At 36.1% G+C, this 121,597-nt stretch overlaps 1 protein-coding gene across 1 annotated transcript; it reads left to right on the top strand.

Annotated features, from left to right (window-relative positions):
* Window positions 1-60,666: 60,666 nt before the first annotated feature.
* SAMSN1 (SAM domain, SH3 domain and nuclear localization signals 1) lies at window positions 60,667-102,707 on the top strand. Its single transcript, XM_058186623.1, has 8 exons — window positions 60,667-60,839; window positions 81,862-81,933; window positions 83,036-83,188; window positions 84,752-84,884; window positions 91,296-91,447; window positions 94,245-94,451; window positions 96,870-97,020; window positions 102,254-102,707. The coding sequence occupies exons 1-8, from the start codon at window positions 60,783-60,785 to the stop codon at window positions 102,451-102,453; spliced, it is 1,125 nt and encodes a 374-aa protein (XP_058042606.1). The 5' UTR covers window positions 60,667-60,782; the 3' UTR covers window positions 102,454-102,707.
* The last annotated feature ends 18,890 nt before the right edge of the window (window positions 102,708-121,597 follow it).

Below are 121,597 nucleotides of genomic sequence, written 5' to 3'. Positions count from 1 at the left end.
ACACACACACACAGAGAGAGAGAGAGAGAGAGAGAATTGGCATTAATAAAGACGTTTCAAACCAAAAACAATACATCTTCTTGATCTGAGGAAATGGTATGACTCCTTCTAACATAATGGAACTAAATTGGATTGGACAAAAAACACCTACTAAATATGATATAAAATATATACTGTGGATTATATAATCTTTAATTATCCTTAAATTTATAAAATTTAGAAGTTATTTGGTACTCTATTATCACTTAATCATCATTGGCAACCTTCAGTCTCAAAAGACTGTGGTATCTTGCTCTGGAGAGAGGTCCTAAAACAGCATCTGGTGTGACTAAAAAGGCCAATTCGAGAGTGGCAATCCCTTCCACACTGAGGGCAGATACATTCTGTCCCCTGCCCAGCCCCCAGTTTTCCATGGTTCCAGGACTGCTTCTTTGCCTCAGTCTGCTGAACAAGTGTCTCTTTGAATTGGAGAAGACAATGTTGTGTCTTTAGCCTCCAAGCTGAATGATCAGAGGTCAAGGTTTTCCAGTCATTAATGTCCATTCCCAAGGCCTTTAGATCCCTCTTGCAGATATCCTTATATCGCAGCTGTGGTCTAAGGCACTTTCCCTGCACTAATTCTCCATACAGGAGATCTTTCAGAATCCAACCATCAGCCATTCTCATGACATGCCCAAGCCAGCGTAGACATCGCTGTTTCAATAGTGTATACATGCTAGAAATTCCAGCATGTTCCAAGACTGCACTATTTGGAACTTTGTCATGCCAGGTAATGATAAAGATACATTGTAGACATTGTAGACAGGGCATATGAAAGGTGTTCAACTTTCTCTCCTGCCATGCATAAAGGGTCCAAAACTCACTGCAGTACAAGAGTGTGCTCAGGATACAGACTCTATAGACCTGGATCTTTGTATGTTCCATCAGCTTCTTATTAAGACATACTCTCTTTGTAAATCTGGAGAACGTGGTGGCCACTTTACTGTTGGGAATCATTATGGCAATGGTCAGATAATTCTGCTTTGCATTAGCCACATAATCTCTTAGATAAACAACATAAACTTGTAGATGTAGATTCTTCTAAGAATTGGATCATGTACAAGCAAAAGTAGCAAGCAGACAAAGTCTCCATTGTATGTGTATTTCTGCATACCCTGTTCCAACCACATAACCATAACTGTGATGTTTCCATGTTTCGCTACATTTGAGCATTCTGTAGAAATGTATCCACACCTGCTGTTGCAAACTGCTCAGAAACACTAACTACAGAGCCTGTCCGGGTAACACTGGACATGATAAGAAAACTGCTTTGCACAAATAAAATGTTCATCTTGCTCAGCTGTGCTTGTAACCATATTGCCACAATATGCATATCTAACCAATGTGTCAATTTATGTATGGTTAATCAGGATCACATGCTTGCCTTCTGAATCTCTGTAACCCACCCCTAACAAACCTCAATAAAAGACTTGTCTTGGGCTAGCTCGAGGCTCGCTCACCCCGAGGAGAATTGGACTCCGCGTCTTCATTTCTCACTCCGTCCGGTACGGAAGGCCGGACCCTTTCGTAGCGAGCCCGCTGGCCGCGAGAAAAACCACAACTGGTGACCCCGACGTGATCCCCTCAAGGATACGTCTCGGACCGTCCATACTTATTCACCCGAAGGAGGCCGCGCACCCGACTGGTCTGAAACACGACTACGTCTTTCGTAAGTATGGGCGGAAAGTTTTCTCAGCAGCAGGCAGCGCACTTGCAGGAGTTGAGAGAACTAACCGATTCCTCAACTAAGATAGCCTCAAACGGAGGAAAAACACTTCCCTGTTTGAAGAACAAGGACTTAATTGGTCTTTTGTCCTACATTTGGAAACAGTGTCCATCATATCCCGAAAAGGGAAGTTTAAGAATTTCCACATGGACCAAATTGGGGACTTATTTCCACACATCCCCTAGAGCTCCTATCCAAATTTTTAAAAACCATGGCAAACCTTTGTTCTCAATTTCAGGGAAGGACCTAGTCAAATTGTTGAAATTCATTTGGCAAAAATATCCCACTTATCCCCCTTCAGGGGATATTACATCTAAAAAATGGAGGCGCATATTGAAATATTTAAATGACCCCCCTAAAGCCACTTACGATTTGATTGTAACTTGTCAGGTAATTGTTAATAGCCTGGAAATTTATGAAAAGGCTATCAGAGATTCGAGCGATGCCATGGCGCTCAACGCTGCATCTCCACCTCCATACGAGGACGCCTCTCCGCAGCAAAAATCTCCTGAGGTAAAATGTTCCAACATTTCCACCATCTGCCCCCCCTCCGCCTCTGCCAACCGCGGACGGGGAGACCTCGCCTCATTCTGCTCTTACAGCTGGACTGAAGAGAGCGATGGCAACGGGAGACCTTTCCTTAGAGGATTTGCAAATGTTTCCCGTTGGCCTTATAGATGACCCACAAAATCCTAATCAAAAAATTCGAGGTCATCAACCCCTTGATTTCAAAATGGTTAAAGATCTCAAAAGGGTGGTGGCAGAGTATGGGTCTCCCAGAGCCCCCCCCCCAAAATTCTGTCCAAGTGGGGCATGGTCCTTGAATGCCTCATTTTACACAACGTCACTTAGACAGTTTGTCAGGACCTCCGCCTTATCAAAAAATGACTCAAAAGGATCCACAATCACATTCATGATTTAACCTGCTGAGTTTTCTCAGACAACTTCCCCAGGTCTGTAAATGTTGTTTGATGATGTGTGTGCATGTGTATGTATATATGTGATCATTTTCAGACCTGCATAAGAATTGTAGCGATAATTGTGATGCTTGATTTGCATGGAATGTGTGTGTACTCATTGAGAAAGTGTGAGATTTCTGTGTTGTCTTTTGGATTTGCAAGAAATGTGTGCATGTGTGAGAAATTGTCTCTGCAAGCATGTGTGTATGTGTGTGTGTGTGTGTATCTGTCTGCATGAATTCCGTATGCAAGCAGTGAGTTGCTCTTGAAAAAGAAAAATTTTCCTTTTGCAAGCAAGTGAGTTACTTTTGGACAAATTTTTTCCTTCATATGCATGAGAGTGTCTTTGCAAGCAGTGAGTTACTTTTAAATTTCTTTTTCTCTCTGTCCTCGCTGGCTTATCTTAACTACCCCCCCCTTCACTCCTTGTTGTGCCAGGGAAGGGGATGGGCGACGGGGGAGAACCATTCACCCCCACTCCATTTTTTTTTCTTTCTTGTCTGAGAAGGGAGGGACAATTAGGCTCTCTGGAAGCATTGCTTTTGTAAAAAGCTATGTAAAAAACCATGAAAACATTTTTGATTTTAATTTTCAACCCTGAAAACACTTTTGATTTTAATTTTTAATCATGCATACAATTTTGATTTTGATTTTAATTTTAATTTTTTCTTTTTTCTGGAACTTTTTGAGGTTTAAACTGCCTGATTAAACCTATACCTTTGTAAATGTTTTCAAAGCACTGAGTTGACTCAAAATGTTTCATTTAGCTTTGTATTTTTGAACCTGTTAACATACATAATAAAGAGTTGGAAGGGACCCTTGGAGGTCTTCTAGTCCAATCCCCTGCCCAGGCAGGAAACCCTACAGCATTTCAGACAAATGGCTATCTTCTTATGTATGAATGCTTTTTTTTTTAGCTTAAATCTGTTTTTTGGAAAATGCACTCAGGTTTTCCACATAAACTGACTCACCCAAAAGCTTAAACCCTTATTTGCTGTTTGTATTGTTTATTTTTCTTTTTTAGCAGCACAATATGTTCCCTGTTTTAGGAACTATTTCAGAAATAAGTTAGAAAGTTACAGGATGTGATAAGTGAGAAAGTTACAGGATGTGAAGAGAGAGTTAAGAGGATGTTCAGATCCTGGTGCTGAGAACTTTAATTTGTTAAGTCAAGTTTTGAATTTTAAGCTTGAGGCATAATGGAGCTGAAATAAAAGTATGAGCAAGTGTGATTTTGCAAGTTAGGAGTAAAGAGTTAGAAAAGTATGAGCAAAGTAAGACAGATGGTGATTTTGCTAAGATATAATGTGATTTGTTTTTGGAAGTTTTTGATAGTATGGATTTTGTTAGTGAACAACTTCCACACATGAATAAAAAGGGTGGGAGTTGGGCTTTTGTTGATTGTTTGTCTTTTTCTCTGTCTTCCACATAGTACTTTTGTTAAAAAAACAAAACTGAGATTTGTGTGTAAACCCCCTCCCCAAGTTGTGTCAATATCATGTAGACAAAATTCTCCAACCTTTTCATTCTTTGTTTCCTTCTTTTCTTGTGTATCATTATATGGATGACATTCTTGTTGCTGCGCCTGGGCCCCCAGGCACAGTCAAACAGCAACTGCCAAAACTCTTACACATCCTTCAGAAGGGTGGCCTTACCGTTGCCCCAGAAAAAATTCAATCCCACCCTCCTTTCTCTTATTTAGGACATATAGTCCTTAGGTCAGCAGCAACCCCGAATGTGCCAACCCTCCACCTTTCAAACAACCCCACTTTAGTTCAGTTACAGCAATACTTAGGGACCCTGAATTGGGTTCGCTCTTACACAGCTCTAACCACTGCCCAATTATCTCCACTTTTCACAGCCCTCACACAAGGCTCTCACCCATCAGACCGCATACAACTGACCGATCAACAAACGCATGCCATGCATCAAGTCAATCAAACCCTAAAACACATATGGGTAGACAGACTTGCCCCCAATATCCCATTTGGCATGCTCATTGTCAACACTGTAATGCTCCCTACTGGGGCACTAGTTCAAAAGGAGAAACTTCTAATCCTAGAATGGTTTCATCTCCCTCACACTTCTCGCACTTCTTTGACCCCAAAGCCTACACAGCTAGCGCAGCTTATTACAAAGATTAGATCTAGAAGTAAACTCCTCGCTGGAATAGAACCATCTATTTTATATGTTCCTTTTTCTTTGTCTATTTGGGAATCTTTGTTGTCTGTTTCTGATGAATTGCAATTTGCGCTTGCTGAATGGCCAGGAGAAGTTTCCTGCCATCCGCCACCAGACCCACAACTGTTACTTCTAAGAACCATTCCTTTCTCCTGGAATTCCCCCTTCTCTCACCTATCACTACCCAATGCCCTCACTGTCTTTGCTGATGGCAGCAAGTCTTATGGCACCTGTGCTTGGCAGCAAGGTGGTCAGTGGCACACCAAAATTACTCCTCAAAAATCTGCCCAGAGAGCAGAACTCTTTGCTTCTATATTGGCTTTTCAAAACTTTTCTGATGAACCTTTTAACCTCATCTTAGACAGTCTGTATGTTACTCAAATTGTTAGCTCTCTCTATGAGTCATATCTGGCTCCCTCCCTCGATGCAGAACTGCTATCTTTGTTTCTCAAACTACAGACACTCATTTCTGCTCGACATCTTCCTTTTCATGTTTCACACATTCGAAGCCACCAGCCTCTGCCTGGAATACTTCAAAAAGGCAATAATGTGGCCGATGCTGCAGCTGCCGCTGCCTCTGCTAGTACCTCACTATCTGTTCTGTCTCTCTCTCCCCAATCTCCCTGGGAGAGTCACACTTATTTTCATCAAAATAAAAAGGCGCTCATGAAACAATTTGGCTTAACGGCTGCTGAGGCATCTGCTAGCATACAACAATGCCCTACTTGCAGCCGCCAAGGTCACTCTCTTCTGATGGGGGTCAACCCCAGAGGAACGGTGGCCTGTCAACTTTGGCAAATGGGTGTTACTCAATATCCATCCTTTGCTCCATGGAAATTCTTACATGTATCAGTGGATACCTTCTCAGGCTTCATCATGGCCACCCCTCAAAGGGGAGAAGCCACTAAACATGTAATCAATCATTGTATTCAGACCTTTGCATCGCTGGGATGCCCCAAAGAACTAAAAACAGATAATGGTCCTGCCTACACCAGTGCTGCATTTGCAGACTTTTGCGGGCGGTGGAACATTACTCATAAATTCGGAATTCCATACAACAGCCAAGGTCAAGCTCTGGTAGAACGCGCCAACCAGACATTAAAAACAGCTCTTGACCGGTACACCAAACAACAGGGGGAAATTGTCCCTGGTCTCCCAGCAGTGCAAGATACCTTGAATTGTTGTTTATATGTGTTGAATTTTTTAAATTTAACTGGACAACCGCTCGCGACCGCTGCAGAGCGACATTTTTCCTCTTCCCCATCTGCAGGTCTACCCAAACCACAGGTATACTACCGTGACTTACCTGACCTGACATGGAGAGGGCCTGCTGATCTCATCACCTGGGATCGAGGTTATGCAGCCGTCCAGCTGCCAGACCGAGTGCTTTGGGTTCCAGCCAGACACACCAGACCGTATTTAGTTAAAGACGGTTCCCTTCAGCCATGCCTCAACTAGGAAGAATGCTGTGGTTACCTGTTGCCCTTCAGCTACTGAACATTGCCTTCTACACCTCTAACTGTGCACAACTCAATCCTCACCAGCCCCAAAACTTAACGTGGGAAGTATTGGACACACACCTAGACATCCTGAACTCCACTTCCTCCATAGCGGTGCTGGGATCCTGGTTTCCTGACCTGTACTTTGACTATGGTATAATGATGGACACCACCACTAGCCACAAATGAATCAAGAGAATGCCCCTCTATGTCTGCCCTGGCCATAAGAAGGATACAGCACACCGGAAGAAGTGTGGGGGGGAAAGCGTATACTTTTGTGCAGACTGGGACTGTATCTCCACAGGAGAAATAACATGGGACCCTCCTCTTAAAGGTGATTTCATGCTGCTTCTATGCAGACCACTCAGGCATAGTGCAGGACTTCATGACCAAACTCAGGGAGGGCCTGAATAAATGAAAAAAGGAGAGGGAGGATCAACAAGGATGGTTTAGAAGCTGGTACAACTTCCCCCCTTGGCTCACCATTCTGTTAAGCGCTCTTATAGGACCATTAATTTTGCTTGTATTAATGTGCACATTTGGACCATGTTTGTTTAACCGCTTCTCTAGATTTATCACAAGTAAAATAGATTCATTACAGACCCTGCTGTTGCTATCCCAGAATACCCCCTGGGACCAGGAAAGTGGTGGCACCTATCAATCTGTGCCACAGGATGATATGTCAGCAAAAAATCCCTTCATCCTGAACAGTGAGGATGAGGACGATTCAGTTCTCTAACTCATTTTGCCAGCCATATAAACATCTCCTCAGACAACAATAGGGTAAGGTCAAACGGTGCAGGCTGAATCGTTGGACTTGGCCCTGTGCCCAGTGGTTGGTGAGTGGAAGTGACTCTCAGGCTCGGATGAGTCTGGGTTACACACCGGCTTACCCCACCACAGCCTTTCCTTTGAAATATAAAAAGAAAGGAGGAGATGTTGGGAATCATTATGGCAATGGTCAGATAATTCTGCTTTGCATTAGCCACATAATCTCTTAGATAAAAAACATAAACTTGTAGATGTAGATTCTTCTAAGAATTGGATCATGTACAAGCAAAAGTAGCAAGCAGACAAAGTCTCCATTGTATGTGTATTTCTGCATACCCTGTTCCAACCACATAACCATAACTGTGATGTTTCCATGTTTTGCTACATTTGAGCATTCTGTAGAAATGTATCCACACCTGCTGTTGCAAACTGCTCAGAAACGCTAACTACAGAGCCTGTCCGGGTAACACCGGACATGATAAGAAAACTGCTTTGCACACATAAAATATTCATCTTGCTCAGCTGTGCTTGTAACCATATTGCCACAATATGCATATCCAACCCAATGTGTCAATTTATGTATGGTTAATCAGGATCACATGCTTGCCTTCTGAATCTCTGTAACCCACCCCTAACAAACCTCAATAAAAGACTTGTCTCGGGCTAGCTCGAGGCTCGCTCACCCCGAGGAGAATTGGACTCCGCGTCTTCATTTCTCACTCCGTCCGGTACGGAAGGCCGGACCCTTTCGTGGCAAGCCCGCTGGCCGCAAGAAAAGCCACACTTTACCAATACGTTTATTCAGCTCAGTCTCTAGAGAGAATATCGGATACAGTTGAACTGAGGTATACAAAGTCATGGACGACCTCCAGTTCTTGTACAGGGAGATAAATCCACGTCCTGACCCATGACTTGTATCTTTTTCAGGCTGATTGTTTGCCCAAAGTCCTGGCAGGCCTTGCTAAAACAGTCCATAAGTTGTTGAAGGTCTTCAGCAGTGTGACCAGTAATAGCATCATCATCAGTGAAGAGGAAATCTTGTAAGCATTTCAGATGGACTTTAGACTTTGCTCTCAATCTAAAGAGATTAAAAAGTTTTCTATCTGATCTAGTCTGGAGATAGATACCCTCTGTTGCAGTTCTAAAAGCATGTTTCAGCATGACAACAAAAAAGATCCCAAATAAAGTTGGCGCAAGGACACAGCCCTGCTTCACACCACTTCAAATGTCAAAGGAATCTGATGTTAAGCCTCTGGTGGCTCAGCAGACTAAGTCTGCCTGTTATTAACACAGCTGCTTGCAATTACTGCAAGTTCAAGTCCCACCAGGCCCAAGGTTGACTCAGCCTTCCATCTTTATAAGGTAGGTAAAATGAGGACCCAGATTGTTGGGGACAATAAAAGTTGACTTTGTATATAATATACAAATGGATGAAGACTATTGCTTAACACTGTGTAAGCCACCCTGAGTCTTCGGAGAAGAGCGGGATATAAATTCAAATAAAAAAAAAAACTACAGTGCCTTTCATTTCCTCGTGAAAGGATCTAATGATGTTAAGGAGCTGAGGTGGACATCCAACCTTCGAGAGAATTTTATAAAGACCATCCCTACTAACCAAGTCAAAAGCTTTCATAAGATCTATGAAGGCTATGAAAAGTAGCTGTCTTTGATCTATGCATTTCTCCTGCAGCTTTCTAAGGGAAAATACCATGTCAGTAGTGGACCTGTTGGCTCAAAACCCACACTGTGATTCTGGATAGACTTTCTCTGCAAGCAACTGGACCCTCTTCAGTATGACACGGGTAAGCAGCTTCCCTACAACACTAAGAAGAGAGATGCTGTGGTAGTTGTTACAGTCACCCCTGTCGCCTTTGTTCTTATACAGTGTGACGATATTTGCATCCTTCATGCCCTATGGTACTCCACCTTCCCTCCAACAAAGAGAGAAGATTTCATACAATTCAGTGGAGATGTTCTCTTTGCAACACTGCAGAACTTCGGCAGGGATGTTGTTTTTCCTGAATGCCTTGCCAGAGGCAAGGGAATCCAGGGCCACATTTAGTTCTTCCAAAGTTGGTTCACTATCAAGCTCCTCCAGGACAGGCAGGCACTCAATGTTATTTAATGCTTCTTCAGTTACCATGTTTACTCTGGAGTATAACTCACAGTAATATTGCACCAGTGTTCCATCTGCTGTGTTCGGTCCTGGATAACCTCACCTGTAGTGGACTTCAGAAGGGCAGATTTCTTCTGTCCATAGGCCCCTTGATGTTGGTGTTCTGTTTCCCCCTCCCACCACTCCCAACAAAAAGTCAGTCAAAGGCCTTCTCCCAGTTTATTTACACTTGGCTGGATTCCTTCTGGCACAGAGATGTTCTGGACACGTCTCCCCACATGCCTGCCAAAATCCCTGGAGATAACCAGAAAATTATAGATAAAGCACGATTCACTCACAAACAGATTCTTCTATCCATGAAACAGTTTTCCCGTGCAAATTCATTGCTTTGTCCAAGACAAAAAGCCAGGAAGCTCCGCCTCCTGCTTTATAGCCCCTGTGGGTGTCACTCCATGACTCATCATTCTCTCACCCTGTCCCAACGCCTCTTCTGCTGCGCGCGCCGGTCACATTTGCACAGTCTCGCATCAAGCCAAGATTGTTCTTGGGGCGTTGCCAAATCAGAAGAAGGCCCGGGGGAATCAGGCCTTGCCAGCCCTCCTCCTCCTCCTGGGTGGGTGCCAGGGAGGGAGAGGGCCCAGGGGAAGCAGGCCTTGCCAGCTCCTCCTCCTCACTCCTGCAGGAGTCCGAGTCCGGGAACCTGGGTCACAACAGTTGCCTATGTCAGCTGCTATCTGGATCCACGAGCAAAGCTGCAGCCAATAATCGTTAGCCCATCTCCAAGCGATCTGTTGGACTTTGCTACTAGCAGCTCACAGAACCTGTAGGTTGCATTCACTGGAACAGGCTTTATATGCAATTAGAGCTCTCCTTTTTTTCCTCGATGGCTGGCATCAGCTTCTCCGAATGGGCTTCAAACCAATCTGCTATCTTCCTCTGGTCTTTCTCTGGTCTCCATATACCTATAAAGTGATGTTATAAATAGCATTCTTAATATACCTTGTATATATTAATGCCTCTTAGAAAAATATTTTTTTCTAGTTAAAGTTTTAAGATATTTGAAAATGCTACAAAACCTTGAAATATGGGTTGACTTACTGTGCTATTTGGAGAGAAACAAGAAGAAAATAAGACCACTGTCTAAAAGCCTTTTACTTCCTATTCTGCCTGTGAGTATGAATGTACATGTTCATTTTGGACAGCCACACTTCAATGCAACACTGCATTTGCCTATAAATTGGCAAATGGGTGAACAAACAACCTATTGCTGAGAGTGGGTGAGGTGATCATTCCCTTTTACAGGAAATTAAATTTCTGTGTAAACTACAAATCCTTAATTAGAAATGAATGTTTTATGAGAGATTAATTTTTCCATTATCACAATTTCCAGATATTGTGAGGGTATTCTCAAGATGTCCTGCTCTAAGAACTTTAATAAATAACACAAAAAGCAGGAACTTCTCTATGTCATTTACATGCATTGCATTCCTTCCTAAATGGAATCTATCTGTCAGTCTGTCTATCCATTTATTTTCTACAGCTGCCCACGTCAACTAGCAAATTGGAGAAGCATACATCATAGAAACACACAGTTAAAACAATATAGAATAATTATGTACAATTCTCTGAGTAACCTATTTCCATAGATGTCAATATAGCCAATATAGTCATTACACACTCAGGGTTCCAATCCTGGGCACACAACCAGGTCTTCATGGCCTTACAAAAGGTCAGCAGGGTCAGGGTTTTATTATATGATCAAGATTGAATCTATTATTATCGCAAATGAAGCAATTTCCATAGGCAACAAATTTTGGAGGTTGAAATGGTAGCTTTCTATAGAATGACAATTGTATGTACATTTCTGTTTTTCTCAAGTACTGCAACCTATTTCATTCAGAACTTTGGTGGAGGATACTATCCCAATAGTAGCCTTGCCTTTCATGAGCCTATTCCAGACTATAAAGTAGCATGTAATTCTAGTCTAGTAGTTGCATTATTCTAATCTGGAACAGATTAGACCTCCAAACCCTTTGACCTTTCATTGTCATTACCAGCTCAAAGGTTTATAGAAATTGATGTTCATAAATTCAAAAGACACTATGATCAGTTTTAATTCTTGGATGATCACTGTAGGCAGAAAATATCAGGTTTTCCCAGTTATATTAACACTAGCAAAACTGTCGAGTTTTCAAAACATCTTACTAAATATAAAATTTGTATTTGTTAATAATTTGCATTAGCATTTATTTTATTATTGAAAACTTTAAAAAAAATAGACTTATGATTTTACCTTGTTTACATTCTATCCTAGAATTAATGGTACACGGCAGGGCTGCCTACTTTCTCTTTTGCTACTCAATTTGATTCTTGAATCTTTGACCACTATGAAAAAGTGATGGTAAGGCAGTCTAAGTAATTTTATCATCAGAAGCACTGAGCTAATAGACTCCCTAAAATTTATGACACAAAATGCCTGTTCCACTTGAATCTCAACAAATAACGCATTCTATTCTAGGCAATATTTACACACACTTTGCATTTCTGTGCCTTTTTTCTGAAAAGTATGTGATAGTTTAATTTCAAAAGGCACAAACTTCTCCATAAGAGTATGCAACTGGATAAGCCATTAAATACCTTATTTTATGAAGTTTAGCCAGTGATATTAACTTGTATTGTTATTGTATTGTATTCCAATTATCATCAGTCAAATTACCTAGGAATGCTGGGAATTATTCCAGCTCTTTTGAAGAGTTTTAATAAAGGGATATTTGATAATGGAATTATAAATGAAGTCATTCACTGTTTTTGAAACATAAAATCCATTATAAATCAATGAAAATCCAAGCTTCAGCATATTTTTCCCTTTCTTTAATGTCCAGATTTGTTGATAAACACTGTTAAATTTAATTTAGGGAACTGCTTGGGCTGAGCGAGGCAAGCCTGTATCTCATTTGATAATGGTCTGGAAATCCAGTGGATTACTGCAAGGATTTTATCCTGCTCTAATCTCTAGAAAGAAATGTTTAACAGCTGGGAAGAACAAGAAGCAGCAGCATTTTCTGTCAAGGATTCTTTGAAATAGTATAACATTTTTAAATGCTGGATACCTTTGTAATTATTCCAAAATGAATTTTTTCTGCTTTTCACTGGTAAGTCTTTCTTTTTCTTCCTGGTTTACTGAGTTTAAAAGCATAAGATTGAGTCATATGAGAGAGATTAAAGGTGTTAGAAAGACAATGTGTAATATGTGTAATAAAATAAGTTTTCAAAGCAGCAAAGAAAAAGGCTTGTTTAAAAAGAAATCAATGGTATGGTTTGCAGATATTTTGTGAGGTAATTTTGAAAGTAACTTTCATTTGATGATTATAGTGGAAATATATCTATTTTGCTCATAAATATAAACCAATTTATTCTGAAGCATGAATTAAAGTTGAAATTTCATTTCTTACTAAATATGTTGGAAATTTTTTCAAATACCGAGTTTTATCATGCTTGCTAGAGAACATTTCTAAAATTCACAATCTCAATATCATAAACTTTTAAAATGTTAATTCAGTATTTATATTGAGAGTACTTCTATAAAATGATATGTGTATGAAAAACAGTTCCATCTATGTGTGGTCTTTTTTATGCTTAAAGATCCGATCAGATCAGATTAGATCAGATCTATATTTTTGTAGCAATACCTATTTTTAAAAACGTTTTCTTATTTCTTTATGACAAACCATATTTATGTCTTGTATTCTGTATTTATTTATTAGAGATAACTATAGAAAGTGGTGTTATTTTGATTTCCTTCACTATATGAAAATATTCTATTTCCATGTATTTATTTATAATAAAGTATTAAGACAACAAATTCTTTTGCACAATAAAATAATATCTAAACTTAGTAACTTATAATTATGAATGCATGAAACAAACCAATAAAAATACAAGGTTAAATTAGAAAATACATCTAATCTACAGATACCAGCACTAGCTCTTAATGGTCCAAATTCTCAAAATACTGTTCAGTTTCTAAAAACAAATGTGGGGATATTTCCCATAAAAGAATATTACAAAAAATGCTAGAAGTATTGTAGAAGTAGAGAATATAATTTTAGTACAGAAAAATCAAATATAATTGCAGTATTTAGGGATAGTCCCCTGCAAGCATTTGGATATTTTATATCAACTAGAATATATATAAGCAAGACTCTTCTGAGTCTCTCTAATGCATTCTCCCTCTGATATAACTTCATAATATTTCAAAAACTATTTGTCATATTTCATGAAATAGGGACATTTGGTTTGTTTAGAATTTAGCTTAATATTGTCTCAGATAAAATAACTACCAATTTTTAAATGCTGTATATTTAATAAGGCACTGTTGTCCCAACTTGGATTATATTTTATCCTCCGTCATTATGTATTGTAGAGCATGCCCAGCTGCAATTTAATATTTGCAAATTAATTCAACTTGCTCTGGTAATCCAAAACTGACATTTCATCATCAGAAATATTTGCTGCATATTTCTAGGATCATGTGCTGATTCACTGGCAATTATACAGTACAGCAGGTTTAATTTGGAATGCATTTGTCATTTTTGCAAGCTGTCTTATAAAACATCATCTTTCAGTAGTGACTCATAATTCTGTTGCTAAAATGGGGTCATATGAAAATTGTATAAAACAATGAGCATCTGATCTTAAGCTGTTAGCCTTGCTTACTGACTCTGGTTATGTAGGAGTTTTAAGAAACAGGTCACTGAAAATCAAACAGCTATCTAGTTTCTGTAATGTATCAAATCAGTCTTACTCAGAATAGTTTTCACTTTTGCAAGTCATAATTTCCTTCAGGGTAGCATAAGTATCACATTATTCCAAAAACTGTTGCATATACCAAGAAGAAAGCAACATGAACTAAGCAAATGAGTTTCTTACAAAGCTAGAAAATGAAATATTTTCCTTCTTGGATAAATGATAGTATTCACTGACTTTTCCCCATCCCACCAGTTTTCCTTATAACCATTATACTTATGTTCTTGTTCACGATTATGTACCATTATCCTCCATATTGACTTGAGGATTTCTAGTGAGATCATAGAAACAGGCATGCATTATATCTTTTTTCATATGTTCTTGGCATGAGTCTTTTCAGTCTTTTTTATTCCTTTTAATCTTTGACAATCATGACTATGCAATAACTCACCCCTAATATTGGTCCCATTCCTTGTATTTTTTCTCTGATTTTTTTATTTTCCAAACAGTATGTTGCATATTGGCTTCTCCTTTTTAACTGGTATCAGTTAAAAAGCTGTTTTGCTGCTTTTTAAAATGTCCTATTCCACAACTCAGTTCCATTTTAATCTGACTGGATCAAAGAAGAATGTCAGATACATTTTACCTGTATCATTTCCTAGTATTATGCTGAGTCTGGGGATGTGACAGCAATCCACAAATACATAAGTAAAATATTTTAATATTATTTAACAGACTTACTATTAAACATGAAGGATTTTGATAGGTCTTCACAAAGGCAGTTAAGACTTGGTTCTTTCTCCATGACTTTGGGTGAGGTTAATTGGAGTCTCAACTGGAAAGTTAAAGTATATTTTAGTATCGTTGCCATTGTATTGATTTTAGCTGGTTTTGAAACATTTTATCATTTTCCGTATGTTGTATCCGTTGATTGTTTTTCTTATTTGCCACACTGTTTGTGTTGGACAACCATGTTAATTTTATCAATCAATCAACAGCACTTCAAGATCTTTAAATCATTTGGTACCATAGATCTTGTCTTGGAAATTTTACAAATAATTTGTAATATTATCATTATTTTGTGCCCTATTCTTGTGAATTAGAAATTAGATGACATCAATCAACAAATAAATTAGAAACAAAATTGGATACAGGTATGACACACATGATTTATTTACTTTTCAGGAGGGCTCTATGGACAGTTTGTATGAACCAGTTAAAGAAAATCAAGAACTACAAGAAGATACTTGCATAAGTAACAGAGCTAATATACCAGTAAGTGCTTGGGTCAAGGTAGATTGACAGAAAGGTTTCATTCTTTCATAAGATAAAATGCAAAGTTGATCATGTTGCAATTAAAAAAAAGGAGAATAAGAATATTGTTTTCGTTAGACTAATTTTGTGCAAGGTTTTCCTTACCCACCAGGGCACAGATGAACTGGTGATATGATACCATTACAATTAACATTTCTTCATCTATTCATTTTATTTTAGCTGTTCTTATAGTGTTTAATCATTTAATATTTGTTAATAATTATTTTAGATAATTATTTTTTAGGTTTTTTTCATAAGCCATCCAGAATTGCTTATGAGATGAATGACTATTTAAATTTTAATAAATAAATAAATAAATTAATTAAACATCTCATTTCTCAGAAGTTCTATGATAACAAAGAATACCGTTTATTAATAATCATAACTATCCTGTTCTAAGTGATGTCCCATGATGTAACCCTGCCCGTGAAATCCTCTATCCTTCCACTATAAACACACAGTCCCGCTTTTCACGTCCATATATTGTAATCCCTCCCTTAATATTCTTTCCAAGGCCACTGGTTACACTTTCAAGATCATCAAAATGGTCAGGAACCACCCCACCCTACTTGCTCTTTCCAAGGCCTTTGGTCACACCCTTTATATTGGTATATATCACCTCATGTTCTTATCACCTATGCTCGCTCCACCCCGGTTGTCCTTTTTATCTCTACCTTTCACCTGACACCCATATATGTCCATTACCGTTCCCCTCACCGGGGTAGACCATCTAACAAACAAACAAATACACATACCTACATGTCTATTGAAGAGGAAGAGAAAAATCAGACATAGGACGATAAAGATTTGTTAAGATACAGTGGGACTGGGAGACAAACTCCAGGCATTAAGGTTTGGCTATATCCAGCATTATAATTGTTTCTGTTTGCAATTGCAGAGGAGATATACAGTTCAGAGTTGAAGTTTAGGATTCTTCATGTTTACTGAGCTAGTTGTTTTCTTCCAGTCATTTTCTTTATAATCAAAGAAGAATACACAGAAGTAATCCACAACATATAATGGCTACAACAGTCACTGTGTAGGAAAGAGAAGTAGACAACTGGCAGAATGCATTCATTAACATCAACTGGCACTAGGAAATATGATGAAATTCATTATTACTCATGAGATAGACAAACTGAAGCACAATTTCAGCTGGGAATCTCTTGATATTGTAGACCAAGCCAAATACAAAAATATTTTTAAAAAATGCCTGAAAGCTTGCCATCATCAGACACATATAAATGAACTCCATCTGCATATCATTTTAAAAAAAGATACAACCTAAAATAAAAAAGGAAGTAAATAATACCCAGGTAAGAGCATCTCCCAACCCATACCAGCCAACACCCAGGAAGCAGGGAATAACAGCAGATAAACAACTAAGGAAGAAATAACACTATAATTAAGGAACCATCAAAGAAGAAACTACACCCCAACCAGTACTGGCTGGGGAAGCTTCTCTATATAAATAACCAGCAAATGCCATGTTCCTATTCAATAATGATGATGATGATCATCATCATCATGATTATCACCACCATCATCATCATAATGGAATGTCTGAAAGAAAATGACCAAGCTCAATAAATACCAAAAATCCAACATACTTCTTGCTTTCTGTATTATATAGTTTGTTTTCTTTAACTGTTGGAACTGCTAATCCTAGCCCTAACTCAGGAGAGAATTGAGATTCTGGGAAAAAACTGAGTACTCACTTACACAGGAGTAGTTAATGTCTCTAGCCATCTATCTGGATATATATAACAATTTTTGAAGAAAATTATATACATATTCTGTTTACTTTTACTACAGGTTTGGTCAGATGTAAAGTGCAATACACTTATCCATTATCACTGTGCCCAGAAGTCTCTTCTGTGTACGCTAATTAATTGCATGTTGTTCAGTTGTTTCTCATTTATTTATTTGCAGCAATGTAAATACGATTCATCAAATAGCTTACAAATACTAAAAAAAAAAAAGCACAAACAATAAAAAACAGTAGCTCAAAAATTATAGCAGCAGTAACCACAACATCCTTCCATTCATCTTCACATGGGGCAATAACGGTAATCTCCTTTTGCGGGATGGGGAATCCAACATGCTACCAGTCTTTAAATGCTTTCTCAAAATACCAGATCTTAGCAGCTTTCCTAAATGCCATTGGGATTGCAGCTGTTTTGACCTCATGTATAAAACTATTCCAAGGGAGGAGAAGTAACAGAAAATACATCCTAATAGTTCCTGATGATGATAATACTTTGATCAAGTGTCCTTTTGAGTTATTCTGAATTATAGTGGATGGCATTACCTGATAATAGAAGGTAGTCCCACAGATAAAGTGTTCTAATGCATAGCCCTTCTCACCTATCTAATTGCAACTGTCCAATCAAGATATAACTCCAAGGATGAATGGCTGTGAGCAAAGTCATTCCTGATTCTTCTTGTCCCTATGCGGAAAAAAACTGATCAGATATTCCAACAGCAACTGCTTCTCTAAGTTTCTGTAACCTCATGGTTGTGTGTGTTATCAGAGACAATAACAAGTAGACTGCCCAGAATAGATTTAGCTTTGCCACAGATTTCTGAATGATTTTATATTTGCTTTGATATATTTGACAAATACGACAATTTCATATTTGCTTTGACAAACAGGACAACCTAGATAAAAGTACTAAAAGAAAAATAAAATGGTGTAATTGTGCAAGACAAGATTGTTGTGTTAATCATTTTTAATAAATGAAGATGAACAGTGTTTCATTCAATTTATTCTCAGAGTCCTAAATTAGTCCAAAACAGAATCCCTATAGATCAACTTTCTTGCTTTTTAAAAATCTTTACATATAACAAAAAAAAGATCAAAATGAATTAATTGGTAGAGATCTCTACTGTAACTCTGAAGGTCATGATGGTAAATAAGGATACATACATACATACATACATACATACATACATACATACATACATACATACATACATACACTTTATATGGCTAGCAGCAAAAGTTCAGACTGTGGAGACAGAACAAAACATCAGGACCTCCCTTTCACCTTGATGAGAGAAATGCTACTTTTATTTCTGCTCAGCTGTCAGCTAGCGAACAGCCATCAGGCCAACTGACATATTTTGATTGGCTAAAAGTGAAATAAAAATATTTTAAGTAAGCAAATCTGGTATACTTTTGTTTTCAGTGCCTACTATTATTATTATCTCCTTTATCTAACACAAATACCTTGTTCTTACATTCCAGTATCTTCTATTTTGTTAAAGTAAGTACAGTTTAGAAAATTAAATATATATTCCAAACAGGTCCTCTTCAGACTCTTTAGCACCTCAACTTAATTTCAATACCTTACACTGGGACCTGTTTATCATTCCGTTATCCTTTACAACCAAGATTGGGATTTCTGCTGCAGCCTTGCCGTCATCATTTTCTAGATTAATTCTAATATACTTACATGAGGTTAAGTTGGATCAAAAAATTATTACTAAATAAATGTAGTAGGATCTTGATGCCAATTTTTAAATTCAATTAGTCAACGATATCTAGCCACATCAAAAGCAAACTATATTTAGGAATATGCATAAACATTAGATAAATTTGTACAATCAACAGGCAAGTGATGTCTTAATTCTCTAAAATTGAGGAGGGAAACTATATTTGATATGGCTGCTGTATCCACTTTCTATGAGGGAGTCTGACTGAAGGTCTACCTTGGCTAACAGAGTAGAGATAGTGTCAGACAGTTTTAGAGCTAGGAAATCAGACTCTCCAGCAAAGTTTCACATTTTGGTCCATTAGTATATCTATGCAGTTTAATGAAGAACATTGTTTCTTATCTTCTGCATAAATATTTTCAAGGATAATAAATCTGAGGAATTATTGCTGCCTTGCATTATTATTATCTCCTTTATCTAACATAAATACCTTGTTCTTACATTCCAGTATCTTCTATTTTGTTAAAGTAAGTACAGTTTAGAAAATTAAATATATATTCCAAACAGGTCCTCTTCAGACTCTTTAGCACCTCAACTTAATTTCAATACCTTACACTGGGACCTGTTTATCATTCCGTTATCCTTTACAACCAAGATTGGGATTTCTGCTGCAGCCTTGCCGTCATCATTTTCTAGATTAATTCTAATATACTTACATGAGGTTAAGTTGGATCAAAAAATTATTACTAAATAAATGTAGTAGGATCTTGATGCCAATTTTTAAATTCAATTAGTCAACGATATCTAGCCACATCAAAAGCAAACTATATTTAGGAATATGCATAAACATTAGATAAATTTGTACAATCAACAGGCAAGTGATGTCTTAATTCTCTAAAATTGAGGAGGGAAACTATATTTGATATGGCTGCTGTATCCACTTTCTATGAGGGAGTCTGACTGAAGGTCTACCTTGGCTAACAGGGTAGAGATAGTGTCAGACAGTTTTAGAGCTAGATAGACAGTTTTAGAGCTAGATAGTGTCAGACAGTTTTAGAGACTCTCCAGCAAAGTTTCACATTTTGGTCCATTAGTATATCTATGCAGTTTAATGAAGAACATTGTTTCTTATCTTCTGCATAAATATTTTCAAGGATAATAAATCTGAGGAATTATTGCTGCCTTGCAATATTGCTATCTACCATTCATAGGTAGCTCTAAGCTTACTGAAATTACTTATATTCTCATCTCATTTTGCATTTGATCAGTCACCATCTGAATATTATCACTTAGAAGAAAAGCTAATAGCATTTTTTTTTTAAAAAATTAGCAGGCTTTTTAAAAAGAAATATAAGGATTTGACCCTAATTGAATTCAATTTTGTATTTAAGGCTACATCTGTGACACATATCTTATATTGTAGGGGATTGTAATGAGAAGTGTAGATATTAACCTGATGCTAGGAATCGGGTTATAATATTATAATGTATAATTATACTATAGATCTATAAGTAGAACGTCAGCAGCGGAGAATCAAGCATCCTTGGATATTAAAGCAAATAGGAAAAATAAACTGCTCACCAGAAAAAGATAACTGGCTTAAGATAATGGAAACAGATAATGGCACATAGTGTAGAATCTGCTAAGAAATAAAAACTATGGAGCTTCCCAAAGGAGGGAGAAATTCTTCTGAGAAAGTAGAAGCAAATGTAGGGTTTGGGAAAAGTATAGCTGTGAATGTAAATTATTTGATTAGGCCATAATATGCAGAAGGGGAAAAAGGGGAAAAGTTCACCTGGAAATAATAGATTACCATGGCATGCGGGGGAGGAGTTTAAACAAGTCAAAATAACAGATGTGACCATATATTCAGAATCTTGTTCCTTTTTAAATACATTGCATATTTAAATTAAAAAGTTGAGGGTTTGAGTATGTCTCTGCCACCTAATCGACACTCCCACCCTTGGATGGCCTTGAAAGAAGAGCCAGAGCTTTAAAGTAAAAGTAGGAGCCCTGAATAAGAGGCAGCATAAGAAGATAAATAGAGATAAGACACAAGACTTAAAGCAAGGGAGAGATTTCATAAAAAGTGAAGGGCAAAGAGCTTTATAGATTGACTAATGTAGAGATGAAGAGATGAATATTGTATTTCACCTGTAAAAGAGTGCCCAGTATGTGTTAGCAGAGGAAGGATTAAGAAATACAGAAAAAGGAACATATGAAATTTGCAATGGCTAGCAAGTACAGATTTTGAAAAGGTTCAAATAGCCAGAATGAAGAGTGTGACAGAATGCTCCATGAGAAGTTTGCAAGACAACTGCGGTTCTAAAGGAGGATTGTGTCTTAAAACTGTTTTCAACTGTTGAACATGTGAGAAAGAAAGATTGCTATCTCTAAGTCAGATTCTTAGGAGTGAGGAATTTCTTTCCATTCATTCGGTATTTACTGTGGCTTGAAGATATCTGTGTAATGCTGTCCGTTGATATGTGTAGATATTGGATCTGCAAGTAATAATTATTACCGTTCATAACCTAGAGTAGGGGTGTCAAACTTGATTTCATTGAGGGCCCCATCAGGGTTGTCTTTGACCTCAGGGGGCATGGCCAGCTTGACATCATTCGTGTTGGGGGCACCTGTGGTGGCTAAGTATTAAAGCAGGACTTATCTCAAATCTTCCCTCCCTCTCATTATAATCTCCCTCCCTCCCTCCCTCCCTCCTTCCTTCCTTCCTACCTTCCTTCCTTCCTTCCTTCCTCCCTCCCTCCTCCCTCCCTCCCTCTTACTTCCCCTCTTTAATTATTTTTCCTTCCTTGCTTTCTTCCCATCTTTCCTTCTTTTTCTTTGTCTTTCTTCTTTCCCTTTCTTCTTTCCTGTCCCTTCTTGGATGCTCAAAATCAAAAGGGGAAACATTTCTCCTTTTGTTTTGTTTTTAGTTTGTTTTGTTAGCCTTCTGCCAGCAAAAATGTAGCGGAGGGGGCTGCATGTGTCCCCCCCAGCCCCGTTTTCAGCTGTGACAGCGTTCTGCAGCCCTTTGCTAGTGAAAACAGAGCTCCATTTTTGCTGGCAGAAGGCTAGTGAAACAAACTAAAAACAAAACAAAAGGTGAGTGGCCCGCGGGACTTAAGTTTGACACCCCTGACCTAGAGTATTCTTTTCACTGGATGCCTCAGGAGACAGGAACATTACTTACAGGTACCCTTACTGAGAGAAGATTTAATGAAAGTCTTGAAATGCTGAAAGAAATTCTGCTTGGGAAATGTCTGGGAGAATCAGGATGAACTGCAACAACAACAACAACAATGAATACATCAGGAGGGGCCGCAAAATATTAAAATCAAAGCTGAATGCTGGAAACATAATTAAAGCTATTAATACATGGGCAGTCCCACTGATACACTATTCAGCTGGAATCATCAACTGGACTTTGGCTGAACTAAAAAACTTGGACCGGAAAACGTGCGAACTTTTAAATACGTATGACGCTGTGGTCCAGTTGTGTTGAGATAGTCAGGGTAATGAAAGAATTGGAAAAAAAACATATTACATTGTAAGCCGCCCTGAGTCTTCGGAGAAGGGCGGGGTATAAATGTAAACAAAAAAAAAAATATATAGTACCAATTTTTTTTTAAAGTGAAACCCGTGCTGACATTTATATTTTAAAATCAGTATTATATGCTTTGATTTTTCAGTAAATATAAAAATCCACCTGTTAAACACCAGGAGGTATTTTCATCACCCTGTCCAATCACAAACTCATTTGACAAGTGCCAACAGGATGGTAATAAATAGGTGACACTGAGAACTAAATATGAATATGCTTGGGGGGGGAATCAAGTTGGTGGATATAAACAAAAATTCAGAAAATAACCCCCAAGGAAGAACACACTTTCATAATACCAAGTATGTATTAAATGTGCTCAGTACTGACAGTAAGTTGAAATAGGAACAAAAATTGGGCGGAAAGGGACAGAAGATCTGGTTATTCATCTGTCAGGGATATAGTATTGACTCATTCTTTATATGCTTTTGTGATTTTGTGCCCAAACATTTGCTTAAATGTATTCTTTATGAATAATTTTTGGAAAAGAGCTGTGCCTGGTTTGAAAATGTTTTGAAAAAAATATTTCAGAACTCATGTGAGTGAGTACAAAACCTCTACTATTTGTTAAAGCTGTCTCTTCCTTGTTCCTCTCTCTTCCAATTTGCACAAAGCTGAAAAATATATGAGGTTGCTTTAATGGACTAAGACATTAAATCAGTCATATCATTAATATAATTCTTAAAACATCTGCATCTTTTGATTCCAGGCTCTTACAGAAGCCTGAAAAAGCAAGCAATTGTTTTAATGAAAGGTTCTATATGTTCACACGTGTGTTCTAAAGCACTTCCAAATATTGTTGAATTGTGTGTAACTCTAATGACTAATGGTTCTGAAACTTCAATTTCTTCTTTGTTTCATGGGATGAATCCAGCTCTCCTAATACCAGATTTCTTTGTAAATAACGGTCATTCTGCTGATGATTGGATTCAAGCTGTTGTTTCAATATCAATGTCAAGAAGTAGTTTAAATTGTTCTATAAATATAGTATTGTAATTTTTTCATTTACATTTATATTTTTCTGGTTTTGAACAATGCATTTTTTTGCTGTAGGAATTCAAATATACATACAGTTCAAAATTAATCCTACATGTTTATCTAAATATGGTACAAAACTTGGAAGAGCAGCTTCAATTACAACAACAAGGCATTACATATTGAAGAATGGACTCTCAAAGTATCAAATCTGGCAGAAATGGCAAAAATCTCTGCTTACTTGAAAGACTATACACAAGAAAAATATATTTTAGAATGGAAAATGTGGATTGATTATATTCAAAATAAGTATCAGATAAAAAAATATCAAATAGCATATGAGTAAATTTAGGAAATAATTTGTATTAGATATATTTTTGAAGGAGAGGGGAATTGAGAGTGTGAATAAGCGTGGAGAGACCAGAGATTATAATTTAGGAATTATTTTAGATTATGATTGTTAGTTTTGATACCCTGCATTTTGTTCTGGGAAGTCAGGGTGGGGGGTGGGGGTAAAGGGGAAGGGAATTGGGGGGTTGAGGTTAGTGATGGAGTGATGGTTAATGTACAGGGATTATTGAAGATGTATAAATATAATTAATGTAGGGTCGGGTCTGACCAGTTGCCATTTTAGAACGGTGGGGAGGGAAAAAAGAGAGAGTAGGAGGTAGGAAAGAGGAGAAGAGGAAGGAAGAGGGGTAGAAGAGGGAGAAGAGTGTAGGGTGGAGGGAGGAGAGGAGGTAGATAAGAGAAGGAGAGGAAGGTTTGGAAAGTAAAAGAAGGTAGAAGAGGGAAGAAGGTTAAAAAGGGGGGTGGTGACTGGGCAGGCCCGACTAATTGTATATAACTGTACATTGGATGAATTATTTGACAAGATTGTAAAAATAAAACTTTTTTATAAAAAAAAACAAAAAACAAGGCATTACATATTGATTTATGCAATTTATGCATTATTTCCAGATTTTGTGCCTGTAAAACAATCAAAATACTTTAGGAGTTTTCGCTTATAAGCAGAGAGCAACTCTACTATGTGAAGAATTCAGAAAAAGTGTTGAAGGCTTAAATTTAAATAAAAAATAGGTAATAAATATATTATCATAATATTTTGCATCATGGCCACTGTCAACCAACTGTGTTTTCAATTTATTATGGGATAAGCTTTCCTTACTCTTTTTCTGTAAGGATTAATACTGCTATCCCCTCTCAAAATGAGTTGATAAAGATATAGAAATAGATACTTATTTTTCAAAAGCAGATTTGTAATGGGGTGAGATGCTTGCGGTTCGGACCGGATCAGCCCTTTAAAAGGCTCTGACGATCCCAGCTGAGCTGCCTGATCTTCAGAGGCTTTTTTTTTTTAAAGCATTTTTTCTACAACCTCTTTGGCTGACGAGGTTGTAAAAAAAGTTTTTAAAAGGCTCTGACGATCCCAGCTGAGCTGCGCTATTGTCAGAGTCTCTTTTTTTTAAAAGTTAAAAAAAAAAGGATTGCGCTCCACAGTGGATCACCCCCCCCCCAGCTCGCATGCTTTTCTACTTACTGCAAGGCTCCTTTTGGTGTGCACTGCGCGCACACAGCGCACATGAGCAGCCAGCAAATTAGTAATAAACCAGTTCAGATTTCACCACTGATTTGTAATAATACCTTTCGGTATTTATTGGGCTTCAAATATATTTTCTTATAGTAGCTTAAAAAAATGCTACAAGAATAAACAACTCACCCATTTCCATGGTCTTACTGAAGAATAATAAATATATTTTAAAGAAGTATTGTGCTCCAATACTTTTCCTACTCCAGGGTTGTTGTTGTTTTTTTGTTTTTTGTTTTGCTTTGCTATATGTCCACCAGAGGTGTTAAGAGTTCCTTCTTTAAATTTACATTTCTAACATACACTTGAAATACCTTTTATATATTGGAATAGAATTCACATCTTAATACAGAAGATTCTTAAAGTGAATATAAAGATAAAACAGAGACTTTTCTTTTAGGTTTAATGGATAAAAAAACTTAGGTGAAAAACGGAACTTTATTGTTACATATGCTGACAGCAGCAGGAATGCTTTATGCACAAAAATGGAAAGATACTTTAATTCCTGCAATGGATGACTGGCTGAAAAAAACTGATGGAATGAGCAGAGATGGTTTAATTGACTACCCAATCAAAGAAAAGAGGGACGCGGTGGCTCAGATGCTAGGATGTTGAGTTTGTCGATCGAAAGGTCAGCAGCTCAGCAGTTTGAATCCTCGTCCAATCTCACCTCAGCCGGGGTCTTCTTATCTGCTTCCGAACACGGAGGAATGTTCTAGTATGCCTCCCGGCCCCAGCCCTGGCTCCATGCCCAGGCAAACAGAGCAACTAGACCCCTCCCCCTCCTCCACAGCATGTGAGCCTGAGGGAGGTCTATTACCAACAGCTGCCGACTGGAGTGACCCTTGCGTCAGAAGACTTGATAGGCGGAGGCAACAGAAGGAAGGGAGGGGCAGGCCTGGATAAGTGCTGAGTCATGGAGCCACACCCCATGGCCTATATAAAGGATCTGCTCTCTGGCATTCTCTGAGTCAGGCAAAGTCTAAACATATCTTGCTGAAGTCACTTTCTGGTCTCCTGCCTGCCCTGAGGACTTTGCTAGGACTTTGGCAGAGCTGCAGAGGCACACCTGATTCGGATTTCCCTGACCCGGCCGTCAGCGGAGGAGTGGGACACGACAGAATCCCTAGTGCTGCTGTGTAATGGGTAATGAGCTCTTTTACTTAATTTTGTGAACAACAAACTTAAAGTCTCGAGATCCATCCCACCACTAAAAGATTCTAATGACAAAGAATACTTCTTCAATACGTTCTTTGGCAGTCTTTGTTAACAGTAATGACTTATAATCAACATTCCCCAATCGTACCAACAATGAGTGCAACGACCTAACATACATAGATTTCACAGAAGATAATGTTGAAAAAGCTCTCTGCAAACTGAAACCATCCCTATCTATTGGACCAGATGGACTATGTGCATACTTCTTAAAAAAGATTTCCACTAATATAGCAGAACCCCTAAGCATAATTTTTGAAAAAGCTTTCACGACCAGTTCCCTTCCCAAACTTTGGTCAATTGCCACAGTCATCCCTATCTTCAAAAAAGGAGACCCCGGCCTAGTTGAAAATTACAGACCTATCTCTCTTTGCTGTGTCACCTACAAAGTAATGGAATCTATCATCAACCAATCCATTACCCTCCATCTAGAAACAAACAACCTACTCTCTAATAAACAATTTGGTTTCAGAAAAAAATTATCATGTAATTTACAACTTCTCCACTGCAAAAACATATGGACTACAAATCTTGATCAGGGCAAAGCAATAGATGCAATCTACATAGACTTCTGTAAAGCTTTCAACTCAATAGTACATGATAAACGTCTCCTAAAACTAAAATCCTACGGCATCTCAGGACCCCTCCAAAATTGGATATCTGCTTTTCTATTAAACAGAAAACAAGTGGTCAAAATTGGCAATGCTCTATCAAATCCTGTTCCTGTTAAAAATGGCATTCCCCAAGGCAGCGTTCTTGGACCAACACTCTTCATATTATACATTAATGATCTCTGTGACCATATTACAAGTAATTCTGTTCTTTGCTGACGATGTCAAAATATTTAATTAATTCAAAATTGGGTAACCATTTTGTTGCATCAGCTTTGGAAAAAGAAGCATGGAATTGTTGTATATATCAGGAAGGATATACCAGCTAAGTTAATTGAGGCAGATATTCAAGGAAGATTTATTGCTATTGAACTGGTGATAGATGCGAAAAAGACTTTGTTGATAGGTATTTATGCACCTAATCAGCAACAAGAAAAGTTTTACAAAATGTTACATGAGAGGTTGACCTCTGGGATTATAGTTCGTTTATTTTATTAGGAGACTGGAATGGAGTAATTGATACAAGAAGGATAAGAGAACCTCCTCCAAGAAGATACCTATACATGCAAAATTACCAAAATCCTTTTTTGAAATGATGGAAGACTTTGAGTTTAGAGATATATGGAGGTTACGGAATCCAGATGAGAGAGATTTTACTTTTTTTTCTGATAGGCATCAATCTTTTCACGATTGATTTTATTTTAATTTCTAATGACTTGCTTTCTAGGGTGAAGAAAGCGAAGATATTTCGAGGTGTTTAACTGACCATAGCCCAGTATGGATGGAATTATTACAAGGGAAAAAGGTGGTAGAACATGGAGGTTGAATGAAAATCTGTTTAGATATGAGGATAATGTAACTTATTGTAAGAAACAGTTAAAAGAATTTTTGATTTTAATATGTACAAAGGGACACCTATAGGAACTGTGTGGGAGGCGAGCAAAGCGTTTATTAGAGGATATTGATTTACTTGGACAATAGGCAAAGGAATAATAAACAAAGGCAGCGAGGTATTTGGAAGAAGAAATTCAAAGGAAGCAACAGTTCTTAAAAAGATTTCCACTAATATAGCAGAACCCTAAGCATAATTTTTGAAAAGCTTTCATGACCAGTTCCTTCCCAAACTTTGGTCAATTGCCACAGTCATCCCTATCTATTGGACCAGATGGACTATGTGCATACTTCTTAAAAAGATTTCCACTAATATAGCAGAACCCTAAGCATAATTTTTGAAAAGCTTTCATGACCAGTTCCTTCCCAAACTTTGGTCAATTGCCACAGTCATCCCTATCTATTGGACCAGATGGACTATGTGCATACTTCTTAAAAAGATTTCCACTAATATAGCAGAACCCTAAGCATAATTTTTGAAAAGCTTTCATGACCAGTTCCTTCCCAAACTTTGGTCAATTGCCACAGTCATCCCTATCTATTGGACCAGATGGACTATGTGCATACTTCTTAAAAAGATTTCCACTAATATAGCAGAACCCTAAGCATAATTTTTGAAAAGCTTTCATGACCAGTTCCTTCCCAAACTTTGGTCAATTGCCACAGTCATCCCTATCTATTGGACCAGATGGACTATGTGCATACTTCTTAAAAAGATTTCCACTAATATAGCAGAACCCTAAGCATAATTTTTGAAAAGCTTTCATGACCAGTTCCTTCCCAAACTTTGGTCAATTGCCACAGTCATCCCTATCTATTGGACCAGATGGACTATGTGCATACTTCTTAAAAAGATTTCCACTAATATAGCAGAACCCTAAGCATAATTTTTGAAAAGCTTTCATGACCAGTTCCTTCCCAAACTTTGGTCAATTGCCACAGTCATCCCTATCTATTGGACCAGATGGACTATGTGCATACTTCTTAAAAAGATTTCCACTAATATAGCAGAACCCTAAGCATAATTTTTGAAAAGCTTTCATGACCAGTTCCTTCCCAAACTTTGGTCAATTGCCACAGTCATCCCTATCTATTGGACCAGATGGACTATGTGCATACTTCTTAAAAAGATTTCCACTAATATAGCAGAACCCTAAGCATAATTTTTGAAAAGCTTTCATGACCAGTTCCTTCCCAAACTTTGGTCAATTGCCACAGTCATCCCTATCTATTGGACCAGATGGACTATGTGCATACTTCTTAAAAAGATTTCCACTAATATAGCAGAACCCTAAGCATAATTTTTGAAAAAGCTTTCATGACCAGTTCCCTTCCCAAACTTTGGTCAATTGCCACAGTCATCCCTATCTTCAAAAAAGGAGACCCCGGCCTAGTTGAAAATTACAGACCTATCTCTCTTTGCTGTGTCACCTACAAAGTAATGGAATCTATCATCAACCAATCCATTACCCTCCATCTAGAAACAAACAACCTACTCTCTAATAAACAATTTGGTTTCAGAAAAAAATTATCATGTAATTTACAACTTCTCCACTGCAAAACATATGGACTACAAATCTTGATCTTGCTTTTTAAAAGCATTTTTTCTACAACCTCTTTGGCTGAAGAGGAAGAAATACCTTCAGCCCCCAGCTCTGGCTCCATGCCCAGGCAAACGGAGCAACTAGACCCCTCCCCCTCCTCCACAGCATGTGAGCCTGAGGGAGGTCTATTACCAACAGCTGCCGACTGGAGTGACCCTCGCGTCAGAAGACTTGATAGGCGGAGGCAACAGAAGGAAGGGAGGGGCAGGCCTGGATAAGTGCTGAGTCATGGAGCCACACCCCATGGCCTATATAAAGGATCTGCTCTCTGGCATTCTCTGAGTCAGGCAAAGTCTAAACATATCTTGCTGAAGTCACTTTCTGGTCTCCTGCCTGCCCTGAGGACTTTGCTAGGACTTTGGCAGAGCTGCAGAGGCACACCTGATTTGGATTTCCCTGACCCGGCCGTCAGCGGAGGAGTGGGACACGACAGAATCCATAGTGCTGCTGTGTAATGGGTAATGAGCTCCTTTACTTAATTTTGTGAACAACAAACTTAAAGTCTCGAGATCCATCCCACCACTAAAAGATTCTAATGACAAAGAATACTTCTTCAATACGTTCTTTGGCAGTCTTTGTTAACAGTAATGACTTATAATCAACATTCCCCAATCGTACCAACAATGAGTGCAACGACCTAACATACATAGATTTCACAGAAGATAATGTTGAAAAAGCTCTCCGCAAACTGAAACCATCCCTATCTATTGGACCAGATGGACTATGTGCATACTTCTTAAAAAAGATTTCCACTAATATAGCAGAACCCCTAAGCATAATTTTTGAAAAAGCTTTCATGACCAGTTCCCTTCCCAAACTTTGGTCAATTGCCACAGTCATCCCTATCTTCAAAAAAGGAGACCCCGGCCTAGTTGAAAATTACAGACCTATCTCTCTTTGCTGTGTCACCTACAAAGTAATGGAATCTATCATCAACCAATCCATTACCCTCCATCTAGAAACAAACAACCTACTCTCTAATAAACAATTTGGTTTCAGAAAAAAATTATCATGTAATTTACAACTTCTCCACTGCAAAAACATATGGACTACAAATCTTGATCTTGCTTTTTTTACACAAGAACTTAAAAAACATCAGATTCAATTCAGATGGGAGGTGCCAGTTGGACTGACACTATTCTATCAAGGAAGGAGATATAGAATTGACACTGTTTTAAAGGCAAAGGATTTTCTTTCTACAGTTTTGAAAGTCGAAATAGAAGTGATAGAAAAAATTCAAGAGACTCAAGAAGGCGTGGTGATCCAAGAGCCTTTATTGCTGCCAGTATTAGAGGAACCACAAGAGCAAAGGGTGACAGGAGAAGCCCTTAAGCGTAAAGAAGAGCAACAGTCTCAAAGTAAAAGTCAGGATCCCAGTATGGAAGCTGTGGGAGGAGCTAGACGGAAGATACCGGAGGAGGAGCTTTCGTTGTCTGCTTCAAAGCTTCAGGAGGCCAGTAATGGCAAATAGAATCTTGTCATGGAATGTTAATGGCTTGAATTCAGCACAGAAAAGAAGGAAAATATTTCACTACTTGAAACAATTTAAAAATGATGTGATTTGTTTGCAAGAGACACATATAAAATTATCAGACCAAAAATATTTAATTAATTCAAAATTGGGTAACCATTTTGTTGCATCAGCTTTGGAAAAGAAGCATGGAATTGTTGTATATATCAGGAAGGATATACCAGCTAAGTTAATTGAGGCAGATATTCAAGGAAGATTTATTGCTATTGAACTGGTGATAGATGCAAAAGACTTTGTTGATAGGTATTTATGCACCTAATCAGCAACAAGAAAAGTTTTACAAAATGTTACATGAGAGGTTGACCCTCTGGGATTATAGTTCGTTTATTTTATTAGGAGACTGGAATGGAGTAATTGATACAAGAAGGATAAGAGAACCTCCTCCAAGAAGATACCTATACATGCAAAATTACCAAAATCCTTTTTGAAATGATGGAAGACTTTGAGTTTAGAGATATATGGAGGTTACGGAATCCAGATGAGAGAGATTTTACTTTTTTCTGATAGGCATCAATCTTTTCACGTATTGATTTTATTTTAATTTCTAATGACTTGCTTTCTAGGGTGAAGAAAACGAAGATATTTCGAGGTGTTTAACTGACCATAGCCCAGTATGGATGGAATTATTACAAGGGAAAAAAGGTGGTAGAACATGGAGGTTGAATGAAAATCTGTTTAGATATGAGGATAATGTAACTTATTGTAAGAAACAGTTAAAAGAATTTTTTGATTTTAATATGTACAAAGGGACACCTATAGGAACTGTGTGGGAGGCGAGCAAAGCGTTTATTAGAGGGATATTGATTTACTTGGACAATAGGCAAAGGAATAATAAACAAAGGCAGCGTAGGTATTTGGAAGAAGAAATTCAAAGGAAGCAACAGTTATTAATTCAAAACCCACAAGATCATAAACTTAAAGAGGCTATAAAAATATTACAGAGTCAATTTAATATGTTAATGGCAGACCAGGTGGCAACGAATATACAATATGCTAAACATAATACCTTTTGTAATGCAAATAAACCTGGGAGATGGTTGGCATATAATTTAAGGAAGAAACAGAAAGCACGTGTCATACAAAAAATAGAATATAAAGGTAAAGAGATATACCAACAGGATAAAATTAAAAGGCATTCTCAGAATTTTATACTGCACTATATGCAAAAGACAAAATATTGAATAGGGACATTTATGATTATTTGAAAGATTATAAGGTTAATATTCTAACATTAGAACAGAGGAGGAGCTGAATCGGCCGATAGCTACTGGAGAAATAGTGGAGGCAATTAAACAATTAAAAATGGGGAAAACCCCTGGTACAAATGGTCTTACAGCAACTCACTATAAAAAAACACAGGATGAAATATTAGGCCCACTTAATGAATTATTTAATCAGATACAATTAGGAGTGGAATACCCCCGTCATGGAAAACATCTTTTATTTCACTGATACCGAAAGAGGAGCAAGACTGCTCTAAACCTGGTAACTACAGGCCGATTTCACTTTTAAATAATGATTATAAGATTTTTGTAAAAATAATAGCAAATAGATTAATGTTAGTTTTACAACAAAGAATTCATACTGATCAATCTGGTTTTATAAAAGGGAGGCAGATGAGGAATAATGTTAGACAGATTATTAATATATTGGAATATTTGGAAAAGAAGAATACTTCAGCGGCACTTATTTTTTTGGATGCAGAGAAAGCCTTTGATCGATTGCATTGGGATTTTTTATTTAAATTAATAGAGAAAATGCAATTTGGAGACTGTTTTATTAGAATAATTAAAGCGATTTATGGAGAGCAAACAGCACAGATTATAGTAAATGGTAGCTTGACAGAAGTTATTAAGATTGCGAAAGGAACGAGACAGGGATGTCCCTTATCACCATTATTGTTTGTTTTGACTCTGGAACCATTATTAGATAAAATACGAGAATTAATGAAAATAGAGGGAATTAAGATTAGACAATATGAGTATAAAGTTAGAGCTTTTGCAGATGATTTAGTGGTTACGTTAATGAATCCTATAAATTCAAGTAGATTTTTGTTGGAAGTAATTGATAAATATGGAAAGGTATCAGGATTTAAAATAAATCAGAATAAAACAAAAGTGATAATTAAAAATATGTCTATACAACAGAAACAAAAACTAGAGGAAATGACAGGATTTGAGGTAGTAAAAAAGGTTAAATATTTAGGGGTCTATATTAGCTCATCGAACAAGAAACTTTATAAGAATAATTATGACTTGCTATGGCAAAAGTTCAGAATGATATGAGTGGCTGGAAGAAATTGCAGTTATCCCTATTGGGAAGGATTGCTATTAAAATGAATGTGTTACCTAGATTTTTGTTTCTGTTCCAGATGATACCAATAATTAAAAAGGATAAAAATTTGGAAGATTGGCAGATTGGGATTAATAAATTTATATGGCAGGGTAAAAAGGCGAGGTTAAAATGAAAATAATACAGGACTCACGGGAAAGAGGTGGTTTAAGAATGCCTAACTTTAAACTATATTATGAAGCAGTAACCCTTTCAGTAATAAGTGACTGGTTTAACTTAACAGAGGAAAGAATTTTGAATATAGAACGTTATGACTTGTTATATGGATGGCATGCGTACTTATTTTATGAAAAAAGTGGATAGGGCTTTTAAGAATCATGTGTTGAGAAGTGCTCTTTATGGTCTGGAAAAATATTCTTATAAATTAGATTACAAGATTCCTATATGGCCGAGCCCTAGACATGCAATAGAGAATATAAATATAGAACAGAAACAGGAAATGATTACTTATAAAGAACTTTTGTATGCTGAAGGAGGTAGATTGCAATTAAAATCATTACAGGTATTAAAATGAAGAAGGAGGAATTATACTTGGTTTCAATATGGGCAAATAAGTGCTAGATGGAAAGAAGATCAAAAATTGGTATAATGCAAAGGAGGAAAATTTAATAAAGCAAATTAGAAATCAGACCCAGGAGCATATAAAGAGATTGTATAATGTGTTGCTTGAAATAGATTCGGAAAAGGATTTGGTAAAGGATTGTATGATAAAATGGGCACAGAATATTCAGGAACCAATAATGTTGGAAACATGGGAGAAAATTTGGGTTAGAAATGTTAAGTTTACACAAGCACAGAATTTAAGGAAAATTTTATAAGATGTTTTATAGATGGCACTTAGATCCCAAAAAATTATCATGTATGTATCCTAATATCCAAGCGAAATGTTGGAGGTGTGATTGTGATGATGCTACATATTTTCATATTTGGTGGACTTGCAAGAAAATTAAGGTCTTTTGGATAAGAATTTGGTGGATTATTCAAAATGTACTGAAGAAGAAGATAAAGTTCCTGCCACAATTTTTCCTTTTGGGAATTATAACGGATTGTACAGGGATTGAGACTAAATTGATTCTGAATTTAATAACAGCAGCAAGACTGTTGATTGGACAATACTGGAAGAAAGAAGAGATACCTACAATAGAAGAATGGATATTGAAAGTTATTAATTTGGCTGAGATGGCTAAAATCTCAGCGTTTTTAAAAGACAATACGCAGGAAAGATATTTAATTGAATGGAAAAAATGGATTGATTATCTACAAAACAGATATCAGATTAAGAAATATCAGATTGCCTTTGAATAATTAGAAAGTTATTTTATGTAATGGGGAGGGGGTTGGGAGATGAAAAGCTTTGGATGTGCTTATTTGGACTGGAAGGGAAAATTTTATTCTATGTTTGGTTTATGTATTTATTTATTTATTTATTTTATTTTATTTGATTTTTATACCGCCCTTCTCCCGAAGGACTCAGGGCGGTGTACAGGCATAATAAAACCGACAATACAAAATACAAATTTAAAATACGATTTAAAAAACTTATTTTAAATTAGCCCAATAATTAAAATTTACCATACTAAGAAAACCCCGTTTAAAATTAATGAATTTAAACATTAAAATCCCAATTTAAGCCAGCCCTGCGCGGATAAAAAGATGAGTCTTGAGTTCGCGACGAAATGTCCGAAGGTCGGGTATTTGGCGTAAACCCGGGGGAAGTTCGTTCCAGAGTGTGGGAGCCCCCACAGAGAAGGCCCTTCCCCTGGGGGCCGCCAGCCGACATTGTTTGGCGGACGGCACCCTGAGAAGTCCCTCTCTCTGGGGCGACGGGTCGGTGGGAGGCGTGTGGTAACAGCAGGCGGTCCCGTAAGTACCCAGGTCCTAAGCCATGGAGCGATTTAAAGGTCATAACCAACACCTTAAAGTGCACCCGAAGGCCACAGGTAGCCAGTGCAGTCTGCGAGGAGCGGTGTTACATGGGAGCTACGCGTAGCTCCTCTATAACCCGCGCAGCTGCATTCTGGACTAACTGAAGCCTCCGAGCGCACTTCAAGGGAGCCCCATGTAGAGAGCATTACAGTAATCCAAGCGAGAGGTAACGAGCGCATGAGTGACTGTGCATAAGGCATCCCGATCAAGGAAGGCGCAACTGCCGAACCAGGCGGACCTGGTGGAAGGCCCCCCTGGAGACGGCCGTCATATGGTCTTCAAACGACAGCCGATCATCCAGGAGGACACCCAAGTTGCGCACCCTATCCTTTGGGGCCAATAACTCGCCTCCAACAGCCAGCCGCGGCTGCAGCTGACTGAATCCGGGTGCCGCATCCACAGCCACTCCGTCTTGGAGGATTAAGCTTGAGCCTGTTTCTCCCCATCCAGACCCGTACAGCTTCCAAACACCGGGACAGCACTTGGACAACTTCATTGGGGTGGTCGGGGGTGGAAAAGTACAGCTGAGTGTCGTCAGCGTACTGCTGGTATCTCACCCCGAAACCACTGATGATCTCACCCAGCGGCTTCATGTAGATGTTGAACAGCAGGCGAGAGAATCGACCCTGTGGGACCCACAAGTGAGGCCCCTCGCGGTCGACCTCTGCCCCCTGTCAACACCGTCTGCGACCGGTCAGAGAGATAGGAGGAGAACCACCGATATACGGTGCCTCCCACTCCCAATCCCCCCAACCGGCGCAGCAGGATACCATGATCGATGGTATCGAACGCCGCTGAGAGGTCTAATAGGACCAGGGCAGAGGAATATCCCCTGTCCCTGGCCCTCCAGAGATCATCCACCAATGCGACCAAAGCTGTCTCCGTGCTGTATCCGGGTCGGAAGCCGGACTGGAACGGGTCTAGATAGACATCTTCATCCAGGTGTTGGGGCAGCTGTCGCGCCACGGCACTCTCTACAACCTTCGCAACAAAGCGATAACAATGTATAACAATACCTTGTGATTGACCCGGGAAGCCGGGGGGGGGGGAGGGAGGGGGGAAGGGGGTTTTTTTTGGGAGGGAGGGGAAAAAGGGGGAAAAATGTTTTTGTTTTTTAAAACTCTTTCAATAAAAAAAAAAAACTTGATCAGGGCAAAGCAATAGATGCAATCTACATAGACTTCTGTAAAGCTTTCAACTCAATAGTACATGATAAACGTCTCCTAAAACTAAAATCCTACGGCATCTCAGGACCCCTCCAAAATTGGATATCTGCTTTTCTATTAAACAGAAAACAAGTGGTCAAAATTGGCAATGCTCTATCAAATCCTGTTCCTGTTAAAAATGGCATTCCCCAAGGCAGCGTTCTTGGACCAACACTCTTCATATTATACATTAATGATCTCTGTAACCATGCTACAAGTAATTCTGTTCTCTTTGCTGACAATGTCAAAATATTTAATACCACCAACAATACAGCTATCCTTCAAAAAGACCTTGACTTTTTATCTGAATGGTCTAAAACTTGGCAACTCAAAATCTCAACCAGCAAATGCTCAGACTTACATATTGGAAAAAAGAACCTAAACACTAAGTACAAGCTTGATGGACATTACCTTACTGATGACCCCCCCACCCTGTTAAAGATCTTGGAGTTTTCATATCAAATGATCTAAGTGCCAAAGCCCACTGCAACTACATCACAAAAAAAGTTTTAAGAGTTGTAAACCTAATCTTGCGTAGCTTCTTCTCCAAAAACACTACACTACTAACTAGAGCACATAAAACATTTGCTAGACCAATTCTTGAATATAGCTTGACTGTTTGGAACCCATACCACATTTCGGACATCAATACAATTGAACGTGTCCAGAAATATTTTACAAGAAGAGTACTCCACTCCTCTAAATACAACAAAATACCTTATGCCACCAGACTTGAAATCTTGGGTTTAGAAAATTTAGAACTACACCACCTTCGACATGACCTGAGTTTAACTCATAGAATCATCTATTACAATGTCCTTCCTGTTGAAGACTACTTCAGCTTCAATTGCAACAATACATAAGCACACAATAGATTTAAGCTTAATGTTAACCGCTCCAATCTTGATTGCAGAAAATATGACTTCAGTAACAGAGGTGCTAATGCTTGGAATACACTACCTGACTCTGTGGTCTCTTCCCAAAATCCCAAAAGCTTCAACCAAAAACTATCTACCATTGACCTCACCCCATTCCTAAGAGGTCTGTAAGGGGCATGCATAAGAGCACAATCGTGCCTACCGTTCCTGTCCTATTATTTCCTCTCGTTATATGCAATTAATATAGTTATTACATACTCATACTCCAATATATGCTTATATATTGTATAATTATTTCATGCTTATGCTTATATATACTGTGTGACAAAATAAATACATAAATAAATAAATAAATAAATAAATAAATAAATAAATAAATAAATAAATAAATAAATAAATAAATAAATAAATATTTGTCCCAGCTTCTGCCAACCTAGCAGTTTCAAAAGCACGTAAAAATGCAAGTAGAAAAAATAGGGACCACCTTTGGTGGGAAAGTAACAGCGTTCTGTGCGCCTTTGGCATTGAGTCATGCCAGCCACATGACCATGGAGACATCTTTGGACAGCGCTGGCTCTTTGGCTTTTTAACAGAGATGAGCATCGCCCCCTAGAGTCAGCAATGACTAGCACGTATGTGCGAGGGGAACCTTTACCTTTACCTTTTAATCAAAGAAAAATAATACAGCTTTGTTTCTACTTGAAAACCACTTCTAGACTTTGTGCCTGAGGTGATAAAAAAATGAAACTTTGACTTTGTGTTTTGCTGATTAGTTAGATTTATTGTTATAGAAATGACTAATATATATTATTATGTAAAAATAAAAAGTCGAGGCTGTATTTTATTAGCTTTTTATACTGGCCTAAAAAGATTTGGAAGTCAATGCTTTTCTTCCTTTCTCCCCTTTTGCCCTAGATTTTCCCCTGTTCTCTATTTCTTCCCTACTTTCACATTATTTTAATTTTTCTTTGTAGTTTATATTTTGATAAACTAATAAAAATATTGGGAACAAACATGTATTCTGTTAAAGAAGCACTTTATAAACAAATTTTATTTATTATTTCTTCAAACAACTTGAAAGTAACCTTTTTGCTTCTTCTCTTTTTCTCAAAGGAATGTGCTAATGCTGAAAACACAGCAATAAAAGAAAGAAAGTAAGTCGAGAACATTTGCACTGGATTGTTCCATTTGGTATCTTAGATTTGTTCATTTACCTAGCCTCTGTTCTTTTAATGGAATGTCTAGCGATCCTCTGCACTACTGAATTTTGAAAACTAAAATAATTGCTCAGTTCATTGTCAGTTTTCTACCGTTTTGTTTGCAATTATAAATTTTTGTTTTCATAATTTTGGCTGGATTATGTATTGCAATGATTTGTATTTATTACAATTATTTTATGCAATTCGATGCATGGGCTGAAATAGTGTTTCAAATAGTTAATATTAATCTGATTTTGGTTTACCCAAGTAAGGCTACCATGTCTAAGGTACAAAACCTGGCTACATGGCATAAGATGTAGACTTTTTTTTATCTTTATGTGGCTATCTACTGCTTGTTCACATTGTAGGCCCTGTAGGCGATTATATAATCATAAACTATTTCTCAGAAAACCTCTACCACAACATCAATAAACTGATAATCTTCTGATAAGTTTCCTCATTGCTTTTCAACCAAACACAAATCAGTTTGTAAAATGAACTGAGATTAACTATTAAGCCATTTTATTTTATTAAGTAGTTTGGACAAAGTGGTTGTTAAGTCTTAACAAATGTAGTTCTGAAAGTATTGAAGTATTGAAAAATGTAGTTCTGAAAGTATTGAAGCTTTTAATACTATTTTTTTAAAAGGTGCCATCTATTCCCACTAAAATCTCATCTCCTACATGGTTACAAATAGATTCATTCTAAACAGCAGAAGGTGCTTCAAGCCTTCCACTGGGGGTAAGAAGAAGAAACTCTGGCTTGGGCATATATATCAGCTGGGGAGGAAGGATCTTAACACATTTGAGGAATTATTCAGTTAGTGTAGAACATGGGTGTCAAATTCGCTGAGTCACGTTGCCTTCACATGATGTTTTGTGACATTTTTCCCATTTGCGGAGCTGGGATGGGCATGGCCTGCGCATGACGCATCCGGCCCACAGGACGCCAGTTTGACACCCATGGTGTAGAAGTTCCCAGAAATTCTCAGCATGGAAGAGTTGTATCCATAGCTTTAGAGGAAAGTTTTATAGCATTGCATCTATTTTGCATGTTGTAGGTTGTATTACAAGACTTAATCTAATCTAATGGTTAAAGACACTGGGCTAGAAATTGTGGGTTCTAGGCCTGCCTTAAACACAAGGCAGGTGCCAGCAGTCAAAACTAACTTGACATGTGCAGTTTCCACTGTACATATCATCTGTGATTCCTCCAGCAAAAGTATCTAAAATCTTAGAATTATATTGAATTAGAAAGAGCAATGGCTTGATTTAGATTAAAGCAGTCTCCTATGTTAGTTAACATTATAACTAAATGAAAATTTGAAAACACCTCAGTTAAATAGCAGAGGTAATAAGAATGTATAGCATTTTGAAAAGTACATCTTCATAATGAGATGTTAAAATATTCTTTTCTGTTTATTACATATAAAAACGATCCTTTTCTCTTTTGTATCTAATTACTCTGTAGACAGCATAATCTGAGGTAAAACAATGGTTTATCTGTCAGCTGTTTAGCAGTCAGAGAATGATCTGACCATGATGAGAGACAGGTGTTAATATCCTTCAGTCTCAGAACACATCACTTCCATTCTGAGACAAAAGTGAGGTGTAACATTTGGCCACCCACATGAGTCAGGGCCATGATGATTTGGAATAAACCAATGGTTGTCATGGTAACTATGAATACCTGATATAATTTCGGAATTTCTGATTCAATGTCAGTAGAAAAGCCTGGCACCTGCTATTATCTGTAGTGTACTGCTTCTGGTCACATGCAAAGCCTCCCAAAAGAAGACAAAAGCCACTTCCTCTTCTTTCTTTTGGGCTGCTGCCTGATGCCAAATCTAAAACCCAGATGAGGAATCCCCTCCCCTTTTGCTGTTATGGGTCTTGATTGGTGCAAGCCAGAATTAAATTCTCACCCAGGATTTGATAATTGACATTAAGTAATAGGAATCATAGCACAAGGAAACTGATTACTGATAACTGCCTCCTTGAATGATAACAGCGAACTGAAAGCTCAGCGTATAAGCTTGCCTTATTGGTCTCTGCACATCACTGTCTCAAATTGCACTGCTTGTCCAAAACCAGGATCCTTGGTGTAACAATTCCGATTATCTACCCCATCCTATTCTTATATCCTAAGGGGCTGCATTTACCAAAGCACAAGGCAACACATCTAAACACATGCATTCCCAATCATCCAGCAACACAATCTATTCCATTCATCCCCAAATTGGAGAGTTTCAGTAGGGTCCTTACTACTGCAATAATCTCTCTTTTATTTATTTATTTATTTATTTATTTTGTCACAACATCATACAAAAAGATTATATAGTATATACACATATAAACATATATAGGAAGAAGAAAAGAAAAACAATAGGACAGGAACGGTAGGCACGTTTGTGCGCTTATGCACGCCCCTTATGGTCCTCTTAGGAATGGGGTGAGGTCAATAGTAGAAAGTTTTTGGTTAAAGCTGTTAGGATTATGGGAAGAGACCACAGAGTCAGGTAAAGTATTCCAAGCACTGATGATTCTGTTGCAGAAGTCGTATTTTCTGCAATCTAGATTAAAGCGGTTTACATTAAGTTTAAATCTATTGGTTGCCCTTGTATTATTGCATCTTCCATCCTTCTCTTCCGCACTTCACTTCTACTTTTGCTCTCTGCTTTAACATAGCATTCTTCATCACACTTGAGACCATCACACTAGTTTAGACAGTGTATTTCAAAGTAAGGTACCATGCATATTTTTGCAATCCAACAGAACTATATGTGCTGCCCAACATATACTGCCTCACTCTGTCTAATCATAGGGTTGGCCTATCCTAGTCTAATGCTGGAAGCTAGCCATGCTCTGCATGCTCAGCAAGAAATTGATCATAGGCAGTGGAGAATAGTCTCTACGGGGTCCATAAGCATTAAAATGATTACTTGGATTGTTGGCAAATGGGAGAAAATAGATTTTGCTACTGTAGAATTTTGAGGCCCTTGTATAAATATTGCAACCCAATTACTGGTGACACAAATTTGCAGTCCTGGGTAAAAAAAACAAAAATAAAGCTTTAATGCATATTAAACTACTGAGCGGCAAACTATGACCACTCTTCTGCAAGAATCTCATATCAGATAATATTTTGCTAAACTATATAGTTATTTTTGTAATACAGTGAACTCTTCTCACGGTATACATTACATGATATAAGTCAACTATATTTATGAAGGATGAAGTGGGACTGAAATGAATTAGCTTCTTCCTAATTATTTGGAAATTTTTTATCAATTTATAATAGAGGAATAGAAAAATAATTTACTCATCCAAAGCTTTATGATAAATGATACAGTCCTTTTGCAATTTTTCTAGGATATGCATTTTTGTAGATATACAGTAGCTTATTTAATCCAAAAGGTCATGGTATAAACTATACAGTGTAATATCAAGATAACATAGTAAAATTCTTCTTTAAATTTTAGAATAATTAAGTGAATGACATTATAGTAGTTACACAGTTAGCCAGATGTTTAAATTGGATTTGGAATTTTTATGCATCTATCAAGTCCTTCCCAAATTATTATTATAATCATTTTATTTCCACTAGGTTCATCCAGGATCCCATGTCAGAAAATGAGGTATTTGGTCAGTAATTCATTTTTGTTCCATTTTAGATGTTGTGTTATTGTTGTTTTTGACATGCCATTAAATAAGCATTCTGAACCCTTTGACAAAGTGGTTGCTATTTCAGAAGTCTACTGATTCAAAATTATATCAAATTTAAATTTTAATAAAGTTATGCTCCCCAGAGACACAAGCCTATATCTTGGGGATGGAGGGTGGGGGGACATTTTCAATTCATGGCTGTTGCTGGAAGAACAAGTAAAAGCTTTGACCAGTTTAAATTGATATACCAGTTGTAGCCCTATCTGGAACAGGAAGCACTGAACATAATCATTCAAATCTTTGCTAACCCGCAAGGGAATTATTGCAATTTGTTCCACATAAGGCCACATAAGGCTGCTTTGAAAATCATCCAGAAAAAAACATGTGATCCAAAATGCAGCAGTCACAGGCTTACTGTGCAGTCTCAGTGTTTCTCTGTTACTGATACAGAAACTTGCATTACCTATGCAAGTTACAAAATGCAATTAAGTTGATAGTCACGACCAATAAATCATTTTGTGGATTGTGAGCTCACAAAGAAAGCTTCTGCTTGCCTACTCCAGAGAACGACTTGCCTCCAGAAATTGTGGTTTTTAAGAAGACATTGGACAACCATTTGTATGAAATGGTATAGCATGAAATGCTCGAGCAGGGGGTTGGACTAGAAGACCTTCAAGGTCTCTTTCAATTCTGTTATTTTGTTATTCAGAAGTAAATAATGTCTGCTGAAGATCTCTTCCTGCCATGTGTTATTTAATTACTTTGTATACATGACTCTGAGTAGCTAAAAATGAAAACAAAATAAAAGCAGAGTAAAAACTCAACTAGTAATTAAAAACATAAATAACGTAACAGCATGAAATAGCAACTAAGAACAAATGCAACACTTCACAATCAGTATAAACAAGAAGCAGACTTTCTCACAGTATCAGGACCGCAAACTTAACAGCAAAACCAGGATTTTTAATGTCTTGAAAAAAGGTAGCAGGGTTGCGGCAAGTCTCATCTGGTGTGTGTGTGTGTGTGTGTGCATGTGTGTGTGTATGTGACAGAGAGAGAGAGAAACAGAGAGACAGACAGACAGAGAGACAGACAGAGACAGACAGAGGGGGAGAGAGGGGGAGAGAGAGAGGAAGGAGGAGGAGGAATGACAGGACAGAAAATACCTTCATTATGGATCCTGGTACCCTTCACCAGAAATAATGGAACAGTTAAACACCATTGGAAAGTGACATTCCCACAGGTAACCCAACCTCAAGCCATGATGGTCTTTGAAGGCAACCAGTAGCACCTTGAATTGTACCTGGTACTGTACTAGCAGCCATACAGCTTACGGTGCAGAGATGTCACATGTGCCAAGCAATCAGCACACATAATTTATCAAGCTACCACATTTTGCACCAGCTGAAACTTTTGAACACTCTTCAAAGGTAGCCCCCAAAAGCATATTGTAGTAATCCAATTGGGAGGTGACTAAGGTGTGACTGACTATGAACAGGGCTTCCTGGTTCAGGAATGCAACTGGCATGCAATGTGAAGATGGCTCAAAGACCGTTTTCTTTGAGAAGGAGCCACGAATGCAGCTGAGGCCCCAAACTGAGTATAAGATCTGCCTGAGACAATTCAACCCCATCCAGAACAAGAAATGGAAGGTCCTAAAGACTAAACAAAGTCCTAAAACTCAAAGCCACTTGGTCTTAGAGGGTTTTAGTTGAAGCATGTTGTTCCCATATACCATGTTTCCCCAAAAATAAGACCCTGTCTTATATTTTTTGAGCCCTGAAATAAATGCTTGGCCTTATTTTCAGGGAGGTCTTATTATTTGGGGCGTGTGGAGCAAGACGGGGCTCCTCTTGCCATCTTACCTGATTTACAGCTCTGTCTCCCTGACCCTAACCAGAGGAAAAAGTGGGGACCAGCTGCACATGCATTTAAATATTTTCGGGAAGGACTTATTTTTGCAGGAGGCTTATTTGTGGGGGAGGGCTTATTTTCAGGGAGGGCTTATTTTCAAGGGAGCGTTTATTTTTGGGGGAGGGCTTATTTTTGGGAAAATATGATAGAAATGTATAGACTGCAGAGATCAAAGCTACACATCTATGGCATCACTCAGATAGCCTTGCATGGCGATCTATAACTTATACCACGTGCATAATGTTGATATTTCATCCCAAACTGACGGATGACCTTACTCAGTCACTTCATAGTGATATCAAACAGGAAAATAGAAAGCACAGAAGGTCCTGTGACACCCAAATAGCAGGGGCTGCAGGCTTGAGCTCTCATCTCCTATCAATACCCTCTGGCCCTGGAGGAAGGAAGAGAAGCAGCACAATAAGTTCCACTCTCAATCCCTAAAGCCAGTCAGAACCATACCATGATCAATGGTATTAAAAGCTGTTGAGAAGTCAAGTAGAACAAGGGCAAATACAGCACTCAATTCCCATCTCACCAGATGGTATCCCCTAATATCTTAGTTTGACACCGAGGCCTGAATTGTTATTGTGCAGATAATTTAGAATCCTTTGAAACTACTTTCTTCATAACCTTTACCCCCAAAGGGAAAGTTGGAAACTGGACAAAAATTATACAGTAACTTTGGGTCCCAAGATAGCCTCCTAAATTTGGGATGATTACAGAGGAATTAACCATCCCCAAGACTCAACCACATGTCACCCCCAGGGAGACCTTAGTCAACCAGGAACAATATGGATCTAGCATCAAGGTAGCTGAGATACATCAGTCAAAACCTTATCCATTTCATCACATCCAATAGCAACGAAGTCTACCCAGATAACCAAGCCAGATAACTAACCCTTCCACAGGACCTGCTACCAAGTCAGAGTCCAACATAATGTGATTCTGATGAAATCTATCCATCAGATTCCTTGCAAATTCTTTGCTGCAATCCTATAGATGAACCACTAAACCATGCACACCCATGAAGGCCTGAGTTACCCTAAACTAGACTGCCAGGCAGAAAAATATTGACATTCAGTACCATTACCAGCATGACGTATGCCTGAATAGCCATCATGGTATGATGGGAGGGAGATCAGTAGTAGTCATCTTGTTTTACACAACTTGTCCGTAAGGCTAGGGAAACCATTTTCTCATGGATTTTTAAAGGCGAATGAAGACTGGCTAGTTGGGAAGGTCTTTGGAAGTTGAATTTGCACCATGCTCAGTACCATAATGATTGGCTGTATTATTTTAATATTACTGCTAGTAGTAATAGATGATCATGATGGGGATCATGACATGATTCTCCCTTTTGTTATGTTTACATCATGTACATTGCCTGGAAGGGGGGTGATAGTTCAGGTTCAAGACCTGAGTGCCAGGTGACAGGGTGAGTTCCCATTATTGCTCCAGCTCCTTGAAAGTGTGCAAATGCAAGTAGATAAATAGGTACCACTTCAGATACCACTTTAGCAGGAAGTTAACAGTTTTCCATGTGCCTCGGTATATAGTCATGTTGACCAGATGACCATGGAAGTGTCTTCAGATCACTCCTTCACCTAAGAAATGGAGATCAGCATGCACCTTAGAATCGGACATGACAGGACATGGGAAACCTTTACATGGACACCTTTTAAATTAAGATAACTAAATAACTGTCCACATATTTTTCTTTGCTAGCCCAAACAACAAAGTTAGTTTTGCACTTCTGGTGCAATTTCTGGAATTTTTGATGAAGGGCATTTAAATTATGATGTTCAAAAACATTTTGTTTTTTGACAGCTTGCTTTTACAAACTGATAATTTTCTACTCATTCAAAGCCATGTGGCTGAATTGTTCATAAATTTTAAAATACAGGTTTTTGCTGAACACAGATATATAACCCATAGCAATCCATCATCAAAAGCCTATTGAACGCTGGATTTTGCAGTTCAGCAGGATTTGCATTCTTTCAAATTCTCCTAAATAGGTGGCAGCGAGTGGATAGCATTCACTTTAATGGTCCTTTCTAATAGTATAATTATAAATTTTTGTGCACAAAATTGTCATATTTCATGACACAGCATTTTGTAAAAACTATAAATACAAAGTTATCATATCATACAAACATTTGGTTCCTTTATGCTGCAGCTTATTTGCCTGCTGCATAAACAGCAGCTTCCTTTTTTGCTAGACAAGAATTTCATGGATAACAGAGTTCTGGAACTGTCCTAGCATAACCTAATTATGGGAAAGAACTCTCTGAAAAGCTATTGGGTCATGCTGAGCTATCATTCTGCATTCACTATAAAGTTTTCCTCTATAAGAAATGATTTCTTATTTGCAAATTTGAGGAATTATTCATAACTAAGCTGCATCCGAATGCCATCAAAATGTTATAAAGTTTCCGTTCTTAAAAGGCAAATGTATATTAACATAATAGTAAAGGAACAGGTTACACTCAATTAATTTGCTTGTGGGGAAAGTTTAGAATTGTGTATATTAGTGTAATACCTTATACTTTGAGTTTTAATTCCCCATTTTATGGGGAGGGGGGCGAGGAAATAAATGCTCATATTGCATGACATCTATATATTTATTGCCCCCCAAAAAACCCATTTCATTAAAAAAAAAAGGCACAAATGTGACCAAACATGAGTATGAATGTAGATTAAAGTCTAAATAATGGCTGTAAAGGTAGTGAAATGGTAATAATCTTCTGCATTTCTTGGGTTTGCAGCATACTATCAAGTGGTCTTTTCAAGATCACTTCTTTGTTTCTCTATTTTCCTTGCCCCTTTTCCAAATTCAACTTATATAAGAATTAATGCTTGACCTCATTGGACACTAGAATCTGATCAATAAAATTTAATAAACGCTAATAAAGTTTATTCATAATAAATATAAAATAGTTCTATCATAACAGTTCCATTATCCATGATTATATAGCTGACAAAGGAGTCTGACCTGCCAAGCACTCCAAAAGAACTCTGAAGGAAGCAGATTATGTGGGCTTCAGGGTTGGTTATAATAATGAGATGATTTTAATTACATTTGTAGGTGACCTCTTGTGGCATCGTTTCATTCTGGCATTCTTTGATCTCTCAAAGGCTACCAATTATGCTATCAGTATGGTCTTTCTTTCTCTGAGGCCAATTCTGCTTGTTGTTGATAATGGGAGTCTAGTCCTAAGCTCAACTCTTTCCCTGCCCTTTTTAACTTCTACATGAAATCACTAGGTAAGATCATTTGTCAGCAGAAGGTCACATATAATGTGATATCTGATGATATCTCTGGGCCCCAAGCCATCCAAATGATGTTCCTGAGATGCTATCCCAGTGTCTGGAAGCTGTGCAGATCTGAACAGATAGGAAGAAGTTTCAGCTCAACCCTAATAAGACTAAATAACTGTGGGTTTTATGGCCATTTGTATCCAGTAAATGTCTATCACTAATTCTAGGTTTGGTGGCACTCCCCAGCAGAGCTGGTACACCATCTGGAAATCCTTCTGGACTTATAGCTCCTTCTTGAGGAGCAACTGATAGCTATGGTTAGAAAAGTCTTCACATAAATATATCTTGTACACCAATTGTGTCTGTTCCTAGATCAGGAGATACTACTCATTATCATTCATACCCTAGTTACCTCTGATTGAGCTATTGCAAAACAGAACATTCAAAAACTTCAGCTGATTCAGAATGCAGTGGCATGTGCTATATTATGTCATTATATTATGTGATACTTTCATTCCCATTTTGCAAAATCTCCTCAAATGTAAAGAATGATCCAAAGCATGATACTGATTTTCTATCCAAAATAATACGTATGAAAGCAGATTGTAAGGGTTTTTGAAGAATTTAAAAAAGAGAGGGAGAATGGAAGCAGTTTGCCTTTTAGTGGCTAGGTCTCACTCTTCTTTTTCCATCTTTAATTCTGAAATAATAAATATGTTTAAAACTGGACATGTTGTCATGAAACTTCAGTACAAAGATGGATGCAAAAATGATGGTGGCCTCATTGAAGCCATGGATTGTGCAGTTTTTGCAGGATTTAGATCAGCCAATTCTATCAGTGGTTAGTAAAGGCATTATTTTAAGGGAAAAAATCTGGATTACTTAAACCTCAATAAACCAAGAATCTTGCTTTAAAATATTATTAAAATCACACAGATGACAATCTCCAGAAATAGACTGAAATATTTCTCATATTAAAAGTTTATTATACTCAAGGAATGTACACTATTGAGCACAATAAATTAAAGACAGAGGGTAAAAGGAAATAAAATTAAATATGGTTTAACACAAATACCATTTACTGTACCTTTGTATTTCTTTTTCTTTAATTTCTTTAATTTATTATTGTTATATTGTATTCCAAGTCACAATTTTCCCTATACTTGCTCATGATTTTAGTCAATTTCCACTTTCATATGTTTTTTTAGTAAGACCAAAAAGGTGAAGATTAATCTACCAACTCATAGAAACACAACTTGCAGCATTCCCTACTAATGCTAAAGCATAGTTCCTGTAAGTTTGGATGCATTTTGGCCTGTAAAGTCAAGTTTAACCAAAGCATTTGGCTATTCTATTCAGTTTTAAAGTCTAAAACTACCTTTACAGTTGAGCCAGCAGTGTGGTGACAGCCAAAAAACCAATACAATCCTAAATTGCATTAACAATCAAGATCAAGTGGGGTACTAATACCATTCTACAAAGCTTTAGTAAGACTACACCTAGAATACTGCATCTAGTTTTGGTCACCACACTATAAAAGATGTTGAGACTCTAGAAAAAGTTCAGAGAAGAGCAACCAAGATGATTAGGGGATTGGAGACTAAAACATGTGAAGAATGGTTACAGAAACTGGGCAAGCCTAATCTAGTGAAGAGAAGGACCAGGGGAGACATGATAGCAGTGTTCCAGTATTTGAGGAGCTGCTGCCGAAAGGAGAGGGTCAAGCTATTATCCAAGGCATCAAAAGGCCAGAAAAGGAATAATGGATGGAAATTGATCAAGGAAATTCAACCTAGAAATAAGGAGACATTTTCTGACAGTGAGAACAAGCAACCAATGGAACAGATTGCCTTCGGAAGTTGTGGGAGCTTCATCATTGGAGGCTTTCAATAAGAGATTGGACTGCTATTTGTCAGAAATGGTGTAGGGTCTCCTGCTAGGTGTGGGGTGGTTTGGACTAGATGACCTACAAAGTCTCTTCCAATTTGGTTAATCTGATCTTACAAGTGAACATTCTATTGCCCATCTCACCTACCTACAGAGCAGGTAGAGGCAATTGATACACTTAGAATGTATATCATAACAGCATTTTAAGTGTTGACAACGAACAACCAAAAAAAAATGAAGCTATGCTTGCAAAAATGGATTATATGAACATAATAATTCAGGAACAGGAAAATAAGACTAAATACACTTAATAAAATCTTCTCCATTACATCGTTGGTTTATTGTTTCAGATTTTCTTTGTTAACAGTTTTATAAAATGAATATTTTTAATAGAAAATATCAAATATTTAATAGATAGGAATGTATTTTCTGACAATAACCATTTGTAATTTTCATCCCTTATGGACAGAAAAAAATGAAGATTTTCTGACAGGAGAAAAGTCTTATCTGCTACAAGAACCAAGAAAAGAAGAAACAGCATGCCATGTAAGTACTTTGTCTTAATTAGGTTATATCTTTTTTAAAAAATTATGTCTTTAAGAAAATTGGAACTTTCTGCAATGTGAAACAATGCTGTATTTAATAATGGGGTTATGTGCAGGGGTAGGTTCTAATTTTTTTTACTACTGGTTCTGTGGGCGTGGCTTATTTTGTGGGCGTGGCTTGAAGGTCATGTGACATTGGGCGTGATTTGGTGTTCATGTGACTGGGTGATTGTAGCTTGGCCATCATGTGACTGGGTGGGCATGGCCAATAACAATAAATAATAAAAATAATAAACAAAGTATACAAAACAATAAGTGGTACCAAAAACTAACTTTCACACTTTACACACACACAACACAACACAACACAACACAACACAACTGACTCACACACAATGTAAAAGCAACTGCACTTCACCCAAAAGGGCCCCTGCAACAAGCGTTCTCCGAACGCCAGCAGAGTTTTACTACCGGCTCTACAGAACCGGAGCGAACTGGGGGCAACCCACCACTGGTTACGTGACTGATGTGCAGTCAGGATTTGGATGTGAAATGAAATTCACAAATTTATGGCCTTTTTAAAATTACCTGCTCTAATTTTAAAAGAATACCTTTCCTTTCTGCTGGATATATGCCTTGCGGTATCTACAGCAAGCAGAGGTGGTGGCAATGCAATTAGGGTGTTGGATCTGCCTATTGCTATTAATTGCTTTAAACTGCTGTAGCCATGCCCTCTCTTAATTCCTCAATATTGTTTCCTAGGGCCATTTTATGTTTGGCAATAGAATTGTATGGTTCTTCCAAGTAAGCTCTTTGTTTGTTTACTTCATTAAAGTAGCCCAACTTTTTTCCCCCAGGTTTTTTTGTAAACTGGGGAAAAAATGTCATTGCTTTAAAGAATCCATTTGTGTAAAGTAAGGCTTTATGGGCTACCATGAGCAGAAGGTTCTGTGCAGATGTGATTTCTGAATCTCTTTTTCTTAATTATTTTGAAAAGCCTCCAACCATTAGCCATAGATCAAGATACTGGCAGGTTTTCTTGATTATATTGGGTGCATATGTTGGTTTTTAGTAAGATTGCAAATAAACTTAGAAATGAGTTTTTGGACAAAAACAGTCACCTGTTCACATGCAACAAAGAAAGGAGGCTGGACAACAAACAAGGCAGAAGGCATTAGAATCAACCCTCTTTTCACATTTGGCTACTGTGCTGCTGCTGCTTTCCTAACTGGAATCACAAGCTGTAAGGCAACATGCCAAGAGCAATTTGGAAGATGATCAGACTGGAAGTGGACATCAGATTGAGGCAGGAAAGCAAATGGATAAGGTTGGGAAAAGCATTGGCTTGTGAGTGGCAAGCATTAATCTTATTTAGTGAGATCCTTTCTTTTTATATGGATTTCAAGTTTTGCATGCAGCCTTTTAAAAAGACATAAACTGGGGTGCCATTAAATCAGTATGCTGGAATTTCAATTTGGCACGCTCTGAGTTGGTGTATATGTGTCCAAAATGTTTTTCAACACTTATAAACATATGCTGTGTCTCTAGGCACTCTACACTAATTAATCCACTAGTGTGAGAAATTAAAGAACCCTGACCCTAGGGTCTCTGTATAATAATATATAAGTAATTAACAATTCATCAGTTTGAGAACATTAAGGAACAAAGTGGCACAAAACAAACAGGTACTGTTACTGATGATAATATTATTAATAATTCAGAAATTTATGGAGGTATGAGAAAAAGATACTGGGGGTTTATTTCTTTACCATTTTTCTTCCTGTCCTATTTGGTCAATTATTATATAGATGTTTACAATTACAAAAGTAACAATATAACTAGAGAAATCTGACATTGACTGCTGTAGATTGCGAAGGCATCTGGACATATCCTCAATAGGGTCTAATCTGGTATAGGCCTACTGTAACTTTACATTATTATCACTCATTAATGGAAAAGTGAAATATAAGTAAAACTAATTAACTAAAAATTGTTGCAGCAGCAACCATTATACAACCGTTCACATGATTTCTGCAAAATTATACAACCATGAAAACTTCAAATAACTGCTTTATATTACGATGATTATGGCACAGCAAAATGTTTAATGGTTGGCTTAATTCATTATAATAGCCTTTTCCAATTACAATTTCCTGAAACTGAAATAATTCCTTTTTTCCCAATATGGAAAAAAAGCAGAACATTTCACAAATATTTTCATAGGCCAGGAAGAAAATATTTCCAGAGAAATGGGAAATTACCACACATATTTTAAGAAACATTTATTTATTATTCTGAAAGTGCTGTTTCAAAGAAAAAAAGTCGTAATTTGAAAATCATCTAACCATCCAGAATGAAGCCTGTTGGATGGTTAGATGATTGTTTTGAAGCCCTTCCAGAAGGCCAACAGCATAACTCACCTTAGGAGGAATGATGTTGCATAGGCTGAGGGCTATGGCAGAAAATGATTTCCTCTTAGAACTCACCAGACAAAACTTTCTGTGACAGGATTCACAACATGTGTCTCCTGCCAGATCTGATGGGACAGGTAAATGTCATTGGGGAGAGGCTGTCCTTCAAATAACTTGTTTCCATGCCATGTGGGATTTAAAGGTCATAATCAGCATTTTAAATAGTTAACCAATTCAGCCCATGAAACAGAAGTTTAGAAGGTACCATTCTTGAAGCATGTGATGTTTTGGAGTATACATTACTTAACAATGCCTCTGTATTTTGCACCAGCTAAAACTTCCAGATACTTTTCATGTGATCCCAAATAATATGCATTACAGTCCATGTGGGAGGTGATTAGGACCTGAGTGACCAGAAGTAGAGCTACCAATCTATCAATGCCTTTAGTGGTCATTTCACAGCAGAACTTGCTCTGACATTTGGAAACTTATATTAATCCACATCGAAATAAGATTCATGGGACTTCATATTTTTCTACAAAGGTGTTTTTAGATTTCTTTTTTGCAGTTAGTTTCAAGCAATCCTGGGCTTAGTGCAATAGTGAGCAAGCTGAATTAATTATATTTAGGAAATTATATGTAGAAAATCTTTCTTTCTTAAAACCTTGGAAGAAAAAAAACTTACTTAAATATGAATTTATTACTTTAGATTACAGATTCAGATGAAAATCATGCTGAAACAACAGGAACCTTGAAACGGTTACAGAAGTTAGTTCGAAATAAGAAAGACAGTACGCACAGTTTGGATGACATCAAGCATATATTATCATCCAGTAAGTAAAAGGATTAAAATTTAATCTATATGAAATTAAATGTATCCATAAAATTAATTTCAATATTCAACAAAAATTTAAAATATAGCTTCCAACCTATGGACACAGCTCAAATAAAATGTTAAGCAACCAATAAGATTTATGCATATTTTTAAAAAAATAAAAATAAAGAAAATGCATCCAACAACAAAATGCAAGCATTCTCATCGCAGATTTACATACTAGGTATACTATGCAAGTAAATTATAGTTTAGGAATAAATATATTATTTATGTTCCAGGATTTATAGGTTGGTCCAGTCAAAACTGATTCTGAGCTATATTCCCTCTCTGTAACTAGAACTCTATAACTGGGAGTAATTGCAATCAATCATCAACCACCAATTAAACTTTAAAACACTGTGTTGAGTAGCACCAAGTAAACTCAAAGTACCGTACATGCAGACAATAAGTTTTTGAATAGAACAACATGTGTGTTATTGCAGAAAATATCTGCACTGATATTTTCAATTTAGTTTTGTGGAACTGACATATATTTTCACTTTCATGATTATCAGTCATCCATGTAAATATTTTTATGTAACCCAGATATGCAAGCTGAAATCTTTAGTCTTCTGGTTGAACCCTTTGAATTTGTCTGCTTGTATCTCTAGTAATGATTTAATTATATTTTACTGTTTAATAGGGTACATTAATCTTTTTAAAATATATAATTGATATTTATGTTTTTATCCAAGTTACTGTATATTGTCTTGGTAACATCTGAGAGTAGATAAGATATAACTATTATCAATCAATTAATGATGAAGTTTAGATGTTCTCTGAGCTGATCAGTTTTTTATTATTTTATTCTTTATGTATTTTTTTGGTTTATTACTTTTAAAATGTATCTTTCTTGCAAAAGACAAGTATATTAAATAAATTACCTAAGTAAGTATGTAAAAATAAATAAATAAACCAAGCATTTTTTAAAAATATTCTTTTCAAGATATATCACCACAAGATCCTGGATTCTCTGAAGGTGAAGATGAAGCTCCAATTTCATGTATGAAATTAACAAAAAACCAGGACAAAAAAATATTCAAAGAGAGCTCAAGATTAAAGGCAGAAATTGAACCTAGAACAGATCTTATCTCAGCATTGCTGGATCCAATTTATATTTCTGGAATTAATAATCTAGGAAATAATGACACCTGTTCTGAAATGGAATTTCAGCTCTGGAGTGAGTGGAAACCTTTCCCAGATACTCAGCTGGGTCCCTATGATTTCTTCACCACAAGGATAGAAGAATGGGGGAAATGTACTTGTTGTTCACATCAGCCACAACTTACAAGCTCTGTCACAGATATGGATCTCCCAAATTCATGGGTAAGTTTTCTTACAAATATGTAGATAATTTTATTTTTCATTCTTTATTAGCATGGATGTCCCAGAGAAATATCAATCATACATATGTATGTGTATATAAGTGTGTGTGTGTGTATAATGATGCAATATTAATACAATTAATAATGTTAAAATTAATAACAGTAAGTATTACAGTTAAAATCTTCAGGCTTAGAAAATTGTTATAATTCCCATACATCAACAGGAACATTATCCCAATTACCTGCACTCTGTGCTACTTGTGTATAAAATCTGTTTAGGCAATGCATTTAAATAGAAATGTCTATGGAGATTCTCAGTCATCCAGGTCATGGTTGTCCCAAAGGCAACTGAAATTTCTGATTTTTCTTTGAAGACATTTCACTTCTCATCCAAGAAACTTTTTCAGTTCCATTCCTCACCAGTCAGTCAGAACTGAAGAAGCTTCTTGGATGAGAGGTAAAATGTCTTCAAAGAAAACACAAAAAGTCCAGTTGCCTCTTGAAAAAGCACCTTTGGGACACTTAAATAGGAAGCACAAAATAAGGAACTTTTCCTCCATTTTCCCCCCAAGCAGGTGTCACATGCTTGGGATAAGAGATAGCAACTGGCCCAGTCACTTAATTAATTTACATGGGATGGTTTTGAATTTGAGTCTTCACCATTTTGGCTGTTGTGACATCTGAATTTGGAGAACTCTAATTCCAAAAGGCATTTGTTAATTTCATTTTGAACAATATTTTGATATTCCATCATACTTTTTTTGGTGTACATTGGACAGATCTGATAGACAGGACCAGGATTTTATTGAGAACTAGTTATGAAAGATATCCTTTGTCTGATGTTAAAATATGTTAAGTCTACTTTAGGGTACTATTCCATGATAATCTTATTCCTGGCAGCACTGGATTTCTTGTGGATCAGAAGTACTTGTTACAGAGCATTTGAGATAGCTCTGGAAGAAGACAGAAGGAAGAATAAACAAATTTGTTTCATTAGAGAATAGAGAATAGAGAATAGAATTTTTATTGGCCAAGTGTGATTGGACACACAAGGAATTTGACTTGGTGCATATGCTCTCAGTGTACACAAAAGAAAAGATACATTCATCAAGATACAACATTTACAACACAAGTTACAGTCATACAGTCATAAGTGGAAAGAGATTGGTGATGGGAACGATGAGAAGATTAATAGTAGTGCAGATTTAGTAAATAGTTTGACAGTGTTGAGGGAATTATTTGTTTAGCAGAGTGATGGCCTTCGGGGAAAAACTGTTCTTGTGTCTAGTTGTTCTGGTGTGCAGTGCTCTATAGTGTCGTTTTGAGGGTAGGAGTTGAAACAGTTTATGTCCTGGATGTGAGGGATCTGTAAATATTTTCACGGCCCTCTTCTTGATTCGTGCAGTATACAGGTCCTCAATGGAAGGCAGGTTGGTAGCAATTATTTTTTCTGCAGTTCTAATTATCCTCTGAAGTCTGTGTCTTTCTTGTTGGGTTGCAGAACCGAACCAGACAGTTATAGAGGTGCAAATGACAGACTCAATAATTCCTCTGTAGAACTGAATCAGCAGCTCCTTGGGCAGTTTGAACTTTCTGAGTTGGCGCAGAAAGAACATTCTTTGCTGTCCTTTTTTGATGATGTTTTTGATGTTAGCTGTCCATTTTAAATCTTGCGATATGATAGAACCTAGAAATTTAAAGGTTTCTACTGTTGATACTGTGTTGTCTAGTATTGTGAGAGGTGGAAGTATGGAAGGGTTTCTCCTAAAGTCTACCACCATTTCTATGGTTTTGAGTGTGTTCAGTTCCAGATTGTTTCGGTTGCACCACAAGGCTAGTCGATCGACCTCTCGTCTATATGCAGATTCGTCATTGTCTTGAATGAGACCAATCACTGTTGTGTCATCTGCGAACTTCAGTAGCTTGATAGATGGATCGTTGGAGATGCAGTCATTGGTATACAGAGAGAAGAGAAGTGGGGAGAGCACACAGGGGCCCCTGTGCTAATTGTACAGGTATTTGATGTGATCTTGCTTAGCTTCACCTGCTGCTTCCTGTTTGTTAGGAAGCTTGTGATCCACTTACAAGTCTGTTCCGGTACCTGTAGCTGGTTTAGCTTAGTTAGAAGAGTGTCTGGAATGATGGTATTGAATGCTGAACTAAAGTCTACAAATTAAATGTACAAATTAAAGTCTACCATTAAAATGTAATATTCTCATATATATATGTATTGTAATTGCATTGCAATGCAATATGTAATTGCATTGCTCCTAGAAGCACGAAGCTGTAAACACCAGCCTGAAGTTGACGAATGAGACTTCGTTGAAATGTCGCCAAGACACTTCCAATTTTACGTGGGAGAAAACCCGAATAACCAAAGACCTACATACAAACACCTGCGAAAACCTCAGAAAACAAATATGTGTGTGTGTGTGTGTGTGTGTGTGTGTGTGTGTGTGTGTGTGTGACATTGTGAGAGAGATATCAACTGAAACTCAGTTTATCACAATGAAGTATTAATGTTTTGACAATTGAACACTAATATTCTGATAGTAAAAAAAAACTAATTCAGTTTGAACTGTTTACTATAGAAAATGGCTCTGGAAAAAAGAGATCGCTAACAACAGATTCAGTTTCTCTATTAATCAGAATATGTGTTTGACGTGATTCTAGACTGAGATGGGTAATGTCACATCATGGCTCTAATTCCTTGACTCCATTAAACACTTTCTCAATTCTACAAAATTTATTATGTCTTACTCTATGAGTGCTTAACATAGTTCATTTATGAAGTTGGAAGGACTCCATTTTCTTGGCTACTCTCGGAAAAACTTTTGTTTTCAACTTTATGAGGTTTTTTATTACCTTATGTATAATTATAAGTCATATAAATCATTTAATGTATTTTTAAAAGTCAGTATTAGAAAAAAAATGGTTATGAAATGATAAATCCATTGTAGATGTACATATATTTTGCTAAGGTTATTATATGGCAGTGCTCTGATTTCCAAATGTACCATCAAATTTAGAATTGTGGGCAAGGTATTCTCCAATACCTAAGAAGGACAAGAAGCACCTCTTTCAGGACAAGACAGGCCTAGAAAAAAACAAAAAAGCTCAACCAGCATTCTTAGTCCAATATTGTAAAAATCAGTAAGACGCACAACAGTTCCTGATACTGCTATTATCTTTTTTTATTTCCAGTCTATCTGGGCTGACATCTGTTTTGGTCTGGGGCCCAGCAACAGGGAGTTAAAACACATTATGGTGGTGAGAATAGTGGGCTGTGATTCAACAAGCATTTTAATTTTACAAACTTGTTTAACAGTAAAGCTGAAAAAAGCATGAGAATTGAGTCCTTAAGTTGTTGAGTAATAGAAAACACATCTGGATAATGTTGCAGGAGGTCTAGTGTGTGTTTAATTTAGCTTTCTTTTTCTAAAAAAGTATTTAGCGAAGATCCTTTTTGAAAGGGGGATAAGTATGAACTGTGGACCTGTTTATTTAGTTCCTTACAGTTTTCATCAGTCACTGACAATGCTGAAGCTCATTTTTGTTGCTGTGAAACAAATCGACCAGTAGTTGCCAAATGTCACCGGCTGAACACTTTAGGGAATATACTTATCATTTCTAAAAAAGCACCTGCGGCAAATTACCAGTATATGATGCAAATAATTGTGGCACGTGAATAATTGAAAGCAATCCTGACATCCAAAATACATTAAAAATTTAACTTGTCATGGGTTCAAAGGTGATAAGGAATCAATGTTAGGGAGCCAGGAGAAGGAATATAAAAGACTGATGTTGGGACACCTTTTCAGGAATCTAAGTATTACATTTGTTTGATTTTTCATCCTGAAATTTTCACTATTACTACTGTTTTAAGCGAGTTGTAGACACATTTGTTAATTGACACTGTTGGTAAGCAATTCTAGTTTACTTATTTACATTAGCCATAGATATTTAAAAACTACTGCTATCACATTTGGAGATAGCTTATGAAGGTCTATGGTATGTTTGTCACTTATGAATAGCCAAAAGCCTCTAATGGCAATTATCTCTTAATCTAACTTTCAGTGTATCTATTTTAGTAGAAAGTAGAAGGAAGTTGTTTCAATTTAAGTAGTTACACTGAAATGAACTAAAATTTTAATTTTTTTAACATCAGTCACCCACTGTATTTGCCATTTATGTGTGATAGTACAGTATTCAAGGGAAAATTTCCATGTAGCCTTACCAGAGGTGTTAATGCTATTTTCATTACAGAAGTGTAAGGATTTAGAAAAAAACACATTAAAGCAGACAATGTTATAGTATATGCATATGAATAGGAGAGAAGAAGAATTAAAAAACTTAATCTATATATGTTGGTGACATTCTCTGAGTGAATCCGTAATATTATATAAACTTTCAACTCTTGAGCAACCTATCAATCAATATTTTGCATTCCATTCTTCTTTTTAAAAACCATCTGAAAATTAAAAATATAGTTTCTGAACTATCAGAAGTAAATTATTTTCTAAACTATTAGAAATCATTCAGAATTCCTGTTTAAGCAAATTGTGTATTTGTGATATTACCAGTATTAGTAGTTTAACGCTGGAATTTTCTAAAACTAGTGCAGAGGTTAATCTTTCAAGGACAAAGAGATAATCAGGTCAGCCTTCAAACTGCTATAATTTTTCTGATGCATGAAGAAATAGAATAGATATGGATGGGTACTATATCTCCTGAAATGGCCTCTTTCTTCCTATTTAACAATAAATAATCTGGTGAAAGGAGCTCATGTATAAGTCTACATATGAATGTCATTTTTGTTAATCATACAGATATTAACAGGCACAGAAAAAGAAGTAATCTTTGAATGATCAGAGATTCTTTCCTGGTTACACTTTCCTGTTTAAATACTGGAACATGGAATGCACATTTAGATTTGAGTTCTTAATGTCTTTAAACTCGAAATGTGTATTTTCAAATTATACAATAAATGTGTACAAGTAGGATAGTCTTCTCTTTGCATTTATTCTGGTTATTTCGTTGTCAGGTCTCTACATAGGCATTTCAGCTGACTTATTCCTATGTATAAGAATGAGTTATTTTGTCTTCTAAGAATTTAATTTGTGACTCATTTCAAAAATACAGGATAGATAATTATGTCTATTACCTACAAGTGAAATCTTAGGAAAGTTTGGTTAAAGAATGAAGCCTGAATCCACATTTCTGCTCATCCTAATAATTATAATTGGTTTACAAATTTTAGGTTATAACTTTTGTCTAGTTGTACATATAAACTGTTTTAAGACAATGCAGAAGGTGTGAATTAATAATTATGTGACAGAATTTTGTTTAGATTTTCAGATCTGTATAGGAAGAAAATGAAATAGGGAAGAAATTGTCTTTGATTTGACTAACAATTGACTTAAGTTCTTATTGGTGTATATAAAATCTATATACACTCAAAGTTTTGTGTATAAACACTAATGATGCAGGATAGTACATTGAAAAACACACTTTATTTATTTTCTAAATTTATATGCCATTTATCTCCCCAACAAGCCAATTCTACAGCTCTCCCAACAATACTTAAAAATTGTAGTTCAACTATGCAATTTTTTATTTTTTTTCTGAAGTCAGTATTAGCCTGAACATATATATTGTAAATAAAGTACCAATGAATTTTATGTATTTTATGGGAGGATACCAGAGCAGTTCTTATTAGTGCAGGACACTATAAAAAAATCATAGTAAACATTGACTGAAATGTAAAAGGATATATTTCAAAAAAAAAAGTTTCACATTTTCTCATTGTTTTTCACTGTATTAAAAATATTTGTTTATTTGTAATCTCCTTGCAGACAAAAATGAATAATTTTAACTTTTTGCATGGCTTATGAATACATTTGCACATAGATACAAATTTCTGTGCAGGACTTCAGTGTGAAGATTTAAATAAATGTGGGGGGAAAACTGTACATTCTGAATACTCTATCATCCTATCTTCCACTGTGGCAAATTAAGGAAGTCAAGCACAAAGCAAACTCTTGTTCCTTCTTAATAACCGAGACTAACATATTTTTAAAAATTGAATTTAAATAGATTAGTTATAATCTTGAAAATAAAACTTGCTGATTGTAGATTGCTGTTCTACATGAATGATAAAGTTGTTAAAATGGACCTCTGATTCCTTAACTGATCCCATTTCCATTAAATGCTGCCTGTACAGATGCAACCAACTGTTGTTAAAGTTATCCTCAAACAAATGTTGCAGTGCAAGTGTTGAAGTTGAAAGGTTAGTGTTGATCAAGTACCCTAAGCTTCTATTTCTTCACCCATTTCTTTTTTTACTTCTCTTTTTGTCTTCCTTCCTGTCTTGAATATATCAACCGAAGATCTTGACAGAGCTGAGCCACAACCTAAATAGAATAAGGAAGCTTTATTTAGCTGATTGAGCTATGTGTATATCATTTAGTAGTGTTTTGGGTCTGAGAACAAACAAGCAACATTTGCCTTGTAACATTTAATAAATCTGAATTTTAAGATGTTGAAGAGAAAACCTTCCAATGTTTCAGATAAGGAGAAATCACAAAAAACAAAGGTAAGAAATGTTAGCATTTGAAGGCTGAATATCAGATTAGAAATCAGTCTTAAGATATTTGAGATAGTGTAGCCTATATAGTTTTACAATTACAGGCTTCAAAAGCTTTGCACATTTTATTCATTCACTAAAACTGTAGATAGGTTTACTGTGTTGATTTTCATGGACTGCTGCTCAGATTAAACTGGGTGGCCGTCATCGTTGTGTGTTGATAATGGCCTAAAATGTTTTTCTCAAATATCAAGAGAGAAAAAAATTGCTAGAAATTGTTTTTATTTTTTTCTGCTAAAAAATTGATCTAGTCTAGAAAACATATCATTGTTTTAATTCAGAGAAATATGTATCTTTCGTTTACAAGTATTAATCAATCATTCAAATGAATATCTTTTTCAAAATCAGGTTTGTGAGGTTGAACGTGGCTTTCCTTATAGTCTCTGGAATGCCAAAATATTCATTCTCAGTCCAGCACAGAGATAAAAAAATCTTTACCAAAAGCCAATCTTAGTTCAGAACATATTTGATTTAAAACTATTACACATGAAATAAATACAAATCAACATTCTCAATATATTACGTATAATAAGCTGATTAATGCAAGAATCTTGGAGTCATGCCAACAACTTTTTGTTGTTAGCCATAATCTATATTGTAGATACCTGTTCTATAGGTAATAACTTTAACTTCCCCTTACTCTTACCCATGGTCTATATACTTTTGTAGGCTAACATTCTGTGATGCAAATTATCTTATGCAGCAATTTAAGAGCATCAGATTTTTTTCTACCTTCGTAACTCTTACATAGGTAGCTCTTCTTTATTATTAAACATTACATTACAAAAAGAATAATTAAACATTGATTTGCAGCCCTATTACAGAAGAGGAGCTTACTTTTCCTATTATTATCTATTATTATGCATTCAACTCAATTACTTTATTGAAAAATTTTCAGTTTTGCGTTCAGTCACAGGGAGTAAATCACATTTCAAAGGGCGAAATAGAGAAACTGTGTGTGTGTGTGTGTGTGTGTGTGTGTGTGTGTGGTGTATGGAAGAAAGATGATGTAGCTGTAGATATAGGGATGGTATACATATAGATTATAAAATTAACAACTATTCAGAAATTACTGAGCTAGAAAATATTATGCAAATTATTAGTGGTGTAAACCAGTAAATTTGTGTTTTATTTGGTTTAATGTTGCTTAACAATAGAGAAGTAGAACTATTATATTCAACAAATGAACAGTATATAAAATCTTCTCTTCCCCACTTTCTTTGCAAAATGTTACACTTTGTTTAACGTCCAAATAAATAGAAAGATTTTATATACCAAATATATGTTTATTACTTGTGCTATATTAAATATTTGAAAACTTTTCAAACCAAGTTAATTTTATAAAGTGGCTGTATTATATTACTAGTTTCAGATCATTTTGTGCTGATTTTGCTCACTGTGTATTAAATACTCCAGTAAACGGAGTACTGACTGTTTGAGTGGAAAATTCCTCTATTTGTCAAATCGCATTTTGCAATTTTTCTTCTCATGGCAATATTATTACAAGCAAACCATAAAATTGGGAAATATTTAAGTACATGTCTACAGTCATAAAAAGTGTGGGAGAATTTCACAACTGACTTCCTTCTGAATCTTCGCAGCTAGTCAAGGTTTGCACGCTAAATGTTTTGGTACAATCAGCATTATCAAAAATGATTGTCTTTTTAAATTTTGGAATATATAGTTACAATAACTGTTCGTTTATTGTCCTTCTCTTGGTTTGTCTCCAGTGACTATTTGTTTTTAACTTGCTTTCCTACCTAATATTTTGAATGTTTTGTCAAAAAATGTCCCTCTTTGTTCAGTGAGAAGTTAACTATGCATAGCATGGACCCTTAGTGCTTTATTTTTGTGTGTTACTTTAATGCACACAAAATGACAGAGCTTTAGATCAGAAAGTCAGTTCATAGGCTGATGTTTTACGCTACACGACAATAAATATAATAAATAAGCACGTGCACACTAGAGCAAGCAAGCATGGGGGGTGGGAATTGTGAAACAGTTGTATAAAACATTCTGTACTTATGCAAAAGGGAAATGGGAAATTTGCACGATTTAATGACATTTGAAAGACTATCTGCCATAACATCAGTTGAAAATAGAAGCACTTTTTTGTTCTGCATATACTAGAAATACATATCATATGATATGATAAATATATTAGAGAAGCATTTGTTAGGGACTAATTTTTAATTAAGGAGAATTCAAGTGAAACTTCCAAACAGTGAGAACACTTAACCAGTGGAACAGCTTGCCTTCAGGAGTTATCCCGCCAGAAACCTCATCCCTGGAGGTTTTTAAGAAAAGACTGGACAGACATCTTTCTGAAATGGTATAGAGTCCCCTGCTTGATCAGGAAATTGACTAGAAGATCTCCAAGATCCCTTCCAGCTCTGTTCTGATTGATTGATTGATTGATTGATTGATCTAGAGAACTCTACTGTGTTTGGGCTAGTCCCACCTCAGCCACTAGGCAAATTTATTCTCCATACATTTAGGTCTTGAGCTATAATATTTCAGTATTGGCTTTTGATCTGACTTTTTCTTCTTGCATAAGGCAATAGTGCTTTTAGCTCTCTTTATATTAATTCATGGGAGAGGTGTATTTTATTATTTATTTTAGTGTGTATGGATTGTAGGCTACAAGTTGAAGGGAAAATAAGAAATACTAATAATTAAAATAAATTAATTACAATGATCAAACATTTGTGTGTGGGTGTGGGTGTGGGTGTAGGTTTATAAGAACAGTAGCATTATTAATTTCTATTCAGGTAGTCCTTCCCTTATGATCATAATGGAGCCTGCCTATTACAGTTGCATGTTGCGTTGGCCATTAAGCGAAGCACCTCATTTAATAACCCTCTCATCCCTGCCATTCCCTATGCATTAAATGAACATGCAAGTTGTTATGTGCAGCACGGATGCCTCAGGGATGGAGGGAGACCTTGGTGGACTAGCACAGGCACAGGCCCACCTGCCCTGGGACTTCCAAGACCTCCCACCCTGAAGTACCCAGTGGTCCACTTCCCGTCTCTCAGGATTCCCCCAAACCTTGGCTTGCTCCCAAGCTGGTCCCAGGGAGCCTATAGGCCAAGCCCTACTTTCCATCCAGCCATGCAAGAGACTCTTAGAACTCGGCCTGTCCCTTGCCCATCCCTAGGGCCCAGCAGCACTCAACTTTTTGTATTTTGGCAAGAAGCCCAACTGATGTGATGGAATGCAATGCTCAGGTTTCATGCATAAGCTTGCCAGCCTCATGGAAATATTGTCCTATTTTCTTAGCAAATAGTACTTCTCACAAGACTGTAGGGGGCTCTGTTTTTAAGGAGATTCCACAAATTCCACAAATGGATTTTCCTGAAAGCCTTGTAAATCATTCAAAATAGGAATATGAGCCATGGCCACCTCTATGTTTGAGCAGTAGGTTAGCAGCTATAACCCCCAAAGTAGTACAAGATCTTTAAAATGTTATTTAAATGTGTGGCATGTTAAGTACTGTGTGGTTTAATTACATTTTTTCCCAGTAGATTTAATTTTGCAGTAAAATTAATAAAGGATACAGTTACTTGAAAAGAATTAATTCTCCTGCTGGAAATCTTAAAATTCTCCCCATTTCAGATATAAAATTCAGTTTTTCAATTTGTATATTTATCTCCTTCCACCTCATTTTTTTTAAAGGTGGACACTCTTTTTCCAATATATTGTAGATCTCTTTGTAATACAGTTATTAAGCAATAGTGGCAAATATCTGTAACTCAGGTGTAGGATGAGAGTGAAAGTTCGTTCTCTGAGCTTGTAGTTTGGTTTCCAAATGTTTAATTACCAGGCTAGGTAGCATCTTCAGCAGAGTTTTTTTTTGGGGGGGGGTCAGTGTTCTTTTGTTTATAAGGCATTTGTGTGGTCAGTAGGTCTTATGATGAGTCAGGTGTAGGTGTGTCAAGTGAGGGTCTTGTAATGGGTCTTGTGATGGATCTGGTATGAGTCATCAGTGGGAGTCTTGTGATGGGAAGATTACATCAAGTGAGGGTCATTGGGAGATGAAGTGCTGGTTGGGGGGAGCTTGTGTAGGTTGGTTGAGGGTCGGTGCTGTCTCTGGTTAATGGGTATGCAGTTGATTTGGATTTTGAGGGTTCGTAGCCTGGTTGTAGGTCAAAGTGTCTGTTGATGGAATGTTGAACACTCAAAGTCCTTATAAACGACCAGTGACATCCCCCAAACTCCACTGGCGATGTTACCTAGCCTGATAACAAAATGTTTGGAAAACAACCCACAAGCTCAGAGAATGAACCTTCACCTTCACAGTTATTAAGGCTTAGAAAAATGCAAACTATGGCAGCAATAATAGATATTAAAAAGTTAAGAAAAAGCAGCAACAGAAGAGAAAAAAGTGTATTTAAAGAAAAATACAGGAAATTCAGTACCCTAGTATATTTCTGTATTTGAACACTTTTAGAATACAAGGAAGTGTATTTCTTATGTGTCTTACAATCAGTTTAAAGCTCCATAGTTGTTTCAGGATAGATGGTACTGACCCATTCAGCACACTGGACAATCAGAGCATGTTTAAGATTGCATGCAAGGTATCATATACCAGTTGACTTACATCATTTTTTACTCTTAGCAACCACATAGATAAAGTTTCTCCATAACGATCTATCCCTAACCTGGTCCTTCAAGTGTTTCAAAAGTGCATTCATCACCACTAAGGTTAAATTAAGTTTTCTAACACTGCAAAAATATGTCAGAAACTTAATTTTAAAAAGGGGAAAGTCAAATCAGTCATTTTAAAGAAATGTATGTTTTCCTCACTTGCATTGTAGTCTAACTGTAATGAATGGTGAAGTGTTGATGATAAATTAACTGTATATATTTCCAGGTGTGAATCTGTATATTCATGCTTGGTGGTAAAGATAACAAGAATGTGTGTCATGAAATATCTTTAATAAAATCTTCCAAAAAGCATTGCAACTTCTGCACAGCAACCTAAATCAGATAATATTTGATTGTGTAGGCTTGTATGAGAATTATTTATAACCTGTGGAAACAAGCCTTCATACGCATGGTTATAAAAAGACTGTTTCCTGTACAACCAAAACAAGAACAGGCACTGAAAATGAAGAAAAAAGGGGAGAAATAAAAATATCCCAAATACCAGCAACTTTTCATTTTTGGCTTCAATCCAACATATTATACAACCTGATATAGGACCCTGGGAATAGGATTTTATTTGAAATGCGTCAAAATACATGAAATACAAAATTGTGGGTTTTTTATTCGCATCTGGGATTTGTTTTCTTCAAAAAAAAATCTGTTTCCTGTACACCATGTAAATGTACACCATGTAAACTGGTGAGAACTAGCCTTGTCTACAATCTATTATCAAAATATACTGAAGGCATAAACCTTCTTCTATCTTGGGCATAAATAGAATAGAATAGAATAGAATTTTTATTGGCCAAGTGTGATTGGACACACAAGGAATTTGTCTTGGTGCATATGCTCTCAGTGTACATAAAAAAAAAAGATACGTTCATCAAGGTACAACATTTACAACACAATTGATGGTCAATATATCAATATAAATCATAAGGATTGCCAGCAACAAGTTATAGTCATACAGTCATAAATGGAAAGAGATTGGTGATGGGAACTATGAGAAGATTAATAGTAGTGCAGATTTGGTAAATAGTTTGACAGTGTTGATGGGAATTATTTGTTTAGCAGAGTGATGGCCTTCGGGAAAAAACTGTTCTTGTGTCTAGTTGTTCTGGTGTGCAGTGCTCTATAGCGTCGTTTTGAGGGTAGGAGTTGAAACAGTTTATGTCCAGGATGCGAGGAGTCTGTAAATATTTTCACGGCCCTCTTCTTGATTCGTGCAGTATACAGGTCCTCAATGGAAGGCAGGTTGGTAGCCACTGTTTTTTTTTCTGCAGTTCTAATGATCCTCTGAAGTCTCTGTCTGTCTCTTGGGCTGCAGAACCGAACCAGACAGTTATAGAGGTGCAAATGACAGACTCAATAATTCCTCTGTAGAACTGAATCAGCAGCTCCTTGGGCAGTTTGAGCTTACTGAGTTGGCAGAAAGAACATTCTTTGTTGTCCTTTTTAATGATGTTTTTGACGTTAGCTGTCCATTTTAGATCTTGCGATATGATAGAACCTAGAAATTTGAAGGTTTCTACTGTTGATACTGTGTTGTCAAGTATTGTGAGAGGTGGAAGTATGGAAGGGTTTCTCCTAAAGTCTACCACCATTTCTACGGTTTTGAGTGTGTTCAGTTCCAGATTGTTTTGGTTGCACCACAAGGCTAGTCGTTCGACCTCTCGTCTATATGCGGATTCGTCATTGTCTCGAATGAGACCAATCACTGTTGTGTCATCTCCGAACTTCAGTAGCTTAACAGATGGATCATTGGAGATGCAGTCATTGGTATACAGAGAGAAGAGAAGTGGGGAGAGCACACAGCCTTGGGGGGCCCCTGTGCTAATTGTACAGGTATTTGATGTGATCTTGCTTAGCTTCACCTGCTGCTTCCTGTTTGTTAGGAAGCTTGTGATCCACTTACAAGTCTGTTCCGGTACCTGTAGCTGGTTTAGCTTAGTTAGAAGAATGTCTGGAATGATGGTATTGAATGCTGAACTAAAGTCTACAAAAAGGATCCTTGCATAGGTCTTTGGAGACTCAAGATGCTGTAGGATGTAGTGCAAAGCCATATTAACAGCATCATCTGTTGATCTGTTTGCTCGGTATGCAAATTGCAAGGAGTCTAGCAGCGGATCCGTGATGGTTTTCAAGTAGGAAAGCACTAGCCTTTCAAAGGTTTTCATGACTAAATACTTAGGTACAACCAGCTAGAGTGCTAGAAAGCATTCTATCTTTTCATTTATTTCAGTGAGTCTAGGAGCAGTAATGTTTACATTGGATACTAAAGCTTTTCTGTTTTATTGATGAAAATATATTAATCTTTTTAATATTTATATTTTCCTCATAAAATTGTGTGTTTCTCATGTATTTAAACATGTTCATTTATTATACTGGTGGTCCTTGTGTTATGACAGCTCATTCAGCAACAAGCTTGTGAGGAGGACTGAAATAATAGTTATCTCTAATGTTTTGAGTCATACCAGTTATGTCCATTATTATGTGATTATTTTCATTGTGTTGTCTTCTAACGTATAGCATAATTAAATTATGAATAGCAAGAGAAAAGATGGAGGGCTAGTTCCAAAATCTACTGTATGTTCAGCCTCTTCCCATTGAGGTCATCACCTATGCCATATGTATATGCATATATAAAGCTATATATGCCCTTTTCATAATGTATTCATAAAAGACTTTCCTGGATCAGCCTGGTAAAAAGGCTCTATATGCTACCTTCACAACTGCTGAGCTTTTTCTTGAAAATGACTTCTTTAGTTAGTAATGGTGGGGGAGGGGTGAGTTGCCTCATTTGCACCATGTAACTCACACTCGCTTCTCCATTCTTCTTTCACAATCCTGGTTGAGGAATGATATTTGTACCCCTAGTCTCTAACACTGCTGGACACTGCTAATGGTAATCTCTAAATTACACTAATGTGCCATATTAAGATATATTGCTGAATATATATTAGCACAATACTAGAAATCAGATAAGTTACAATTATATTTGGGGTATGTAAGTAATTCAAAATTAGCAGCATATATTCATATTATGTAGCAAGACAAATATAAGAATTTAAAGACTATTTTATCACAGCTAAAGGATTGAAATCAGAAATTTAGAAAAAATGTTTATAAATTTGTACATCAGTCACTGGATAACAAAGGAGAAGCCAGAAATTATAATTTATAATTATATAATTTTTTCCTAATTATATTTAGATTTTTACATAATAAATAGTGGAGGGTTTAACATTTAGCGGAAAGATTCAAATATATAAGTCTAAATGCTCTTGCTATTGCTATTTGGGTTGAGGAAGTTAGCCCAGCTCCTTCTTGGTTGTGATTGCTTATATAACTAACAGTTGAAGAATGTTTCAATTATTGTAGAATTCCATAAAATTAAATGTAGAATAAAAAGGGAAACAGGAAATTTAATTCAATATCTTTAGTCTTCTGGCAGTATATGAAAATAGGTCTTTATTCTCAAGTGTAACAATGGGGAATAACTAGAGGAATGCATTAACATGGCATATACTATATACTAGATGCCATATAGTAAGTTCTTAATTAAGGAATTTTTACATAGTAATTTAATGGTCTTAGGTTATTTTTTATCATCACTGATCTTCAGTAAATATATTAAAATATATTATTTTTAAAATTCCTGTAACATACCTATAATTGCAGTTTAATTGCAGTTTTTACATCAGATAGCGTGTCAATTAGCTAACTTTTTTATAATCCATTTTCAACAAGGAATTGGTCTATATGACTCTGGTTTCTTTAGGTCATTCTTTCTTTATGACTGAGGGTCATGTATACCTCTTCCTATGTTGGTGGCATAACCTTCGTTTCTTTAATTTCATTCATTGTGTTTATTAATGATTTTAACAGTTCTTTCCCAAGTTCTCTATAATGTTTAACTATTAGGCTATCTGGACCTGATGCTTTTCCATATTTAATTAGTTTTATTGTCTTTGCCATTCTTTGAACAATTATGGGTGTGCTTAATGTTTTTCCATGTTGCTTATTAAATTCACTAATAATTAACTGTTAGTTATATTTATTTATAGCAGAAATAATTCTGCAGGGAGCATTAAGGATAATAGTAGTTTATAATCAATATAACAGAACACATAAAAAAAAAGATAGAATACTCTAACTTTTCTGAATACAGAAAAGCCTTTGACAACTGATATGATAGCAGTGTTCCAATATCTCAGGGGCTGCCACAAAGAAGAGGAAGTCAAGCTATTCTCCAAAGCACCTGAGGGTAGAACAAGAAGCAATGGGTGGAAACTGATCAAGGAGAGAAGCAACTTAGAACTAAGGAGAAATTTCCTGACAGTTAGAACAATTAATCAGTGGAACAGCTTGTCTCCAGAAGTTGTGAATGCTCCAACACTGGAAGTTTTTAAGAAGATGTTGGATAACCATTTGTCTGAAGTGGTGTAGGGTTTCCTATTAAGCAGGGAGTTGGACTAGAAGACCTCCAAGGTCCCTTCCAACTCTGTTATCTAGTCTAACTAGCAGATCTACTAAAAAAGTGAATCATGGAGAAGAATTCAATACTTGGGTTAAAATCAGCAGGAAACAGTGAAGATTGTGGCCAGTAGAACATTCTCAGAAGATTTTCAAATAAATAAAGGCACATTGCTTTTTAAGGAGATACATACATATGGCTGCAAGATTCAACTTTACCTAACATTGGAAATATATATATATATATATATATATATATATATATATATATATATATATATATATATATATATATATATATATATATATATATATATATAAAACCAATGATATCAGAATGGAAACTTAAACTTGGGAAATCTATAGTAATTGTAAAATCCACAAGAGAAATTTAAGCAAGAATGGTTTTCATTACTTTCATTACTTCATTACAAAAATGTTCATTATTTAGAAATCATATTTGACATTAATCTAAACTTTTCCTCAACTTTGCAGTTTAATTGCAGTTTTTACATCAGATATCGTGTCAATCAGCTAACTTTTTTATAATCCATTTTCAACAAGGAATTGGTCTATATGACTCTGGTTTCTTTAGGTCATTCTTTCTTTATGACTGAGGGTCATGTATACCTCTTCCTATGTTGGTGGCATAACCTTCGTTTCTTTAATTTCATTCATTGTGTTTATTAATGGTTTTAACAGTTCTTTCCCAAGTTCTCTATAATGTTTAACTATCAGGCTATCTGGACCTGATGCTTTTCCATATTTAATTAGTTTTATTGTCTTTGCCATTCTTTGAACAATTATGGGTGTGCTTAATGTTTTTCCATGTTGCTTATTAAATTCACTAATAATTAACTGTTAGTTATATTTATTTATAGCAGAAATAATTCTGCAGGGAGCATTAAGGATAATAGTAGTTTATAATCAATATAACAGAACACATAAAAAAAAGATAGAATACTCTAACTTTTCTGAATACAGAAAAGCCTTTGACAACTGATATGATAGCAGTGTTCCAATATCTCAGGGGCTGCCACAAAGAAGAGGAAGTCAAGCTATTCTCCAAAGCACCTGAGGGTAGAACAAGAAGCAATGGGTGGAAACTGATCAAGGAGAGAAGCAACTTAGAACTAAGGAGAAATTTCCTGACAGTTAGAACAATTAATCAGTGGAACAGCTTGTCTCCAGAAGTTGTGAATGCTCCAACACTGGAAGTTTTTAAGAAGATGTTGGATAACCATTTGTCTGAAGTGGTGTAGGGTTTCCTATCTAAGCAGGGAGTTGGACTAGAAGACCTCCAAGGTCCCTTCCAACTCTGTTATCTAGTCTAACTAGCAGATCTACTAAAAAAGTGAATCATGGAGAAGAATTCAATACTTGGGTTAAAATCAGCAGGAAACAGTGAAGATTGTGGCCAATAGAACATTCTCAGAAGATTTTCAAATAAATAAATGCACATTGCTATTTAAGGAGATACATACATATGGCTGCAAGATTCAACTTTACCTAACATTGGAGATATATATATATATATATATATATATATATATATATATATATATATATATATATATATATATATATATATATATATATATATATATATAAAACCAATGATATCAGAATGGAAACTTAAACTTAAACTTGGGAAATCTATAGTAATTGTAAAATCCACAAGAGAAATTTAAGCAAGAATGGTTTTCATTACTTTCATTACTTCATTACAAAAATGTTCATTATTTAGAAATCATATTTGACATTAATCTAAACTTTTCCCTCAACTTTGAAGTTTAATTTATCTAAATTATCTGAGTATTAACCATTTCTATTGCATAAATACCACTGCATCCAATTATTATCAATATTCTATAATGTGTTATTTGTATTTTATAATACAATAAAGCAATTAACCAGGAATAAAATCAGATTTCCTGGTTTCCCAATAAAGCTAAGCAGGTCTTTTGAACTAGAAAATTAAGTCATGTGGGTGTTAAATGTCATTATTTATCATGTAATATTATATTAGAGTAGAAGTATGTTAAAAACAAAACTGTGAAAATAAAGCATTAATAAAACAGAATGGCTATGTTTAGCTCAAAAGAGCTTGGAAAAAGCCTTAGCTAAATTGAGAAATTTGTGTTTTTAGACCATTAAATCACTTTAGAGAAAAAAACGTAAGTTTTAAAAAGGAAATATCACTAGTTACATTCTATATACCTGAGGTTGCTTCCTCTACATATTGGGATATTAATATTGGAGGTTATGGCATAGATCATGTGGCTTTTTCAAAGATGTTTTTACATTTCACTTCTACATTGCATTCCAAGTTTACGGGTGAGACTATGGAGCCAGGATCACTCTACCTTAGAAAGTTATGGACAACAGCACAAGCAATCAATAAGCAATTGTCTGTAGATCTTATAAAGCTCAGTACAGTGAGCCTTTGCAATACCTTGATCAATGAAGTAACAAAAAAAGATAAAATACTTTTCTTTAAACAATCTTGGAATGAAAAGAAATTAAGATCATGGTTGATCCAGTATTTGAAAAAACAAATCAGTGCACTTAGTTTATACCCTGTGGAATCATTCACACTCAAAATTCCTTCCTCCCCTTTGTTCCTAGTAGTCTCCTACTCTACTTACAACATGATTTTACTCATTAGCTTATCTTCCAAATATCCTAATTAAAAATGTCTTTATTTCTTTACTCATTCTTTGCTTATTGAAGAGTATGTATAACACATCTTCACATAAAACTATAATGACTTTAAGGACAACAGAATGTCTAGATTCCACTAGTTTGGGGGTTGTGGGCTGCAGCTGTTATAAGCCCTGCTATATTCATGGCAGCACTCAACCTCAGGTGATATAAAGCATGCAAAAGAGATCTTTCTGTCAGTTTTATTATTTCTAAAAAGGTTCCCCTTGAAGGAGAAGAGTGACCTTGTTCTGCTGAGCTGACATGTGCCACTGAATTAATGGCTAAGCTTTGCTTTAGGGAAGCTTGCAGAGACATTACAATGCTTGCGGCTGAGTTTACTGTGCACATTAATCAGGTAAACCAAAATGATGCATCAAACATTCATTTAAAAGTAGTAAAATTGCTCTCCTCTATCCACATACCTTTAAAAAAAATCTTCCTAAGAATTAGTGAATTGTTGGCCATCACTTACAGTCAAGGGCATTGTTGCATAGATGCAGTAAAACAAAAGGCAGAGTTGAACTTTTCTTATTTCAAGGTATTAAAGATATGAAGAAAGTTCTGGAAGGGGCAGGTTGGATTTTTATGTAATGTAAATATCTTCTAGAACTTATTTCTTTAAATTCCATGAACATAAATTAACCGGCCTTATGGTTCATACCAATACATTATTAATAAGCAAGTAGTTCTATCAACAATTTAATGGAAAAACTACAATGGATTTAGATTATCTGTTTCTTTTGTTAACAATATTTATCTACAGTCTTTTAATAAATTGAGCTACATAAAATTTAGACACGCATAATATTCGATAATATTTTCCTTCTAGATCATGTTATGGCTCTCATTGTCAAAACATGGCATTCGTTAGATATTTATACTTTCAGTTATTTATTCCTTTAGTAGCCTTTTTACATAAAACAATTGAAAGTAGAATCTATACATACCATGCAGTAGTGGTTTTCACTTACCTTTGCTACTGGTTCGGAGCTGTAAGCGTGCATGCCTGCTTCGCTTGCCTGCGGCACTTCTGCACATGCACAGAACCTTCTGTGCATGCACAGAGTTTCCGTGATGACATTGCCTCCTGCCGCTGCTGTTTCCGGTTCTCCTGAACCGGGGCGAACCGGTAGAAACCCATCACTGATACCAGGCTATAACTCAGGCAAAGTGGAGAGAAAAACTTTAAATATATTAATATCTATACATTATACTATTCTGAATTAGCTGGAAATAGACTTGTTCTTGAAAGTTTGAACTTGATATAGTTTCTGAACCAGCCAATACAAAAATCATATTCATATACAAATAAAATAATCATTTTCTTGAAATAAACTTATCTCTAATAGAAATCAGCATCAGAAGTACATCAGTAAATTATTAGGAACTTCTGTTATATAAAATATAGAATATAATAAAGGCAACATAAAATAAAGAATCAATACAGTAAAATGTGATTACGGGTAACTAAAATGTAATTTGGGAAAGAAATGTAAAAAGAAAGCAAAATTATGTGTGCAGTTTTCACAGAACAAGAAAGAGCCATGTAGATTTTTTAAATTCAAATTTACTTTGTTGAAAACTTGCAAACTTTGCTCAGAACTCACTTTAGAAAGAAAAAGCTTAAAGCAAAATGAAAATATTGCATCTCTCATGCAATAACAAACTCAAACTTACCTCACTGCCCTGCAGAGGACGTGCAGTAAAACATGTGCTGTATGATCATCAGTCAAAACATCCATTGCAATTCCTAACTATTTCACAAAATAATAATACAGGCCTGTCTTTTGAAGAAAAATGTTTATTACATCTTTCCACCTTCTGTTGGAAAGTATTTTGTAAAATAGCTATTTTGAAAGGCTGAAATATGATATAATCAGGTACAAAATTTATCTTGTATCCATCTTTTGCTATTTAATACTCTGTATTCTTAGATGCTCTATTGTCATGTGGAAGATGATTCTGAGAAATATTTTGCTTTCTTATTCTGATGTCAGGTCTTCAGTCAAGCATATACATTCAGCACTGTTTGGTGTCTTAAATAAATAAAAGGATGGTCAGATATTTTGCAATAAAAAAAATGAATCCAGGCCATAAAATTGAAGCATAACTAAATAAATGTGGAAGGACTGAAGTCTGAGGATATTACCTTAGTTTCAAAGGAACATTTATGTTGATAAAAAATGACTGCAGGTAATCCTTGCTTACTGATTGCTTATTCAGTAATTGTTTGATGTTATGATGGCATTGAAAAAGGAGGCTTAGGCGCAACCTTCAAATTTGCGACTGTTATGGCCACATGATTGGGAATAGGGGTTTTGTAACCAGTAGACATTTATGATGATTGCAGTGTCACACAGTCACATGACTTTCACAACTGGTTTCTGAGAAGCAAAGTCAGTAAGTAAGACTGTAGGATGTTGCAAGTCACAGTCATGTGATATCATGTTTAGCGACATGTAGGGTACAGTTATGTGATGTTTCGCTTTACAACTGTGTCGCTTAGCAATGGAGTTAATGTGGAAATAATATGGAAAAAATTGTAAATAAGCTAATGTATGTAGAAATTTAGATGAAGTTTTCTTTCATTTTCTCTTTTTTGGTTGTATTACTATAATTACTGTTAACTTAGTACAGTTATAGTTATTAGCTTGGATGTTAAGATTTACCATTGATTTCTCTCTGGCTCTGCTTTATTTGCATTGTTATCCTGACATGGCACTGTAAAAAACAAACAAACAATGGAGTTGCTGGTCCCAACTGCTGTTAGTAAATATGGATTATCTGATGATCTTGTATATTTGTTTGTATTGTTAAATTAGAATTGGTACACTTAAAAGCACAAAATATAAAATCTATGGATAAATCTCACCCTATTCAAAGCTGAGCACAAACTATCTTTGCTTTTTGGTTTAAGGCACAATAGGATCATGGCCCACTCAGCAGCCAATCCTTTCTAAAATAAATACTGTATTTACCAAAACTGCAATATATTAAATACTTATTTATTTCATATATACCTTATATACCTTACCAATTTCAGTAGCACTTTTACAAAAGCCAGAGTAAGCTTATTAAGACGATATCTTTCACAAAATGTGAGATAGTGAGAGAATTAAAATAATATAACTAGGTAAGTTTTAAAGCTGTCCTGAATTTCATTGTAAACAGTACAGTTAATTTTGCCCTATGTTAGATGTTGACAACTCCTGGAATATGCAACATAAGTATATAATAAAGGAATATAATATAATACTGGAAAGAGGCCTAGAAACTTGATGTACTATATTCTTCTAAAATTAAAATAGGACATTTATATTGGCATTGAATAATACAATAAACATCAACACAAAAGCATCTGTTCATTTTATTTATAAATTTAGTATAAATTTTTTATTCAATAGCACTTTTGCATTAAAAGATTTTGAAAAAACTTAAAAACTGAAAGAGTTTGTGTGTGTGGTGTGTGTGAGATACATATATCACCAGCCTGAAGATGATGAGTGAGACCTTGTCGAAACGTCGGCAAGATACTCTCAATCTTACACGGGAAAAGACCCAAATATGCCAAGACATACATACATACATACATACATACATACATACATACATACATACATATATATCTCAATCTCACATATATATATGACTGACACATGTCAGTCATATATATTTGACTGACAATCATATTGATGTTTTTAGAGACTTTCATGCTAAGATAAAATATATTGATCCAAAATAAAGAACTGTAGCAAGCTAAGAAACAATATTTTTCATGTATATTACATACTGTTTTGATGTCAATTCAGTCCGAACTATAGATAAACATGGTTAATGGGTTTTACGTCAGATGAAAATGTGATTGTAGGACCTTTTCAATTCACCTATTGAATCAATCCAATCCTATTGTTTCTACCTGTAGATGCACTGAGTCCCTCCATCAAATCATGTTTTCTTATAAGAACTAAGCTGCAGGGCAACTTTGTTGCAGTGCCTGCTCTCTAGAATGGTATCTCCCACCCATTTTTCTATAAGCTTCGAAAAACTTGGTTGTTTTCACAAGCTTTGGGATGGGGTGGTGTGGAGCCCATTTTAGTTTAGTTAATTTTTTTCTAGTTTAGGATTGATGGTTTGGGGGTTTTTTTGTTTGCCATGTTCTTTTTATATGTATTGTTTCTCAGAATCATCAAGAGGTGAGAAGGCCTCAAATTGGCTCTAATTAATTAATTATTAATAATTCATAGCAGTGGTGAAATCCATTTTTTTTCTACCAGTTCTGTGGGTATGGCTTGGTGAGTGTGGTGTGTGGCTTGGTGGGCATGGCTTGGTGGGCATGGCAGGGGAAGGATACTGCAAAATCTCCATTCTCTCCCCTCTCCTGGGGGAAGGATATTGCAAAATCTCCATTCCCACCCCACGCTGGGGCCAGCCAGAGGTTGTATTTGCCGGTTCTCCGAACTACTCAAATTTTCCACTGCTGGTTCTCCGAACTGCTCAAAATTTTTGCTGCCAGTTCTCCAGAACTTGTCAGAACCTGCTAGATTTCACCCCGATCCATAGTAAAAATTGCATAGCTGCTCTAATTTATTAGTGCTCTCACATATAACAGCTGACACAGGTGTGCTTGCTTTGTAGGTTAGAAGATGGAACAGCAAATGTCCATATATTTATTCACACAATTCACAATTCACACTCACGTGCACAGAAACACCCTTATACTTAATTCTTTTCTTCTCACACAATCTACCCAGATGCTCACCTCTGAATTCAAGGAGTAGCCTCATCCCAGACATTCAGGTAATAAGTTGGCTGTGAAAAGAAATAGATGACTTGATTTCCTGCTATTAATAGTAGTAGGAAGCCAGCTTCCAGTCTGAGCAGTTGACCAGTAGGAAAAGGTGATTTCTAGGCACTGAATCACAGCTTCAAAGGGGAAAATGCAACTAAAACAAATGACTAACCCTTGCAGTTTCCAGTGCATTTTTCAATCAAAAGGTTCTGTGAGTTTGGTAATAACATTTGGGTTTTCTGAGTTTTGCTCTTAATGAGTGCAAACAATCTGTCCCTCCTGTAGCAATTTATGTTTCGGGAGGTTAATTTGCTTAATGTAGCCATTCTGCCAAAAGGAATCACTTAATCTTATGGGATTCTGAATGCCAGTGTCAAAAGCAATGGGCCATTCTTGTTTCCAAGAGACTGCACTTGCTTTCAAAACATAGCTAATACTGGAAAGAAAGAAAGCTTGCGTGTTGCTATGTTAGCTTCCTGAAGTTGAAATTTGCTGAAGCTAATATTGTGGGTCACGTGCAATGCAGAAGCAAGCAAAAATCATGTTTCATAGGCACATTTAAATAGATTCATATTTTATAGGGCCCCAATTCTTCCATGATTTTTTTTTTTTACTAAAACAGTGGGTTAAAATGCATTTTAAAAAATGACAGCGGTATTGATTATTTAATGGGGAGGGGAAAAAATTAGGGGTCAGAATGCTGAAATAAGCCTGTAATGCTCTCCTGTGCTACAAACCCATTATCTACAATGATAAAAACCCTCCTGCAATCCTTATTAATGTTTAATAAGTGCAGAGCAACACTAAGCTAAATTACATGTCAAAATGGCCCAAGGCGTCTGTTTAGAAAGCATATGAGACTCTGAAGGGATAACTGATTTCCCCAAACTCCAGCTGAGTATGAGAACAGCAGTAATAAGCATTATTTCCCATTTGCTCCTTAATACCACTATTACACTGGTATTAAAAAAAAACAAAAAACAGCAGTTCCTGGCAGGCATCCTGACTATATAGAAAGCACTGTATCATGACATGAACTTGTTCCCTGTCTAGTTAATTGGGTTGGTAGGTGATTTCCTCAGACCTTTCTTGCCTTCTATTTTCCCATATCATGCAGCATAGTCATCAGGAATGACAAATTTAGCAAATGGTATCAAACCAGCTTCATAGACCTGTATTTCTGGGGCCTGTGCATGTACTGAGCTGTTCTTTATAAGATGTCAGGACATTGGTCACTAGATCAGTATATAATCCCTTAAAGTAAAATAGTAACTGTTTACTCCAAGAGTCTCATCGGTACTCATTTTTTCAAATGTTTAAAGAAATCAGTTTTATCCAATCAGTGCTTTGTTGGAATAGTTGTCTATCATCTATTTATCTATCCATCTACCCATCTATCTCTCTGTCTTTCCACTTCACTGGGAAAGTTAAAGTTGATGTGGGTAAGTAGGCTGTATATTACGCACTTTATTTTGCAGGCAGTTAATTCAAATGTGTGCACTATTGTGAGTTGTGCATTGTATTACTAATGTTGACTATGGAAAATGCAAAGCTTATAATAGTGTGTTGGGTTTTTTTTTAGCTGCAGTCCTTCTGCTGCATGAAAATTATAGCATCCTATAGATGTTAAGCTTCCTGGTGCTTTTAAAATGCAGGGTCTATGTTCTTTTCAGTTAATTTATTAATTTCTATTTAATTATGAATTTTGCAGTCATCCATGCTCTTGTGCTTTAATTACGTTGAACTTTCAGGATACATTTTAACATGAAACAAATCTCTTTCTCTCTATCTACCTATCTATCTATCATCATTTATCTATCATCTATTTATATCCCACCCTTATTATTTTTATCCTTAAGGATACAGCATTAAATATGTACAAGAAATAAATGTCTATTCCCCCTTCTTTCAGTAGCAGTCATGAGGAATTCATTAGAAGGAGGCCTTGGTGCACAGGGAAGAGAAAGCATCAGTGCAATATATGAAAATAGAAACAGCTTTTCCAAAGAGATTGCGGATTAGAAATGTTCATTGAGGCCACAATCTGGGGGGAAAGGATTCACAACACCAATCACAATCATGCCTTTCATTTAAGTTTCCTTATTAAGTATTTGCACGCTTTTAATATCATTGGGTCAACCTTCATATCAGGACATGGCAGTAAATTGCAGTTCTCCAGACACTTAATCCCTTACTTAGCAAGTGGATTACTTGGCCAAAGATTGTCATAAAAAACATGGCTAAATTAGATTCTACTTCAGGCAAGAATAAAACCATACAGAGAGAAATGGTTTGCTTTCTGTAATGCAAAGAAGTTAAAGCTTTCAAATAGGTTTATGCTCCAAACTTTACATTCTATGCATTTTTCTTCTAATTTTCTGAGTTAACAGACATAGGGTTGTTCACTTGGTGGCATTGAGCTGAAACACTGGGGCGTATTTCTGTAAAATTCTCTCCAGCCTAGGAACTGCTGGTTGCTACCTCATCAGATTCATGGTTAGCTTGGCTTTCAGTACACCAGTCAAGTAAGTGTAATTAAGAAAAAAATCCTGAATAGTAAATATGTGTCCTTGACCTGAAATCTAACTGAATTTACTTCACACTCAGGCTTAATATGAAGCTTTGTCTACAAATAGACAAAGACTACATTGTTTTATATTGCATGTCAGACATACAATTTGTAATTATATTCAGTGTTCTTGATGTTTGGGACTGCAATTGCAAAGGTGAAGTCCAAGCTATTTAGTGAGAAATCTGTATCATTTGATATTAACCCATGAAAGAATTAAGTGACTTTAGGCAATCTGCTTTTGTAATTCTTGAATTAAAATAATGCTCTCCTGACAACTTATTTGTGTGTATTGGGTATGTTTGTGTGTTTGTACTTATGATAAATAATAGTGTGGCAAATTTACAGTAAGTTTGTTTTAAAGAAATGTGCTCCTACTTTGGCTAGATATGCAAAGCTCATAAAGGAAACACATCCCTATTTGCAATATTATTTTTAGGCTTCTGAAAATTAGATTAATATGGTCTATGAACTAAAATAAAGATTCACACTAAAGCTGGAACTAGCAAACATGGTCTCTGTATAATTTTGAAATTATAATTTTATGCTGCTTATTACTGCCAACTCTTTTAGTTTTAAAGAATGTAAAAGAAATTGGACTTAACAAATATAGTAAATTTGTGATATATGACTAGGCTGAAACACCTTTTAAAGTAAAATTACTGCAAGGATGCTACTTTGTAAAATGCACAGTAAGCATCAGTTGTATGCTATTCTTCAGATCAGTACTACTGTTACATCAAGGCTGAAATGCCTACAATCTTGCTAAGCCCCTGGCATAAAACACTTTCCGCATCAATTTATTTAATTATTTTGTCACAACAGTATATATAAGCATAAGCATGAAATAACTATACAATATATAAGCATATATATGAGTATAAGTATGTAATGACAATATTAATTGGATATAATGAAAGGAAACAATAGGAAAGGAACGGTAGGCACGCTTGTGCTCTTATGCACGCCTCTTACAGACCTCTTAGGAATGGGGTGAGGTCAATAGTAGACAGTTTTTGGTTAAAGCTTTGGGGATTTTGGGAAGAGACCACAGAGTCAGGTAGTGTATTCCAAGTATTAACAACTCTGTTACTGAAGTCATATTTTCTGCAATCAAGATTGGAGCGGTTAACATTAAGCTTAAATCTATTGTGTGCTTGTGTATTGTTGCAATTGAAGCTGAAGTAGTCTTCAACAGGAAGGACATTGTAATAGATGATTCTATGAGTTAAACTCAGGTCATGTCGAATTGACATCAACATGGAAGATATAAAATATAACAAAGAAATGATTGATAAATTCATTAAAGTATGCTGTGATTTTCATTAAATAAGGAATAAATATATAATTTTTTTATTATTTTGATTATGTTTATTAATCTAAAATTGTAACGATGTTTGGTAATAAGGTGAATGTGTGATTTGTTTACTTATGAAACTTGTATAGCCACCCATTTTGCCAAAAGTGAAGCTGGATGGTGCACAACAATATTGTTGTTATTAATTGCATAAATCATATGGTTAATATAGCCCCACAATACAATATGCTATTTATTTGGTGAATATGATTGAAATTACCTTCAATTCAGCAATTTGCACCCAAAATTAGAGTATTCGCAAGTGATAATTTCTGTTCCTGCAAAAGTCTGGTTGCTTTATCTAAAATATTTTTTGCTAGTAATCCCTGAATATATGAGAAATAATTTCTCCAGATTATAATGAATCAGTTTTAAAGATAACAACAGCATCCAGAATCTATAAGCATTGATTTCCTTTTTATAGAGGTCCAGCAGCTTTGGAAAATTTGACCATCGCAGACATCACTCAACATCAAAACCAAATGATTCATCTGAGGTTTGTATATTGTGCAGTCTAGTTCATTTACATCAAATCCCTTTGCCTTTTCAACGTATAATGGAAGACATATTTTGTAAAATAATCAACTTAGCTCCATTTGATTAAAGTTTATGACTTCTAAAAAGAGGAAAATAAAATATTTTTCTCCCAGTCTTTTGTTGTAGAAAATAATAAACCCCCCTCCATCTTATCCATAATCAAAATGCAAATTGTTAAACCAGAGTGCATGAAGATCAAAGGTCCTGTAGTATTATTAATGGATTATACTAGTGCTTGCTGTTTTGCAGATCTTGAAATGCTACAATCATACATGACCTAAGAATTTTAACAAAACCAAAAAATCTTGGTTCATTTTGCTACTCTGCCAAATTTTATTCCACTTCCAGTGGGAGAAGTCAAGATTTTCTGCTTTTAAAATGTTCAAAGTCCCCTAAAGAAGTGAAAAGAAGGGTTGGTGTGATAACAAATCTCTTGTACCAAATGCCATACATTATATTCCTCTTGCAGGCTCTGGGGTTACTCTGGCATTATGAAGATTTTTGTATTCCTTTTGGCAATCTCTTTTACATTCTTCTCTTATTGAAGCAAAACATTTATTTTTTAGTAGAAAAGTTGTGATTGAATTTGTAGATTCTTACTGATGGAACTTTTGCTATGAAAGAAGTGGAGCTCTATTTCAGGTGATATGTTGCCATGTAGAATCCAGCAAATGATTTTCATTATGACATCACTGAATAAACACGTCATTCACAAATACAATGTAACTAACTGCAAAGGAAAGCTTGAGATTATAGGATTCTGGTTCATGTGGAAACCTGTGTGTATATACAATTCCAATTGCAGACAACTGCAGCTGGTTGTGTCACAGCATAATTTAGAGAGAGAAAGTATGGTTCCCAGTACCCTCAAGCAAATATATTATCTGAACAGAGCTTACAATTTGCACTGGAAAACAATAGCTAGTCATGTGAATTCTTCTGACACATGTGAGTGATCTGCTTCAATTCACTCTATACAACCAGTTCTATATATATATAGTACGTGTGTGTGTGTATATAAATTATTAAAAGCTTTTCTTTCTTGTCCTCTTTTTAAATAGCTAGATGAAGTATGTGCCACATGTGATGGCACAGAAGTGAGACAAAACAAACCCAACAATGGAGGAAGCATTGGAAAAAAGATGCGAGCCATTTCCATGACTATGAAGAAAAAGATGGGTAAAAAGTACATTAGGGCGCTTTCAGAGGAAATGGTAATTTTTTTTTATTTACTATTTTGCACCTTGAGACTCAGGCTCCATTTTTTTAATGCAAGTTCATGGGAAATTATATATAATTTATAATTTTACCTTTCTGTAAAATGAGCATTTAGCCAGCTACAACAGCTATGACAATAGAATAGAATAGAATAGAATAGAATTCAATTCAATTCAATTCTTTATTGGCCAAATGTGATTGAACACACAAGGAATTTGTCTCGGTGCATACGGTCTCAGTGTACATAAAAGAAAAGATACATTCATCAAGAATCATAAAATACAACACCTAATGATAGTCATAGGGTACAAATAAGCAATCAAATCATATTAGGAATCAGTCAATATAAATTGTAAGGATACCAGCATCAGGGTTTCAATCATACAGTGACTGGGTGATAGGAATGATGAGAAGATTAATAGTAATGCAGACTTAGTAACTAGTTTGACAGTGTTGAGGGAATTATTTGTTTAGCAGAGTGATGGAGTTTGGGAAAAAACTGTTCTTGTGTCTAGTTGTTCTGGTGGGCAGTGCTCTATAGCATCCTTTTGAGGGTAGGAGTTGAAACAGTTATGTCCAGGATGTGAGAGGTCTGTAAATATTATCACAGCCCTCTTTTTGACTCGTGCAGTATACAAAATTTAAAATATGTTCAATGAAATGTTGTTCAAGTGTTGTTCAACAAAATGTGTTCAACAAAATTAAATAAATAATATTGTGGAAACAGTTCAGAGAAAGTCTGTAAAATGAAAGGCAGGATTTGTTGAAAGTATTAAAGGTAGCCAAGAGGAATTTTTAAAAATGAGTCTAGCAGAAGGTAGACAGAATAGACTGAATATTCATTAAAGCAAAGATATGTAATGCAAAATATATAAATATAAACCAGTTCTAAAAATGCATAGTGAAGGACTGAAGAAAGAAATTGCTTCTGGAAATGCCACAATGATGTCCTGAGAAAGAAAACAATGCTAGTGATTTTTATTCAAAGGACAGAAAATAATATATCCAAGTTCCCTCTGTGAGTAAAATGCACGTTCACAAGTCCTTCATGCAGCCTATTGTAGGAATAGAATAGAATAGAATAGAATAGAATAGAATAGAATAGAATAGAATAGAATAGAATAGAATAGAATAGAATAAACAGAGTTGGAAGGGACTTGGGAGTTCTAGGCAAAGCCCCTGCTTAGGCAAATAAAAATAAAGTAAGACTATTCAATGATTTCCAATAGAAAATCTTAAGTATACTAAGACTTTCATGCATAGAAACCAATTTGTTTTAAGATTTAAGGGAGGAAAATAGGTCAGCTTTATTTAGGAGTTAGTAATAGAGCTGTTAGTAATAGTAATTGACATTATACAAAGTTCTTGTGATGCTATTGTTACACAATTATTTATCAAATGGTAAGTAATGACCATGTAAAGTCTTGATATTATACTGCTTCCTTGTCTGAAAACAATTAATTAATAAAAATGCCTTAAGTTAAAAAGTGGATATTGTATAATGCAGAGCAACCTCTAAAAGAAATATTCTCTCTCTCTCTCTCTCTCTGGTTCTCAAGAATGAAGGGGGGAAAAGTTTTTCCACTTCAAATAGGGACAGTGACCCTGGAGGAGATACAATCACAGCTTCTATAAAGACAAGTGACTCCTTGGACAGCCTCTATAGTCTTAATAGCGGCCAAAGTTCTTCAAGTAAGTACAAAATAATTATATAGAAAGTATATTTGCATATGTAACTGACTGAAAATGTTAACCTTATTCAAATAACTTGCCTGAAAATAAAACAATCCTTTTTTAGTCCAGAAATTGTAGATGATCAGCCTGGTAGAGAATTCTAGAAGTAAATATTCCAGTCTTTTCCATGCAAAAGTTATGTCCTTCAGGCAATCTATGTTTGTTTAGTGAATCTATAAATTAAAAAAAGTTTGTATACTCTCTGCATATTAATAATAAAATATCAATGCATACTTGCTATTTTTGTATGCATTTTACAGATTCACAATAAAAAATAAATATGGCAAATGTAGTTCTTTGGAAATTCTTCAAATTGATTCACTACTATTTTTTTTACAACAGTATAAAGTATTAATAATATCATAAAAGGTGATTGATTTATTAGATCTACAATTAGCCAGGGGAAGACAGTTCCAAAGGTGAGAAAATGCATAATCTCTTAGTTGTGTCTGAACAATTAAAAATGAAGCACCGTCTTCTTACAAAGCATATAAAACTGGGTTAGTTTTTTTAAGTTATGGGTTTTTTAATGGGTTTTATCTCCAAATTTTAATTGTGGCCAATTTAAATAAGTTTTTTAATTGTATTTTAATTGTATTTATAGTGTATTGTGTATTTTTACTTGGCTGTGAACCGCCCTGAGTCCTTCGGGAGAAGGGCGGTATACAAATTTAAATAATAAATAAATAAATATATATATAGGCTATAAAACACATTAAGTACAGTACTCCTCAACTTACCACCAGAATTTTGACCAGAATTTCCATTGCTAAGCAAGGCAATTATTAAGTCACACCCAATTTTACAACCATATTGTCTATGATTATTAAGCGAATCATTACAGCTGTTAAATGAATCATGGATTCATTAAGTGAATCCAGTGCCCACCATTGAATTTGCTCCTCGAAAGCTCACTAGGAAGGGTGGTAATCATATGATCCCATGATGCTGCAACCATCATAAATGAATGCCGGTTGCCAAGAGCCCAATTCTTGATCATGTAACTATGGGGATGCTGCAACTATCATAAATGCAATGATTGGCCATAAGTCACTTTTCAGTCTTGTTGAAACTTCAAACAGTTGCTAAATAAATAGCTATGCTGTAAGTTGAGGATTACTTGTAAAAGGTTTCCAGGTAGCTATTTCAACAATGAGAAACACTTTTAAGAAATTGAAGTTATATGAAACTTGGCAAGATTCAGAAGACCAACAAAAAAAAATCTGTGCAAAAATGGCTAAATCGGCAATTTAGAACCCACAGATCTGCAAATGAGCTCCTCAACATTTTAGCTGACACTGGAGTTGTTGTCCGATCATCCGCAATACAATATTGCTTATACAGCAATATTCGGTCTGTAAAAGTTGTCAGAATATAAACTTTACTCAATTGCATTACAAAAATCATTGTCTAAAGCATGTCTGAATTAGTTTGAAATGTTTGGGAACAAAGTGTTTTTGACTGATGAAACACAAACTGTTGGCCACAATACAATAAGGCACATTTGGAGAAAACAAAGTGAAGCATTTGAAGAACAGAATACCTTGCTGATTCTTCCTAGTTGCATGACCACAAAATATTATGTGGGTGGAAACATAAATTCAATTAAATAGCCCAATCCTTATAAATTTTATTGGAAGTGAGCTCTACTACTCTGGGGGTAGGGTCTAGTCATGAGCATGGTATCTAAAATTCTTTTTATTTCATTATATGAATAAAAAGTACATGTTAGGACCTGTTCTATCTGATTGTCAATACACATAAAAATTATGGAAGAGCTATGTTTTGGTGGAACTGAATGGTCAAATAGCAAAAACTGGTAGATATTTTACTAAGATGTATTTTACTGAGGAATTCATACACACACACACACACACACACACATATATACATACAGTATATATATATATATATATTCTTTTATCCAGTGGTGAAATCCAAAAATTTTTATTACCGGTTCTGTGGGCGTGGCTTGGTGGGCGTGGTGTGGCATAGTGAGTGTGGCAGCGGAAGGATACTGCAAAATCCTGATTCCCTTCCCACTCTGGGACCAGCCAGGGGTGGTATTTGCCGGTTCTCTGAACTACTCAAAATTTTTGCTACAGTTCTCCGAACTACTCAAAATTTCCACTACCAGCTCTCCAGAACCAGTCAAAACCTGCTGGGTTTCACCTCTGCCTTTTATGTTGTTATTCTGTTTCATACAGTTGCCTTTTTGTTTTTGTTTTTTAAAAAGAAACCTAAATAATTCTTTATTCTAAAGCAGAATTGTTCACTGACATAATCCTATTTTCAAATAAACATGGTTTCTGCTAGCTGAAATGCTCAAATACAGGATAATATTTTGCATATGTTTATCTTTCTAATAATTTTAACAGGGAGCTCTAAGGGTTTGCATGAAATTTTATTTCAAATGGGGAAAAAAATACACCCTTTATATTTTGGAATTCTGTTGTATTATAAAGGTTGATCTACAGTTTGGCAGACCTGAAATCCAGATCATTCAGTTTCTTTTGAGTTGTGGATAAAACAAAATGTGGGATAAGTTGAGCAAAGCTGATTCACCTTGTTCCTCCCTCTCTTCTTCTGTGCCAGCAATAGCTTTTCCCTATCTCACTCTAGACTACTGCTGATACCATAGTTTTTAAGCATAACATACCGATCTGTCCCACCCACCTCTCCAATCTTCCCAGCTCCTTTCTTTTTCTGTCTTTTAGCCATCATTGCTGTTGGTGTCCTGGCCTTCAAATGTAGCCTATACTGTTCTGACCTAGGCTTCCTCAGCAGCATGAAGCTGAGTCCTCGTCATGATAAACCCCTTTTATTTAATTTACAGGGAATTTCTCTCCAGCAAAGTCTTTCCTCTCCCAATCTTTCAAGATAGTTCACAATTACCGACCATTATCAGGCTTGGAGAGTGGCCAGGCCGATATCTTTCAGACCCCTGCAATACTTCGCAAGAATGCAGTAATGAACTAATTGTCTCCTGCAAACTCCACTCCCTTTTCATTCCTCTTTTATTCCCTCTGGGAGGGGTCATTCATCATCCACCTGTGGCCTTACTCCCAAGTTGACCTTTGTTCTTTAGCTGTTCCCTTCGTCTGGCAACTCTGTGCATGCACACATTGGGAACAAGCTCCAGCTGTTCATGTGGCTCACTGATGTCTGACTCCAAAGGCAGCTGATAACTGGCATACGGCTCTGGCCCCCTCTCTGCCTCCGATGCAGAGCCCTAATCAGCGCCTTCCCCAGACTCCAGGACTGGCCCATGTTCCTCCCCAACCTCCTCACTGTCTGCCAGATCCACTGGTTGCTGGCGGGCTGCAACATATACAATCAGTCTGTCCATTTCCCGATTTTATAAATATCCAGCTGCTACCACCATGCCTCCTCCTGCCAATACTCTTGTTGATATTTGCTATTGTTGTGCCTAGATTAAGTGTCCTTCTATGTGTGCCTAGGCCAAACAATTAAACCAAAATCAACCATGGTTAATGCATGGAGTGTTTTTACATCTCTCTTTTTGCATCTCTAGTGAGCTCATCACATTACTAAACATATCTTGAAATCAACCATGTGGATACCTCCAAAAAGTTAAATTTCTAGGGCTTCTAAACATATTTCTCTCCTTAGTAGATCATCTGCAATTAAAAAAAAGACAAGAGTAAAAAAGTTCTAAAAAATAATTGAAGGTTACAAATGAAAAGAGGGACTCCCTGAATTGTATTAATACTATGAAATGGGGTACTGAAGAATTAAACCAAATTAAAGTTTGTGTAAACATTTGTATTTCATCTCATTATTAAACACTATGAGCTATCTTATAGCTGTATATATGTAATGCTAGTACATGGAGGCATTTGTCCAATATGTTTCTTAGATGAATTTAATTTCCCTATTTGATTTTAATTCAGAACAAGGTTCACTGTAACCAGATGCATTTAATATCCATCTACTATTAAAACTCTCATGCCTATTTGTCTATTGATAACCTTCAATTGTGCAAAATCGTGCATCATAGGATAACAATTGTTGAACCAAGGTACCTGACATTGGCTAATTTACAGATTGCATCCAAAATGAAGAACACATTACTCTATTCCTATTAAAGTTTGGCAAAGTTGTAACCACTTTAGTGCTATACTACACTTCTCAGAAATCTGTAGATTGCATGGCATAAGAGAAGTTAGGAGGAACATATTCCCACTCTCTTTCTTATCTCCCTCTGACCCCTTACCCAATTGGCTGGTAGCAAGGCCCAATGGGCAAATGGTGACTGATTGTTTTGGAACTAAGGCCAAAACTTCAAATTTCGTAACAGCAGTGAGCAGCAAGGGAAGGACAAGGGAGCATCTCAGATGTCCGCTGGCAAGTTAGGATTGGCTGAGTGGCATCAGCAGTCAAAGGATGAATCTCTCTGAAGGGAGGAGACCTTTGGAGATATGCCAGGATGGGGATTAAGGATGGTCTATTGGACTTTTTGTTCCCCCTACCCCAAGAAAAGTGGTAGGCAGTTCAGCATGTCAACCAAGGAGGCGGCTTCAACAAGTTTCTCCTGAGTGTTGTGAGACGAGGGGAAACAGTTCCGGCCTGTATTATATATGGAAAGTAGAATGACCCAATAGGTGATCTAGTTTCTTTTAAAATCCTGTTGTCACAAAAGAAAGCATTGGTTTATTTTATCATTGCCCTACTTCTGAATTTAATTCCTGTTGCCCAACTTCATTTTCTTGTAAAGTTTTCAGAAACATCATGATCTAGCAAGTCTATTTAGACTTCTCCCAGATATATTTCAGCAAACATATCAGGTATAATTATTTGCTTGTTATGTATGCTGCTTTGGAGAAAATATATTCACAGTATTACTGATATCAAAAGAGCATTTGAGTGGAATACTGCAGTGTTTGGTTAAATGTGCTGAAGCAAGACTCCAGCTCTGACCAAAAATAGAACCTTTGAAATTAAAACTTTCATTCTGCAGTACATCCCAGTCCTTGTATTTAAAAGTGTATTCAGTAACATGTATAGTAAAAATTCATTCCCATATGCCTGAATTTAGAAGAAATATTCAATGGTTGATTGCTTAAATAATATATTTTAAATATACATCATTAGTTTTTAGCTTTGAGCAAGATCTACACTCTAATCCTCAGATCACTTTTTGCCAATTCAGACTTCGATCATTTTAATGACATTTGTGTTTTTGATTTGTGGACTTTGAGGGCCACATTGCTCATCTATTAACATAGCCTCAGAAATAATTAGTCTGAAATATGTGTGAATAAATTATGGGAAATGATCTAGCTAAACTTAAGTAGTATTAAGTCTCATAAATTCAATAGAACTATTCCAATGCTAATTTTAGTAAATTATACTCACTTTCTTGAAGCATTCATATTATCTGAGTTGGAAAAAAAACACAGGAACTCCTATTAATTGTAAAAAAAAGCTTATTGGCTTGGCAGATGAATATTAACACTGGTGATATCATAGTAAACACTTGGCATATAGAGGCAGGAATAGAATTTACAGGCTGTCTCTACAGTAGGCAGCTCCCTCAGCTTACCCCCAAATAGGCTGACTATATCTGTAGTAGAGATGTGAGTGTGTGTGTGTATATACATACATATATATATATGTATGTGTTACATATGTGTGTGTGTGTGTGTGTGTGTGTGTGTGTGTGTGTGTATGTATATATATATATATATATATATAGGTCTTTGGTTGTTCGGGTTTTCTCCCGTGTAAAATTGGAAGTGTCTTGGACGCTTCGACGAAGTCTCATTCACATCTTCAGGCTTCAGCTTCGTGCTTCTGGGAGCAATGTGTGATCGCAGCTGTTTCTTCCTTTTAACTGCTAGTGGGGGTTTGAACTGATTGGGTGGGAGCTTGGCTGTGCTCTGATTGGATGGGGGGTTTTCTGTGCTCTGATTGGCTGGGGGTGTGTCCTGTGTTGGTGGGGGCTTGGTTGTGCTCAGTCTGGTCTGTGCTGCAGGGGGATTTGAGCTGGTGAGCTGCATAGCTGTTGTTTGGCTTTGTGGTCGTGCTACATCTTCATAGTGGGTCTGCTGCATGAATGGATTGGAGGGGTTTGAAATGGCTAATGTTGCAGCTGCGGTCTGGCTTCTGGTCCTTGGTCGTGCTTCATGATCAGTGTGGGTTTGGGTCTGCTTTCTGGGTGGATGTGCGGTGGTGACATCCTGTGTGGACCTTGTGAGTGTGGGTCTGGTGTCATTCCTCGTGTTAGGGACTCGTTTGACAAAAGATATATATATATATCTTTAAAGTTTTCTTTGGAATAGTTTGATTTCACATGGTACCCATTTTAGGCATTACACAAAAAGTAATCATTTTTATTGCTTCCAGGTGGTGTAACTTGTTGTTCAGATGGAACAAGCAACAGAGACAGTCTAAGGTTTGATGAAGAAATCAGTTATGTTGGACCATTCTGTGGCAGAGCTAGAGTACACACAGACTTCACTCCCAGTCCTTATGATTCAGACTCTCTAAAAATCAAGGCAAGATTTCTTCATTCTATACATATATTAATGACTTTGTGCTTTAAGCTTATATAGATCTATTTACTAATTCTGTTGTAGTTTTCATATCAAATGATCTAAGTGCCAAAGCCCACTGCAACTACATAGCAAAAAAGGCTCTAAGAGTTGTAAACCTAATCTTGCGTAGCTTCTTTTCCAAAAACACTACACTACTAACCAGAGCATATAAAACATTTGCTACACCAATTCTAGAATACAGCTCACCTGTTTGGAACCCTCACCACATCAATACAATTGAACGTGTCCAGAAATATTTTACAAGAAGAGTTCTCCATTCCTCTGAAAACAACAAAATACCTTATCCCACCAGACTTGAAATCCTAGGCTTAGAAAACTTGGAACTCCGTCGCCTTCGACAAGACCTAAGTTTAACTCATAGAATCATCTATTGTAATGTCCTTCCTGTTAAAGACTACTTCAGCTTTAATTGCAATAATACAAGAGCAACCAATAGATTTAAACTTAATGTTAACCGCTTTAATCTAGATTGCAGAAAATATGACTTCTGTAACAGAATCATCAGTGCTTGGAACACTTTACCTGACTCTGTGGTCTCTTCCCATAATCCCAAAAGCTTTAACCGAAAACTTTCTACTATTGACCTCACCCCATTCCTAAGAGGACCATAAGGGGCGTGCATAAGAGCACAAATGTGCCTACCGTTCCTGTACTATTGTTTTTCATTTTCTTCTTCATATATATATATATGTATATATGAATATATATATTCACCTACAGCTGTGAAAACAGTAGGGGGTGTTTCACTTTTCCATGCAGTATTAACAAAAACAAGATGATGCTTGTATTTGTGTCACCAGCAAAGGAAAGTGTGATTAAGACTTTCACTCCTCAGTAGGAATAACAAAGTAATAATTTTAACCTGGAGAAAAGAGACTTCTGCCTAAATTACCTTCCCCGCCCCCCGCCCCCAAACTTATCAGTGATATGAAACTGGCTGAAGGGAAAATTCACAGGCACTCCAAAAGTGTAATAATTTAATGCAAGTGTTTTCAAGTATGGGATAAATTCATGTCTTAGATCAAGTCAAAACCAATATAATGTGCTAATTCAACTATTTTGGACTGTAATCAAAACCATTTTTAATTGTACATGGAGATAGCAATTCTCTTTTTCTGTTTAATCTCCCACCAATCTCTTTTCTCACCTATCTAGGGTTGTACAAATTATTTTGACCTTGAAGCAGCCACTCAGATGTTTCTAAATGTGTATTTCTAAAGTTTTGCTTCTAAATTGATCCAAAATTTTATAAATCTGAGTTTTTCCAGTGTTTCAGCTATTTCAAAGACTGCAATTGGACTACTGTTTTTGTGACTTTTTCCCAAACTAATCTAACTCTCATAACAGCATTATAATTACTATTGGATTAATCTGAATCGGATGATGTAGGAGTGAAATGTTGATATCAAAGGTGGTGGGAGAAGGTTGGTATTCATACTTGAATGCCTGTCTGTGTGGTAAGTTACTGATTGGATTGTTGTTCAATTCTTTTCCACTGGGAAAGTTAAAGTTGATGTGTGTTAGTAGGCTGTATATCATGCACTTTATTTTGCAGGCAGTTAATTCAAATGTGTGCACTATTGTGAGTTGTGGATTGTATTATGTTGGCTATGGAAAATGCAAAGCTTATAATAGAGCGTTGTTTGCTTGTTGTTGTTTTTTAGCTGCAAACCTGCATGAAAATTATAGCATCCTGAAGAAGTTAAGCTTCTTGCTGCTTTTAAAATGCAGGGTCTAGGTTCTTTTCAGTTAATTTATTAATTTATGTTTAATTATGAATTTTGTAGTCATTCATTCTCTTGTGCTTTAATTACTGTATTTTTCAGAGTATAAGACGCACCTTAGTTTTGGGGGAGGAAAATAAGAAAAAAGCTGATTGGCAGGTGGATTGGCCTCCCAAATACCCCCATTCAGTTCTTCCCAGAAGTGAATTTTAGCAACAGTTCCTTGGTTGTGAGCTCTGTGCCTTGCTTTTTTTTTTTTTTTTTTGGCTTTTTTTTTCTGCTTCTGAAACTCTGTTTCAGAAAAAAACTTTTTTTCTGCCTCTAAAAGCCTCCAAAACAGAACTTCAGGAAAAAAGCCTCTGAAGCTCTGTTTGGGAGCTTCTTTTCTGAAGCTGTATTTGGGGGCTTCTTTTCTGAAGCTCTGTTTGGGGGCTTCTTTTCTGAAGCTTCTTTCAGCCTCTGAAACCTCCATTTGAGAAGCTGGGTCGGGCTACATTCGGAGTATAAGACGCACCCAAATTTTCACCCTCTTTTTTGGGGGGGAAAAGGTGCATCTTATACTCCAAAAAATACGGTATGTTGAACTTTCAGGATACATTTTAACATGAAACAAATCCATCTATCTATCTCTATCATCTATCTATCTATCTATCTATCTATCTATCTATCTATCTATCTATCTATCTATCTATCTATCTATCATCTATCATCTACCATCTATCTATCTATCTATCTATCTATCTATCTATCTATCTATCTATCTATCTATCTATCTATCATCTATCTATCCTATTTCTTAACTGCCCATCTCCCTGTTGGCTTGGTTAATTTGTTGGCAGATCTACTTAAAAATAGAAAATATACATTAAGTATGGAGTTGCATGTTCACTTTCCTTTAAAATAATATACTTTTTTCAATAGAAAAAGCTCAGCCATATTACTCAACAATCATCTGTTATTTCATTACTTTATACTTTGTTTTCTATTCTATTTTCCTCTTGGTCTTCTTATAGAAAGGAGATATAATTGACATCATCTGTAAAACCCCAATGGGCATGTGGACTGGACTGCTAAACAACAAGGTTGGAAACTTCAAATTTATTTACGTGGATCTGATTACAGAAGAGGAATCTGCACCCAGAAAGATAAAATCTCGCAAGAAAAGTAAAAGGGCCAAGCCTAATTCTCTTCAGGAATTCTTGGAGCAAATCCATCTCCAGGTTAGCTAAAACTGGAAATGTGTGCACTTGAGCTATTCTTCACTTTTAGTTTTGTTTTCCAGCTCTAAATTGCTGCTTATGTCCATGGGTTGCTTTAGACTAATATAGAATTTTCCCCTTTGGGGATTACTTTGTTTCAAATTAAATTGGAATTGTGGATTTTATTCAGTTTGATTGTTATGTGAATAACAAGGTAGCATTGCTCTGGTTTCTACATGCTAATTTTCCCCAAAATTCTTGATTCTACTAAATAAGGATTTATCCCTTATTTATATCTGCTAATCATCTTTGCATTCTTCACCGATTCTCAATCTTTTATCATAATCAAATCAATCATGTGTTTCAGTCATTCATTTTCCATATGCAGACATAGTTAATTTTAAACTTAAATACATGAAATCCGGGTGGGATCATCCGTCACCATGGGTTTAAGTATCTGCAATATGCCAGTGATACCTAACTTGATACTCAATGTCTACTACTGGTGACCCAAGTGACACTGTTGCTGCCCTGTTATGGTGCCTGGAAACTGTGGAGGCCTGGATAGAGGACAACAGGCTTAGACTGAACACTGGCAAAACCAAATGGCTTTGGGTGCATGGGGTCCCAATATCAGGGGCTTTGTTATCTTTGACTCTGGATGGGTAGCACTACTCCAGATAGATCCAGTCTGCAACTTGGGGGTTCTCCTGGATTCACAACTCTGGCCTAAACAGCAGGTGGCAACTGTGGCTAGGAGAGCTTTTGCAAAACTTCAGGTTGTGCACCAGTTTCAGCCTTTTCTGCATCATGAATCCCTGTGCTCAGTTATTCAGGCCCTAGTCATCTCACGGTTGGCTTATTGTAATGCGCTCTACATGGGGCTACCCTTGACCAGCATTCAGAAGCTATAGCTGGGGCAGAGTATGGTGGCACAGACAGTTCTAGAGGTCAAAGAATTGCCCATGTAATACTATTGCTCTTTAAGCTGTGTTAATTACCAGTCTGTTTCCAGATGCAATTCAAGGTGTTGGTAATCATTTTTAAAGTCTTTCATAGCATGGATACTTGAGGGACATCTCATCCCACTGGGATTGGCCAATTTCACTCTTGGTGGCAGAAAAGGCATGTTGTGGGATCTGTCAGCCTAATTATTCTGGCTAGTGGTGTCCAGGAGAAATGACTTTTCTGCCATTGCTCTTGCCCTCTGGAACATCTTGCCCCCAGTGTGAGGTTGATACTAACCCTTCTGACCTTTCATAAGGGCCTAAAGACCTGGCTCTGCCAGTTAGCTTGAGGCCTAAGCATCAGAGTGGAGGTGGTTGGTTGATCGAATAATAACATAGCTCCCCTCCTCCCATAGTATTTGTGGGCATTAGTATATATATTGTGATTAATATTTATATGTATATGTTAGGGTGTAGGTATATGCATATGTATATATACATATGTATGTGTACACATTGGAGAACAGGCAACAGAATTTCATCTTTAATGTGTGCCAGAGCGCCCATAGAAAAAGATGACAATAAAGCTTATCTTATATATTAATAGGGTGAGAGGGTGGGAGGGAGTGGGATCTGTTGTTAATTGTCTGTCTTTCTGTCTGTGTATGCAACTATCACCAATCTCTGGATTTCTGCTGTCATATATACCCACATAATCTAGATAATATGAATTTCTACATCTTGATATATATTTTAATTCTGTCATTCGTAACTATACCCATACCTTCAATTTCTTGCATGTCTTAATTATTTCCACTCTAAAAAAACATCTTCATTAGAGTATATCCATTTTTTAATCTTATTTTTACAATCAGTCTACATTTTTATTTTCTTTCCTGTCATTCCATTTGATAATTCATGTTCATTACCATATATTCTCTTACATTCTAAGTCTAATTTTTCATGTGGTGTAGTCAACAATAAATGTCTCTATAGATATTTACTTTTACAATCAATTAAAGCTTTCACATAACTTTTTAATAACATACAGAAGGTATAGAGTAAGTTACTAGCCTTAGTCATATTTGTGCTATTTATACAAGGGACAGTACTGATGGGTTTTGATATATTTTGACCGATATGTCACAACTTCAATAAATCTTATTTCAAGGATGATCATGTTATTGTATTCAAATTAGGCTGTACTCTTCTAGTTACCTTCAGTGATTGAAATTATGAGGCATTGAACTAATGGTAGTTATGACCAGTCTTCAAACTTATGGCCATTGCCGTACCCCTGTGGTAACATTACCAAAATTCATGTACTTGGCAACAGCCCATCTACATTTACAACTGCAGCATGTGTTTCAACTCCCTCCCACCCCCCACCCCTGTCTCCCTCACTTTTATCTGCCCTTTGGGCCATCTTGCACTTCCTGAAAGTAAATGTCAATCTTTATTACAATTGAAATTTTCAATGTTTTCCCTCTAGGACTATTTATCAACCCTTTTGCTAAATGGCTATCAGACATTAGAAGATTTGAAAGATCTACATGAAAAGCATTTAATTGAACTCAACATCAAAGATCCAGAAGACAGGATGAGGCTACTTTCAGCTATTGAGAATCTGCAGGACTCTGAAAGTATGTGCTACATTTCTGTAAAAAAAATAAATAGTGAAAGTTGTGGATGTGCCTCAGAAGGCTTTAATGTATTGCACAATCTGTTTACCATTTTTTAAGAATGAAAGAAATCACAAAAATATTTTTAAAATATATAAATGGCAGTGTAAATCACTTAAATAATGTAAAGAATATATAAATATCACTGTAAAGATCAAGTCCATTTGTCACTGGCATCAATGACAAATTTCTTTTTTATTTTAACTGAACAATCCTGTGGCTTGCTAAAGTTATCTTAAGGATGAAAGAATAGCTTCCTATTATTCATTGGAAATGGTGAAGGAATATGTATTTCTCCACAATATTATGAAGTATCATATTGAGAGTGTACACTCCCAAAGTTATCCTGATTGCCCATCACAGGCATGGGATGCACTGCTGATGGAAATGGAACATTTGCTCCAATATTTTTATTAAGAAAACCATACAGATATACATAATCAGGACAATGTCAATGTGCTATTGAAGATAAGTCACTTAGAGTGGAAGATATCCAATGAGCTGCTAGGGAAGTATAGAAGATAAGTATGTGTAACACAGGTGTTTAGAAAATAGCTGAATTAAAACTGAAAGGACATTCAGTTGCTGATTACCCAAAGACAATAGGAAAGTTTGATGTTATAAAATATGTACATAATCATTTATAGTGTTGAGCTAAAGCAACCTTAATTTTATCAGCATAGAAATGTCAAGATGAATATTTATTCCTTGAGAAACAGTAAACTGAAATCGGCTGGAATATGTCACTTAACAGTAGAGAGCCATCAAATTCTCCAGTTTGTAAAGAAAAATCATAGAAGAAAGGGAATAGCCATTGTTATTAACAGAATTGGGTCAAAGGTAATGCTCATATGCAACAGCAACAATATTTGCATGATCTTAGGGTTTAGATGGGCATTTTTTCTAATTTTTTAAAATACTTTTTTTTTATTCAAAAATGAGCATATAATACTTAAATTTTTGCAACTAAAACATTTAGATTTTATGTAGATTTCAGCCATACATGGAGTGACAGCTGCCATTCTTGGGGCCTGAAGAATGGGCCCGTGTAACACCCTTGCTCCACAAGCTACATTGGCTCACAGTCTGCTTCCGAGTGCATTTCAAGATAATGGTAATCATCTTTAAAGCTCTTGATGGCATAGGTCCAGGCAACTTGAAGGATCATCTCATCCTACTAGGATTGCTTGTCCCACCCGTGCTAGCAGAGGTGGCATGTTGCAGGCCCTATCAGCTTGATTATTCTGGGCATATAATGCTTACAGTTTTGTAAATAAAACTTTAAGGTTTTATGTGGATTTCAGCCATACATGGAATGAGAGCTGCCAAATATACACTGAATATTTGAAGTAATAACCAATTTTAACTTTCTAGGCTGCACAATTTACAAGGATAATATTTATGGGCATGAAATAAAGTGATGACTGCTGCTTGAGAGAAGGACATTAATTTGGTATAATTCTCCATGAACTTCTAGATTGAAAAGTCAGTTTGTCTTGTTGGTGTTTATTTCTAAACTTCCTGGAATTCTGATGTCTATTATTTCATCGGAAGATTGTAGCCTTAAAGCCCCTGGGCAAAATCTTGCATCAGAGATATGTATGTTTTATGTTCTTTTGCTGGCATTGTACATATAGCAGGAGACATGTATTCGGATTTTAAAAAATGAAGTCTTCAATGGCAAAGTGGCCTTCCAGATTGCTATAGAATAGTAGTTCTTCTACTTTATAAATTAGTAATGGAACCTGCCATTTTATAAATAAATAAACAAGGTAATGGAGATGACTAGAAAAGAAAAGTATGTGAAGATGCATAATAGGTTGTTTACTGAATTAATTGTAATGAAAGAAAGTCAAGCCAATGTATTCCTGGGGTTAACATTTAGCAGAATAACTAATACTGCATGACCTTTGTAAAATCGCAGCACTGAAGTCAAATCAAGTGGAAAATTGGGTTGAAATCCTGGACATCTTTGGTGTAACTAAATATTGCATTTGAAATCAACTTTCCAAGGTCAATATTTATAATTCTGCCTGCTAAAAATGATTGTTCTAATTAAAATTGATTATGTGTACTGCTTAGGAATCAGAAACATAATTTTATAAGAGAGCTAGTTATCAGCTAGAAAAAAAATACTGAAATACTCAGAATTAAGCTTAGCCTTTCCCTCAATATATAAACGATCATTTCTATAAAACTGGATAGGACAGTGTTCTCAAAAATTTGGAGCCTTATGTTTGTTTTGCTTGAAAAATAATTTGCAATGCTTGATTGACACATGGTCTAATTATGATATGGATTTTCTCTGTGTCCAAAAGTTTAGACTCTTGGATTTCATTCATTTCACTGCAGAGATAATAAATTCATATAACCAATCACTTTAATACTGATTATATCCAAAATAAATGACAAAAACTAAGAGAAATAAATATTTGTATTATTAAAAATAAAGCTTCTTCGATAGCAAGTAATATTATATTCATAAAGCTTTTAAAACTAATACATTAAAATAAAATGTGGTTCTAAATTAATATATTAGCATAAATGTGTCTCCAGGCTTCAACTGGAATTTATTTTAAAATGTCTAACAGTGAACCCAACTAGGGAAGCATATTTTTGCAAATTCTAGTGATTCAATACGGCAGAGCTTCTGATATCCATGACAATGTTCTTTGCATATGTCCTACTGAAATTCATGGCACTTCACTAATAAATTTTATTAACTAATTCTATGTAAAAACCTTTCACCTTCTTCAGGAAAAAATGGTTTATCTAGGACATTTATGCATGCTTCATGAAATGCATACTGTCATCATTTTTATATCGTCCATAATTGTAAGTTTGCATACTAAACAATGCCAAAACAAGTGAATCACCTTATAGTATACCGCATATATATCACATCTGCAATCACAACAAGATCACAGACTTATTTAGATAAAATAAGCTGTAAGGGAACCTGAGTTTTTAAAGCTTCATTGGAGTCCAGAAAGGCTGCAGCAATTATACTTACATATAAGTATAAGACAGGAAATTACACATTTAAGGAGAAAAATAAGTTTCAAGGGTAAACCAAGGGTAAAAAATGCACATAATGAATATTTATAATAAAGGTCTGTCAGAATGTATGTATCAGCTTTATATTGCTTCAATATCCCCATCCTAATCCTACAGACTAAAGTAGTACAGAATATACATGTCAAAATGATACATATCATAGGCTCTGCTAGCGCTATCTTATATAACTCTGAGCAAAAGCCATTTATCTTTTATGAAACTGTTTTACTTTAGGGAAATTACATGACGTCTACAAGTTGATAAGATAGTATATTATGCTGATTCAGCGACAATTAGTAGTAATTTTTTTTTAAAAAAGAAAACCAATTTCTGTATCCTGCACCTTTAACTAATATTTTACAGATTAAAACTGACATTTGTCTTTTGTGGTAAAATGCTTTAAATCAAAATACACATTCAGTTAGGAAGCCATATGAAAAGATTAATGTGTCACATCTTTGAGAAATGCAGTCTTGCGGTAGAAAGGTCCACACTGTAGCCTGAGAGCACAATTGATTCACAGAGAATTGGATCATATTGGCCAACTGGTTGTTACCTCCCTCTTGACAGTGATTCCCAGTGACAGTGATAGTCACTTCTCTCAGCCCAATTCACCATCAGGCTCTGTGACAAGCAGGCTAAAAAATAGAACTCTTTGTCACATCGTGCATTGATAGCTTTCTTATAAGAACAACAGTAAGCATACTGAGAAACAAGCAGACAGTACAACAACCATGCAGAACAAGCTTTGGAAACAATAATAGTCTCACTCTAGATAATACCATTATACTTCGCTCTGAATAGTATTGCTTATCCCTAGCCTTTCTTTTTGGGGGGGTGTTTCCTCTATTTAGTAGAGGAATTCCTTTCAAAAGTGGTAAATATACCTTTGGAATAACTACCTTGTTTTTCCCAAAACAAGACATCCCCTGATAATAAGCCCCATCAGGCTTTTGAGTGCATGGCAATAAGTCCAAGCGCTTATTTCAGAGTTCAAAAAAATATAAGACAGGGTCTTATTTTTGGGGAAACACGATATTTAGGGACAAACTTGAATTGCATGCTATAGTAGTTTTATACTACTTTTTAAACACTTAGCTAAGGTAAACTTTAATGTTATTGGTGAGCATCACTTTCTAGGATTCTTGATCAGAGATTCTCCCTGCAATGTTTGAAAATACCATAGGTATATCTGAGACATCCATCTTCAAATCAGTCTAAGTTTTCCATTCCAGGCTTACAAGAAGATGGTTCTTCTCTTTATTTTTTCATTCATGAATTAAAAATGCAATAATTAATTATTTAGATTATTTTTAAATAACCATACTGCAAAATTATTTTAATATTTAAATAATTACTATTTAATAATGTAGTAATGGCTGCATTAATATTTATAAAATAATACAAACTAAGTTACGTTTAATAAATGTGCTTCATAAATAAATAATAATAAATTAAGGATATTTAAATATATATATTTATATATTATATATTTAGAAAAATCCTTTTGGATCAAGATAGTTAAGATGGCTTGATCTGTATAATTAACAGATTTAAGTTCTGGTTAAAGTTTCTTTATGCTTATATTTTACTGAATTGTTCAGTTGTTCAGTCCAAGCCACAGAAGTTACATATTATTGCTCTAATCTATGGTTATAGACAGTGGTGGATTCAAATTTTTTAACAACTGGTTCTATGGGCATGGCTTGGTGGGCATGTGACTGGATGGGTGTGGCTGGATGGCCATGTGACTGGGTGGGCATGACTGGGTGGGTATGTGACTGGGTGGGCATGGCCAACTCGATGTCACTCACATCGAGAAGCACCTCGCTTGGCCTCTCCTTGCCCCTCCCCTCCCAGCCAGTCCTCATCTTGTCTTGCATGTTATGGTGAGAGAAGAAACTTTTTCAAAGTCAACTTTCCTTTGAAACTAGCCAATAAGATGAGATTTTGCTATCAGAAGACCTGATGTACATGATGATGGCTGATGTCAGCCCCTCTCTGTTCTAACTGTGATTCAATAAGAAACTTTCATTTCACTATGGAAGAACTTTGTATGCTATTTTATGCTTTTTCTCAAGTCTTTTTGAAGTAGTTTTTAATTTCTGCTGACTGGTTGTTGTTTTTTATTTTTTAGATGAACAAGACCAGGAAACAGAACCAATGCCACAGATGTTAAACCCTAACCTCAGCCCTAACAAACTACAATTAAATGACTGTCCAAGAGATTCTGGTTGCTATATCTCACCGGAAATGTCAGACAATAGTAAAGAAGATCTGGATGCAGAAAATCTGTCTGACATCATCCAGAAAATTTCCATCGCTGAATCAGATTGAAACTTGCTTACATTTCCAGCAAATTATTAATACTTATTTGGGAGTTTCGAGAATTGCACTGAAATGATTTGTTTGTACAAGTATACAATAATCATAGTATACATTATTAATTTTGAGACTGCATTTTACCTTTTTATCAAATTTTGCAAACAAATAATATAAATGTCCTATATTATTATTTGCAACTTTCTTAAAATATACTAATTGGATTTTATACAGAATTCATGTAAGAAATTATATTTCTACAATATGAGTAACATTATTTTATAATTCTGTTTACCTAAAAATTTAAATATTTAAATTTAAATATTGTAAAAATGTATATAATTTCTATCTAATTTGAAATAAAACTATATAGCCATCCTTTTACTCCAATGCTATATTTCTATATGATACTTTTTCCTAATACAATTAACATATAATGAGCTATTTTTCATATAAATATTGCTATGCCTATTTTAATTAATCCACTGTGAAGAATGATGTATAATCAGTTAAAACAGTTTATATTGCTTTAAGGTAAATGAATATTTATCTATATAAATTACATTATTTATGACATTTAATTCTGGATCCTGATACTTTGTCCATATGTTTATTTTTTCCCATATATTTTTCATTATTTTCTTCACAGTGTAGAAGATTAATTATTAGCAGCAAGTAATTTTCTTTTCTCAATTTTTTTTTCAATATGTGTGATATGCAAATAGACATTTAGGAATATATATTTATTACCAAGCATTTTTTTTAAAAAAGTTTGTTCTCAGTAATGGCACATCAGCTTTATTTTATAATGATATATAAATATTCTCTTGCAAAATAAATTATGTGCCATGAAGTCAGTGTCAATACTTTAGTGACCATACAGATAGACTTGTCTAGAATGATCTGTCTACATCCATCTGCTCAGCACTTCCCAACCTGCTGCTACTGAAAATATGTCCACCCATCTGATACTGGCCATCCTCTTTTATCTTTCCCAGCAATATTGATTTTTGGACCATTGCATTATGTGTCTAAAGCAAGGGTGTCAAACTCACGTCATCAGGATGGTATCACGTGACGTATTGGGACTTTTTCCCCTTCGCTAAACTTGGCGTGGGTGTGGCCAGCATGTGACACATCCAGCCAGTGGCCTAGAACAGTGGTCTCCAACCTTGGCAACTTTAAGACTTGTGGACTTCAACTCCCAGAATACCTCAGCCAGCAAAGCTGGCTTAGGAACTCTGGGAGTTGAAGTCCACAAGTCTTAAAGTTGCCAAGGTTGGAGACCTGACCTAGAAGATAGAATGTGAGCCTAGCTATTTGTACTTTAACTGAGAACAGAATATTGCTTTGTTCTTTGATCCATATGTTTATTTCTTGATAATGTGGTATTTTCAAGAGTTTCCACAACACCATAGTTCAGAATAAAATAATGTCACTGAATTGTAATGTAAAGATTTTTTTCCAAGAGATGCTATAAAATAGCCTAGCTTTTCCAGCTGGGAAGTCTGTTTAAATTCTGTAATCATACAACTTTAAAAAGCAGGTCATCAAATTTGGTTAATGAATTTGCCTAAAGTTCTTTGCATTTAATTTGTCTCAATTTTTTTCAATATGTGTGATATGCAAATAGACATTTAGGAATATATATTTATTACCAAGCATTTTTTTTAAAAAAGTTTGTTCTCAGTAATGGCACATCAGCTTTATTTTATAATGATATATAAATATTCTCTTGCAAAATAAATTATGTGCCATGAAGTCAGTGTCAATACTTTAGTGACCATACAGATAGACTTGTCTAGAATGATCTGTCTACATCCATCTGCTCAGCACTTCCCAACCTGCTGCTACTGAAAATATGTCCACCCATCTGATACTGGCCATCCTCTTTTATCTTTCCCAGCAATATTGATTTTTGGACCATTGCATTATGTGTCTAAAGCAAGGGTGTCAAACTCACATCATCAGGATGGTATCACGTGACGTATTGGGACTTTTTCCCCTTCGCTAAACTTGGCGTGGGTGTGGCCAGCATGTGACACATCCAGCCAGTGGCCTAGAACAATGGTCTCCAACCTTGGCAACTTTAAGACTTGTGGACTTCAACTCCCAGAATATCTCAGCCAGCAAAGCTGGCTTAGGAACTCTGGGAGTTGAAGTCCACAAGTCTTAAAGTTGCCAAGGTTGGAGACCCCTGGCCTAGAAGATAGAATGTGAGCCTAGCTATTTGTACTTTAACTGAGAACAGAATATTGCTTTGTTCTTTGATCCATATGTTTTATTTCTTGATAATGTGTGGTATTTTCAAGAGTTTCCACAACACCATAGTTCAGAATAAAATAATGTCACTGAATTGTAATGTAAAGATTTTTTTCCAAGAGATGCTATAAAATAGCCTAGCTTTTCCAGCTGGGAAGTCTGTTTAAATTCTGTAATCATACAACTTTAAAAAGCAGGTCATCAAATTTGGTTAATGAATTTGCCTAAAGTTCTTTGCATTTAATTTGTCTCAATTTTTTTTCAAAAAATGAACTATACTAATACTAACAGCTAAGGCGATCTGCATTAGGATCAAAGGCAGATACTGGCCACACCATCATCAAATCAAACAGAACTGATATGACTTACCCTATTGACATAGTTGCAATCTTCAAACAAACATAAATTATAAATAGTTCTGCAAATAATATATTGTGTTATTTGTCCAGAAGGAAGGATAGTACAGGATGATAAAGCATAGAAATAAGACTCTAGCAATTTTAGAAAGTGGATTTCAAATTGGATTTGAAATGAACAATAAAGCATACTTTCAGCATTGTCAAGTGCAAGTCAGATGGGGAAGAAAGACAGTTATTTTTTTTTTTGCTGTCCGTTCACTTTCTGATCTTGAGTTGGATTTATCTGAAAGCATGTTCTGTTTAACTTCAGTTCTGTTAAAAATCCATGGTTTAGGTGTAGGATGATCTCACTAACTTATGTCTTTATTTTAGTTTGCATAAATTGCTGCAGTATTTTGGATTGGAAATATTATTTCTGCCTGAGAATTGTTACTAATAAACTTAAAATATTGAGATGATAGACAAAGTGTGACCTATTGTTCTTAAAAGCAGAATAAAAGGAAACTGTTCTTGTTTTCATAAAAAAAAATCTTGTTAACTATATGTTTTCACTGTAAGCCACCCAGACATAACTTAGGTGAGATGTGCCATCAAGAAATTAAATTTACTTATAATTTACTCTTACTATTGCAGTCATGGATTAAACATTAACCACAACTATAGAACTGTAACAAAAGAGTTCATTGGTGACTAAGTCAGACAAATAGCAGTCTAATTAGGATTTACGTTCAACTTCTACAGCAGTTGAGTCATATCTCTTACCCACATAGAATTAGGCATGCCACTGTCAGTTTTTACTTATTTTTACTAGAGAAGAAAATAATACAAACTAAATAATCCAAATCAAATGTTTTCAATAGTTAAATGTTTTAATGTGGGTTCTGCATTTATTTTATCTGATGCATGCCAAAGGCGACAAAAATAATTGGAATGGGACAATAAACTAGCCAGAACTGAGGAGAAAACAAAATGTGATTTTATTTTAATTAAACTGAGCTAGAGTTATATTTGGTTAATATATACTATTATATAGTATGACTAGTCCCCATGTATTTAATAATCCATCTCTTTTTGTCACATTCAAATTATAATCCAATGGCAATTGTTAGAGGAGCTAAGAAGTGGATATTAAACTTCCAGGAAGGTGTAATGCCAAGAGCTCAATATGATCAGATTTCCAATATACAAAATTTATTGTAATTATTGTAAGCAATTTAATAAATAAATGGCAGCAGCATCTGCAGCATGTGTTTTATTTGGGAAAATAAAATGATTTAGAAATGAGGCCTAGACAGTTACCCTAACACAAAGATCTCAGCTCTGTACACTGCATGCAACTGTCTTAATCATCTTCACCTTTTGTATGCAACAATATTCTAGGTCGGAGATATGGTACAGAATTAGGTAGACTTGGAGAGGATGCAAATATTTTGTCTTAGAATTTTTTTTTTAATTTACATTTATATCCTGCCCTTCTCCGAAGACTCAGGGCAGCTTACATTGTGTAAGGCAATAGTCTCATCCTATTTGTATATTTATATACAAAGTCAACTTATTGCCCCCCCAACAATCTGGGTCCTCATTTTACCTACCTTATAAAGGATAGAAGGCTGAGTCAACCTTGGGCCTGGTGGGACTTGAGCCTGCAGTAATTGCAAGCAGCTGTGTTTAATAACAGGCTATCTTACAGCCTGAGCCACCCATGGCCCTAGAATGTGATAGCATCCTTCTTCCTTTAACCTTGGTTGATCCCATTCCAAAAGCACTGGGGTTTTTTATGGAGGAACAGGCAAATTTGTGGCTATCAATCTGTGCAAAAGAGCCTCTTTAGGAATGGGATATGTGTAGGAAGAAAAAAAATCTTTCGGAAATAAAATATACTCTTCCCTAAATAGCTGGTGAAAAAAGGGTATGAAAAATCAAAGTGGAAGTGCAGAAAAGCACAGGAATATAAATTTGTGTTTCCCTTAATTTCCTAATTTTTTAAATTTCATGTTTTGATTTACTGTTGAATATTTGCTAAGAGACAAAATGTAAATGAATAGTGAAATCCCTGTTGAGTTCAACTCTGGAGTTCATACATAGAATCAGGACCAGAGGTGGTTTTTTATTGTTATTTTGTTTTAATGCATAACATTGTATTCTTTAGTCTTGACTTTTGACTCACTTGGACTTTTGTATCAATGTTTGAAAAGCCTTCAGTATTGCATTAATGGATTAATTAATAGTCCTTATGTAGCCTTCATGATTATTTGAATTTGAAACCTCTGTGTTCAAATGTTAAGAGGAAGGCATTAAACGTTTACCTGAAAGGATTAGCTTCAGATTGTACAAATGAAAGTCCAGGTAAAACTCATCTAATTAAAACCTATTCAACTGAAAAACTTATTTATCAGAAACGAATGTTTCTTCTATCAAAATCATCAACAAACTATTCACATGAGCAGCTAGCAATAAGCAAGAGAGCTTCACATGAATGTCAATTAATTTAATTTGCTTTTGAAATAAACTTGCTCTCCATGTGTGCAGTTTAAGTACTGTTCTGTGTATCCATCATATAAAGGTCAATTAACCTCAATTTCAGTTATTGGACTTGAATAAAATAACCATAACTGAGCTGCTATTGTTTTATTCTCTGCTATTGGAACACAAATGCAAAAATGTGGGGAGAGGTGGCTTTCTTCCCAAATGTTAGAGATATATAGACTAATCAATCAATCAATTTTTTAAATATTTCCATTGTGTGTTCTCTTCAATTTTAAAAGATGTCATTGTTTAGCACATACCTTATCAGAAGTTATATACAATATTTTGTGCAAAATGTAAAGTTGTCGTATAAGAAGAGTTTGAGATGTAGTACTTCATATTTACACTAACACCTCTCTTGATGGAAATATTGTTAAAGATAACGTGGATAATTCTGTAAAATGGTTTAACTTTTAGCCTTGGATTATCAGCATTTACAGCTGATATGAAAAGTGTTTGCAATGTAAGAGAAGCTTTGAAAGCTCTTGTGTGGAATCATGCAAGCAGCACTAATTGAAGGCCCATCAGTGGTTTAGAAATAATTGAACCAAAAGTAATTGGCTGAAGCCAGGATTACTGGTTTGGGAATGCACCAATTTCAGTCTGTTTCTAATATTGCAGACAGGTATTTAGAAAGCACACTTGACTGGAAGGTTAGTTTATCATTATCTCCTATGCTGACTTTGCTTCTGTACATCAGCAATTCCTTTGCTAAAACATAGCCATGCGGTTATTGTTCAGTGATCGCATAATATTATGTAACTTCTTTCAGCAACTAGTATATTACCCAATTTAAGTAATGGCTGCCTGGTGGCTCACTTGACTGTTGCATTCAAAAAGCATTGGGACACAACTGAGTTACTATGTTTCTGTTTATGAAATCAGTCTTCTATATTCTCCCCTCTAATTACCATCTTGCAAACATCCCAAATCCACTCATCCTAAAAGCACTACAAACTCTGCCTACTTGCTTCTTCTGGAAAAGCAAAACAACTTTTTATTTTTGTCTATGGAAATTCTCAGTCATCCAAGTCATGGTTGTCCAAAGGTGCTTTTTCAAAAGGCAACTGGACTTTCTTTGTTTTTCCTTAAAGACATTTCACTTCTCATCCATGAAGCTTCTTCAATTTTTCTTCAGTTCAGTTCTTCAGATAGAACTACAAGTTTAGCAAGGTCTAGCGCAGGGGTATATAATTGATTTCATTGTGGGCCGCATCAGGGTTGTGTTTGACCTCCAGAGGCCGAGTGGGCATGGCCAGCTCAACAGCATTCATGTCAGGGGGTGCTTGTGGTGGCTGCAGCACTCTGCCAGTGAGAACAGAGCTCAGGAGGGTCCACTAGCACTCCATTTTTACTGTCAGAGGGTTGCAGGAGGCTATTGCAGCTGAAAACAGAGCACAGGAGGGTCATGCATGGCCCTCCCAAGCTCCATTTTTGCTGGCAAAGGGCCAGTCCTTCACTGTTTCCAAGGTATTCCTGTGCGCAGGATCTAAGCACCCTGAGGGCCACATCTGGCCTGTGGGGGGGGGCTTTAGTTTGACACCTTTGCTCTAGCATATTTTCAAACTCAGTCTTACTTTTACTGGTCTTTTTTTCTATATCAAAGTTGATGCTGTTCAGTTTTCAGAGAGTTGTGCTGATGAGAAACAAAAGGACAGAGCCCTTTACAAAATTCCTTTCCAATATTTTATTTGGTTGGATAAGAATAAAATTCCCCATGATGCATTACTTAAGGTTTCTTATTAATTGGCAAACACTCTAGTGGACCATCCCAGTAGACTGATAGATATTTGAAAGAAGGATGGTATGATTAATAACTCATGTCTTATACTTTGATAAGGCTATGAGAAATATGCTATCTAAGACAGCCAGTTTGGATTGAGGCAATGCCTCCTACGAAGCATCTTGAACATCATCAGGGTCTTGTGGAACAACATTTTGATTAGCTAAGTGAAAATGAATCACAAATGTTGGCATACAGTTATGGTACAGATTTTATCCAAGGAATGATCAATTGGTTGCAGAGTTGATGAAACATTAAAAGGGAAGATCAATGGAAGACATTATATCCTTATAAGACAAAGATGTTCTACTCAAGGCCTTACAGTCTCCACCATCCTCATCAGGCATGGATTGCAATTACAAAGATATGGTAATTGGTAGCATTAAATCAAGTCCCTGAGTGAGATCTGCTGTCACAGCAGCAAGTCCTTCACTGAAAGCTGGCAAAGAAATTCTCCTTCTTTCCCCTGGCACAGCAGGAACATCAGCCAATCACTGGCATACAGACAGGCTACATTTTCAATCTGTTATAACTATACCCTCTTGAAGCAATTTAGTTAATTGTTGGAATCAGTCTTTTATAAAGAATCCCATATTTTCAAGTTATATTCTTTAAGTCAAAAATAATGCATTTATATATGCAAGACTCAGGAAAGGGAGAGGCAAAGATCCAGAAAAAGAGAAAAAACTGACTTAAAACTGTAGTCAACTCTACAGTCTATGTTTAATCAGAAGTAAATCCATAGTATGTCCAACAATTGGGGGGAAATGGGCAAATATACAGAATTTTATTGGACAATCATGTTTGACCTTCAGTCAGCTTTATCCTCTGGCAGATTCACTGTGAATCCATTGTGAAGCGTGCTAAATTTAAGTCTGCTGTGCAAGGCGCTGCAAGAGCAGTGAGCAGGCCATAGAGGCGGGGAGGCAGCGTCCCCTCCTCCTCCTGAAGCCCATTACAACATGGACCATTGGCTGCAGCCGGGCTGGGCCAGTGTCTTAGGGCAGAGAGAAAGTCATGCATCTCCCCAAGTGACTAAGATGCACACAGCACCAACAAGGGCCGGAAGAAGAGACAAATACAGGGCTGCTTCACTCCCACTCAGGAATATGAAGTGAGTCTCCATACCGTCACCTTTACCTTTTCAGGTGAGGAGTGACTGGGAGGGGAGGGGAGGGGCAGGGCCAGCCAGTGGTGGGATCACCCGACAGGGAGCCACAGCAGAGGGCCCAAAGAGCCGCATGCTGACACCCGCCATAGACCATAAAAGGAGAATTTGGATGACTGGCAACTCCCAAGATACTTTAGCATGATTCAAGCAAAGAACCTTTAATTTCCACATTTGTCATCTAGGTTCATATAATGTTCTAAGCCAAGGTTTGTTTGGCTGTGTTCATACAACTTGCACTTGTGCGCTTCAAGGTTTTGGTGACAATCTTTAAAGCGCTCCATGGCATAGGGCCGGGTTACTTACGGGACCGCCTGCTGCTACCGAATACCTCTCACCGACCCGTCCGCTCCCACAGAGAGGGACTCCTCAGGGTGCCGTCGGCTAGGCAGTGCCGTCTGGTGACGCCCAGAGGAAGAGCCTTCTCTGTGGGGGCTCCCACCCTCTGGAACGAACTCCCTCCAGGACTTCGTCAACTTCCGGACCTCCGAACCTTTCGTCGCGAGCTCAAAACACACCTATTTATTTGCGCGGGGCTGGGTTAGTTTTTTAAATTTATTGGTTTTAATGGGGTTTTTAGTATTTATATTGTTTTAATAATTTGGCTATTGAATAAGTTTTTATGTGTTATTTTAAATTGTATTTATATGTTTGCTTTTAATTGCCTGTGAACCGCCCTGAGTCCTTAGGGAGATAGGGCGGTATATAAATCTGAAAAATAAATAAATAATAAATAAACTTAATATAACAATTTGCAGTATCTGGAGTCATACAACATGCTAATCTAAAAATATATAAGCCATATTTGTCTTACTTTCAAATATGAATTTAGCTTTGAATTGTAAACAAATTCCATCAGAAGGCTGCTTCTAAGTTGTTTCTCACCCTGAGTTCAAAATTGCACTGGCAAATGGTACTCTGTGTTGCTAATGATTCTTCCTAATCTATTCTTTGAGGAGAAATTTCCTCAATATATACTACATGCTTTAAACATGGTTAGGAAACAGTTGAGTTAATCACAAATAATTGACAAGTTCTATTGCACTTGTAGGGCTTTTGGGAGAAGTTGAGAAGAGAAAAATGGCAGAAGAAAGGAGTTAAACTGCTGTTGAATTTAGAAACAGACATGATAGTTCTTATATATTTCAGAGAGAAATATTATTTCCAAAACTGTTTTCATTTATGGAATTCTTTACCATCCTCACTAGTGCATATATTCTGACAAAATCTAGCATTACCAATTCCTCTGAATATAATTTTTAACAAGGCTTATTCCTTACACAGCATTTTAACTGATGCTCTAAAATATATTCGCTCTCAACAATATTGGTTAACTGGCTGTTACTATATATTTTCAATACTGACAGATTTGCTTAATCACACAGTGATGATACATGGCCATGACCAATAAACTAATATATAGTTTGAAAGTTGCCATGTTATTATTCCTTGCAGTACCCATTTGATGCCATGGTGTACTTTTCAGATTAGGTAAGGAAGCATTTAAATGATTTAAAGAATCCTGGTTTGCAGACATTATTACTTATATGTCATCCAATAGCTCCTTGGACAGGAAAATGGTTTGAAGCAGCTCTGAGTGGATGTAAAATATTACCATCATGTTGTTTTTAATTCTCAGTCTTCCACTCCACCCCCAACTCACCTGCATATGTTAGTTTAAGCATTGGGATTCAGAGTGAAAAAGAAATGTTAATAAATAAATACATATTTCATGAGTAATAGAGACCAGCACTAGAATTAATCACTACAGCCCTTTGACTGACCTAGCTGTCTATTGATAATTGTGCCATAATATATATAGCTGGTTTTGACAATAGAAACAAACTGTTTGCAAATAATAGCCTGAATTGCTGTTATGAACTGGCTATTCATACAAGACTTAATTGGGTATCTTTGGATCAATCATTCTATCTCAGACCCAACCTATCTCTTAAACTATATTTCTGAGTTTAAAATGAGAAGGGAGTCCCATAAATGCTATGTGAAACTCTCAGATAAAAATAGGCTATAAATATCGTAAAGAAATAATATGCATGCTTTCCCCCATGATTTAGATGTCATTGCCAGCAAATCTGTACATGTATCATCTCTTCACCTTTTAAAATGGTAAGATAAACAATTATTTACAAATTAAAAGGTATATACTCTGAGCAGTAGCCATATGCATTAAGTAATTTTCTACATATTTTCCATAAAATTGGAGACACTTGCAAATGACTTTGCTTGTAGAAAGATAGTTGTTTCACATAGATTGTTGTCATTAACAGAAGCTCTTTCAAATAGATTTTTATGATCAAAAGAAAAAAGAAGGAATGCTAAAATGTAATAATAACTGATTGGAAAGGTCAGTATAGTATGAAAAACTGCTAGCATTTGTAGTACTCTAGGATTGGCGGTAGGGTGAGACAAGTCTTTGAGGATGCTAGGTTATTAAAAACCTTCTCGGACAAAAAAGAAAAAAAAAGCTACAAAAAAGGTCCCAAAGTCTGAGAGAACTGACTGGCATAATATTTTTAATATTTTTTAATATTTTAAATTTTAACTGGGGTTTTATTATTTTATGGTTTATAATTTTAAATTTTAAATTTTTAAATGTTGGCCATTTTTTCTAATATGCTCGGTTTTAAATTGTCGTTTTAATTGTATATTTTTGTGTTTTTTATCTTTTGGCTGTACACCGCCCTGAGTCCTTTGGGAGAAGGGCAGTATAAAAATTTAATTAATAAATAAAATAAAAAATAAAATTTGTAGCCATAGCAATAATTTTGCAAATGACTAATCAGAAAGAGTCAATAAGCAGAAAGATGTTCTCTGAAGTGAACACTATTAAATTATTTCAGGGAGAAAATCAATTATCTCCAAGGCAGTTATACCTCCCCAGCTCAATATCCAAATTTATGACAGCTGCCGCAACTATAGAATGCTGAAATTTGAAACCACTTTAGCTTCTTGGGTAAACTGATAGTTATCTTACATTATATAAATAACTTTTCAAACATTTCTGCCTGTTGTCCATAAAAATGGAAGTAGAAATCGCACTTTAAAGGAACAAGAAACTTAAGTAGAATAACTAGCATTTGATATTGAAACAAATTATGTTTCAATAATTTGGAACATTAGGAGAAAGTATGTTTTGGAATTGGTAAAACACTCCAGGGTTTCCAGTTCCATGTATACATTTATGCATCAGAGGTTCTTTTATAATGAATAAATCTTTTGAATTTTGATATGGAAGAGCAGATGTTGGGGGGGGGGAACCAATAACATGGATCTCCTTAATTTTTCTGGATAAACTGCAGAAAAGCTAAAAATGCTTATAAACAACTTTAACATATTTAACATTTATGCAAATATGGTTGATTTGAGTCTGCTGTGGGAGAAGATGAGGGGTTATGTTATACATAGAAAGGTATAGTTGAACAAATCAATTTTATATCTGAATATTAAGATTTTAGTTTTGTTTCTGTAAAAAAAAAAAGCATAATCTTTTAGTTCTAATATTCAATGACTGTTATAATGTTGAAGTCCAAAAATTTCAAATGAGTTTTAAAGCTTTTTTTAAATAGTATTTTACATTTTTAATTATATCAGAATGAATTGTGTTTTTCATATTTGTTTCAAATATGCCTTCTAGTGACACCCACCGACTAATACTGCATCCATGAATCAAACACTTTTAAAGTACTCTGATTTCACATTTCCAGGAAAAAAATGATCCTCTACTATTTTGCAAAATGGTGTTAGATACACATCTGTCTTTTGATCAGTTTTCACACTTCCAAATGTATAGCCGCAGGTTGTGAATTTCAGCTTAGTTAATAAATAATTGTCAAAGTATTTAAATAATTGCTCTTTCTGAACTTTTCATCCAGCACAGCAAATATTATGCAAGTGTAGTAGTAAGAACTATAAGTTCAACTGTATCAGAAAAGGTGTTCTCAAAAAATGGAAGCCTTGCATAAGGATGAAGACTGCACAGAAACACATTCTATGACAAAGAGAGGCATCAGCAAGCATTCAATAAAATATAATGATACAGATTATACCTTGTTTCTTGGTCTAATTGAAAATGCTGGTTTTGATCTTTAAAGCCCTTGTCCAGTATGGTGGGATTCCAGCAATGACTTCTTGAGAAGGGGGTGAACCAGCACCTCCTTAACGGGACAAAGCAATAACCATGCTCAAAGAAGAATATACCACATATAGAGCCAACCCATGCAACAGCCCCTGGCAGCTTTAGTCCACCAAGAGGAGCATAGATCTAAAGAGCAAATGGCCAAACTCATGAGGGCACATGTCACTTGAAACAAGGCTATGGGACAGCTATTGATAGAAACGGTAAAGGCAGAAAAGTTATCCATCCTTTGCATATATCATGCTTTAATTATATCTCTTCCTCTCAGAATTTCTAATACATTATACCAATAAAAATCACTCCCCACCTTTCATTTTTTAATAATTTCAGTTAATGCAAAATGTTAATCAGTGTAAGTTCTAATATTGCCTCTATTGAGATGATACATTCACTGGGTTATGTAGTCTAGCCTAAATTAGAATAGAATTTTTATTGGCCAAGTGTGATTGGACACACAAGGAATTTGTCTTGGTGCATATGCTCTCAGTGTACATAAAAGAAAAGATATGTTCATCAAGGTACAACATTTACAACACAAATGATGATCAATACATCAATATAAATCATAAGGATTGCCAGCAACAAGTTATAGTCATACAGTCATAAATGGAAAGAGATTGGTGATGGGAACTATGAGAAGATTAATAGTAGTGCAGATTCAGTAAATAGTTTGACAGTGTTGATGGAATTATTTGTTTAGCAGAGTGATGGCCTTCGGGAAAAAACTGTTCTTGTGTCTAGTTGTTCTGGTGTGCAGTGCTCTATAGCGTCGTTTTGAGGGTAGGAGTTGAAACAGTTTATGTCCAGGATGCGAGGGGTCTGTAAATATTTTCACGGCCCTCTTCTTGATTCGTGCAGTATACAGGTCCTCAATGGAAGGCAGGTTGGTAGCAATTATTTTTTCTGCAGTTCTAATTATCCTCTGAAGTCTGTGTTTTTCTTGTTGGGTTGCAGAACCGAACCAGACAGTTATAGAGGTGCAAATGACAGACTCAATAATTCCTCTGTAGAACTGAATCAGCAGCTCCTTGGGCAGTTTGAGCTTACTGAGTTGGCGCAGAAAGAACATTCTTTGTTGTCCTTTTTTAATGATGTTTTTGATGTTAGCTGTCCATTTTAGATCTTGCGATATGATAGAACCTAGAAATTTGAAGGTTTCTACTGTTGATACTGTGTTGTCAAGTATTGTGAGAGGTGGAAGTATGGAAGGGTTTCTCCTAAAGTCTACCACCATTTCTACGGTTTTGAGTGTGTTCAGTTCCAGATTGTTTTGGTTGCACCACAAGGCTAGTCGTTCGACCTCTCGTCTATATGCGGATTCGTCATTATCTCGAATGAGACCAATCACTGTTGTGTCATCTCCGAACTTCAGTAGCTTAACAGATGGATCATTGGAGATGCAGTCATTGGTATACAGAGAGAAGAGAAGTGGGGAGAGCACACAGCCTTGGGGGGCCCCTGTGCTAATTGTACAGGTATTTGATGTGATCTTGTTTAGCTTCACCTGCTGCTTCCTGTTTGTTAGGAAGCTTTTCTGTTTTCAGCTACCCTAATGCACTGTCTACTATGACATTCAAACTGAATAGTATCAGCTGAAGTAATACACTGTATATCATTATTTAAATGAAGTTTAGTTGAACAACAAAGCATTTGTTTTACATGTCAATAATATTAGAGAAGGAGCATACCTGTATATGGACAAGGAGATTTAGTTAAGTTCATCTAGAAAGCAACATTCTTTGTATAGACAAAATATAAGTAAATTGCCTTATCCATGGCTGCAACTATTTTATGTACTTACACTTGTTTAGATCTGAATGATCTGAAGATATACAGTGACAGGGAAGACACCATTTGCACCAAGTAACCATACTTTGTGACAAATAGTCTTATGCTGAGTTTTGAAGGGATGCTTTGACCAAACTTCGATTGATTCATCCACCAAAGAAGAGTGCACATCAGTCTTCTTGACAAGTTTCAAACCAATTTGGTTGTTTTTTTAAAAAAGAGGATGGTAAAATGTTTGGAAGCTTCATTAGAGGCTTTATCCACACTCTGGAACACCTTGTTTCCTGAGTTATGGTCTTAATCTTTTGACTTTTAAGAAAGCACAAGATCTGTTTTATTTCATAAGGCAATTGTAAGCTATGATGATTGGCCTACTTTAATTTGTTGTCTGTAATTGGTATTACTTTTAGTTATTTTATGTTCGGCTGCATCCCTATAAACTGCCTTGAGCCATGCGAAGTAGACAGTTCGCACATTTTGTATAAATGAATATATTAACAAATTAAATCAGGCAGCCCTGAAATTCTTGACAATCTTGTGTAGAGTGCCATAGATTTAATGCTTTCTGTTGTTTTGCAGTTGTTACCAATAGTATAGTATGTTACAAACAATCCTATACATTATATGGGGAAGGCTAATGGAGAGTTGAGTGGAATGATGGGCTAACAATAACATGAGGACATGGCCATACTTTAGACATCAGAATGTCTGGGTTCTTTAGGGTTAATATTGTTCTCAAGCTTCATTTACTTTTTTAGCCACAACCTTCCACTTTGCTGTCTCTTACTGACCATAACAACATAACTTTTATTCAGCTCTTGCATTCTGAATGCTTAAGGTTAACCAGTTCATCCCTTTTGTGTTATGCATTACTGGGCAAACTTCAGCCACTCATCAATGAGTGCATGACTAGATTACAACTAATTTGCCTTTGCCATTCCATCAAAAGGAATGAATCCATATCTTTTAGACTGTGATGTCCGTTTGGATCAATTATTTTCTGATTGTATACCTTTCTTCTTAAATTGCCTCTGTTCTGCCAAAACTGGTAGTAAGCAATATGGAGAAAAGACATGCCGGGAGTGGGATGGCATATTAATTTAATAAATTATTATTATTACTGTATTTCACAACTACGTCTTCAACTTATGACCTTCAATTCACTTAGTGGCCATTCAAAGTTACAACCAGGGGGGTATTTACAACTCAGTTCTTAAGATTACCTTCCCTATGTTCATGAGACCACATGTTGGACACTTGGCAACTGGCCCATAATTGCAGTTATTTGGTCATTTTACTGCATTTTATGAGAATTTTACTAAAATCCAGCATTTACTTCCAGTTTTTGGCAAAACTGGACCATAGTAAATTACACTAATGACAGTGGCAGTTGCTTAATGACTTGATTTAATTATTCAGTTAACAATTGCCACAAAAAGATCATAAAGTTGGGTCAGTCATGTGGATGATCCATTTTATGTCCATCATGACTTATGACCATAGTGGGCAGGCTCCATTACAGGCATAAGTCAAGGACTACCTGATTTATAGGTAGGTGGAAAAGTTAATCTCAATTGAAATAGCAACGCAAGAGAAAAAGACTATGCCCTCTATTCCTAAATATCACAGCTCTGAATTAATTAGGATTTAAAATCTTATAGGGCTATAACTGGACATTGAAAGGGGTTATAAACCAAACGAAAGAAAGCAAACGATTTATATATTTATGGAACAGTATTTCCAATACATGCAGCCATATTATCTGACATATATTGTACTCTTAGTCTAGTTAATCTAACAATGAAAAACTGGTTTTACGATGGGATTATTATACATTATCATAAAATAATATACTCTTATATACCTAGTTTGTGCATTGCAATGAAAAAGATTATGAAATCCTACAATATTGGTAGCCCTTGAGTGAGAAGGTATAAGTAGTTTTAAGAGTATTTTAGGGTTAAGGTTAGAGCAGTTGTTCAAATACTGATTTAAAAAAAAAACTCAGAGAAATTATGCATGTTTCCAAATATTATATATTAATCTGTCCATCAATTCACAGAAAATGAAACAGCAATTCATGATACGAATCAGTGGTGGGATTCAATTTTTTTTTACTACCGGTTCGGTGGGCATGGCTTGGTGGATGTGGCAGGGGAAGGATACTGTAAAATCTCCATTCCCTCCCCACTCCAGGGGAAGGTTACTGCAAAATCCCCATTTCCTCCCGATCAGCTGGGACTCGGGAGGCAGGGACCAGTCAGAGGTGGTATTTACCAGTTCTCGGAACTACTCAAAATTTCCGCTACCATCTCTGGTACAAATGCCTTCAGATCATATGGGAATGGGGAATTCCATAAAGAGGTAAGAGTCATCCTGGTAAGCATGTAAACATCAATCAAGTAGAAAAAGAAAACAATCTGATTGTATTTGTACTCTTTTGTGGTTTGTATAATAAAGAGTTGTTTTTATTTTTACAAGCAGATTGTTTTCAAGAGAGCTGTCCTTATTCTGCTCAAGGGGTATAGGCTCATTCTCTGCTTTCAACATTCTTCATTTCTTCAGGCAAAACAGACACTTGGTACCACATGACAGTATATAAGCGAATGATGCTGAGAAAATGAGACAAGTTGTAGCTAACATTTTTGACTGTCTTATAAGAATAATCTAACTAATGTCGGAATGATTCTATCGGCATTGACAGAAATAGCTTTAAGATCCCTCCAGGTATGTTAAAAGCTTTAGCAGAGGTTACAGCTAATACAAACTAGATGCCAGATGACTAGAGATTTTTTAGAAAGTTATAAAGCAATAACAGTAAGGACCTTGACTTATGTTGATAAGCTGAAAGTTTAACTTCTATAATGAGAAGGATGTCCATTGGAACTGGACTTTCTGCATCTTTACAAATTGTCTTGTATTACATCTAATAGTTTATACACAACCATCCCTAGAAAATGATAAAAAAATTGATTGGTTTTCAACAATTCCAACTGAGTATCATATCCCTTATTAATCATTATTTCACTATGCATTGATTAACTATATTGCACTGTAAAAAAATGATGGATGTTCCTATTCTAATGACACCTCTCACCTCTGCCTGAAAGTCATGGAAGAAGCAACTGTAATCCATAAGCAAAGAATTGCACAAACAGAACAGTGTCTATAAGAAATGTTAGACATACATATTTTTTTCTGTAAATTAATAACAGAAGTTTATTTAAATAGTTGATAAAGCTAGTTGTACAACAATAGTTTCCTGCTATTAAAAATAGGCAAGCATTATTTCTTCTTACCTCAGGCAAAAAACTTTTAATTTTCTGACGTACCGACAAAATCTGAAAAGGACTAAAACATTGAATTTTCTGTCTTGCAACTAAGATCTAAGGGTTGCTTGGGATCACATTTATTTTCCATCATGATTCAGATGATGATAATGATGATGATTGTAGAGAGATATCAACATACACAAATACTTTACATTGTGGTAGTTTAAATCATTTTGTTTCACTACACTTCTAAGTTGGATAACAATTATTCTTTGGGGAATGAAGGCTGTGATTGTCTGGAATCAAAAACAATTAGTTAGAGGACCTAAAATAAGAGTCCAATTTTACTATTAAAACCATTCTATCCAGTTCCCAAAACATCTTTGTAGGATATGCAAATTGTAGAAGTTAGAATTTGGTTAAAGAAGAGAGATCACACTCCCTTCCAGTAGCATGACTTTTTAAATAGCTGCCCCTATGCTCTAACTCCTGGGGAGGAAAGCTATGGCAAATCTAGATAGCTTACTAAAAAGCAGAGACATCACCATGCCAACAAAAGTGCATATAGTCAAGACTATGGTTTTCCCAGTTGCAATGTATGACTGTGAAAGTTGGACCATAAAAAAGGCTGAGTGCCAAAGAATTGAGGCCTTTGAACTATGGTGCTGGAGAAGACTCCTGCGAGTCCCTTGGACTGCAAGGTGAACAAACTGGTCAGTCCTAGAGGAGATCAACCCTGACTGCTCTTTAGAAGGCCAGATCCTGAAGATGAAACTCAAATACTTTGACCACCTAATGAGAAGGAAGGACTCATTGGAGAAATGCCTAATGCTGGGAAAGATTGAGGGCAATAGAAGAAAGGAATGACAGAGAACGAGGTGGCTGGATGGAGTCACTGAAGCAGTAGGTGTGAGTTTAAATGGACTCTGGGGAATGGTAGAGGACAGGAAGGCCTAGAAGAACGTTGTCCATGGGGTCGCAATGGATCGGACACGACTTCGCAAATAACAACAACATGATCTAAAATAATGGTGTCCCCAACTTCGGGCGGTGACGTCATCGTGAAGCAGAGTGAAGGAATGGGGCTCCATTCCCAAAGTCTTAATTTTCCTGTCAGAAGCCTTTAAAAGACACTATCAATCACAGAGAGATTGATAGGAGAAAGGGAAAACTTCGAGGACCTTGGGACGAAAGGCAATCCCCCTGAAGGTTCAGGAGAACCCCCTTGATTCTGTGCCCCCCACCCGGCATCCAAATCCCCTTGCATGCTCCCAACTCATGCTGCACCTCTCAGGTATATTCCCTAATGCTTATGGTATCTCCCTCACACTCCCTAATGTGCACTGCGCCTCTTAAGCACCCCCTCATACCCTACTCAACCTGCAGTGTTTCTTGCACACTTTTGTACACCCGTGTGCTCTCCCTAACCCATGCAGCATCTCAGATACCCTCCCTGTTCCATGCGGTGCCCACCCTAGCACACGCAGTGCCTCTCACACAAACTCCTCACCCAGCAGCAGTAACTACCTGCATGTAGGTCAGAGATTTCCAACTTCCTGCTAGCTTCCCCATTGACCTACCTTGTGGAAAGTTGGTGGAGAGCATTTGAAATGACAATCTCATGGCAGTATTGCAGGGTAGCAGCACAACAGTACTGAAGTGTCCATAAATTTGCCTAATTTCAATCCCATAGGAAACAAGGCTCTCAGATTTTGAATAAATTCTGTAAATTAGTCCATATGAGGTACCTTGATTAAAAAAATGTTACCTGTGATACACCATTTTGCTAATTGAAGGCTACAATAATCAAATAGGCACAAGACTTTTAGTAGTATATAGATAAAT

This window comes from Ahaetulla prasina, chromosome 5 (genome assembly GCF_028640845.1).
Source record: "Ahaetulla prasina isolate Xishuangbanna chromosome 5, ASM2864084v1, whole genome shotgun sequence".
Lineage (NCBI taxonomy): Eukaryota > Metazoa > Chordata > Lepidosauria > Squamata > Colubridae > Ahaetulla > Ahaetulla prasina.
This window is presented reverse-complemented; position numbering and strand designations above follow the sequence as displayed.

Excerpts from the sequence above, each read along its gene's own strand:
- SAMSN1 (XM_058186623.1), top strand. The coding sequence starts at position 60,783 with ATGTTGAAGAGAAAACCTTCCAATGTTTCAGATAAGGAGAAATCACAA. Across the intron at positions 60,840-81,861 it reads AGAAATCACAAAAAACAAAG|AGGTCCAGCAGCTTTGGAAA; the intron begins GTAAGAAATGTT and ends TCCTTTTTATAG. Across the intron at positions 97,021-102,253 it reads GAATCTGCAGGACTCTGAAA|ATGAACAAGACCAGGAAACA; the intron begins GTATGTGCTACA and ends TTTATTTTTTAG.